The sequence below is a fragment of the Arvicola amphibius genome, chromosome 7 (genome assembly GCF_903992535.2).
Source record: "Arvicola amphibius chromosome 7, mArvAmp1.2, whole genome shotgun sequence".
Classification (NCBI taxonomy): Eukaryota; Metazoa; Chordata; class Mammalia; order Rodentia; family Cricetidae; genus Arvicola; species Arvicola amphibius.
In genome coordinates, this window is record NC_052053.1 from 92,599,991 (window position 1) to 92,733,326 (window position 133,336).

The 133,336-nt window shown below is 45.1% G+C and overlaps 1 protein-coding gene across 9 annotated transcripts; it reads right to left on the reverse strand.

Annotated features, from left to right (window-relative positions):
- Positions 1–15,377: 15,377 nt before the first annotated feature.
- Positions 15,378–68,919, reverse strand: Gpatch2l (G-patch domain containing 2 like). 9 transcript variants are annotated; one of them, XM_038337734.1, is made up of 11 exons: positions 68,826–68,871; positions 67,143–67,250; positions 66,160–66,831; positions 52,145–52,209; positions 48,606–48,782; positions 47,484–47,563; positions 44,505–44,572; positions 43,031–43,085; positions 40,940–41,025; positions 25,384–25,478; positions 15,378–17,486 (listed from the first exon to the last, which is right to left on the reverse strand). In XM_038337734.1, the coding sequence occupies exons 3-11, from the start codon at positions 66,819–66,821 to the stop codon at positions 17,335–17,337; spliced, it is 1,440 nt and encodes a 479-aa protein (XP_038193662.1). In that variant the 5' UTR covers positions 66,822–66,831; positions 67,143–67,250; positions 68,826–68,871; the 3' UTR covers positions 15,378–17,334. The 9 variants fall into 9 exon arrangements, 8 of the variants coding, with proteins under 8 accessions (XP_038193662.1, XP_038193661.1, XP_038193665.1 ...); XM_038337733.1 differs by lacking the exon at positions 67,143–67,250 and having other exon boundaries at positions 68,826–68,919; XM_038337737.1 differs by lacking the exons at positions 43,031–43,085; positions 67,143–67,250 and adding an exon at positions 43,138–43,177 and having other exon boundaries at positions 68,826–68,919.
- Positions 68,920–133,336: the final 64,417 nt, after the last annotated feature.

Consider the following 133,336-nt stretch of genomic DNA (forward strand, 5'->3'; position numbering starts at 1 on the left):
ATTTAAGAGCAACAGAGGATTTTTCTGGGGGAAATCTTGAAGAACTCACAGGCTGGCAGGAAGAAGAGGCTGCATAAGGATGGGAAGGACTAACTTGGTCAGAAGAACCCCTGGACTGGCCTGGAGTACAGGAGCCCAGGAGGAGCCCAGGAAGTACAGGGTCTGAGTTTAGCATCTGTGTCCCTCCCTTGCTCCTGAAGAAAGAGATGTTACATCTAGAGCTCACCAGGAAGAGTAGAGGAGCACAGATCCCAGAAGCAATCATTATTTGTTTTGTTTTTCTTGAAACAAAGTTGGGGAAACCATCTTACAGATCTTTTGCAGGGATCTCCTTGGGAAAAGCTCTGCTCTCAGGGCCCATGCTACCCTTGAGGGACTTTAGAGAGGAAAATGCCCTTCAGCCCCCACACTAATCTGGGTAGTGGAAATGAGAGAGTATGCAGGGGTGGAGGTTGAAAAAAAATGGCAGGGAGACTTATGATTTCTTCACCCCCACCGCCAAAGATGGAGGAAGGCCTCGTGAACTTGCAGGAGGAACTGCTCCGCTCCCTCCGATGGCCTCCTCTGGATTCATCGCTGCTCTCTTTCTCCCGCTCTGTCCCCTTAACCAGAGGGGAAATGCGACTCATCTGTGTGTTTGTTGCCTCCAAAGTCCCGCACCCTAGTCAGTGATGAAGCTGACATACATCTAGGTCTGTTGAGCCCCACCACCTCATGTTTGCCAGGAGAGAAGAGGCATGCTCGTAAAATCCCAGATTAGCCAAAGCTGAGAATAAAAGCCAATGATTTCAATAGTGGAGCCCAATTTAAATAGAGCTCCAGGTGGCACAACAAACATCTCCACCAATAGAAACTGGGATGACGGCAGATGCGTGTAGATCAAAACCAAGGTATAGGATGGAAAAGTGTTGCCTCAGATACAGCATGCATCAAAAGTACAGAGACAGGAGGGGGGTTACCACAAGCTCAAGGCCAGCCAGATCTTGTCTAAAAAAATTACAAAGGAGCAAGGATGGGCAAGGTAGATGGTAGGAGGCTTATCTGGCACGCATGGAGTCCTGGGGTCCATGCCTTGAACTGCATAAAACTGGGTATGGTAGTAATCCCAGCACTAAGGAGGTAGAGGCAGGAGAATTATTCAAGGCTACCCTCAGTTACATCTCAAAATGGAGGCCAACCTTGGCTACATTAGATTCTGTCTTAAATAAAGAAAGAAACAAGAAGAGTTGGGGATGTGGCATAGTGGTAGAGCATTTGCCTAGAATGCCCAACTGCGTGGGTCCATTTTCCATACTGCACCTCCCCTCTCCCCCAGAAAATAATAGATCTATGACTTCTCCTCAGAGATGTGAATAAATGTCTGTTTATCCCAGCTAGGGCACCGGCAACAGACCAAAGAAGGAGTCCACCCATGTGTAGCTGAGAGTTTACTGGGGATGCCCCCAGGAGGATAGAAAGGGACTCAGAAGGTACACTCCAGCATGGAAGATGCCTCACAAAAGCTGCAGCCCTGGAGCTCCCGCAGACTTGCAGGCAGCTCCAGCAGTCTCCTCTCTGCTGCTGTCTGCTGCTTTTATACCCTGGAAGGGGGCTTGTGGATGCTGGTGCTCTCTGAGCATCTTGATCCTTGCAAGGTTCCAGTAAGACACCCTCCTCCCTCCAGGAGGAAATAGGCACCCAACAGAAAGCAAAGGAACTTTAAACCAGAACTACCTTCAGACAAATTCAAAGACTATCATCTAAAGCCTCCAGCCACGTGGACACAGGTATGGAAAATGGAAGGGCTGTTTTCTACTTTTCTCTGGGCTGAAGGGTTGAGGAGGAGGCAGAACTGAGAGGCTTTCCCAGGGGTTGATAGATGAGCCCTGGCATGCTTCCAAGCCGGAGCTTTTTTTTTTTTTTTTTTTTTTTTTTTTTTTAAATTTATTTATTTATTATGTATACAATATTCTGTCTGTGTATATGCCTGCAGGCCAGAAGAGGGCACCAGACCCCATTACAGATGGTTGTGAGCCACCATGTGGTTGCTGGGAATTGAACTCAGGACCTTTGGAAGAGCAGGCAATGCTCTTAACCTCTGAGCCATCTCTCCAGCCCCAAGCCGGAGCTTTTGATGGACAGAGATATAAGAACTCAATCTAAAGGAACTTCATGCGCTTGTAAGTGGGAGAGTTAGGAGCAGGGAGCCAAGTGAATCAGATCAGAGAGGTGGGAGGAAGAGTTGCCTTGAAGCAATGCCCCATGGCCTTGTACTGATGGCCAGCTTAGCACCCAGAGAATGAGGGAACCAGCCCATGAGGGAACTCCCAAGTTAACGTTCCTGAAAGCCCCTTCTAGGCTGCAAAGCTTGTGAGTTAGCTGAGCTGCTGATAGAGAACTCAAAGAAACTGAAGTCTTGAGTTTCCTGATGCCCAGAGAGAGCTTGTGGTCCCCTGACTGTGGGCTGCAGACCTCTGGGTGGGAAGCATGTCTGAGTCAGTGCCTCCATCAGGAGACAGATGGAAGCGGCCACATGACCCCTGGTCTTACATCCATTCCACCAAATGGAGAGACATGACAAGCCTTTTATTTTCAGGACAGAGCATCATTGATTATTCCCCGTTAATGCTTCCCCATCGATGGCGGGCAGGCACTAGAGGGAAATGGAAGGATGTGATATCCGGCCCCCCCAGAGGGAAAATCAATGTGATATGGTTTGATATTTCATCCTAGATAACCTCTCTCTCCAAGTTCCAACCCACATGCCGCTGCTTCCCCCTCCACAAGCTCCACCAGGCATTGCCACCCCCTTCCACACTTATCAAAGGGCAGGAGGAGGAAAGAAATCAGACCATCCACAGGCCACACCCTGCCTTGCTCTGTAGCTTCCCGGTCTGAGGGACCCAGTTTCCCCCCAGTGAGCTGAGCCAGCCAATGCTTACTGCATATACATTTAGCAGCCAGCCAGTCTCAAAGGGTGACCTTGGGAAACCGACAGACTAGAAACTGCGTGCCCCCTGGCAGAAGTTGACAGTTGAAAGTCTGGAGCAGGGAGAAGACCTGTAATGCGGGGAGGCCACGGGAGGAAGCAAGCTCTTTCTCTGCACACATATGTACACGCCACCACCAAAAAGAGCCAGAAGTTCTTCTGTTCCCCAAAGGGGGGCAACATTCAAAACAAGAATCTTGGATGTGACGAAGGGGAAGTTCTGTTCCTTTTGGGGTCATGGGATGAAGAGGAAGTGAACCTCTTACCTGGGAACAAAAAACAAATCTGGATGCCTAGAGCAATACGCTGTTCGTCTGAGTAGGCTTCCTATGAACACTTAACTGTGGCTGTGCCAGAGTCATGTTGCTTTTGGAAAGCTCCAGGGATGCCTGCCACCACATAGCCTGTGTGTGTGTGTGTGTGTGTGTGTGTGTGTGTGTGCGCGCGCGCACGCTCCAAGAGAAGAAAGTAGGTAGTTTTGCTATTTTCCTTCCTCTACCTGGGAGAGGCTGGAGCAGGTAACTTGTAGAGCAGTGGTTCTCAACCTTCCTAGGCTGCAACCCCTTAATACAGCGTCTCATGCTGTGGTGACCCCCAACCATAAAATTATTTTCATTGCTACTTCGTATCTATAATTTTGATGTTATGAATCATAAATATGTGATATGCAAATGATCTTAGGTGACTTCCAGGAAAGGGTTGTTTGACCCCAAAGGGGGTCTCAACCACTGGTATAGATGTTGGCCTGTTGGCAGAGTTGCAGATCTGAATGCCCTGAATCCACTAGCCTATCTACTGCCTGGAAGGGGAATTAACTTGTGTTTATATACCTACCTGCCTGCCTGCCAGGGTGTGGCTACAGTCTGGGTATGGTTTCAATGTGTTCCTCAAATTAATTCCCATTTGAGGTACCAGGAGAAGATGAAAGCTGAATCTTAGCGTGGTGTGTAGAGGTAAGATAAGTTCATTAGGTGGGAGCCCCCAAAGTTGAAACCTGGTGGTTATATAAGAAGAGAAACAGCCAGAAACACACAGACACACTTCCTGACTTGACACTGATGACACACTAATCGGAACTCTCCTTTCAAGGAAGCCATCGTCAAATGTGAGCAGCAGACCCTGTACCTCCAGAATAGTGAGCTGAAACAAATAACCGTTCTTTGTAAAGCTGCCCCCCCCTTGGGTATTCATTATAGCAATGAAAGCTGACCTACACCACTACCCACTGTGGTATTAATTCTCCTAGAGTTCTTACAGGTAACACTTTCTCCAGTACATTCCTGAATGTACAGGATATCTGTGCTATGACTGTGTGCTACTTTTTAATATCTTAAAAGCCTCTGTCTTAGCAAGAACATGATTCAATCCACAAATGACCTATGAGGATGCTGCCATGAGTTACAGAATGTGACATCCTGTGTGGCCTTGGGAATGTCCCTGCGTGTTTCTGAAGTCATCTTCTTTGGACAATCAGCCTCATGCACAAGCTTCTACCCCATCCACTTGCAGTCATTGCTGTCTGAGTTTGTCCCCTCCACTCTGCATCTCTTTTGGCTTCACTCCCCTTTTGTCAAGCTCCTTCCTCCATGCCACATGACCAGGCAGGTGCTCAGACCCTGGATATTGGGGGAAACAAGTGCTCTAAGTATCAGGGACAACAGCTGATCCCCTATGAAGGGCTTTTGTGAGAAGGGGGTTATGCCAATCAAGGGAGATGGTGGTATGACGACAAAGTCAGAATCCCATGCCCTCTGCCCTAAAATCATACATGGTTTCATGACCTATTATGAAAGGGAATCCCTGAGTCCAGAAGGCCTCTGTGCAGCGTTTCTTGCCCAGGGCTTGGGCTGCATCACACGTGTCATTTCTAGGCTCTCAAACATCCCCCTACACTCAAAACACACCGACTCGTGCTCATGCACATTTTATGTTTGGTCTTGCCTGTTTTTATGGAAAATAGCACACTTTCAAAACAATGCACACTCCCAAGGGTAGCTGTACAGGACAACACTGTCCATCTGGGCTACTGTTAAGAGAACACCTCGATGGATAATAAAGAACAGACATTAATTTCCTCACAGTTCTGAAAAGTGCAAAGTCTGAGGTCATGGTGCCAGCATCTGGTGAGGATACAGGGTGGGAGGCAAAGGTGATGAGCTCATGTTACCATTCCTTTTTTATAATGGCATTATCAGTTCAGGAGGGTGACATCCCATGGCCTAAATAACTCCATCAGGCCCTGTCTTCAACCTGTTGCACTGAGGATTAAGTTCCCAACACATGGACTTAATGGGCACATTCAGGCCGTAGTGACAACACCCCCTCTTCTAAACAAAGGCATAGAACTGGTACCACCTTGACCCCCAGGGACCTTTTACCTCCCCTTGGTTACTTCACACTTCTCTGCGTGGGCAGGATCCTGATTTGCAATAACAAAGTTCTCTTTGCCTGTTGAGCTAGTCAGCTTTATATATGTGACAAAATGCCTGAGATGGGCAAGAAACAAGGAAGAAATCTCCTTGTAGTACACAGGGTCAGAGGTTTCAGGCCATGGTCAGTCGGCCTTCTCGCGTGCCTGAGGCAGCTCAGTGCATCACATCAGAGCACAAAATGGAGGAACAGGCCTATTCACCTTAAAATGGAGGGAAGAAAAGTAGAGAATATTAGGACTCCAGTCTCTGTCTCTGCCTCTTTGCTACCATAAGGTAAGCAACTTTGTTACCTGCCATGATATGCCGCCACAGCCCCAACATGCGGTTACCGACTGACCAGAGTCTAAGGCCTCAAACTGTGAGCCTAAACAAATCTTTTGTACTTTAAGCTGATTGCCTCAGGCATTTTGTCATAGGAGTGGAGAGTTAACATAAGCCCAACCCCAAAGGTCCTACCACATCTCTTTCCAGTACACGCCATGGCCGGCAACCAAGTCTTTCATGCACTGGCCTTTGTGGGGACATCTAAAATCTACACCATGACACTTGGTATTTACTGCATATAAGTAGAATTAGACACTATGTTCTCATCTCTGGCTTTCTTTGTTGAGAACTGCATTTCCTGCAGACAACCAACAGCTGGACCTTGTTTTAATCCATTAGCTCCTTTGTCTACTCCTACTTCTCTTCTTAGGCGAGGACTCTTATGTCACAAATTTTCTGAAAGTTGAAGTAATTCTTGTTTTCTTTTTTTTTGTTTGTTTGAATGTAGTATTTCTTTGTCCTACTCATCCATCCCTGGTATTTCTTTGGCTTCATCTAGTCTACATGGAGAAAGAGGCCTAGTCACCTTATGACGGAGGGAAGAAAAGTAGAGAGCAGGACTCCAGTCTCTCTCCTCTCTGCTTCTTTGTTTTGTCGTTTGTTCTTAAGCAACTTTGCCATCTGCTATCTGCCATGATATGTGCCACGGGCCCAACACAACCTAATCTTAATCTGGGATTCTCTCCACTGTGTGCATTCGGTCCAACAAGCTTCTCTTTTCTAATGTTTCTGATCATTTTTTCCAAAATCTAAACTTCCTTGCTCAATTCTCATCCATGTTGCTTTCATGTTGCTTATGTTCTTCCTCCTTCACTGATCTACTTCATTTCCTCTTTGAAGTCACTCATCATTTTTACAAGCAGACTTTTGAGTTATTTGCCTAACGATTTCAGTATTTTTAAGATTCGGTAATTAAGAAGTCAGTGTCTTTTGAAGGCATCATCTTGCCTAGTTTTTGTGTGTGTTTCCTGTGTGCTGTGTGATGGTTTGTGTATCTGTACCTGTGTGATTTCATTCAGTTTTATTTGGAAATGTTCTGAGTGAACAGTCTATTCCTTGAGGACTCAGTCATCACCACCCCCATGGAGAGAATTCAACCCACTGTAATTATGACATTGAATTGAATGAGATAGAAAATACACTTAAAATATACTGAAGCCCACTATCAACAACCAAAGAACAGAAAGTGGCAGATAATTTAGACTCTGCTGTTTTATTTTTTATTATGTGTATAGGTGTTTCGCCTACACATGTGTTTGTATACTATGCGCATGCCTGGAGCCAGAAGAGGGAGACTGAAAGAGGATGTTGGGTCCCCTGGAATTGGAGCTGCAGACTATTGCAAACTGCCATGTGGGTGCTGGGAACTGAATCCAGGTCCTCTGGAAGAACAAGTGCTCTTAACTGCTTGGGTCTCTAGTTCAAGAAACCTTTTATATGTATAAAAATCAAATCTAGTAAACTTTTCTAGCTTCTTGGCTCATGTTAGAAAGGCCTTCCCACTTGACAGTTTTTAGCTAAGTTGTAAGTGCTTACTGCGCAAGCATGGGAACCTCAGTTTAATCCTTGGCACCCATGCAAAAATCCCCAGGCTAATCAGAAGCTGCCTCAGAAAACATTGCGAATGGCTACTGAGGAATGGCCCCTCTGGCCTCCACACACCCAAGTACACTCCCGTAACCACTGTTATTTCACACAGGTCTGTGTGCAGACGGCTGGTGTGAGAAGTGAAGAATGCCTCTGCTCACGTTTCCAGAACACATGGCGAGGTCCCCATCCCAGATTCGAAAGCTCCCTTTAGCACAGCCTCAGCTCCCATGTGTTGATATTATCTCTGAACCATGCACTCTCCTCTGTTTACAGATTACTGCCACACTGTGACTGCTGTACATATGTAAACGTTAACGTATAGTGGAGTCTCGCTCATCACTTTTTTCTTTTTTGGTTGTTTTTCGAGAGAGGGTTTCTCTGTGTAGCCCCAGATATCCTGAAACTGACCCTGTAAACCAGGCTGACCTCAAACTCAGAAATCTACCTACCTTTGACTCCTGAGTGCTGGAATTAAAGGTGTGCACCACCACGGCCCTGCTCCATGTGAATTTTAAAATTAGCTTATGTAAATCTTATTTTTAAAAAGCCTACTAGTATGCTTCTTGGCTATCATATTTACTCTTAATTTGTATTATGTGTGTAGGTACATGTGCCTGTGAATGCCTAACAGTTCAGAAGCGGGCACTGGATCCCCGTGAGCTGTACTTACAGGTAGCTATGAGCTTCATGATTCAGGCGCTGGGAACTGAACTTGGATCCTCTGGAATAAGGCAAGCACTCGTAGGTGCTGCGCCATCTCTCCATCCCTGGATACCACATTGAATTGACAGATTAAACATGAGGAAGTCATGGCTTCATGTTGCTGAGCATTCCTATGAAAGAACACGGACATGGTAGTCTTTTCATTTGGTCTTATATTTTCATTGGAATTTGTTTGGCCTCTCACTGGTAATTAAATTTTTTCTGCAAATAAATTTATTCCTAATATTTTATTTTTTGTTTTCTGCTATTGTAAAAATATTTTCTCTTAAGGCATGAAATTGGATACCATGTATATAAAGATGATTATTTTCTGAAAATTAATTTTGCAAATCATTTTGTTTGTCTTTGGTTAGTCTTCTTTTGCTTCTAGGCAAACAATCCAATCATTTCATCTGAGACTTAAAACTTTATCTTCTCTTCCCTTCTAATTTCTGTCTTTAATTTCCTTCTCTTGTCTAATTGTTTTGTCTACGTCCCGTGGAACAACTTTAAATAATAGCGATGATTAGTAGACATCTTTGTCTTGTTCCTGGCTTTAATGAAATTGCTTCTGGTATTCTCAATTAAGCACGAAGCTGGCTTCAGATTGAGATAAATATATTTTATCATATGAAGGAGACACCCAGCTATTCCTTGTATTAAATGATCCTTGTATTCCTGAAATAAGCATCACTTAGTCATGGTGAATTACTCTTATCTACAGCCATCTGGCTGGACGCAATCCTAGCTCCACTGCTTACTACTGGTATTCAGCAGAATACTTTACCTCCTCAGGATTCAGTTCCCTTGCCTTTTAAAACAAGGATGGGGGGAAGCACTTGCTCATTAAGTGGCTGTGCATACCAAATGGCTGTATGGAAATCTGAACACCTCTTCAAATGTTTAAAAGCTATTTTCATGTAAAACAAAAAAACCTGAGCAGCCTGTTCAAATTTATTCCCAATTTTTCTGTTTAATATATTGTTTTTAAGTTTCTTATACATTGAGCTTAGCCATAATCAGTGATGTAAATTACAAATGTGCATCCCAGTTATTGCATTTTTGTTTGCTTATGGCATAAGTGCACTCAAAAGTTCGTTTGCTTTAGGAGCCAAAGGCTTCCAGCTGCACCTGAATTTCAAGAGGCCGTGAGGATTCATGTCTCCAATCCCTCACTCTCCCTGCATCCCCAGCTTTTGCCATATGAACTTACAATCCTCTCCAACAAAGGTGGTCTGTTTTCCTGCTGGTCCAAGGAGAGCAAAGAACAAAGAGCAGGGCTGACCAGATGACCACTCCATTAGAACCCGGCAGCTGACCAATGTGCCTAGGAAGCTTACCTCCTCCCAAGTTACAAGCAGGGCCAACTTTCTTATAAAACTCTTAGTATTTTAGGACTTGCAACCACAGAACATCTCTATCTTGTGCCCTTTCCTTTCCTACTAAATCCCCCAAATTGTGGGGAAAAAAAATAAACCAAACAAGCATATGACAGCACCTAGCAGCTGAGACACGCACTGGGCAAAGTGGAGACCATCAGCAGCCACACCCTGCTGACTCCTGTTAAAGAGAAATCACCTGTTATTTTCCCTAGTAATTGTGTAGCTAGTGTTGTATAATCAAATCCTCAGCCAATCTGGACATTATCCTGTCATACAGTATGAGGAACAGGTCCAATCTCCCTTTTCCTGTACAGCTATCTGCGGTGTTCTAAACAGTGGTCCCAGCACCCATCAGTCTTCTAGTTTATCTTGCCCCGCCCTGCCCTGCCCCGCCCCGCCCCGCCCCACCCCCCTGCCTGGGGGCAACAACTTCACTGTATCCTCAACTTTCTTCAGCAGTTGAGCCTATTTCTGAATTATCTATCTGCCCCATTGTCGAGTCACGTGCTGTACAACACTTTCAGGGTTAGACTTCATGTCATTATGGAGTAGGATAAGTCTCTCTTCCAAGTGCCTTTTCAGTTTTCTCAGGCTGGTGGTCTTCCTGTGTTCTTCCAAGTCAGTCTTCTCATGAACTAGTTCCCAGCAAAGTGTGTAGGGTGTGTGTAGGGTGGCGTAGACCACAGACCTTTCTACAAAGAGGACAGTCCCAGATTTGAAACCACAACCAGTGTTGCTTAATGTCACAGAACCAACCCATCTTTTCATCTCCCGATTGCAGATTCTGGTAAATTACTAGGGGAGGCTTTCCATTTTCCTGATTAAGAATGTTCACCGCATCACCTTACTTATGTTCCTATCTTGGCTGCATGTGTCAGTTCCTACTTTGGCTTATGGCTTTTGCTGTGGGTTCAGTCTCTACACCACCTGGCCTGTGGGACTACTTTGACTCCTGGATGGAAGTGGACTCGTGCAGAGTTCTGATGTTGCTTCTGCTAGTCAGCTGAAATCATGACAGACCCAGGTCCACTGAAAGTTTTAGACCACACAAGCAGTATACACTGAACAGAAACCTATGCCAAAGACAACTTGCTAAACATTTTTAAGTAAAAAATTGATGGAGGAGGGTCATCTGTCTATGTGTTACTTTCATTGGTTAATAAAGAAACGGCTTTGGCCCTTTAAAAGGACAGAAAATTAGGTAGGCAGAGTAGACAGAACAGAATGCTGGGAAGAAGGCAGTGAGGCAGACACCTCAGGCAGTTGCCATGCCTCTCCTCTCCGAGACAGATGCAGGTTAAGATCTCTCCTGGTAAGATACCACCTCGTGGTACTACACAGATTACTAAATATGGGTGAAAGCAAGACATAAGAATTAGCCAATAAGAGGCTAGAGCTAATGGTCCAAGCAGTGTTTAAATGAATATAGTTTCCGTGCGCAGCCCACCGTTCCTTCTACAAAAAAATGACATTTCTTCCACCAGGGTCAAGATGCAGAAAGGCAAACTAGTTTGTAATAGTTCACTGATTTATTTAGCACTTACCCACACAAGCAGACATCATGTTTGGAGGGAGCTGGCTTTGTGAGAGATTTCAGCTGAGACCCCTCTTCCTTGAGCATCCCATGCCTGACCTCAGGTGGCTCACCTCAGTCTTCATGCCAGAAGCTCACTGGGGCTTGGTGAACACTTTTAGGGCAAAAGATGGCATTGTCTATTTGCCTCCCATGGAAGAAACTCTCTGTCTCACTCTCTCACGTGTGCGAGCGCGCGCGCGCGCGCGCACACACACACACACACACACACAAAATTTTAACCGCTGTAGACTCTTGCTTTCCATTCAATCCCCTGTGCATTTAGGAAGATTTTCTTTTTCTTTTTACTCCAGTGGATTAATGGTAAAATTAACTCCCACAAGTAGAACAAGTCAGTAGCAGGAAATAAAATTAGCATATAAAAATCAATACCTTTTATATATAGAATTACAAGTTAGAAGATACAATGGCAGAGAAAACACCTTACTGGCAACAGTGCTTTGATTGATAGATTGGGTCACAAAGTCATCTACTGTGTAGGTCCCCTCCTATAATGCATCTGGTTTTAATCACATGTACACACAATTATGCATAGCTTGGTGACAAATGCCTTTCACCTGCTGAACCATCACCACTTTTAGAACTCCCAATTGATCTGCATGTGCAGAGCTAAAACCACGCTTCAATGAAAAACAGAATTTAAAGATAGAGTAGGAGCCATACTTCAGTGGTGGGTGGGGGTCCAGAGTTGAAGGAGGGGTATTTTGTTTGAAGGGGGGTAGTTTCTGAGCATATTAAAATGCAAAAATGTCTATAACAAGAGGCTATATATAGCTAGCCCGAGCAATGCACAAATCACGAGGGCTGAGGGCAACAGACCTGGGCAAGACAGGTCCACAGGTACTCGGGTACTGAGAGGAAGTGTGGTTGAGAGGGAGGACGACACTCTGATAAGTAGGTCATGGATGGGAGGGCAAGATTAGTTGCTGAGAGGCTGAGGTTAACAGGGTTTGGAATGGCTGCTTTGCAAAAACAGCTAAGAGGAGGGGCACTGGCTGAGATCCTGGACAGTAGGAACTAAATGTTACCATGATGCTGGGGTGGCTTCAGCTTGTAGTTAAAAAAGCTACCCAGAAGCTATTTCAAAATTATCTTCTGGGCTGGAGAGATGACTCGGAGGTTAAGAGCATTGGCTGCTTCTCCAGAGGTCCTGAGTTCAATTCCCAGCAACCACATGGTGGTTCATAACCATCTATAATAAGATATGGTGCCCTCTTCTGACTTGCAGGGATAAATGTAGACAGAACACTGTATACATAATAAAATAATAAATAAATTTTAAAAAATTATCTTCTTTCATTCTGCAATTTTAAACATCTGGAGATTCTACAAGGGTCAGAACTACTTTTCAGAGAAAGAAAACATTTGCATTGTTAAAACCTTAGAAAGCTTTTCCAATTGTTTGTTAAAAAGACAAAACTTGCTATGTAGTTCAATCTAGAATCCTCCTGCCTCTGCCCTGCAATTCTGGGATCACTGGCATGAGCCACCATAAAGATACCCCTCCTCTCCCAAGACAGGGCTTCCCTGTGTAACAGACCTGGCTGTCCTGCTGGAATTTGTTCTGTAGACTAGGCTGGCCTCAAACTCCTTCCTCTGCCTTCCATATGCTGGGAGATCCACCTGCCTCTGCCTCCCAAATGCTGGGACCACGACCACCACCACCACCACCACCACCACCACCACCACCACCGCCCAGTGCAACAGGCTTTAATTAACCTTTAAGATAGGAAAGAGAACACATGCAGAGTCTAGGGAACCAGTGCTAGGCAGTTTTCAGAATACCTTCCTGAATACAGTGAACTCCTTCATCATACATCTCTCTGGAAGGGAGAATTTGGGTTTGTGGGCTTTGGAGTAAGTCAGGACCCATCTTAATTACTATGAAAAAAAAATCGTCAAGTACAATGTCCATTTTTTCTTCAAATGAGCTTATCATATTCTGAAGTGCTGATGCTGTAACTCAAACAAATCAGTGGGGCATTACTGTTGGGTTTCGAGCCTTCACACCCTATTAGTTGGGTGTAAAGCAGACATGAGAATGTAGGTGGACTGATGTACTGAGATTACCAACCTCAGCAGATGCTTATTATATGCCTGCTATGTACCTGAAGTATTGGTTCTTTTAATTTTTTCTGAATTATATATTAAAATGTACATCACTATGCTAGAAAAATGTGTAAGGCTTTCCCTTAAACTGACTTACTGAACACAGAACTCACAGGTGGCTGTATATTAAGTACCATCTCACACTGATAACTGTGAAAAGTGACGGCCATTCCTGTCAACTTGGACCCCTGCGTCAAGTCACTTCTACCCTCTACTCATGGCCTCTATCGCCTTTTCCCAGGCGTTTGCGAGGGAAACCCACGGGAACAAAGCCATTTTTGAGAGTTTAGGCAAATCTGTCTTTGCCAAGGAGCTTGCTTAACTGGCAACACCTGTGCAGCCAAGGCTTCAGGCTGCATTTGGATCCCCTGCAGGGTTTGTTAGGCTTGCTGGACCTCATTCCCAGGCACTGACTCTGTAGGTCAGACGCTGCTCCCCATGTGAGCATCTTCAACATCATCCTCACTAACCGTCTAAGGACCAGTCTGGGGCTCTGCTCAGGACACCCATTTCCTTCCTTCTACCTAGGATGGCGCCCCTTTGTATCTCCAGTGTCAGCCTCATCTTTATACCATACATAGTGGAAAACTTTAGTTCCAAATCTGCTAATTTACCAAGAGACTTCCCCACATCCACGAGTATATTATTCTGCTCCTTTTATAAAAACCCTACACTCCACACTCTTCAGCACTATTGTTCTTCCACATTGCCATTTCCAGGCATGGCCTTCCTCTTCTTCAGATTCTAACACAGGAGTGAATACCAAGCCATTTGTGTTTAGCACCTGCTGTCCCGCTCCTTGGCTTTGCTTCTCTTCTGAAGGGGTAGAACCACATCCTGACTGTTGCTAGAAGCTGTAACTCTGCTAACTGCAGCAAAGGGAAATAAAGACATGGTGACGAGCAAAACTGGCTTGAGCGAAGGAAGAGGCTGACAAGAGTGAAGTACCTCCACTTCCCCACTGTCTAGGCTATGCCCCAACAAGACAGCAGCCGTGTCCGCCAGAGCCAGCCGCTCCGCTCTCAGTTCAAACAGAGTTCCCAAGACACTGAAGACAGCTGCTGCTGAGGTGTATCCATGGCATTCTGCCCAGGAAGGGGAGAAATAAAGCGCATTGCTCAGAATCACAGCAATTATGCCAAAACAGAGCAAAGACCTTACATGAACCATGCATCCCCATAATTCTTTACTTAGAGCTGAAGAACCAGCTACGATCATGACGGCCTGGCAGTTCCTCCTAGTACCTACAGCTCCTAGTTCTCAGTGGCTCTGTGTTAACTCAGGGTAGCACACAACTTCCTAGACCATGGAAGGAAAGTTTGGAGAGACTGATAGAAAGGTAGATATAGATAAATGATAGGCTGATAGATGAATGATAGAGATGATACATAGGTAGGTAGGCAGGTAGTATAGATGGACAGATATGCTCAGTGACTCTCATCCTCGAATGCAAACCTTAATAAATCTTTTTAGGACAGATAGTTAAATTACTCATTATACACATTGAACTTTACTTTAAAAAAAGATCTCATTCGAAGGAGCAAAGATTGAGACACTTTATTTACCTTGGGTTATCTGCTGTGAGAACTGGTCTTGTTTAAGAGCCAATGCCATCTACAGTCTCTTACTGCAACTCACTTCTAGAGAACTCGAGGCTTAACCACATGCCACTCGGGAAAACTATACTCTGTCCCTCTAAATGTAGCGTCACGAAAACAGCAATGACTTCCTCTTCCCAGCAGTTCTGACCAAAGAGCCATGCAGAGGTTTGGATACAAATGATGCTCCTCCTTTAAATGCTGCATCTTAAAAATAATCTCAAATCCCTTCAAACTCCTCTGCAAAGCTAACAACTTGTGAATGGACGTCATGCAAGTAGATAACACGTTTGTCTGTTTTAGAAAAAAAAAACACAACAGTGAAATTCAGAAACATCTGTGTAGTCTGTAAGGATTTAACAGAACTCAGAAGTCAGAACCATGGCTCTTGGCTTCATTAACCTCTCATATCCAGTGTATCTTTAAGGTCTGCCTGGTGATCTCCAATACTGACACCAAAACCGCACCTCTCCTTGAAAAGCAAATCTTAATTTATGGCATTATCCACTGTGTCATAAAAATTTTTAAATGAAAGGTTTAAAATACAGCTGATACTACAGTTAGCCTCTGAAGCTGGTTAACAGAGAAATAGCAGAATACATGGCTTCCCTAAGCATGTGTAACTTAAAACGAGCGTAATTTACAACCCTGTATTAGAAAGTATTTGTGCACTTAATATTCTATTTTCTCAGGTAAATGACTTTATTTCCATTCATTACAGGTAGAAACTATAATCTTGGCTGATCCCTGTCAAAACTATTCAGAAATGTATGGAAATTCATGACCAAGAAAAATGAAACAATCATGAAAAAACATTACTGACATGGGTCTCAGACTGACCAGGGATATCAATGAGAAACACAGATTATATAGCCCAGGGCAGAATAGCATCTAAGTCTATAGTTTGTTTGGGCTTACTCATGTGCCTGAATACAATATGCAAGTCTGCCTTTACCTCTGAAAATTGGCATGGCTTCAGAGAGATATTTAAAGTGTAAATAAATATGTATATATACTTTAAATCCCAGGTAGGAGAGGACGACCTGACCATGGACCACAAAGGAGAGCTACGGGAATATCTTTGCACCTCACTGTGGCGGTCTCAAAAGCCATCATCAGGACCAATGTCTGCATGAACTGGTTTAAGTGTCATCAGTAGATCTCTTCCTTAGCCCAAGCCAGGATGTCAGAACCGTGTTCCACAGGCCACTGCAGGAACTAAGTCTAGGTGAGAATGCACACTTTCAACACTGAGCCATCAAACAGTGTCACATTCCCACCTTCTGTGGATGTAGCTGTGACACCCCATAGGACAGTCACTCCTCCTAAGAATCAGGGTGATTCTGGGGGACTGGAGGCTTCGGTGTTACCCTCCATTATATGATCTCTATCTGCATCTCCCTTCACCACTCTCATGGCCAGCTGGTACGTGCTCAGCCGTCCACAGAATCTATAAAACCTTTCCATATAGACTCACACTCTGACAGCCTGCCCACCTCACATTAATTACACTGTGTGGGAGGGACAATTACACTTTGGGAAAACGAGGCACTGGACCACCTGGCACCTGTCTAAGGGAGAGGTGTTCTGTCCCATGTGACCAAAGCAGTGAGGGTTTAACATCAGCTCCTGTGTATTTCAGAGTAAAAGCACTCGGTTGATATGAAGTAAGAACACCCTGTCAAGCAGGCCCCCGAATGACAGGTGCTCTTGAGAATACTTTTGGGAAATGTGGCTTGTCCCCAGCAGCTCCAGGCAGTCACACAGTCCTCACTTTGACAAAGTAGCGTTGACTTGAGGCACAACCATACATACAGCTCTACATGCAGCTGAGCAGTCATAAACACGCCACACAGGGGCGTGTCCCAAAGACACTTTTCCTTCTCAGATAGCAGAGCATTACTCTATAGATAACTAACAGTGAAGTCCCACTCAGAATAGAATTAAGCCAGGATCAGAAACGCTAAGCGAACACTAGCCACTGACTATTTTGCTGCGCAGCTAAACCTCCATCTGCATTTTAGTACACCAACCTCTGAGCTTAGATGTGCCCTCTGCCAGGAGAGCACAGACCGTGAAGATGAGGTCAAGGACAACGCAGCTGCCAGTGATCCCTCAGTTTATGTGCAAGCCCAGTGGAACAAGTTCCCAACCCCTCACGCTGGTGTCTCTTCTGAGGCCCCAAACTGAGAACTTGGTTGGTGTATCTTACTGGCACAGAGTAAATAAAGGCTCGAAGGCAAGCCGTACTGCATAGGAGGCACATTCCATGGAGGAAGTGTTTGGAACTGGCTGTGAATTTGGGACTTCGTTGGTGATCGTAAAAGCTCTATGCAGAAGGGGTGCAAAAGCTGTTACTAGAACAAAGACACAGCTGCCAAGGAGCATCAGCTCTAGGAAAGCAGCGAAGGTCAACAGTGGGCTAACAACAGAGTAAGGGATACAACAGAAGATGCCCCACCCCCCTCAAAGAAAACTGCTGCCCGGTTGCTTTACAGAAAAAGATTCCCCGAATAATATCTTCCAAAAGAAAGAGCCACCACTGCATGTGGAGAGGAGTGGGTCCCGGCGGTGCCAATTAGGACACCAAGGCTGTATAATACCAAGTATAATAACACCTATCAGCTACTGGGCTCTAGCTGCATCCAGAACTCTTTTCATGTGGCATTTTGAAAAACGTGGCTGGAGCTGAGGCAGTGGCTTTCTCTGCTGCAGAGGTCCCGTCCAACCACTCGGAGTGGGGAGGCTTCTGGGCTGGGGTGGCTAGCTCCAACACATCTGGGTGCACTGTGTTTCACAAAAGAATAAGGAAAGAGAGACGAGTGAGTGTAAGAAATTAGGGTAAGAGTGATATAGAAATACATTTCTTAATCTTTATATTTCATGCCCTATTCACCTAAGTGGCTTCATAAGGTCTACTAATTTCTTCATTTAAAAAAAAAAGTGGAATTTACAAAATCATTTCTCCAGAAATAAATTCAGTAAACAGATACAGGAAAAAACTAAACCGCTTTACTCATGGAGCACACATGTGCCAGGCACCATGCTGTTGAACATCACGTACTCAGGACTCCCTACCTCACTTCCCCCTACCCTGTATGTATGTGTATTTTTAAAAATAATGTCTTACAGCCGGGCGGTGGTGGCGCACGCCTTTAATCCCAACACTCGGGAGGCAGAGGCAGACGGATCTCTGTGAGTTCGAGGCCAGCCTGGTCTACAAGAGCTAGTTCCAGGACAGGCTCCAAAGCCACAAAGAAACTCTGTCTCGAAAAACAAACAAAAAAAAAAAAACCAAAAACAAAAACAAAAATAATGTCTTACAATGTAGCCCAAGCTGGCTTCAAACTCATGGTCTTCTTGCCTTAGCCCCTGAACACTGGGGTTATATGCATGTGCCATTACACCTGCATAATATCAAATTTCTTAACTGTTAGAAGTAGGCACTGTCATCCCCATTTTATGGATCAGGAAACTAAACTAGAGAATCAAAAATAGCAATTCAAGCTCAAATACTGGGCTACATTTGCTCCTCAACATGATGATGTTAGAAGTAAACACAACAAGGAGCAAATAAGCAGCATCAGGCATGGTATTCTAATCAAGTTTCTTAAGACACTCTGGACTGGATAGTCAATGAAGGTACAGAGCTGTGCTGTGTACCCAGAACACTCAGCACTCTGGACCCTGTCTACCGAATGCCAATAGCAACCCACTTCACCTTTCCAAGTGCCCCTGAGTGGATCAGGACAAACCACCTTTCACTCTGCCAAGGGTAAAAATATACTTAGATATAGTAAAATACAGTAGACTCTAGACTTTTCTTTTACATCCACTAAGTCTACCCAATAATATAGCCTTGGTATTTTTCTAATAGTGACTGGGTCACAAAAACAAATACAACAGGCCACATGACCAGTACTGGAGCTGCAGACCCCTGGCCCCTTGACTTTCTTTGCCTGTCTCAGACCCTTTGCCTGCTGGAGTGAACGGAGCAAACAACTTGTTTCCTGTGCCTGCAGCTGCTCTGAGCATGGTTCTGACAGCAGGGGAGTGGTTCCTGGTGAGTTTTACAGCTGAAAATCCCAAGAGCTGAATCCCTATAGCACGATAAAGTTGGCATTCTTGTTTCAAGGATGACCGATGGGTGTCCCTGTGTCTCTGTCTCTGTGTGTATGTTTAAATCTCTAGCCCCTTTCCCGGCTTGCGAACCGTCCCGTAGTGCAGGCACTGCAGTACTGCTTTTGCTCAGTATTAGACAAGCAAAAACCACATCACAAGAATAGGAAGGACTTACCCTATTTTATTTTATATCCTCAAATAAACTCAAATGTCAACTTTGTACTGGAAGTTAACATTAGAAATGCTTGAACAACATGACCGTACCACAGCTTATATATACGTTTCAGTGGCTTTCAAATGTTTTGGTGATGTAGGAGTGTCTGTCTTCCATCTATCTGTTGCTTTCATTGCTTAATTAATAAAGAAAACTGCTTGGCCTGATAGGTCAGAACATAGGTAGGCGGGGAAGACAGAACAGAATTCTGGGAGGAAGAAGGCAGTGAGTCAGACGCCTCAGGCAGACGCCATAGCTCTCCTCTCCGAGATGGAAGCAGGTTAGAATCTTCCCGGTAAACCACCACCTCGTGGTGCTACACACATTAATAGAAATGGGTTAAAACAAGATGTGAGAGTTAGCCAATAAGAGGCTGGAACTAATGAGACAGGCAGTGTTTAAATAAATACAATTTGTGTGTTGTCATTTCGGGTGTAAAGCTAGCTGTGCGGGAGCTGGATGGGAACGCAGCCTGCCGCTCCTTCTACATTTTAGCATCTCAACCACAGCAGCACAACATGTATCTGCACACAATTGCAGATACTGACTTGTAGTCAGTTGTTCAAGTTAAACTGAAAGGACTTCATAGAACTATCCCTATCCTTACTACATAATCAGAAACCTCAATGACAGTCTATCCTTGAAAAGCTGTTGGCTGTTGTTGTTTTCTATGATGGTCAATGTCCATAAAATTTGCACGTGCATTGTTCAACAGCATGGCGCTCAGAGGTGATGTGGAAAGCTCGCATCGTCTCCAGTGGGAGCTGTGGAAGCACTGTGCACTGTCAGCACTAACTCCCCACCCCTTCTCCTCCCAGCCTCAGTAACCACCTCTCTACCTTCTGTTGTCATTAATTTACTATTCAGGTTGCTCATTAAAGTGGAATCATCCACTATTTGTCTTTCTTTGTCTGTCTGGCTCACTCACTGTGCCTTTATCCCAGACAGCAAGGTTCTGAGTGTCAAAGGCTCAAGCTGAGTGACACTCCATGTGTGCAAGAACCACATCTTGTTGCTCACTGGCCACTAACATCTGGGTTGTTCTACTGTGACCAATGTTGTTGCGCACACGAATATAGGAAAACCTCTGCTTTAGAGCCTGGAGAGATGGCTTGGCAGTTAGGAGTACTGGCTGTTTTTATATAGAACTTGGGTTCAATTCCTGCCGCCCACCCCCTGTGGAAGTACACAACGTTAAGTAACTCCAGTTCCAGAGTTATCCAACACCTTCTGGCTCCTGTGGCACTGCATGCACATGGTGCATAGACATACATGAAAGCAAAACAGCTATGCACATAAAATGATAATAATTTAAAATTTTCTAAAATTTCTGCTTTTAATTCTTGAGGTGATATAATGCGGTGCAGAGTTGGGAGATCTCGTGGCCTTTTTATGATGGCTGTCTTGAGAAACTGCCATAGATGTACAATTTACATCTTACCAGACAAGTTCAGGGGTTCCAGTCATGTCTATGCCAAGGTCCAGTATTGTCTGGTCTCCGAGACCACCATTAAATGAGTGTGAAGTAACCCAGAAGAATGCCTGCACCATCTTCTCCCAGAACACAGTGCTTTTGACAAAGGTATAAAACAGGACACAATCCAATACGATCCAGATCACTGAGCTGTGGCACAGGCCTCCTCATACAATGGGAAATCATGTGTGACGGGGTTTTTTTTTTCGAGACAGGGTTTCTCTGTAGTTTTGGAGCCTGTCCTGGAGCTAGCTCTTGTAGACCAGGCTGGCCTCGAACTCACAGCGATCAGCCTGCCTCTGCCTCCCAAGTGCTAGGACTAAAGGTGTGAGCCACCACCGCGGGCCAAACAAAGAGATTTTGCACAACAAAACACACATGAATCTCAGAAACAGAACTGGGTGAATCTTGTAAAATATAAACTCTTTTGTTCAAGGTTGAGAAACATTTAAAAAAGCAGACAACGTATCCTTTAGAGATACACCTATCTGTTAAAACTACTTTAAAGACAAAAGCGATGATCAAAACAAGACAAAAATGTACGAAAACTGTTCCCACTGAAGAGAGTGTCCCCACTGAAGAAAAATGTCCCCACTCTCTTCAGTGGGAACGGTTTTTGTACTAGCCGCATTGGTTTTTTTGCACCTTATGTATCAATATTATTTTATAGCAATTAGATACTTTCCAAAGGGTTAGAAAAATATGGAGAATACTGCCATGACTTTAAGATAATTTTATTTAGATACATTGGAGCTAGACACCCCATGGTCGTTCTCTCACATTCTGATCTGTTAGTTCTGACTAACTGGAATGGTCTCCATCTATTTGGAAAAAGAGCTTCACTGGTAATGGCTGAGAGCCACACGTATCTGTGGGTAGAGGAAAAGTATTAAGAATGCACTGGCTTAACAAAGTGCCAACAGTAGGTTCCTCCTAGGTTCCATGACCTCACCAGTCATGTGTAGCTATCTAGGTTGAGAACACCAGGCATGAATTTCTTCCTATTGACCAGGCCTAAAGACCAGTCAGACAGCTGTTGGTTATTCCCAAGATATGAGCACCATTACTGCACTGTTGGTGATGTCTTGCAGTGGTCGCTATGTACAACACGACTCCTACATCTAAGGCTTAGAGACTAATGAGAAGGTGGAGGACCATAAGAGCTAGAAGACCAGGACATCTGCTGTGAGATTACATCTTCTATATAAGAGAAGGAAGCTACACCCATAAAATATCAGCAATATGGCTGCCTAAATAAGACCTGAACAATGACAACACCAACTGCCATGCCGACATGGATGGCAGCCAAAGGCCCCATCTCTAGATGAAGAACTACAGAAAATTAATGACTGCCGAGAGACGGGTAATTAGTCTCCCCGGGGATGAGACCCTTAAGTGGTTATCCAATATCAAGTGATCAGTCCGAAAAACTTGTACGTATGAGCAACTCTAAATGGACTCAACTGGTTATATATATTTATATGTATTTTATACATGTCACAATAATAACTAAGGAAACAACAATATATAAAAGTGCTCAGGGGTAAAGAAGGGGAATGGTGGGAGGGAGAGAAGTAAATGATAGGAGATTGAAGATGAACAAAGCATATTATCTACAGACATGAGGTGTCAGTCACAACCATTAGTTTCATAAATGCTAATAAAAATAGAAAAGAAGTGAGTCTGTTCTAGTGTTAGGTGACTTTAGGGATGTTGGGAGATAGCAGTGAACAAACAGATTAAAATTCCCACCCATCTGAACACATGGCTGGTTTAGTGCTCAGAGACCATGTGTGATACAGTTTCTGAATGATGGTTGTAATCCCGGGGAATGCAAAGTTGGAAAAAGGCTTTAGGAATAGCCCAAACCATCCAGGCTCTGAATGGAATCTTCGGTGGCCCCAGGGAGGGAAGGGACATGGAGACATAAACAAGAAAATAACAGTGCTATAGTTTAAGAAGGCACTACTTAATGACCCTGGAAGGGTCCTTTCCCCAGCCCTTTGTACTACTAAAGCGAACAAACAAACCAAGGAAGACATGTGTATCTCTTCCTTTCTTCACCCCCTAGCCTTACTAAGATCTTTAAATTCAGTCAATTTCAACTCAAAACTTTCTACGGGTGGGGGAAGGGCAGAGATTTGTAGCTGCATGCTTAAGAAAGAAGCTGAATTCATCACAGTGACAGGGGAGAGTGTTGGCAGAGATCTGAGCTATTTATTCTTTTAGGAAAATCCTATAAAGAATGACACAAGGAAGCCTCTATCTGCAGTCTTGTTCATCACACTGGTGAAGAGCTGATAACAGATGTATGCAGTTGTGTGATTTAGTGCCAGGAGCTGGCCCCTGATGTGTATTAATACAGCGGCAAAGCGGGACGCACCTCTCTTCATCACTCATTTCTATAAAAGAGGTGGAATCGGAGATGGCCCGATGGTAGGCAGAGCAAGCCCATTTGTTCTCCTGACTGATGGCACAGGCTCAGGCTGTGTCCTTCACCTCCATGGGGCACTCGGGTTGTGAGCAGAAAAAAAAGAAAGTGCTCAGTGAAGCAGGGCTTAGTCAACAAGTGAGAGCAGAGGAGTGGGCTCCCTTGAGAAACAGCTAATGTCTTCTTCAACATACTACATACATTTCCTATTTTGAATCAACTCTTCCCAATGGTTCTAATCTCATAAAGCATTAAAGCTGGGGTTTGCAGCTCAGCAGCAGAGTGTTTGCCAATAGACATGAGGGCCTAGGTTTGATCCCCAAAACTGGGGACGGAGTGTGAAATAAGAGGAAAAAATAGGACCAAAGAGGGAAAAATAAAATAAAAGCTAAGAGAAAAGGTTTCATTTTAATTCTTTAAATAGTACAGACTAGTCTGGAATAATCAATCCTACTGTGCATACAAAGGACACCTGGAAGTTCAACGGGCCAATCTAGAGCATCAGGGAAACATATGCCCTGACCCTGGACTTCAGAAGGTTAAACCTCAGTCTGCTCATTTATCAATGGAATAATAAGAACTGCATCTATCCTGGACAGCTGAGGCAGAGGTGCATACAAAGTGCCTAGTTCAGAGCCTCTGCAGGTGGAAACCACTATAAAATTCACATAATCATTAGGTCTGTGATTAAGATTGTTCAGATGAGCCACCGATTAGCAGTCACCCCAAACAGAAGCTCGAAGAGGTCCATTTCAGAGTATGTGAACAATCGCACGAACAATCGCATTGGGGAAGGAAGGGGGTTGGGCCCACACTTGTCTGGTCTCTGCCTTCACTGAGCTAACTGACCTGAAATGTGTAATACGTAGCACAAGGTAACTAAGCTCAAATCAAGCTGTTTAGGTCCAGAAGTGCTTTGGGTTTAGATTGGTTTGTTTCACAAATACCTGAAAGGTCACACACATGCTATTTTACTGTGCTTGCTTCTGACCTCAATTCACCCCACAGTCAGGTAGAGAATCTACTCACACGTGCATGTCAGTACTCCAAAGTTTCATATGTTGAATTGCTTAAGATTGTGGATTTTAAATTAGGGATGTTCAATCTATAGTTTACCTAAGGAAAGTAATTTACTATAGGCTTGATGTGTAATACCTTTGATAATATGTGATATATATATATATGTGTGTGTGTGTGTGTGTGTGTGTGTGTACACACACACACACACACAAACACACACACATACCTTAAGTGTACAGAACTTTTACATATATATAAATGCCCATGTCACCCCTGCCTGATTTGTAATGGAGAATATTTCCAGAGACTCAGATTTTTCTGTGTCTTCTCTTGGTCACTCTCCTATCAAAGATAGTCACTATTTTAGCTTTTACCAACTGGCATGAATTTTATATAGAAACTAAAAAAGTTTTTAATTAGACATCTCATGATGAGTAAAAATGAACACACTATTATACATAACCAATGAGAATACAATGTGGGTATAAACCAACTAAGAAAGTGAACAGAGCCAGGTATAGTGGTGCACGCCTTTAATCCCAGCACTTGCGAGGCAGAGGCAGAGGCAGAGCTCTCTGTGCTGAAGGTCAGCCTGGTCTATAATCGCCACAGTGAGCTGCAGGACAGCCAGAGCTATATAGTGAGGCGCTATCTCAAAATAGCCAAGGGAGGGAGAGAAGGAGGGAGAAACAGAGGGGACAGGGGCTGGAGAGATGATGGATCAGTGGTTAGAGCACTGGCTACTCTTCCAAAGGTCCAGGTTCTATTTCTAGCATCCACTTATTGGCTTCTAATCATTTATAACTATAGTCCCAGGAAATTCAATACCCTTTTCTGGCTTCCATAGGCACCAGGCACACACATTGTATACAGATACACGAGCAAGTAAAACACTAATATATGTAAAATAAAAATTGCTATTTTATTTTTATTTATTTACCTTTGTTTATTTTTCAAGACAGGATTTCTGTGTTGCTCTGGCTGTCCTGAAACTCACTCTCTAGACCAGACCGGCTTTGAACACACAGAGACCAACCTGCCTCTGCCTCCTGAGTACAAGGATTAAAGTGCCTGGCCATAAAAATTATTTTTAAAGCAGAAATTAAATGAACCCAGATAACCTCTGACTACTGACAAAACTGCTATCCAGCTGGATGTTTATCAGCATGGACCTCACCTCCTGTCTGTGCTACAAAGAAGGTTCACATGACTGGGAACAGCTGGCAGGAATACAAAGGCCAAGTGAGAGAATGAAAATGCAGACTCCACAGTCAGAGAGAACTGGGGAAATTACTTCTCAGCAGCTCAGTTTCTTATAAGGACTACAGATCTCTTATCATGATTCCATGGGAAGGTATATAAACAATCATTTAGTGTTCAGTACACAAGAGGTGCTCTACGAATGACAACAATGTATAATCACCTGTACTAGAGCTAGGTAAAGATGCTGAGGCCACAGGTTTCCGCTTCCTCTTAATGTCACGTGAACATGGTGGTCCCCAGTGTACCTTTGCCTGCCTGCAGAAATGAAAGGAGAAAGAAGATGTTTACTTTGTGGTACTTGTTGTAAGGCACTGTGCTGTCCAGATGAAATCTTGGACTCATATAGATGTATGGCAACAAAACAGGCATCATCTTTTGCCACTAATCACTGCAGTCTCTGGACACACTCGGAATTAAGCAAAACCCACAATACATGGCACTCTCAACTTTTTACCAGATTTCAAAGAAGCAGATATTTAAGTTTCAATAAATATGTGTTTCATTGTGTGATTTTTTTATACAATGCTTTCATATGAAAACTCTAGCTGCACTTGAACTAAATTCACTAATGAAATACCTATTCCATATGATAATGCATTGAAAGGGTTAATGCCCTTCCTGTGAACAGACACATTTACATAGAATTATAATAAGTTAATTCTGCTGCCACTAGACAATCGACAATTTGAATTTAAAAATTTTAATTTTTTATATATAAGTGTTTTGTCTGCAAGTATATATGTATATCCTGTGTGTGCATGATGCCTGTAGAGGCTGGAGAAGGAATTTGGATCCCCTGGAATGGGAGTTACAGAAAGTTGTGAGCCACTCTGTGGGTACTGGGGATCAAAGTTGGGTCCTCTTCAAGAACAGCAAGTGTTCTTAACCATTGAATCAACTCTCTATCCCTGATAATCTGGATTTTTAATATGTGTTTATATCACAAGTTAAATATTTGGTTCCTGTGACTTTCAAAGATATAAATTATGTATCAATAACATGTTCCACTGCTAGGATATTCAGTTTATTTCACAAGTAATGCACCCAAATGCACTACCCTAGAAAACAGATTATCTGGAAAACAACAGACTTAAGACTGAACTAGCTGACACAGTATCTTAGTTCCCCAAATCCCTAACTTCCTCCTTTTCTGCAGTCTGGACAGACTGCCCAATAAAGCTTTCCTTGAACTCTGCAGGGATTACATGCCACGAATCATTATCTGACCGGTGAACATACATCATGCTTCCCTAATGAGGCTTAATCTCCTTGAGACTAAGAACAGGGGTCCTGAGAGCAGGGGCCATGTTGACTTCTTAATCATTCAATGGTCTACCAACCTCAGCAAATGGCAGGAGATGATCCTTATTAAGTACGTGGTAGCCAGAACTTATAGGAATAAGAATTTTAAAAACCAAATGGTATGGCGGGCAGTAGTGATGCATGCCTTTAATCGCAGCACTCGGGAGGCAGAGGCAAGTGGATCTCTGTGAGTTCGAGGCTAGCCTGGTCTACAGAGCAAGTTCCAGGACAAGCTCCAAAGTTACACAGAGAAACCCCATCTCTGGGAAAACAAAACAAAACAAATGGTAGGAAGAATGAACCCTAAAAAGTTGCTACAAATAGCAAATTTTATGTTATTTATATTTTGGCACAATTATAAAATAAACAGCTATAAACCATTAAAAAAAAAAAAGAAGTGGAGCTGGAGAGGGAGATCAGGAGTTAAGAGCACTTGCTATTCTTACAAAGAATTAAAGTTCTGTTCCCAGTACCTACATCAGGTGGCTTATACCTGCCTGTACTTTCACCTCTATGGAATCCAGGGCCTTCTTCTGACCTTCATGGACACCCACATGTATATGTGTACATGTGCCTGCACACATGTCTGGTGTAGCAGAGCACCAAAGGTACATAGGATTTCTGTCTGGATGGATGGACAAATGCTTTGATGCAAAGACTTAGGCAGAAAAGGAAGTAACACTACAGTATTGTGTTTCTGATCCAGAGACATGTACAGACCAGTGTTCCACCTCTCCACAAGCAAGGGCCCTAACTGGGTCATGCTCTGCCATAGGGACTTCAGGTGTGCATTAGCCATCTTTTCTCTTCACTGTAAGCTTATTAAAAAACAAACATGACAGCACACATGAGTGACCTCAAAAATTCTATGAGGTAACTTCTACAGCTAAGAAATACCTTCAGTGAAGTGGCTGGATACAAAATAAACTAAAAAACAGTTTAGTAACCCTCCTATATACAAATGACAAATGGACTGAGAAAAAAAACTAGGGAAACAACACCCTTCACAATAGCCACAAATAATATAAAATATCTTGGTGTAACTCTAACCAAGCAAGTGAAAGACCTGTTTGGCAAAAACTTAAGTCTTTGAAGGAAGAAACTGAAGAAAATATCAGAAAATAGAAATATCTCCAATGCTCATGGATTGGTATGATTAACATATTAAAATGGTCATCTTACCAAAAGCAATCTACAGATTCAATGAAATCTCCATCAAAATTACAACATAATTCTTTACAGAACTTGAAAGAATGATACTCAACTTCATATGAAAAAAACAAAAAACATAGGATAGCTAAAACAATACTGTACAATAAAAGAACTTCTGGAGGTATGACCATTCCTGATTTCAAGTTCTACTACGGAGCTATAGCAATAAAATCCGCATAATATTGGCATAAAAACAGACAGGTAGATCAATGAAACTGAATTAAAAACCCAGACATAAATCCTCATACCTATGGACATACGATTTTTTATAAAGAAGTCAGAAATATATAATGGAAAAAAAGAAAGCATCTTCAACAAATGGTGTTGAATGCCTGGTGCAGAAGAATTGTCTGTAACCTGTCAATCATGTTTTAAAGAAAACGCTGATTGGCCAGGCAGAAAGTATAGGAGGGAAAGCCAGACAGGGCGTGGAAATGATGTAATGAGAACAGGAGAACTCTGGGAAGGAGGAAGTTGATTCCTCCCACTCCTGCCCAGCCCACCGAAGCAGCAGGATGTGATCTGCAACCACTGAAAAGGGTACTGAGCCACATGGCTAACATAGATCAGAAAAATGGGTTAATTAAGATGTGAAAGTTGCCAGTGAGAGGTTAGAGCTAATGGGCCAAACAGCTTTATAACTTAAAAAGAGCTCTGTGTTATTTATTTCTTTGGGGCTTGCAGGCTGTGAGGTACTGGGCGGGACAGAAACACAAACAAGCAGGCCTGGCTCCCCGTCATGTTACAGATGCCAGCATGTAGAAGAATGCAAATAGATCCAAATCTATCACCCTACACAAAACTAGAGTCCAAACAGATCAAAGACCTCAACATAAACCAGATACACTGAACCTAACAGAAGAGAAAATAGGGAACAGCCTTGAACAAACTGGCACAGGAGAAAACTGAGTAAAACACCAACAACACAGGCACTAAGATCAACAATTAATAAATGGTACCTTATGAAACTGAAAAGCTTCTGTAAGGCAAAGGACGCCATCAAAAGGACAAAATGGCAGCCTACAGAATGGAAAAAGATCTTTACCAACCCCACATCTCACAGAGAGTTGATTTCCAAAATATATAAAGAACTCAAAAGACTAGCTATCAACAAACCAGATAATTCAATTCCAATAACCTAATTCAAATCCAATATCAATGAAAAAATAGGGTACAGATCTAAACAGAGAATTCTCAACAGAAGAATCTCAAATGGCCAAGAAGCATTTAAAGAAATGGTCAACATCCTTAGCCATCAGAGAAATACAAATCAAAATGACTCTGACATTCATCTTACACTTGTCAGAAGAGTTAAGATCAAAAACACAAAGATGTTGACCATTCACTGCTGGCAAGATATAGAGCAAGGGAAACACTTCTCCACTGTTGGTGGGAATAAATGCAAACTTGTACAGTCACTTTGGAAACCAGCATGGTGGTTTCTCAGAAAATAGGGAAACGACCTACCTCAAGACTCAGCATATATCCAAAGGATATTCAATCATACCACAAGGACACTTGTTCAACTATGTTCATAGCAACTTCATTCGTAATAGCCAGAAACTAGAAACAACCTAGATGTCCATCAACTGAAAAACAGATTTTTTTAAAAAGTGGTACATTTACACAAAGGAGTATTACTCAGCTGTTAAAAACAATGACATCATGAAATTTGCCAGAAAATGGATGGAACTAGAAAAGAAAAGATTATCCCATGTGAGGTATCCCAGACCCAGAAAGACAAACATGGAATATACTCACAGGTGGATATTAGTCATAAAACAAAGCATAACCATGCTACAATCCATGGACCCAAAGAAGCTAAGTAACAAGGGGGGGAGGACTCAAGAGGAAACACATGACTCTCACTGTGAAAGGGAAACAGAATAGACCTCACAGGTCGATGGGGTGGAAGGTACATAGATGGTAGGGAGGGCATGGGAACAGAAAGAGGGGGAAGATGGAGGGTGAGAGTACTGGGAAAGACAACTGGAATCAGGAGCATTTTGGGGATGTGCAATGGAAACTCTCAGGAATTTATGAGAGTAACCCCTGGCTAAGACTCCTAGCAGTGGGAGATACAGAGCCTGAACTGGCCATCTCCTGTAACCAGGCAAGATTTCCAATGGAGTGCCTGGGACCGCAACCCAGCCCCATTATTTTTTGACCTATAATTTGTCTTGCCTACAAGATATGCTGGGGTAAAGGTGGCACAGAAATTATAGCAGTGATCAACCAATGACTGGTCCAGCCTGAGACCCACAGCAGGGGAGGAAGCCCACCTCCTACAATGCCGGGAGGGTCAGGACCCAGAAGCTGGATAGCCCAGAGACCTAGGACAGAACCAAACATGACCAGAAAAAAAAATAGTCAATAAAATGATTCTTAACAATATTCTGCTGTACTCATAGATCTGGTGCCTCATCCAATTGTCATCAGAAAGGCTTCAGCCAGCAACTGATGAGAGCAGATACAGACATCTACAACCAAACATTAGGTGGACCTTAGGGAATCCTTTGGAAAAGGGGGAAGGATTATGGGAGCCAGAGGGGTAAAGGAAACCACAAGAAAACCCACAGAATCAACTACCTTGGGCTCAGAGGGGCTCATAGAGACTGCACTGCTAACCAGAGAGCTTGTGCAGGACTGACCTAGGCCCTCTGTGCATCTTACAGTTGTGTAACTTCTTCTTCTTGTAGGGTTACTAACAGTGGGAGCAGGGGCTGCCTTCCCTCCTATTAGGTTGCCTCATCCAGCCTTAATAGAAGAGGAGGTGCCTAGTCTTACTGAAATTTTATATGCCATAGCTGGCTGATATACAAGGGGGGAGGTGCTGTCCTTTTCTGAAGAGAAAGGAGGAATGGATGGGGAAAGGGACTGGGAGGAGAGGAGGGAGGAAGGAAGGGGAAACTGTAATCGGGCTAGGAAAATAATTAATTAATTATTTAACTTTAAAAAGATAAAAATAAAGTTTATTTCAACCAACAAACCCATCCCTGGTAAGAAAAAAAAACAAGCAACAACAACAAAAAACTCACCAACTTCCTTCTCAGTAAGTATTGGGAGCAGTTCTTAGGTCAGGACAGTAGGGAATGGGAAGAGAGACAGGAGAGACAGGGGCAGGGGATTGTGGGCTTCTTCCTGGCAAGGTTCACTTTTAAATCTTTTTTTCAAAGGATAACACAAAAAAACATTACTTTAAAAACAGCATTCACAGCTAGGCAGTGGTGGTAGCGCATGCCTTTAATCCCTGAACCTGGGAGGCAGAGGCAGGTGGATCTCTGAATTTGAGAACCACGTGGTCTACAAGTTCCAGGACAGCCAGAGCAATACAGAGACACCTTTCTCAAAAAAACTAAACAACAACAAACAAAACAAGCAATCCAGCATTTAGGGTACTGGAGAGATGATGATTAAGAAGACTGGTTGCTCCTGCAGAAGACAAGATTTGATTCTCAGCAACCATTTGGCAGCTCACAACCATTGGTCACTCCAATCCCAAGGAATCAGAAGCCCTCTTGAGGCCTCCACAGGTACTGCATACACAATGCACAGATACACATGCTGCCCCCCCCCCCCCCAAAAAAAAAAATGAACAGATTTTCTGAAAACTGCTGGATGGCAAGTGTTAGGAGACAGATGCAGACTTTGCTGAGTGGCATTTATTTATACCACATCCATCACTTTCCAAGCTCTGTATGCTTATGTCTGTAATATGATGGAAGGCCCAGATTGTCAACTTACTTGTCTTATATTTTCAAGGAATATGCTTTAAGTAAAAATATGAATTTATTAATGTACCGTTTTAAATGAAAATATAGCAATTATAAAAATACTTTTTTTAGCAAATGGAATTAAGTACCACTTATGACAGTGTGCATTATATGTTGATAGGGGGCTACTGTGGACTCACTGTAGACGTCAGAGGGGTCTACACTCTCCTGCCCCATCTCTGCCAAGCGACACAAAGACTTGAGGGTAAATGCTGCTGCACTAAATGATCTAAACCTATCATTGTTGTTGTTGTTGTTAGAGACAGGGTTTCTCTGTGTAACAACCCTAATCCTTCTTTTTTTAAAAAAATATTTATTTATTTATTATGTATACAATATTCTGTCTGCGTGTATGCCTGCAGGCCAGAAGAGGGCACCAGATCTCATTACAGATGGTTGTGAGCCACCATGTGGTTGCTGGGAATTGAACTCAGGACCTTTGGAAGAGCAGGCAATGCTCTTATTAGCTGAGCCATCTCTCTAGCCCCCCTAATCCTTCTTCTAACCACTACCTGGAACATTCTAACTCCTTTAACTTCTGGAACTCTCTCTAGTTACAGCTGAGGAAATAATGGAAGATTCCTAAGCAAACCAAGCAAAAAAATGTTAGGTGATCATTTTGCCTGATTATAAAGTTTGTTATTTCTCTATAAATTATTTCTTTTGACTCAGTAATTGTTTTGTGTCTTCCAACATTTGCTAAATTCTTACTGAACACCTATTATGTGCCACACATAGTACTAAACACTAGGAACACAGTGATGAGCAGACTTTACCTTCCAACCAAGTCTGATCTGCTTTTCTGGGAACGGAAAGTGAGTAAAACAGAGACTGGAGTGTTGAAAACGAGAAGGCATGTGCAGTCCTAAGTCTCAGTATATACATGCTTTCCCTCTTATAACACTGAAGCCCAGTCCCAAACTAGAGAACTGCTTCATAGGAGGTAGGCCAAAAACATGAGAGAGATTTTGCTCTATGTCCCTTCCTTGTCAGGAGTTAAAGAAGGAACAAGGAAAGGTCAAACTATGACAAGAGGACAGCAAGACACATTCTCTCTTTGGTATTAGGGGCACACTGGCTTGGGTGTTCCAAGGTCCAGTGCTTGGGAAGAACATGACAAAAACGAAGAAGGACCCAGAACAAGCCAGAGGGGAAATTGAGTGCTCTAAACACAGGGGACCAGAAAGGGAACCCGTTGGCTCATTTCTGGGGGGCTTGGGTTCCTCTGGAGACTGCTGGCAAGTGGACAGACAACTTTGTTTTCCTGCCCAAGCAGTTCTGGTGTGTGTGTGTGTGTGTGTGTGTGTGTGTGTGTGTGTGTGTGTGTCTGTCTGTCTGTCTGTCTGTCTGTCTGTCTGTCCCAAAATAATTCAAGAGTGGATGTAAAAATATTTTAAGGTAGGAAATAAAAATAAAGAGACTGAGCTCCCACCCATATTCACTTACGGGGATCTGATTCCCGGCTTTTCTTTAATGTGTTGCTTACCGGTGTGTGCTATTTTATTTTGTGACAGTCAGTCCCAGTCACTCAGAACGACAAAACAATACATCCCATTCACAGAGATGCAAGGTAAGAGTCAAGTTCACTGGCCTGCAGTGAACCATAGTAAGAGAGGTAGAGGACTTACAAGACCTAATCAGAGACGTGAGCATTCCTGTGCTACAAACCGCATGTGTTGGGGAAAGGATCATCCCAGCCACTCGGGAACAAGGGAAAAGTATTTGGAAGTTAGACCTGTGTGTCTAACAGGTTAAAACACCACTCCTGACTGTATGATAAATGGTTACTGGAACCATGTAAGGAGCTTTCATAAAGTACACAAATCTGGCTAAGACCTGTATTTAGTATACAGAACTGGTAAAAGTTTTATTTTGAAATGTGTTCCTGCCGGGCGGTGGTGGCGCACGCCTTTAATCCCAGCACTCGGGAGGCAGAGGCAGACGGATCTCTGTGAGTTCGAGGCCAGCCTGGTCTACAAGAGCTAGTTCCGGGACAGGCTCCAAAGCCACAGAGAAACTCTGTCTCGAAAAACCAAAAAAAAAAAAAAAAAAAAAAAAGAAAGAAATGTGTTCCTAGGTAATTCTGATAGCACTGTGATAACCCAGTCAATAACAGAGGTTTAAATACTTAGGCTAGATGTTAATTAAATAAATATAGGTTTAAATAATAAAAATATAGTTCCCAGTCTAGACGCCAAGAACCCAAAGAGAGAGACTGTCTCCTCTTGCTTCATTTCATCTGCCTGGGTCTCAGGACTATCTGCCCACAGGTCAGTGAGTACTTGGGGCAGGCAGTTCTTTCACAGTATGAATGTTGGAATCCGTATTTCTCCTACTGGTGGCACAGTCTCCTACTGTGAATTGTGGCAGTATTTGCCTAAGGCTAGGGGCTGGAGAAATGGTTCAGCTGGTAAAGTGTGTGCTGCATATTGATGAAGACCTGAGTTTGGATCCCCAACACTCACATAAAGACCAGGCCCAACACTTATATACCAGCACTAGGGAGGCAGAGACAAGTGAATTCCTACAGTTCACTGGAGGGTCGGTGAGACAGCTCAGTGGGTAAAGGTTCTTGTTGCCAAGGCTGATGACCTGGATTTGATCCCCAGGACTCACGTGGTAAAAAGAACCAACTCCCACAAACTGCCCTCTGACCTCAACATGAGTGCTGTGGCACAGCTGCCCCTCCACAAGAAATATATGCAAAAAAAAAAAAGTGGCAAGCATCTGAGGAAGACGCCAACAGTGGTTTCTGGATTTAATGTTCAAGCAGTTAGACACACACACATGCACAAACATGCACACACACCACATAAACATGCAACCCTCCACACATAATACACCTACACACTTAAAGAAGGGAAAGGGTAGGAAAGAGGAATAATTATTAATAAATAATACACTTTAAAAATATATTCCTTCATAAGCAGCCAGTAAATTCTTCTCGTGTGAAGGTGAACAGTAAGATTAACAATTAATGAAGAGAGAACTCGTTACATCCTCATATAAACACAGCATTCCTACTTGATTTTTTTCTGCAGAGAATGAAGGGTCAGGTGAGCTGCCCAAACTGTGGCGTTACTTAGGAAACTGGGCGGATTACTATGTCCCAGGGGCAGGAATGTACTTTTAGGGGGAAAATACTTTGAGAGAAATACATGCATGTTTAATAGAACCAGTGCTGGCAAAAAAAAAAAAAAAATAACTCAAGTGACTGCTTCTGGCTTAGAACAAAGATACTGCAAGTCGCTCAGAGGAGCAAAAGCAGTCTTTGTCTGCCAATGGCAAGCTAATCTAAGGAACAGTTCACCTTCAAACTGCTTGTCTTTAAAAGCTATGAAAAAGTTCATTTTTGGTGTTTGAAACAACAACAAAAAGAGATATTTGTTTGCTCTATTTTCTCCTTAAGTAACACCTGAGGGATAATGGGTGTGAGGACCAAAGGTCATATAGCATATATTCTAATTATTCTCTTTAATTACAAATTCATTCACCTCAATTTTTTTCAACAAAAATTTATGGAGGCTTGCCCTGTTAAAAGTCTATGCTTGGGGCACACAGGACAGCTTCGTGGTGAATGAATCAAGGAACAAGTCAAGCACTGGGTAAAATGAGGGAGAGGAAAATTACATGTGGAGAAGCAGGAAGAACCCTGTCTCACCTGTGATCGTATCTTCAGGGTCCTAGCATTTACTGAACACCTAGCTGGGGAAAGACTTTCCTTCACTGACCTGCACAGGCCTGTGACACAAAGGGGACAGACCCACTTCACAATTACACAAGGGACAACGCTCAACTAGCAAGAAGAGGCCCTGACAACTCCCTGACGGCCTTCCCTTTAAGCCTAACCCTTAGCAGCCTGTGGCAAAGGGCTCACAGCATTTAAAACTGCCTCTAAATTCTTCCCTTGCTGTGGTCAAGGCAGGATGTCACCCACAGGAGCAGAATCACCTGGCATCCGCTGGGAAGATGTATATTACAATGAAAGGACAAACAGAAACTGCTTTCATCACTCCACACACACAGTAAAATGGCAGCCATCCAAGAGCCCCTGTAAACAAGCCCCTTCAAAAGAAGCAGAAGATTCAAGAACTGTGTGTATACAGCAGGAGGTTCTAACAGGCGTGGACAACCTATGGATATATATGGATACCATTACAGCAAAACCCTTCCTCGCACATGGCTGAAATCAAGACACTAAAGAGTCACAGCAGCCCAGACAGACAGAGGACTAATAAAAGGTTCCTTTCCCCAAGCCCTGGGGTAAAACCTGAGGCTGTTTATTATGGCTCCAAAGGTCAAAATTAATAGCATGAATTGAGTCTTCTTCTTGCTCTTTGAAACTCCTTGTCAAGTGGCATAGCCAGCTGGGCACACAACTCTGATATGCAGATCATAATGCTCGTGAACAGATAAAATGAATTACAATGAGCTAGGCCCATCATATTTCAACTCTCTAATGGGTAGGAAGGTCTCTCTCTTTCTACCCAAGCACTGTCCAAATGTCTCTTCTTAGAGTCAACTTGAGGCCATTTAAGGCCCTGAAATCTGTGCAGCATCTCATTAGCAAATAAGTCTGGAGCCAGCTCAAAGGTCTTAAAATTGAAATCACCCTAAGAACAGGATAGGGAAGTAACCCCAAATTAACATTGATTGTCAGGCTGCTTAATATTTACATACATTATTTCATTTCAATCCTTTTAACATGTGGAAACTGAGGAACAAAGAAGGTTAAGCTTTGTCCAGGTAAACCCAAGAAACTGATCGGAGTCTACCGTACATTACTAATTCCTATGATCTTAGTGCTTTCTTCCTAACATCTCAGGAGCAATGAAAACAACGGGAGACACTGAGACTTTTTGTTCTCTCAGTAAAATCCATGTTTATTATATGAATACATGCTTGGGAATCTGCTATCCTTACTCAGTTGAAAATAAGATTTCACAAATGAAAAAGCTTATTTGCAAGGAAACTGGCCTATTTAGAGGGAAAAAGGACACTAGCACAGTGTTTGCTATTTCAGAACTTAGAGAATAACTGGAAATAGATGCATTTCCAAATCAGGGGGAATAGATGCATTTCCAAATCAGAGAAAACTAAAACTGCCATAAAGCGTTCACATATGTAAGCCAATAACATGTGTCAGAGGGAAGCAGTGACTAGTAGTCTCTACTTGCTTTCTGAAGGTAGTATGTTAAGGGTAGGTTCTTCACAGTCTCATTTTGGGGAAAGCTGCCTATAGCTCTGGTCTCATTATGAATTTATCTGCAATACCACTGCCTCTAGCAGAACATCAACCACCCCATCTGCTGTTTGTGTAGCAATGATTCTTAGTTCTGCACACTACTACTTCAACAGCAAATGCCAATGCTAGCATGCTAGCAAACAAAACTAAACTAAAACAGCTGTATGGAGTTTACTCAGACAGTCAAATGTTTATGCATCCCTCCACGCCAATGAAACTCAGCCTGCCCTCATTCATCAACTGTGTGCCACATGCCATGCTAGATAACTCTTCTTCACCAGAACAGCATCTCTGGAGCTAATGGAATCCCAGTGGTCTGCCTCCATGAAGAATGATGCTCACAATAACAAAGCATGGAACCTGCGCCTGTTACGCAACAGGTGCCCTGTTAGGGCCAGTCATGAAGCCACCAGGACTCTAGGCAACAGTTCTTAACCCTGGTTGCATAGTAGTCACCTCAGAAGCTCAAAGATCACATCAATGCCTGGGCTTTTCCCCAGACCAACAACATTTGATCTGTGAAGGTCAGGCTCAGCATGGATGGTCGTTACTCTTGTTTTTAATTTGTGTGCATGTGTGTGTTCACATATGTGTTTTTCTGTGTACATTTACATCAGGTGCTCTTACGTGTGCATAGAGACTGCAGGTTGGTATTAGGCGTCTTCCTCAATTGTCTTCCAGCTTTTGAGACAGAGTCTAGGGCTCCCTGATTTGTCTAGAGTGTCTGACTAGCAAACCCCAGGAATCCTCTTGTCTCTGCCTCCCCAGTGCTGAAATTATAGATGCATACTGTGGTGCCTAGCTTTAAAAAAAAAGGGAAGAAGGAAAGAAGGAAAGAAGGAAAGAAAGAAAGAAAGGGAATAAGAAAGGAAAGGAAGAAAGAAAAGAAGAGAAAGGAAAAGAAGAGGAAAAAAATGAGCTAGAGATCAAACTCAGGTCCCAGTGCTTGTACAGCAAGTACTTTATCAATTAAGCCTTCTCCCTTAGTGCCTATGAATACATTTCCTAAGGCTTCTCAGATGACTCCCAAGTAGTCAGGGTTGAAAACTACCACCAAACTGAAGTATTTCTAGAGAGAACCTACAAATTTATTGAATGGTATAACGACCACAAAAATCTCCCTCCAGCCCCTTTCACCTGCCAAATGACACATTCATACAGTGTTACTTTAAATTAGGTCTCATTATTTGTTTGCTTATAGTGAAATGCTAAACTACAATATTTGAGGTCACTCACCACACCCCAGTGGCCTCAGCTTATTCTGAAATCCCAAGCTGTATGGTTTTGAGGTGGCCATGTTCAGATGCTGAAGGCGAGCAGAGTGCAGCCGACACTGTCCAGCAAGGAAGGAGCCAGCTCAGATCCCTGACAGGAGGCACCCTTCAGAGCCCAGGCATGACTACCAGACTCTTTGTGCTCTTAGAGGAGAGTAATTATAGGCATGTGAAAAAAGGAAGCACTCCCCGAGGAGCTCTTCCTCACATGCTTCCCAAGAGGCATGAGGGCCATTAAAAATTCCATGATGAAGAGGAAAAACAGCCTGGGAACAGCCAGGAGGCAATACAGCAAATTAATACAGCAGCCCTCCTCAGGGAAAGCTGTGATAAAACAGGAAACACTTCTCTCTTTGCAAAATAAAATTATACCACTAATGATAACACAGTCACCACACACGCGCACAAATCGTTCTAATGATGGGTGTAAAATTCCCAGTGCTGCCCAGATGCTTTGAAAGACAGCTCTTCTTACTACAAATAAAACGGGACAAGGAAAAGATAAAATCTCCATTCGAAACACTTTTTACTGCAGTCATTCAGCTGCCTCCTCTCCAGCACTCTGCTCCTTACACCTCTTCTCGATGCAAGGCTTTTGCTAAATTGTCCACTCTTCTTAAAACGCATGGTTCCAGAACCCACTGTACACGTGCCCCAAAGTAGTGTTAGACAGGCTCCAGTGACCCTGCTGCATGAGGACCCCATCACTCTAAAGGGTTGAGAGCTATCCCTAAGATCTCAGTGTCTCTCACTCATTTTCTGAAACCTGCACTGAGGATACCTGCTCTGCTCATTCCATAGAGTAGCACCTTCCAAATCTTCTTGTGTCTTTCACTAGGTGAAAACTGCGAAGGAGCAGGAGAGAGTATACATACAACACACACAGAATGTGCATACTTGTGGTACTAGGCCAGAGATACAATTTAAAACAAAGAAAAATTTTAAAGATAAAATAATGAATGCTAACCCAAACATTTTCCCCCCAACTTAAAAGAAACTATCCAGCCTGCTAATTTACGACTGCTACCTAAAGACAAGACAAAGATAGCTAGTAATCACTACCATCCTCCCTTGCTTCTAGCAAGAGCTCAAAACAACAGCAGCACTCCCCTGAGCTGTGGGCACTAGAAGTTTTCTTAATGTTTCCAGGGCCAGCAATACATGCCACCAGTCAAGAGAGCAACAATAACAACAGAATAACAGGGTGCATAAGTATCATGAATCGAGTTCTGGGTACTGGCCACAGGAGGGCTTCTAATGGAAGAAGAGAGTAATGCTGATGTTGCCCTAAGTACAGTTCAGGTAGCAGACATGGAGGAAGGAGAGCAGAGGAATCCACTCTGTGCGCTGGATTTATGTGGTACACTGTTCATCTGTCTTCCCATAGAACATATATAACTACTACTTTATTATCAAGACAAAACAGAGGCATGTTCTTTGGACTGCGATCTAGAAAAACTCCCATGGGCCTGCATTAGGAGCCCCACCTCTGTGTGTTGAGGCAGGGGGAAGCTTTTATCATAGCTGTCAGTTTCCATATCTGACTTTCTCTTGAGAACTTCAGTTCTAAACAAAAAGCCTTGCACACAGTAGGGAGTCAACAAATGCTGAATGAATGAATGAATGAATGAATGAATGAATGAATGAATAACACACAGCATGATATTGGAGTTAAGGCCTACAGTGGAAGTTTGTATCACCTGCCAATTCCACATTCTTAGCAACACTATTTACAATGGGCTCTCTTCTCAAAAGGCTTTCCTTCTCAAAATACTACTTTCTTAGCAGAAAGATCTAGCAGTAGGTTATGCATCGGGGCTCATTATCCTAACTCTTTGTAACTATGTCCAAGGAACAGCTACTTCTTTGTGCAGCTACAGCACAAGTCTATGAGCTCAATTACTTAAGAGCTGACTAGTAAAAAAGCATCAGAAGCTGGGTGTAGTGCCACATCCTTTAATCCCAGAACTTGTGAGGCAGAGGCAGGCAGATCTGTGAGTTCAGGGCCAGCCTGGTCTACAGTTCCAGGACAATCTACACAGTGAAAGTGGTAGCTTGTCTCAGAAAACAAAACAAACTAACGAAAAAAAACCCAAAAAACAAAACAAAAGCATCAGGACCTTGGGAAAGAAATTCTTCATGCTACTAAAAATAACAAGACTGTTAGCTGTTCTATGCACAATAACACTGCTAAGAAATGCTATCATCAAAACATACCCACTTCCTTGTCGCCTGAATTAAGAAAATCCATAATGAGAAATGTGATATATACATAAAGAAAACCTAACAAGTGGCAGGTGCACATGCTGAGATTTATCAGGGAATTAGACAAGGTTTCTGCACCCTAGAGAAGACAATGGCGTAGGGGTAGAATTTTAAATAAATTAGTTCACATATTCAGTACAGACAACGGTAAGAATTAGGAAGAAAACAAACAGAGCAACCAGATGGTGCTGCAGATGACCCCTTAGTTATCCAGGGGTTCAAAGAGGATTCCAGACAATGAGAACGAGAGCAAAGGTCCAAGGCAGGAAAGGCTGCCATTTTTAAAGAAGAAAATGAAGCTCCCTAGTACTGTTAATCTTTCCGTTCAGAGAATGGACAGAACTGTATGAAAGGAAGCTGGCCATGTTGGCAGAAATAAGATTATGCAGGGCTTTGCAGGTCATGGCAAGGGACATTAATAATGTTCTTTGAAGATGGGCTTTTAGAAGCAGAAATAATGCAAAATATGGGCCAGAAGACATATAAATTCCTCCACCCTCAGCCTGTTTCTGCATCTGTGAAACATCAACTCACCTCTAAAGGATCAAATCAGATCCTGTGCACATATACTATATAATCGCAAGGGTTAAGAAAAGGAACACAGCATTTTCTAAAAGAAAATAATCGCTACTGTGAGTCAATTACCTGGCAGAGCAGTGTGCAGGGGAACACCTTCGATGAGAAGAGTCAGCAAGAACATCCAGGGAGTAAAGGGGGGAGAGAGGATTAAACTGTGGGGATAAATCAGACTGTTTTAGTATGGCTTCAATGAAAGAGACCTGATTCCAAAGAGCAGTCTACATGCTCTCTTTGACTATGTCCAACCCTTCTACCATTAGCATCGATATCACTCAATAAAGCTGTACATTTCTAACCTTATGCCCATGATGTTCCAGCATATAGTAGACAAAACTATTTCTTATCAAACCAACTTTTAAGCAATAATCACTTAAATGGCAAAATACAGTACTTCTTAATGGACAGACCAGGAACTTACACCTAGTGATTATTCACTAACTATCAGCCTTTTCCCAAGAGGACTAGCATGACATTGCCCTTCCAAGGACACCCCAGCACACAGTGTAAGTACAGTGCAAACAGAAGGTGCCTAGGCTTGGAATGCCGAGCTAACTGAATCACACTGATTTGCTTCTGTTTAGAAGTTGCGTCACCTCTGAACACTGCTAGCCTCCTCTCGGAGGGTGTATCACTGGCCATCTTACCTGTCTTATGGGTTACTGGCAGTGCTAACTCAGGTACTGCTTTTCAGGTCATAAAGCAATTTCAGTTTCTCACCTATTGACCCTAAAAGGTGCCTGAGAGGGTGAGAGTGCAGTGCGTCTGTTACCATCCTTAGCACCAAAGTTACAAAGCCAAACAGGAGGCTGCAGATCAAACAGGGTACTGTGTACAAAGCACCTTACTTTATGTTTGCTAGCCTTCTTTGTGCTCTTCCTGCAACAGTCCTTTGAAAAATGGGTACCTTAATGACTTAAGTCTGAAAGAACTCGAGTGGTAACTTCAAACATAGTTTAAAAAACAAAAACAGAAACAGAAACTTAGCTAGTACACACAGCTTTGCAACTTCAGGAAAATCGTAGAAACCCATGATGCATTGTTCCTCACTTATACATGAGGGATGTGGAGCAAATGATGGGCATAAGTCCTGCCTTTGCATGCTCTGAAGCAAATACAATCCACACTCTAGTTTAACAGCCCCCAAATCTCTTGCATGCCACCTCATGACCCGTTCTTTATCTGCCTACCACCTGCACTACACCAATCTCTTAAACTCAGCTTTATCCTGTTTCCACTAGATAGGTCTGACATAGCTACATTTTTTTTCTAGTGCACATTTGTTAATATATAACTTAAAATACATAAACTAAAATCATCTCATAAACACACACCTGGTATTATCTTCCACTGTTCTAGTTAACTGTGAAACAAAAATTTCCCAGTGAACCTTGCAAATATAAACTGTGTAACATAATAAAATGCTAAGTAGCCCCAACCAGTCAACCAAAAAGCAAGAGGAAGCTTGAGAAATTTTGCCCATCAGTTTCCATCAATTTCACAGCTCAGAACTACCCTCACCTCTAAGCTAAAAGGGTTTCAAACTTCTATAAACCTAACAAGAATGACAGTGAGTCACTGTTAAATCACAGACCCACTCAAGTCTGAGTACACTAAGGCCTCCACAAAGGAAAGGAAAAGACAAAGAGGAAAGGCTCTAAGGCCATGATCACTTCCCCAGAAGGAGCTCAACCTCTGCATCCTGTGCTCAGAAGTCACAGCACAGGATTCGCACGGCAAACTAAACCAGAGACATGAGACTCACTTTACATTTTTAATCAAAGTTCAAAACTAAAGCAATGGGCTCAAGGGTTAAGAGCAAACACTGCTCTTCCAGAAGACTCATGTTTGGTCCTCATTAGCACTCATGTCAGGCAGCTCCCAACTGTCTGTAACTCCAGCGCCAGCAGATCGGACGCCCTCTGGCCTCTGAAGGCACCTGAGCTTACATGTACATATATCCACATGGACACATAAGTACAAATAAATCTTAGGAAAAAAACTGAAATAAAACCAGTAGTGTGTTACGACTAAGAAGCTGACAAATGCAGCTGAATCTAATCTAATCTAACTGGCCACAGTTCTTACAGGTGAGCAAGGGCAATCTTGGAACACAGCTCTCAAAAAAGTCAAGAGTGATCGGGAAGTGATCTTACTCACCTCATGTGCACAAGCAGAAATGGGAGGGAAATCAGAAGCCAATGCTTTATTCTTTCTAAAGAAAAGGAAACTGAATGATAAAAGATGACCCAAAAAAGTTATCTTACCTGCTTTCGTTCTCTTTTCCCAGCTGATGGTAACCAGAAACTAAAGAGAGAATAACAGGAAAGAAAACAATGAAAGAAATGATAGGAAAAGCATGAGGGAAGAAGGTAAAGGTGGGATACGCAAGTGAAGACAAAGGAGGAACTGGGAGGGAAGCAGCTGAAGGAGGACACCAGCTAGGTGTGAACAACAGTCTCCTGAAGTGACTCTTTGGTGGAGAAGGCGGACAAGGGACAGTCAACTAAGACTACAGCCTTATCTCAGCTGTGCAGTGAGAAAAAGACTCCAACTCCAAAATTAGACTAGGTTAGACATGTACAGGACTGCCCTTGGGCACTGACCATGATTAAGGAATAAATTATACAAGTTCTTTAACATATACAAATATGGGGCACTTATTTTTACATGTGTAGTTGTATATGATATGTGTGCATGTCTGTATGTGTGAAGGCAGGAGTGTAAGTTCACAGGAGCACATGTGTGTGGAGGTCAGAGGTTAACGGCTGATGTCTTCCTGGCTTACTCTCCACTTCATTTATTGAGGCAAGGTCTCTCACTGAACCTAGAGCTCCCTGGGATCTACTTCTCAAGTGCTGATATTACAAGCAGGCCTGCCACATCTGCCTGCTTCTTCATGTGGGTGTTGGGGATCCTAACTCTGGTCCTTATGCTTGATCCACTGAGCCACCTCTCCAGCCCCAACATGTATGTATTTACTCAGCAGATATTCAAATTTTTGCCAAGGAAGACCCGCAGGAAGGCAAAGCACACAGCAAAGCCAACCGTTTAGGAGACGAAGCAAGGCAAATGATTCCTGTGTAGCTACAGTCATGCTTCGGACTGCATTCACCATAATAACAGGGACAGAAATAGTTCTCCTTAAAGAGGTCTGAAGGAGAACAGAAGCAATCAGACATTAAGAGAGAAAAATGCATTTAAATTATTGTATCCATAGCACCTAGAAATATAACAGGCAGCAAAATAAAATAATAAAATAAAATAAAAATACTCTAGAAAGGAAGAAGAAATAACTGTCATGATTTAAGACTTTAGTCATCTTAAATTTTTTTTTAATTATTGTGTGTGCACAGCACACTTGGGAGGGTCAGAGGACAACTCTGTGGAGCTGGTTCTTCCCTTCCACCTTAGCATAGGTTTGGGGGTTAAACAACAACAGGTGGCAAGCACTTTTAGCCACAAGCCATCTTGCCGGCCCGACTTCATCCATCTTAACTGTGAGGAAATACCAATCTTTAAGATCCCCTCTTTTGGCTCTGAAGTCTGATAGAAAGATTGCTTTGTAAAAGCCTTCTCTACAGCATTCTCCAAGGACCAGGCTAGGAGAGCCAGTAGGCACTTGGGCACTTACTCTTTCTGGAGGGGGTCACTGATGATATGGCTTATCCTCTCAGTTCCTAGACTGCTTAGGCTGGTCTCCTAAAAGGGTAAGAACAAGAGTGTCATCAAACCACAGAAGCAAATATATACAATTTAAGCTATCGCCAAGCTCAATTTTTTTCTAACTATGCCAGCCAATAAGGTTGTATCAATCTTAAAATCCAACAGCAACTATTTTTTTAATGTGAGTCCATCTTAGAAGAATCATCTATTGTCTAGCTAGTTTCTGCTGACTCAAAACAACTTAAAAAGCCATTTTAAATACTGTTTGTTGGACTTGGGATTCTTTCCTATTTAAAATTTAGTTTTGTATAAGAGTGTGTGCTGGCACACGTGTGGGCAGGCATAAGCGTGTGCATGAATGGCTGAGGTGCTATTCTTCAGGCATTGTCTACATTGTTTTGAGACAGAGTCTCTCGTGGCCTGAGCTTACCAAGCAGACTAGGCTGTCTGGTCAGTGAACCTCAGATACCTTCCTGCCTCCTCCTCCCCAGTACTGGGATTACAAGCATGCCACCGCACCCGAGGTTTTTTCCCACATGGTTCTGGGGAACAAACTCAAGCCCTCTGCAAGCACTTCACCAGCTTGAGCTTTCTCTCCAGCCGTTTATTTTTTAATTAACACATAAGTGAAATATAAATATAATACCAAGTAATGTTTTAACATGTGTATGTGCTGTTTATTGTTTAGATGTATATGCAATTTTGATATAGTAATACTTCCCGGAGTACTAATATAATAATTATAATAATGGAACAATAATATTTCCTAGAGTACTAGAGAATAAAAAAGCAGAAAAACCTTTTTGGAAGATTGAACACCATTTATTTATTTTTTTGTTTATTTGTTTGTTTATTTATGAGGCACAGTTTCACTGTATAGCTAATGCTGGTCTCCAACTCCTGCTCTAGCTTCCCGAGTGTTGAGATTGGAGGTATGTGTCACCACACTCAGCATCAGGACCAGTTTTTAGCAGAAGAGTACACTAAGCTCCATGAACTATTTGACTGAGGCTCAACAAGCGCCAAGAACAAACACTGACTGAATCCTCACTGAATATCTACTGAATGCATGTCTATGTGTTAAAGAACTTGTGCTACAACAAAAAAAGCAGCCTGGCTAGATACATACAGTTCAGTGGTAAAGCGCCTGCCTAGCATGCACGAGGCTATGAGCACCACAAAGCACCACAACAAACAAAAATCACAAAGATTATCACTGTGTTCTGTCCCTTCAACATTTTTTTAAAGTAAAAGCAGAAGGCTGTATAAACTGATTCTTAAGTCCAGGGCTCTCAGGACTGCAGTGTGAAAGCATACGGGGAACACCACAGCAAACCAGACATCTCCCTCCACTGGAGAGTGGCAGAAGGCACTCACCCTTCCCTAAGGAGCACATACAATGATATCTGTCATAGCAACCTGCACAGAAACAAGAGTCACACACACGAGGAAGTGCTAAGGTGGGAGGACACAAGTCACAGGCATGAGTGTTAGTGCTACTCAAACACATCTGTATCCTGGCATTTGTACTCGACTATGTGTATTAGTTAGCCTGAAGAATTAGCAGAATTCTGAACAGAACCACCAACTTTAGAAAAATTAATCTGAGGTTAGATTCTAAACATGGGTGGAGCTAAGGGGAAGGTCACACATTACATTCTTCCTATTTTTCACCTCTCTGGCTATACCTTCAGATCAGAGACACAGAATGTAGAGAAGCCAAGGGAAAAGATGGGTGAATAATGAGCTATTTGTTATAGCAGAAAAATTATTAACTTAAAATGCTGTAATATTTAAATTTATAGTTTATTACTGTGTAAATTACAAGCAGTACTTTGTGTAATTAGCAGCTTGCTGGCAAGGAGCTGCGAATGAAACTCATTATTTATGATCACAGTTTAGAAAGAGAAGAGAGGGACTGGAGAGAGGAATGGAGAACAGAGCGATGACCTCTGCTAGAAATGACAGCTCTCCCTTTAAGGTGATGAGGACCCATTTAAAAAGTACATCTCAACCTATTCACTTGAGATCATTAGCTCTTGTCCAATAAACCCGAGATTCCTCTCAAGCACACTGAAGAGAGCCTTCAAGATGAACTAACTCACATCCACAGAAGCAGAAAAGAGCTTCCTTTGTTGAGCTTAAAGAAAGGCAGCAGATGGTGGGGAGACCATTACTTTACCTATCAATAGAAGGGGAAAGTAAAACCTCACTGTCTACTCTCAAGCTTCTGCCTTCCTTAACCCCATCTACACAGAAGCTCCCTGTCAAGAGTGAGCTCCCCAATCCAACAAGGGTATTGGATAAAAAAAAAAAAAAAAAAAAAGCCACACATTTCTTACTTCTTTGAACCTAAGTTTTCTTTGTGGGCTAAAGCAACAGTTAGGAGGAATCAATGGCCCTGGAAAGGACAGAACTGAAGAAGTAGAAGATGTCCCGGGGGCCAGGGAAGAGCTCTTAGACTACTGTGAAGCAGGCTTAGTGCTATTTGATGTGTAAGGGAGTAGATGTACGCATTTGGTTCTGTTTGTTGTTGTTTAGCTTTCTCCTTTTAAATCAATTCTAGAATAAAAAGTCAAATTAGGAGAAAAATACATTCCTGAATTCAGAAGTTATAAAGAAGCCAAAAGAGATTTTCAAAACTTATACAATAATATAGGGTTAATCACAAGTGCAGAAGAGAGAGATCAAACCAGCGGTCTATACACAATAGAGGCGGCAGCAAGTGCTTGGTCAGAACTTTTATGAGGATAAAGTGTTTATCTTTCATGTTTGTATCCATTCAAATCCCACATAACATTCATTCACCCTTCTTAACTCCCAGAACATTTCAGTTGGTTTCATTAACTCCAAAGAGTCCTGTGATGCCTTCAATGTCAGTAGGGCACGCAATCCTATGGGGACTACCACCTTCCCACAGCACTGGAGAAACCATGAGATCTGTCACCTTCCCTGCCAGCCTTCTCCGCCCCTTCCTGAGGCACCGAGCTGCAGCTCCTGGCAACCGATTCAGACGAGCATGATATCCTGTGGAAAGAAAAGGGCCTCAGTTGTTGAATATACAAGATCCATAAGCACAGATGTTCTAACACACTGGAGCCCTTACCTCAGCATCTTCACAAGGCTTACTGTGCCCATATCTTTGTCCTGAGCAGTATGATCACAGGTGTACCACTGAGAGCAACAAGCATCAACAAATACCAGATAACTGGCTAAATGGTTGATTGCTACTTCCTGAGAGTTCTACATTTACAGAGCTAAATAAATTATAAAACAGTCTTGTTCATTGTCACACATCTTAGGCAATGGCCCAGACATTCCAAAAAGTGAAATGACTTGGTCACCATATGGCGCTAACTAAAGAGAAGTGTCACCACACTTCTGTCTCCTGTTATGGGCCCTTTCCACCCTATTCTGCTCCGTTAGAGCTTAAAAGAAGCAAAGGAACAGACACGCATTTGTGTCAAAGTACACAATAATAGGCTCATTAAAACAAATACATTTAAAGAAGTACTTTAAGCCGGGCGGTGGTGGCGTACGCCTTTAATCCCAGCACTCGGGAGGCAGAGGCAGGCGGATCTCTGTGAGTTCGAGGCCAGCCTGGTCTACAAGAGCTAGTTCCAGGACAGGCTCCAAAGCTACAGAGAAACCCTGTCTCGAAAAAACCAAAAAAAAAAAAAAAAAAAAAAAAAAAAAAGAAGTACTTTAAAACCATCCACTTAAAAATGCCATAATTTCTTGCATGTGAATGCTCCTTGTAAGAACTGATCTTTCAAACTTCCAACAAGCATTCAGGAAGTACTGTGTCAGCTTTAGAGCAGGGTATGCTGCTGTGACGTGACTGATGCCAGGCTTCCTAAATGTGTCCCCAGAGTCTACATGGTTGACTTAGTGGGAGAACCCTGAGCTTTGAGACTCACCCTTGAATCCTCTAGAATCCTGAGCCAACTCTTCAATTCAGAGAGCAATGCACTGTCAGAGGCATGCAAGTGATTGAGCAGGGCATGCTGAGTCTTCCCAAAGAGAACCATAAAGTCATGACCTTGACTTTCACCTTCTCCAAACTCACCTCTTTGAGCTGGCCGGGAAGGTAAAAGGAATGTGGGATCTGAGAGTTTATCCAGTCCAGAGTCCATTCTTTCTACTTCAGTGCAGTGATCAGGAGCCCACTTGGGCAGAAGGTTATGGACAGTGAATCCGGGGACACATTCTCCTTCATAAAACCAATCACTCTGCTCATCATCCCCTGAAGGAAACAGATCGTGTCCTGAGCTGTCATGTTAAAATCCAAACGCCAGAGGGTTTCTTAATGCTGCAGGTATGATACTGTCAAATAAACCAAAGCACAAAAGAACCTGACCAGTCCCTCTTGACACACATTAAGATAAAAACTAAGGCATCAACCTAGTTCCACATGAATGCTGGACTGTTTTTCACCACTTAAATAGTAAAATCTAAGATCTAGCCTTCCAGCCCTTCAGAATCAATGTGGAAAACTCAAAAGTGTGTTTTCTCTCCAGAAAACCCAACAGCTCTAACTTACAGTGAGGCAACTCATGCCCAGAAGTCAGGGTGAAGCTAGCAAATGAACAGAATTTGAACCCAGAACCTGACAAAGGCCAAGTGTTTTCCATAAAAAAACAAACTGCCTTCTTTACCATTATCCATCACTTAGATAAACAGAGTTCAAAGCAGTAAATGTTTATCAATTCAAAAATTATAGTTTTTAATTGCTGGGGAATTTTTATATATTTATATTTTATCATAATAGATCAGTAAAGAATTTATGCCTGAGGGAAGAGGAGAGGGGGAAAAATGTATAGCTCAATTTAAAAAAATTATGCCCACACTTTGTTTTGGTTGCTATCTCATTGATAGGGTAGAAAATTATTTTGAACTAGAAATCCAAGCTACCAGGAAAAAACTAACCAGAGAAACAAGCAATAAAGCTCCTAAGGCTTTTCAAAAGGACCACATTGCTCATTAATGGTAAGGTCCCAACTAACCCATATATCAAACCTCTTGGTTTGAACTTCCAATTACCTACCATAACAACAGCTCAATTTCTACTAGAGTGTACTCCTGCCAACAAGACAGGAATAAAGAGGCATCTTCATGTCTGCTACCTCATCCCCTTTCCCAACCACAAGAATAAAATAAACTATTACAACAGCATCTAAGGTTCATGAGGCCTTCAACCCCCAATATATGTATATGTATATGTGTACACACAAACACACACACACACCAGGTTCCACATGCCAAACACATGAAGCCACTAACACACAGAATAATAACGACTTTTAAAATTAATGTGGAAATCCGAAGGTGGGCAATGGACCCTACATTCTGCAAATAATTGCTATTACCACCAAGTACCAAAGAAGATGCTCATTGTTACATACTGGTGTCTCGCTGCAAACAGTTGACTTGGAAACAGGGGTTCTCCAACTCCAGCAAGCACCAGAAGCACCAGAAGCACCAGTGGGGCTTGTCAAAACCAGGATGTTGGGGAAGTGAGGAGATGACAACAGATGGGAAGGAAGATAAATGTCAGGTGACATCCAGACTGCTGGGCCCTATCTACCAAAATTTCTGATCTGAACCAAATACGAGGAAGTTCCCTCGTGAAGCTGAGCAGGTCTGGGGAGCACAATCTGAGAACACTACATGTGCCTCACCAGGCAGAGACACAGGTGGATTCAGGACAGGCACTGGTAAACATGGCCAGTTTCTACGCACTATGACATGCTCGTCCCATTCCTATCAAGAAGCATTTCTCAGGACATGACTGCAACAGGTAAACTCATTAGATTATGTTTTCTGACAATGAATTAATGCAGAATGGGAATTCACTCATGATCCAATAATATTTTTTTTAAAAAAACGACTTGTAGCTGGGGATGGTGCCACACTCCTTTAATCCCAGCACTCAGGAGGCAGAAGCAGGAATATCTCTTGTGAGTTTGAGGACAGCCTGGTTTACATAGTTAGTTCCAAGACAGCCAGGACTAGATGCAGAGATCAAGCCTCAAAACCAGATAGATGGAATGAATGAATGAATGAATGAATGAATGGGAGAGGGAGGAGAGGGGGAGGGAGGTGGAGGGAGGGACTGGCTGAAGGAGAAGAGGTTTTGTGAGGCTGTCAGATAAAATCCTGCCATCTTGCTTCTCTCTGCCACTCTCTGCTAGAGGCAGCCTTGGCTGTTTGATCCCCAATAAATCTTTTTGTCTACACACAGAGTAGTCTAGTTTGGAGGCTCTCTTACACTTACCTAGGTTTATCAACTTAATTGGGGCTCTTGTATTCCAGGCAATATATAAGGGGCCATGGTTAGAAATAATTCCTGGGGCCAAGGAGATGGCTCAGTTTTAGGATGACTGACTATGATCAGTACCTAGGTTCAGTTCCAAGCACCTACATGGCAGCTCACAACCATCTACCATTCTAGTTCCAGGGGATCTTATGAGTTTTCTGACGCATTCAAGATCATGAGCCCTCATGGTGCACATACATACGCTCAGGCATACACACATACGCAAAACTTAAAAAAAAAATAAATATTTAAGAATATTAATCCCCAGCTGTGGAATGCTTCAATAGAAAGCACATAACACAATAGGTGATTTTTAAAAGCTGAGGCTGGGGAGATGCTTATTAGCTTGGAACACTTGATACTCTTGCAGAAGACCTGGGGTCAGTTGCCAATACCCACATGGGGACACATGACCATCCATAACTCCAGTTCCCGGGATTCAATGCCTTTCTTCTGACCTAAGAGATTACCAGGCATACACATGGTACACATTACATACATGCAGGCAAAAACACTCATATACTAAAATTTAAAAACATCTAAAAACAAACAAAATCAAAAGGCAACACACACACACACACACACACACAGGTAAAGGCTATCAGTCAGGGTACCTTCAGGAAAAAATATGCACATTTAAGTGGGATACTTGGTGACTTTTTAAGACACTTATTAAATATTCTTCCAGGACACTACGGGGTTTATTCATATGACTCTATCATAATCTTCAGGCATTCAAACTTAAATAATGCAAAAGTTATTCTTCAGTTAAAAGAACATATCAACCCTTCCCAAAAGAATTATGTATGAGAATATTACTGGTTAAAGTAAGAGAAACTTTCACAAGTTCCAGCCTTAAGAATCACTTCAGGGCCTGTAAAAACTACAGACTCCAGGGACCAACTCCAAACCCATCTGATTTCGAGCAGCTCAGGAAATCTGGACTGCCCACAGTTCCCCAAGTGGGTCTCACACACCATCAATAAGTCACTCACAGTCACCCAGTGAATCAATCACTGCGACAAAGTCCCAAAGCTGGAACCAAGATTACTGTGCCAGAACTGGAGAAAAAGCTCAGAGTTAATGTGTACTGCTCTTCCGAAGAACCAGAGTTTGGTTTCCAACACCCATATTAGACAGCTCACAACCTGTAACTCCAGCTCTAAGGGGATCTGGCACCCTCTTCTGGGCTCCACGGGTGACTGAGCTTACATGCACATGTATACACATAATTTAAATTAAAAAATAATAAGTCTTCAAAAACACTTCTCAACTTTTACCAAGATTACCTTGCCGTCCTTCATCATTGGTGAAGAGCCCTGTGTCGCTGCTGCTGCATACACTGCTAGTTTCGCTAGGAAAAAAAAAATACAAGAGAACTCAGCTATTCCAGTCAAAAAACCATTTTCAAATGGAAACATCCCAATCGTCTCTCTAACTTCACTTCAGCCCATTCGTCAATCTGGTATGTAAATTTCACATAGAAGACACAGGTAAAGTTTACTCATCTCCCCACCAAAGGTAAGAGAAGAATGCTACAACCCTCGCATATTAAACTAGCTCCAACACATTGAGAGTTACTGTTATAAAAGGTCATAGGAAGCAGCAACCAACAGCTTATTCTCCTTTTCCTTCTTCTTCTGGTATGACCTATGAGGTACGCAGATGAGTGCAGAAGCCCTCAAATGGTTTCTACAGTTTAAAGTGATTGGAAAAAAACTCCAAAAATGAGTATATTCTGACATTTAGAAATTACACAAAATTCAAATTTGAATGTACATAAGTAAAGTTTTATTGGAATGCAGCCATGCTCATTCATTTATGTATCACCTGGGGCTTACCATCTGTAAAGGTAAGCAGTTGCACCAGAGAATGGAGAGCCTACAAAGTCCTCAGATACTGCCTGTGTGGCTCATTAAAGAAAAAGCATGTGGATCCCTGTATTATAAGTTCTACCCTAAGGTGAGTATGTTCCCATTGTTTTAATGTCAAAAAAATTAAAAGAGGTGTTTTATCATAAGGTCTATCAAGATTCTATTAATTTCAAGTCACCAGCAACACTACAACATATAATGCTTCTATGATTATTTTTACATGGAATCTACTTTATTCTTATATTCTAAATTAAAAGGGCAGGCTCTAAAAATATCTGTTGATCAAAAAATATGATAAACATTTTCTCCTACTGTGTCAACAGTATTTTAGGAGAATATTCTTGAAAGAACTTGGACTGAACTTATGTAAGAGTTTCCCATATGGAGTTTGTAATGACAATGATATCATAAAAACATCAGGACTCTAAAACTATGACCAAGGGAGGTATGTATATTCTTGATTTAAAACAATTCCATAAAACTATCATTATTCTACCAATGTGGAAATCAGTGTATTATCTGACGGCATTTTCTAATTCTGTGTATTCTCTCAGAGTAATCTGCGTTGTGAAACAGTAAGTACTTGTTAAAAAAGGAAAACAAAACATTGTTAGCTGGGTGGTGGCAGCAGCATGTCTCCTTAATCCCAGCACTCGGGGAGCAGAGGCAGGCAGATTTCAGTGAGTTTGAGGCCAGCCGGGCTACACAGAGAAACCCTGTCTTGAAAAACCAAATAGAAAAGAAAGAATTTTTTTCCCAAAGATTTATTTTATTTATCATGTGTACAATGTTCTGCCTGCCTGCATATATGACTGCAAGCCAGAAGAAGGTACCAGACCTCATTACAGATAGTTGTGAGCCACCATATGGTTGCTGGAAAATGAACTCAGGTCCTCTAGAAGAACAAAACAGTGCTCTTGACTGCTGAGCTATCTCTCCAGTACTCAAAAAGGAAACTGTTAGTACAATTTGCTAAGAAGGAAAAAGAAAAAGCGGGAGCTGCAAAGCATGCTTGCACACAAGAACTTGCACACAAGAACTTGCACACAAGAAGCAAGTGCAAGAATGAAGTCCTTGATAGAAAGGCAAATATGCCCCTTCTGAACTAGGGCCAAAGGTGTCCAGTCCTACAGCCCCTTTCACTCATTTCTTGCTCAGAGATTGTTTATTTTTAAAATTAGATTTATGTATATGAATGTTCTGCCTGCATGTATGTGCTTGAAACCCTCAGAGATTAGCAGAGCATGTCAGATTCTCTGGAACCGCAGTTATGGATGGTTGTTAAGTCACCGTGTGGGCGCTGGGAACCAAACTCTGGTCCTCTTGCAAGACAAAGTGTTCTTAACTGTTGAGCCATCTTCTCCATCTCTGAGATTATGACTCCTAACAAATCAGACTGTAAGATTTCTGAATAATTTAATCAACTATAAAATGTTAAATTAACACTCATTGGAAACTAACTCATAAGAGGCTAGAGATGTAGCTGAATGGGGAGAACGCATGTCTAGCATACATAAAACCCTGGCTTCAGTCCCCAGCCCTGCAGAGACCAGGTGAAGGAATGTACACGCACAATCTCAGCACTTGGAAGTGCAGGTAGGAGGGCCAGAAATTCAAAGTCATCCTCTTAGATAGTTGAGTTCAAGACACCCTATCTGAAACAAACAAAAAACAATAAGAAACAAGGGGTGAGGGAGGGAGGCCCCGGTAGGTAGACGGACCAACAGGCAGGCAGGCTGCCCGGCTGACAGCTTTTGTTTTGTTTTTGAGACAGGGTCTCTCTACACAGCCCTGTCCTGAACTTGTTCTAGGCTGTCATGGAACTCAAAGAGATCCTCCTGCCTCTGCCTCCCTAGTACTGAGTTAAAGACGTTCACCACACCTGACTATGGCTGATACCTTTCAGTAAAAACAATTTTCTTTTAGCACCTTTGTAGACAAGCTCAAGAATGCAAGATGTCAGGCTCCTGCATATCACTTCCCACCGCCAAGCCCTCAAATGTTTTTCTAACTTTTGTCAGGAGCCTTCTGACTGGACAAGGAACAGAGCTGTTTCTCTTTTCTGCTCAGAGAAACTGATCCTACCTCTGTAGCAGCCATCTCACGTGTGGTCCTCTGAAGCTCATAGGAAGACAGAATCTAGCCTCTCAATCTTCAGATAAAAAGGAAAATTAGCCTACAAAGAGCAGATAATGCAATGCCAACAGCTGGAAAATGTCAAAAAGAGTCATGGGGGGGTAAAAAGAAATTTAGCAGAGGTCTGAGAACAACCTGGAGAAGGTGAGTCCTCTGGTTCACTTATTTATCTGTGTGTGTGCATACTCTTATATGGTGGTCAAGACGACAACTTCTGGGAGCTGCTTCTTGTCTTCCACCATGTGGGAACCAGAGATTGAACTCAGGTCGTCAACCTTGGGAGCAAGCACCCCTACTCACTGAACCATCTAGCTGGCCTATGGGTTGTCTCCTTTCACCCTGTGTGATCCAGGGATAGAACTCAGATCATCAGGCTTAGCAGCAAGCACCTTCACCCACTGAACTGTCTAAGTGACCCCATACTTCTTTACAATGCTTTTCATTTAAAAAATATTTCCATATTTCATTGAGCAGCATGATCATCATTTTAAATGAGACACAAAATTAGAGCCTGGAGTTTGGACCACCAGCTGTATTATCTAATTACTACAGCATTATTGGAAAAGCAACTGAAGCACAACCAAACGAAATAACAGAAGTGTAAAGAAAGCCAGTGTAGCCAGCACCTCCCACCAGTATCCTATTAGAATGAAAAGAAGGTGGTTGGCACACACACACATCATTTACACTCTGCGAGTAGTGTTTTGCTTTATCACACATCATCCAACACACATATCTAAGCTTCCCACCAGAACTTTGTAATTAGAGGCTCTCTCAGTGGAGCAGATGATTAGGCACATATTCATATCCACATAAGCATGGATCACAGGAATGAGCCCCATAAACTGCCCCTCATACTTCGTCTACTATAACCATCTCAGTCCATCACTTAACAGTCCTGCATTATATCCTCAGAAGTGACTCAACAGCTTTTGTCTCTAAAGTGTTCTTTCCAAATTCTGAAAATGAATTGTATGTACTTTTAGAAGACTAAAGGTTGCAATTTCAAGTCTAAGGTCTCAGTTTTAAAACTGTGGTATCTTTATTTTTTAGGAAAAGATGTTTGGTTTTATTTCATTTTCTCAATTTGAAATTCATGCTTATTAGAGAAAGCTGAGTCAATGAAGTGAAAACCCAATCTCAGTAGAGAAACGTCTTCAGCAGTCATTCTCAACTAGAGGCAATTTTGCATCCCTCTCAGGGTCATTTAGCAACGCCTCCAATTTTCTCCCTCCTATGCTGGGGACAGAAGCCTGGGCCTCACCACTGAGTGTACACACACCACCGCAGCCCTTGGAAGCATTTTTCATAATAATGGCATTTGGGTGAAGAGAGAGAAGTACACTGGTGCTTGCTGACCAGACAGCCTAACTGAACACCAGTGTCAGTGACAGACCAAAGGCTAAGGAGGACATTGATAAAGGAAGATACCGATGTCCTCCTCTGGGCTCCACACCCAGCTGTGCACATCTGAGTGCACACATTCACACAATACACCATACACACACACACAGTTGAACTATAAAGTTATCATGCAGGTTTGTTGTCCCCATTTATTAGCCAAGAAGCTTAAGACATTATCTCTTACATATATTTATGGCTCTTATGATTATTACAATAACAAAAGCTTTTAGGTTAATTTTCCAAATTTCCTAATAATGTATTTAACAAAAACTTTAAAAATATTTTAGAATCCAGGAGAAGAAAGTAAAGTGTCATTTCTACACGCACTGACCCAAGACACCCCTACTCTTCCTTCTATTTCCTGCCATGCTTCTGGGTAGAGGTGGAGACTATGCAACTGTAGGTCATCATGAGCCTGAATCCATCTAGATGGTATCACAAATGCAGCCAGCAACCTAGCCAGTTCACATGAAAGGGACTAGGACAATTGTGTAGTTTGCTGGGTACACTAGGCCGGTGGCTGAGCTCAGAGAAGCCCACCCATCCTTTTAAAGCATTGTCTACCTATTTGTAGCACTAACAGCAGTTCACCTTTAGTTGGGTAAGGGTTCATTTTTAAGGGACCTACATTTCTAAAACTTTCTTTTTAAACAAATCTTATTTTTTATGTGTATGAGTGTTTTGCCTGTATGTATGTTTGTATATTATGTATATGTTGGTGTTTGTAGAGGCCAGTAGTGGGTGTCACATGTCCCTGGTATTGGAGTTACAGGTGGTGTGAGCTACCATGTTGGTGCTAGGAATCAAACCTGGGTCCTCTCAAACAGCAGCAGTGCTTTTAACCAATGAGCCCTCTCTCCAGCCCCTATTTCTGAGGATTTCTGTTGTAAGAAAACAAAGCTTTTCTCCTCAAAATTCTGCCAGCAAATACAGCCCCTCACATTTATCACTGGGGATAAATGCAATGGTATTTTCATCCCTTTTGGGATCTGTCTTCATACCTGGTCCAACCAGAATGCCAATGCAGAACTTAAAACGCACTGCCAGGACATGTATGGGGAGAGAATTGTTTTCTTTAGTTCTCAATTTTAAACTCAGGTTTAATTTTTTTTTCCATTCAGTAATTTTTTTTCCATCAGTCATATCTCTTAAGCCCTTCTTTGCCAATGTCTTGGTTCTTCACTGGGAGAATGCATGACTGATTTCTTATCCTCCAGACCTGATGTCCTCTCTCACCATCATCTCCACCACCTGCATTCTGAGAACTCTGAAGTTTTCCACATCATCAATTTCTGTCCTTCATTTTCTAATTACAATTATACCTTAAATTTCCTTGTATGTTTTTCTCCCAAATACTGGTTGTCTGAATAGTCACCTTCCAATTCTGTTTCCTAATTCAAAATGATTCTATCTATTTGTATCCTGGTGAATACTTCCTAAAATATTCTTCTGATTGTCACTGCAGTCTTCAAAGGTTTGTTCCTCCCCTGAACTTTGAGAACAATGTTCCCCTTTCCATTATTCTACAGAATGTGTTCAAAAACCTTTTTCTTTTAGTGAACATGTCCCCAATTATTTGTAATATTCTCTTTTAAATAAATGAAACTGGACAGAATTTAATTCAATTCCTCTGACCTCATGTTCTAGCATGCTTTTAGTCATAAATCACTGTATAAAATTCCACATTTCATTATACTGTATACCATATACCGAGCTCCTAATCACCCCTCCCACAGGCTTTTCCTCCAATGTAGGGCCCCTGCCCTTTCCTCTTCCCAAATGGCTGCCCCAGAGCTTTCAAGTCCTTTTGTTTGTTTGTTTGTTTGTTTTTTGAGACAGGGTTTCTCTGTAGCTTTGGAGCCTGTCCTGAAACTAGCTCCTGTAGACCAGGATGGTCTCAAACTCAAGAGATCCGCCTGCCTCCTGAGTGCTGGGATTAAAGGCGTGTGCCACCGCCGCATGGCTAAAGTCCTTTTTTAAAATGTCTAGATTACATATAAGATAGAATACATGTGATATTTGTTTTTCTGAGCCTAGCTGACTTCATTCAGCATGATCTCTGGTACAAGCCATTTTCCTGCAATGATGATTTCATTATTCTTAATAGCTAAATAATATTCCATTGTGTCTGCAAACAGTATTTTCATTACACCCAGGCTGAGTCCGTAACTTGACTATTGTGAAAAGTGTCACAACAAACATGGGCATAAAGTATCTCTGTCCTGGGTTGGCATGAATTCCTTCAGGTATATAAGCAGGAATAGCATAGCTGGACCATTAATTTTCTTAGAAGCCTCCATACTGATTTCCATTGTGCCTGTATTAATTTACATTCCAAGACAGTATAAGTGTCCCCCAACCCCATTCTTGCCAGCATTTGCTATTGTTTGATTTCTTGCTGACAGCCATTGACTGAGGTAAAAACTGAGTGAATGGCAATGTAGTTTTGATTTGCATTTGCCTGATGGCTAAGGATAATGAACATTTTTTCACATATTTATTGAGAGTTTGTACTTCTTTTGAGAACTCTCTGCTCAAACAATATGCCCATTTACTGCCTGGATTATTTATTTTGGTGTTTAACTTTCTGAGTTCTCTGTAGGCTCTGGATATTAATGAGAAGAATAGTTGGCAGATTCCTCCCACCCTGGAGGCTCTCTTTATTCTGATAATTATTTCTTTTGCTGTGCAGCAGATTTTTAATTTCAAGTAATCTTATTTGTCAAGTTGGGGATTATTTCCAGTTATCCAAAGGTCACAGGTTACTATCTGTCCAAGAAAATATACATATATGCCCTCAGGCCCATTCTCCTTGGCCAGACCCACCCCTAACCAATAAGCATGAGGAGGCCTTGACATAATTCCCAGGGCTACTGGGTTTTCAGCTCACACAGGTCTCCTAGACTGACACCCTCACTACCTGACTCTCACCCCAGCCCACGCCAGCAATGTGTAACAGACTGAGGCATATGAGACACTACAGTCTGGAATGCACTACAAAGAGGAACTTTCTCCTTTCCTGGCCATGCAATACTAAACTGTGTGCTTGAAGGCTCAACTTCCCATGACTGCCTCCTACACACAAACACCAAACACACTAAGAGAACTAGACTTCCCTATCCACAGAAAACTGAAAGACAGAGGTTGGAAGTGAAGGAGGAAGTTAACACACCACCTGAGAAGTTCTAGCCATGTTTGCATTTCTGAACCCAGGGTTGCCTGGGGAGAATGCACACAAGGTCTTGCATTTTCAGGGCAGACAAGATTAGATTTCACAATATACCAGCCTGCAACAGAGGAAACCTGGCTGATAGGTCAACTCCCAAATCCTGGTTTCAGTTAATGTGAGTGTGCAAATGTTTCATTTTTTCCTGTTGTTTTCAGCTTCTATTGCATTTGCTTGATGACTGATGCGGGGGGGGGGGGGGGGGGATGAGTGTCACAGTGCATGTATGGATGTCAGAGGACAACTTGTGGGGAACTGGTTCTTTCCTTCCACCACCTGAGTCCTGGAGATCCAACTCACGTTCTCAGGCTTGACGGCAGGCAGCTTCACACACTGAGGCTTCTCACTAGCATAAATGTCTGATTTTTCCTAAGTATTCTAGTAGATAGTTGAAGTTGTTTATTAGATGCCTTTTAAAATACAAATTCACAGAATTCCTAACAGCAGGCAGACTAAGAAGCACAGGATCTCCAGGGGTCCTTAAAGAAGTGCTCCAGCTTATTTCTCTCAGCTCTGAGATAATGGTAATGGACATCAAGCCCATGCTGGAATCCCTAATTGTTGAAGTAAGCTAGAACTCAGGACTCAGTGAAATGATCCACTTCATTTTCATTTTCTGCTCTTTAATATTATATATTTACTGTTTAGATCTGTACTTTCTAGCAAAGCTCTTTTTGGAAGGGAGGCTCTAAGAGACAGACCTTCAAATACAGTCATATCACGTGTGCCTCCCTAAGTGTCTTCAGACTGTTTCTGAGGACGCACTATCAGAACAGACTAAGTCTATATAAGCAGTTTGTGCTAGTCTTCCAGTACCTTTCAGTGAATGCTGTCAATAACTGTAAAGGTAAGTATTTACTTGGTCGGCATCTCTGTTTACAGAAAAGACAAACAGAACTTCCAACCCTACATATATTCTTTCCACTGCCCCAGTAACCCCTGATTAATGACCTCCACTTGCAAAGGAGACTACTTACCTTAACCATGAAATAATGAATGCTATTGATCCAACAAGCTGCTGCTATAGAATGTTATTGATCACCCAATCTTAAGTTAAAATGGTCCTCATTTAGCAATTTCACTCCCACAAACACCTGGAGCAAAGCACACTCATAATTAAAGAGTTTGGGGCAGTTCAAGGGAGAGGTGATGGACAGAGATCTCAGCTTCCTCCCATTTATTCTCGCTTCTGAGCTATTGTTTGTGTCAGAAAGGATATTGATTTTCTATAAAAATAAGAAAACAAGAGGCACCAAAGGGCTGCAGAAGGTCAGCTTGGGCTGGGGAAGGAGAGGACAGGTCTAGCACTCCATCTCTGTCACTTGCCTTCCAAGAAAAGGGACTGTTTTCTTTCTGTGAGACTGGCCTCTAATCCATCACCTGAGGAAGGCTCTTGATGAGACTTAGGCCATCACTCAACCGATTGCTCATAAAAGAACTAAACTGTATGTAAGAGCTACAAACAACGCATTGCCGAAGAGCAGAGAACACCAGACTGAGCTCCATCTCTTAGGGATAAGTGATATTCGGAAAATCTGAACAAAGTAATGATATCTGAAGGAACTAATTTTACAAGATTTGTAAAAATCTTAGAGTATTCACTCCCAAAAATACATAGAAGACATTACAGTAATAACTTGATCTTTACAAATCATGAATAAAGTTATTATGTAACACCCATTTCTAAACCCTCACAATTCTTGGCTGGAACACAACTGAAGAACAGAACAGAGAAAGAAAAGCAGAAACAGCAGCTTAAAACCATTAGCAATTTTTAGTTGCTAGCGATAAGCAAATTTAAGTAAACTAGAAATAAAGCCAATTAAGATACATGTTACCAAATCCAAAGCACTTAATACATGGTTTCTTAAAACACTACCCACAGACTAGGCTAAGGTTAATAATCGACTTATCTCAGTAATTTTACAAGGTGGATCAAGGTTAGTGAGTTTACAGGGCTGATGGTGAGAGCCCTCAACATGACTGACAGTAAGTCAAGCCCAACACTTTGATCTCTATGTGACTGAAACATGGCACAGCCAAGCAGCTTCATTAAATAACAGCCACAGGGATTCTTAAAAGGAATTCTTTTAAAGCAGAAGGTAGGATAATTTTGACATAATCAACTTGCCAAAAGGGAGTAATACACAAATAATAACTATTTTCTATTTGCAGTCTAATGTTAACCCTGCTTATAAAATGGGACTTGGGTGAGGCTCAGTTTCTGAGTACCTGCCCACCATGTACAAAGCTCTGAGTTCAACCCCCAACACTAAAGTGAAACAAATTACAAGCCACAAGCCTGTAATTCTAACATTTAGGAAGCTGAGGCAGGAAGACTGCAAGATGCAAGTCATCCTGAGGTAAAGACCCTATCTTAAATAATATAGTAATAATGAGTAAAAATAAGTAATAATTAAGAGCAGCTTGAAAACTGAACAATTTTATTCTACTTCAATGATGAGGAAAGTTTGAACATATTCTGATGCCAGAGAATAAGATGTTGAGAGAATGCCTTCTCTCAACAGAATGTGTTTAGGGGAAAAATACAAGGGCATTTCTATTTGTAACAACAGATAAATGGAGACAAGTCAAGAAGTGATTTAACATTCCTTTAAAATTTTAATTCTATTTATTCATTTTTAAAAACAGAGTATCGTATAGCCCAGGCTGGTCTCAAACTCATTAAGTAGCTGAGACTGGTCTTGAACTCCTGGTCTTCCTGTCTCTACTTCCCAAATACTGGAACTAAAGAATGTGCCACCATGCCTTGTAATTCAATTTCAAAGACTTTTTCTCAGTGTGTATCCATTACTATTACCATAAACCCACCAACTAGTTTCCCTGTATTTTAAAAGAAATTTGGAAATATAAATGGATAAATGAAGGTGGAATTATTTAGTTTGGCCGGAATCAGGGAGAGAAATCTCCTAGGGTTTCCACGCCCTCCTGTAACAGTGTCACCATGCTAACTTAAAGGTGAGGTAAGTTGTCCAGACTGTGAGATATCTTCCCGTAAGGCAAGAACCTCTTCTGGTCACTACCAGGATTTCAGCCTCTCCCTGCTCCAGCATGGGACTCCTAGGAAAAGTTTAAACTTTTGGGTCCGTTGTTTCAATAATCTTAACAGTGAGAGCACAAGGGAGCCTTTCTAAGGTGTGTGTGAGTGTGAGTGTCCAGAAAAGAGTATTGGATCTCCTTAGAGCTGGAATTACAGGTATGTAACCCAATGAGGGTGCTAAGAACTGATCTCAAGGCTTTTTGACAAGTACTCTTAACTGCTGAGCCCTTTATCTAGCCTCCAAGAGGGTCTCCTTTTAGAATCCCCCTCTTCAGCCACTGCTCACACAGGATCAACGTCACACTGCGACTTCACCCATTATTTCTTCAGTGATAAGAACTCTGGCATCCCTATCTCTGCAAGGGTCTGAAGTCCTGGCCAGGGAGGAAAGCCCACAGGGGAGAGTCAGGGCTCTTCAGTGTGAAAAGAAGAATTTCATGAGAACTCCTCTTGACTTCAGTTTCTCCTGGTTCTCGGATTAGAACCTAGAGCCTGACAGCCTGGGACAGGAAGGAACAGAAGACAGCTGCATCACTGCCAGACCACAGGCCCAGGCCCTGTGCTGGGAGCTGTGCTTAGAGAAGACAGCTGACAGTCTCTAGCACACACAGTATCTTCAAGTTTAACAAGAAATTCTAGGGAAGAAAAAGACACAAGCAACAATCTAAAGGGCCATCTTAAGTCTGCATTCTCAGTTCTAAGGGTCTAAGATGTCAATGCCTGATCTTACAGTACCTTGAATACAGAAACAGGTTTCAGAATCATAAAAGGCTACAAGTTAGCTAAGCAATTCTTGTTTGATTAAAAATATCATGAGTATGAGGGAAGAATACCTTTATAATCCAAAAACTACATATAAATTGGATAAACAGGACTCAGAAACAAACTTAGAAGAAAATTACAAGAGTCAAATTGTAAGCCTACCTCAAAATAGCTGAACACACTGGCAAAATAGAATTAGTAAGAAAAAGTTTGAAAGTTAAATTAAAAGGCATTCAGAAAAGGAGGAAGCACACAGACCTTCATGGCTTGTATTGTTACCAACACAGCCTTGCCTTGGTGGACCTAAGCTTTATGCCTTTGAGGGTGGGAACTTCAGAAAAACAAGGTCATAAGAAAGGTTACTTGTTGTGGAGGATGGGAAGAGCTTGGGGGAATAGGATGGTTGGGGTATAGGAAGGGTGGATATGGGAATAAGGAATTATATATCTTAGTTAAGGGAGCCATTCTAGGGTTGGCAGAGACTTGACTCTAGAGGGGTTCCTAGACTTGACTCTAGAGGGGTTCCCAGGTGTCCAGGAAGACGACCCCAGCTAGTTCCTAGGGCAGCTGAGGAGAGGGTGCCAGAAACGTCCAGATCCTATTGTCATACTCATGAATATCTTGCATATCACCATAGAACCTTCACCTGGCATTGGATGGAGAAAATGACAGAGCCCCACATAGGAGCACCAGACTGAGCTCTCAAGGTCCTGATGAGGAGCAAAAGGAGGGAGATCATGAGCAAGGAAGCCAGGACCGCGAGGAGTGCTTTTACCCATTGAGACGGTGGAACAGATCTAACGGGAGACCACCAAGTCCAGTCGGAATGGGACTGATGGAACAGGGGACCAAACCGGACTCTCTGAATGTGGCTGACGGTGGAGGAGGACTGAGAAACCAAGGACAATGGCAATGAACATGAACTCTACAGCATGGACGGGCTCACTGTGAGCCTTGTCAGTTTGGTTGCTCACCTTCCTGGACTTAGGGGAGCTGGGAGGACCTTGGACTTAACATAGTGAAGGGAACCCTGATGGCTCTTTGTCTTTGGAGAGGGGTGGAGTGGGGGTATGGGTGGAAGGGAGGGGAGGGAAGGGGGAGGAGATGGAAATCTTGAATAAAAAAACGAGAAAAAAAAAAAAAAAAGAAAGGTTACTTGTGCTACACTGTAAAACATAACAGGTAGCCAAACCTGGTAAAATATGAGCTTGGAAATCAGTTTGACTCTGGCTGAGCACTAGGTGACCCTGGCAAATTACTCAAACTCTAAACGTAGTTTTCTCTTCTAAAAATACAAATAATGAGGTTCTACCATAATTGTAAGGAATAAATAAAAATATTCAGAAGACATGCAGTACAGTGCCTACCATACAGAGTATTTAACAGACCTGCAGTGCTCAACCCACCTAACAGCCACCCCTGACAGCATGCGAATGGATACAGAAAGAAGGGTAGCAACATGGCAGAGCTGCTAAACATCCTGCAGTGTGTCACAAAGAACTGCCCCAGACACCAAAAGCATCCTCACAGAGAGGTCACATTTAACTCTAGTAATAATATTCAGGTATCAGGCTGCCAAGTATCCATGTTTGCAGGGTGACTTGACATGGAGAGAAGTGAGTTACCAAAACTACTACACTGACATTTTAAACATGCAACCACCAGAGTACTTTATCATGTAATACAAGATTAAAAGAACTCACAGTGGTATTTTCAAACCACACTATATATGCATACAACTTAAATGTCTGCCATCGGGAAACACTCAAGGACTGATCAAGATAGCTCAGTGAGTAGGTTAAAGCACCTGTTGCCAAGGCTGATGACCAGTTTGACTACACACAGATACATACACAAACTTACTCAGTCACTCACCCACTCAGAGGCAGGCACTAAAGAAGCTCATGAGATGGCTCAGTGGGTAAAGTGCTCATTGAGTAAGCATGAGGACTTGAACGTGGATCCCTAACATCCACATAAAAGCCAGGAACGGCAGTGCATGTCTATAAACTTACTGTGAGAGCTGAGACAGGTGGATTCCCAGGGCTTGCTGACCGCCCAGTCAAGCCACTTGGCGAGCTCTGGGTTAGTGACAATTTCCACAAACACGGTAAAAAGTAAGAGGAAAACAAAATCATTCATTTTGGGCCTCAACAGGCACATGCACACATGTACACTCACACACACACACACACACACACACACACACTAAGAAATGCATGCAATACAAACTATAACTAGCAGAAAACAGAATTATAGCCCCAAAGTATAGAAAGTCATGATTCTCATTCTCTCTCTCTCGTTTCTGAGATAGTGATTCTCTTAACAGTCCTGAAACTTACTTTGTAGGCCTGGAATTCAGAGAGATCCATCTGCCTCTGCCTCCTGAGTGCCGGGATTAACGGCGTGGGCGATTCTTAAAGAGCAAACCTAGCTTGCATTTGTTTACAAACTGCCTAGACCTGGCACCCCGTACTTTCTCTGTCTGTCATAGCTGTCAACACCAGCCCTCGCTGACACTTTGATTCTAAATAGCAGCAGCTTTGTATGAACTGAACGGTATAAAAAACAGCAAATTATTTTTTAAGTCAAATTCCTGGTTTAAAATACATGTTTGAAATTACTTTTAGGCTTAAACTGTTTGTTACACACAGCCTTCTTGACGTAGAGAAACAGATTCGCGAATGGCACTTTGCAAACCAGCTGACTGCAGGCAGCCAGCCTACGAAGGCAACACTAGCATGGCCTGCTTAGAAGAGAGTGGCACTCATTGCAAGCCTGGGATTGCACTCCAGAGAGAATTCACCAGGGAGACCTTTGCTTTAGGAGGGGCGATCTCACCATTCTGACATGTTCTCGTCAGAGCCCTGCTTCGCTTCCTCCGCTTCACACTCCATCCTCTCTTTCCTTCCTGTTCTGCTTAGGAAAGTCCTGTTTTCTGCGGCCTCACACAGCCCATGCCCTGATGAGGTCCAGGGAGTGTTCTCCTTCCAGCGGGACAAACGCTGCTTCTTGGCAGACTTGAACCTGCAGCCTCTCTCATAGCTCCAATCTGACACCTTCAGCTTCTGCTGGAGGCTGGCAGCCACCTCTGACGTCACTCTCTTCACCTTACGCCGGCGCCTGAGTGGTCGGCAAGGCGCATTTTCTGTAAAGGAGTCAGATTCATGCCAAGGATGTGGCTTACTCCTAATGATGGCACTGAGAGCTGGGTGCCGTTTGCTCACCACTGTGTCATCAGAGTCACTAAAATTGGTGAGCGGAGCCACTTCTCGGCAGTCCTTGGTGGCTTCATCCAGACTTGACTCCGAGGCTTCGCTGAAGCAGCAGGCATGCTCTGCCAGGTGAGAAAAATCGGACCTGCGCTTCCGGCCTCTGCGCTTCCGAAGCTGCCGCCTCTGCTGCCTGGGGCTCAGGGCCATCTCCTCCCACAGCTCACCAAGCTTATTCTGCTCAGATGTCTGCTCCAAGGCTGAGGCTAAGTCATGTACCAGCTCATCCATGAGGCCACATCTGCCAGAAAAAAGAAGAAGAAAAGCTTGAAGAGCCTGGTGTTTTCCAGTAATTTTATAAAGCACATAATGGCACTGTGGCTCCCTGCCAGGCTACGGGAAATAGACTCCTTTCATCCACTGCAATCACCACTGTTTCCAACGTCTATGCGCCCAAAAGCCACAAACATAAGGCGGCCCTCATTACATACCTGAAATCGACACATTCAATAGCTCACCAGATGATAACTGGGACATTAACAAAAACAAAGCTGCGTCTTTCCTCCAATTAAATGTGTGCCTTGATTGCCTGAACATGAGAAAGTGTCTCACCAGAGAGGGGCAGCTCATCACACGACTTCAACACTATGGTAGGAAGAGCTAAGGGAGCACTGGACAGAATCCAGTCACAATGGAAGGCCAGGCAGTGGTCTGGGATACCTGCAAAAAATGCTTGTGAGAGGGAGGAGACAAAGATCTGAGTGGCAGCTATCAGGAAAGCTTTGCAGGGTTCATAGAGAATCTGTGGTTACCCAAGTAGGTACTCAGAAAGAGGTAAAAAAGAAAACCCACGTCTGGTACTACCCGGAAGTTACCGGATACAGAACACCATAGAATATGGCACCGATTTTTTTATTATGATTATTATTTTAGTATAGGACTTAAGACTACTCATCCTGGTCACCCCAATTACGTGCCTTAGAGCCAATCACGCTAAAGCAGGACAGGAATGAAACTAAAATGGGTATGCAGGGTGACGTCTCTAAGACTTCTGGCCAGCAGGAGCAACACTTTCAAGGCATGAGTGGTAGAGGCAATTTTCAAATTTTCATTTTCAAAAGGAATGTCTAATACCATCTGTACAACACCTAATTTTGAATACTAAAACAGCTCTTTCTCCCCAGCTGCTGTTAAGCCCAGAGTACATCTCGGCCATAATCAGAGTTTAAAGCTGAGCTCAGACCATATATCCCTTCATGCGATTTACATTTTGCAAAGGACTTTCTAAAAACGGTTCCCACAGGGTCCCTATATCAACAAATTCAGAGGCAGGGAAAGTTTCCCGGTTTATGGGTCACGTCTGCAAGAGCAATGGGGCCACCTAGCTCCAAAAACTATCACCCAAACACACTTCCTCAAGTGTCAAAGCCTTGCACATAAAAAGACCATTTCCGTTTAGCAATCGGTAGTAGCTTAAAACGCTAGGAATGGGATTTGGAAAACAAGTGTCCCTAAACCCAAAGTAGAGAAACACGAGGGAACAACAGCAAATCTAAGCCTCTAACAAGGAACTACAGCTTTGAAACTCAGGCAGAACTGCACAAACTTTAACGTGGAACAAGTGTACTAAACGAAGTGTCCTCATATGCTGGCGCAGAAGTCTTGCGTCTCACGGGGGACAGAGAAAGCGAGCCCTGGCACACCCACACCTCCAGGCTTACTTTCAGGAGCCTATCCCGAGACACCCTGGTCTGAGTCACTCAGGACGCTGGTGGGCCACAAGCAGCCAAGACTAGCTTATTAGTCTCCCATCAGTGACAGGAGGAGGGGAGGCAAGAGGCAACTTCCCATTTGGACTCACCCGAGACAGGGGGTCAGCTGTCTAGGGCAGAAACTGTCTCAAATCTGGTTGGTCCTAGTGACTGGGTTCCCACAGCGAAGGGGTGGAGGGGAGGGGGTGTCACGGTACCGCCACCGAGGTGAGAAAAGCCGTGTTTCGGAGGACTCTCCACCATGCCCAGCACGTCCCCAAGGGCCAGGAAGACCCCTGCTCGGGATACCAAGCCTGAGCTCTCGCTGTCGCCCACCAAAGACCCAGCGAGAGCGGAGGGGACTGTCGCCGCGGAGGCCGCCCGACTCTCAGCGCCCAGGCTGAGGAACCGCGTCTAGGGCAACAAGGCCCCGCCACCCTCGGTCACTCGCCGCAGCCCCGCAGTGCCCTGGGCCACCCCGCTGCAACCCGGAGCCCGGAGCCCCCCAGGCGCGGCCCAGCCTCACGAACATCCTTCCCCTCACCGGCTGCCGCAGCCACTCGCACCCAGCGCCTCCTTCGGGGCTGAAGCTTCTAGTCCGGGTTTCCCTCTCTGACCTCATTTCCGGTCTGGGCCGGAGAGGTGGGGCTGCAACGGTAAGGGAGGGGCGGGCTGTAAGAGAGGACACACGCCCTCCTTGCACTTCCGCCCTGCGGAGCGCCCACTTCCGCTCTGCGGTGGGCGGGTCACTGGGAAACTAGGAAGTGGGGTAGGAGGGAAAGGAGGACAGAGACCACACATCTCTCTTAGGTTGCTGACATTAAGGAGAAGTAGGTCACCTGCCTTCGCATTGTTACTCAAGACGTATAAAAGTGTACGTGGCTTGAGCAAAAAGCAAGCCATACTGCATTATAACTCAAAGCATAAAAGAAATACTAATACTCTCATCCTAAGTGAACAAAAAAGTTAGTAAGTAAAGATAAATTTCCTGTAGAAGACATAAGCTCTCTTGACGCAGAACCCCTGTTTCCTCTCTAGCTGTGCATAGCAGCTTCCTTCCGAATAACGCAGTACTGAAAGGAGCCCAAAAGGAAGCAGCTTTACGGTGGAGTGCCTGGTAAGCATTACCCTGGCTAGGATCACAGTTAATATCAAAAATGATGTTGGTAGCGCATGAGCTTGATGTCCAATGTGAATGACACGTTATGGTGTTTTCCTTCCTAAACCCATAACCCCAGTCTAATCTCTAGAAAGAAAGGAAAGGAGGGAGAGAGAAAGGGTGGGAGTGAGGGGGGGGGGGGGGGAAGGAAGAGGAAACCAGTGAAAGAAGTATTGGCACAGGACCCCAAAGACCAAGTTCTCAGCACCAACGAGATTTTTTTTTTTTGTCCCAGAAAGACAAATAAGAGACAAAGATGCCTGGCGGTGGTGGCGCACACCTTTAATCCCAGCACTTGGGAGGCAGAGGCAGGTGGATCTCTGTGAGTTCGAGGCCAGCCAGGTCTGCAAGAGCTAGTTCCAGGACAGGCTCCAAAGCTACAGAGAAACCCTGTCTCGAAAAAACAAAAACAAAGAGAGACAAGGACAGGAGATAAAGGACAGGAGAGAAGGGGAAGAGAACAAGGGAAAGGAGGCAGATATTTGTCCCAGAGGGACAAAGGACTGCTCTGGATAGAGAAGAGACAGACGTGGCCCATAGGCAAATGTTGGTTTATAAGGTGAAATGGGAAACCCCATGTTAGGATGAGGTGTTTAAGTTTAATTGAGCATGTTAATTAGATGAGCCAAAGGGGGCTTGTGGTATCTGGACTTCGATACTTTGATAGTTAGACCTTGATAGTCAGCCTCAGGTGGAGATGGTCAAATAAGAGAATAGACCTTGGTGGCTAGCTTTAGTAATGTAATCTAAGGGTTTGTAGCAAGGCAGAAGTAATGGAAGCAAAGGGCAAGAGTCATGCTTGCCATGGACTGGCTGGCCAGAGGCCTTTCAATCAGACCAACTATGGTTGAAAACTAGCCTTACCGGTATTCCTCAAAACTGTTCCGGACATCAAAGATAAGGAAAACCATCTAAGAAACTGTCAAAGCTTGGGGGGGGAGGGGGTTGAAAGTGAAACTCAGCAACTAAATGCTATGTTATATACTGGAATAGAAAAAAGAAAAAAGAGAATCAGATGAAGAGTAAATCTGGCTAAAAGGGTAGACTTTAGTTAATAATAATAATGTACCAGAACTCGGGAGGCAGAGGCAGACGGATCTCTGTGAGTTCAAGACCAGCCTGGTCTACAAGAGCTAGCTCCAGGACAGGCTCTAAAGCTGCAGAGAAACCCAGTCTCAAAAAACCAAAAATAATAATAATAATAATGTAGTAAAAGTTAATTATTTTCCTGGGTGTTCTGGATAGTTTTATGTCAACTTGACACAGCTAAAGTCTGTAAGTCCCGGTCTCTGGACTCCATCTTTGGAGGCCCCCCTATCCCTGAACCTGCCAAACCTTGACTCCCTCCCCTGAGGAGGGTCAAGGCAGCCACCAAAATCTTGACCACTCCTCCAGTGGTCACGTTCGCGGCTTCCCGGTTCCCCTTGAGGCCACCGGAGAGCGCAGGAATCCCATTAAACCTGGATATTCTTTAATTTGGCTTCTTGTGATTTGGCTTGATTGGGAGTTTTGCACTGGCAGAGAGCTCGCATTAGGAATATTCCTAACAAAGTCATCTGAGAGCGGAAAGCCTCAGTTGATAAAGTGCCTCGGGAAGAACAGGCTATAGGCAGGCCTGTAGGGCACTTTCTTAACTAGTGATTGATGGGGGAGGGCCCAGCCCATTGTGGGTGGTGTCATCCCTGGGCTGGTTGTCTTGGGTTCTATAAGAAAGCAAGCTGAGTGAGCCATTAGGAGCAAGCCAGTAAGTAGCAACCCTCCACGGCCTCTGCATCAGCTCCTGACTCCTGGACTCAACTCCTGTTGAGTTCCTGTCCTGACTTCCTTCATTAGTGAGCAGTGCTGTAAAAGAGTAAGTCAAATAAATCCTTTTCTCCCCAGGCTGCTTTTGATCATCATGTTCCATCACAGTAATGGAACCCCTAACTAGGACTCTGGGTATGGTGGAAGATGCCTATGATCCCAGCATTTGGAAGGTCAAGGAAGAATTGCCAGTTTGGAGCCAATCTGAACTACATAGCAAGTTCCAACCAGCAGAGCAACATCTGTGTGTGTGTGTGTGTGTGTGTGTGTGTGTATTTAAATTATGATAAAGGTACTATCTAAGATGTAAACAAAGGAAAACTGGGTGTGTGGTTTATATAAAAATTGTAGAATCTCCATAATTTTTCCATAAACCTAAAATTATCCTGAAATTAAAAGGTTTTTAAAAATATTTATAAATTTTGGCTACAAAATTCTTCTAATAATTATTCTAAGAAAAAAATTAAAACGGACTTTTGAAAATGCTAAATATGTCTATGCATATCTGTAGCATTTGCTGCAAAAGAAGGACAATGCTGCTGGCTAGAAAGAGAAGTACATTATAGGGTTAGTTAATGGAATCCTGGAGCATCTATGAAACAGAATTCCTTGCAGCCTCTCAGAATTGAAGCCATGGCACTGGGTTGTCCTCAGTGGTAATGTATGTGCTTAGCATGCACAATGCCCTGAGTTCCATCCCAGCTATATAAATAAAAATTGATGTTGCAGGAGATTATTTGATGACATGAAAGTTACCGACTTAAGCCAGGCATGGTGACACATGACTTTAATTCCAGCACTGGAAAAGTAGAGAAAGCAGATTTCCGTGAGTTCAAGGCCAGCCTGATCTACATAAAGAGTTCCAGGATTGCCAGGACTACATAAAAAGACCTAGTCTCAAGAAGAAAAAAAAAGTTATTGATTTATAATTGTATATATTTCTAAATATTGCATTTCAATAAAAAAAATGACCCTTTAAAGGGTAGAATTTGACTCTTCATACATAAAAGAAGTCAGGACTATGCTTATGTAGGAATAGGACCAGAATGTTATGATATGGAACTTTCCAAACGCTGGATATCATAGCACATGCTTTTAATCTCAGTATTTAATAGACAGAGGCAGGCAGATCTCTGGAAGTTTGAGGCAAGTCTGGTCTACATAAAGAGTTCCTATGTAGACTAGCCAGAACTAGCCAAGGCTACATGGTGAGACCCTTTCTCAAAAAAATAAATTAAAAAAATAGTTTTGTATAAATACCTGTATCTCCGATCTGTTGGGGTTGTTTTGTTTTTGTTTGTTTGTTTGGTTGGTTGGTTGGTTAGTTTTTCGAGACACAGTTTCTCTGTCTATCAATCCTTACTGTCCTGGAACTTACTTTATAAACCAGGCTGGCCTCGAACTCACTGAGATCCACTTGCTCCTGCCTCCCAAGTGCTAGGATTACAGACGTGCACCACCACCGCCCAGCTCTACTTTGTTGTTTTATGGATTTCCAGAATTGCCTGTTGATAAACTGTTTGTGTAAAGAATTAGAAGAATGGGAGCTAGAGAAATATGGCTGAGTGTTTGAAGTGCTTGCTGTACAAGTATGTGTTTGTGTTCAGTTCCTCAATCTTCACATTAAAAAAAAAAGTATAGTGGGCTGCTCGTGTACTCTCAGTGCAACTCACAAGTACCTCGGAGCTTGCTTCTGCACACATGTGTGTGTGTACACACGCACACACACACACACACACACACACACACACACACACACACACACACACCCCAGATTGCCCACCAAGAGTTGGGGGAAATGACAAAGGTAACAAATTTGGTGCCAGAGTGACACGGAGACTGAGTAACAAGAGAAGTCAAAAAGAGAACTGGACGGATGGGGAAATGATTGGTTCCGTTCTGAACTTGATGGATGTGTACCTCTCACAGGGCAGGAGATGTGGAAATCGGCACCAGGTGTGCACAGCCATCGACGGCTGTCCTGCTCCAGTGACGGTCCTCTCCCACGGGTCTCATCCTCTCCTGCAGTGTCAGTTCCTGCCACCTACACGGAGCTCCCAAATGCCTTCATTTCAGCTTCAGCGTCTGCTTTCCGGCTGGATGCTGTGTGTGCACACTCCATCCACATCTATAATTTAAGATGTCAAAATGTAGCTTAGTTTCTTCCTTAGTTCCTTTCAAGTCTGTCCCTGTTTGGGGAAATGTCACTGCCGCCAAGGCCCAAGGCCCAAAGCTTCAAAGTATTTCCAGTTCTTGCTTCCTCCTCTTCCTCTTCTTCTTCCTTCTGTCAAGCCTGATATTCAGTTAGTGCTAAGCCTCACGGTGCCTGCCACTCTCCCAACGTTCTCACCCCAGCCATCCTTCTTTGTTTGCTCTCTGCCTTTGGCAGGGAGTCGCTCTGCTGAATGTACAACTACCCACCGCCCTACGGCCCTAGCACTTGTCACCCTCCAGAAAAGCCGTCTTTGGCTGGCACCACAATGAACTTCCTAAGACATAATTTGGATCGTGTCACTTCATCCATGGTCTATTGCCTCTTGCATCATGCTTGAGCACAGCAAACCACTTGCTGCTTCCAGAACACCCTGGGGACTTGGGGGTAATTTAAAGGCTCAGAGCCAAAGTCACCTCCATGAAGACTTCTGGCTTCTCCACTCCTCTGCCCAACTCTCAGCATCTACCAGAATCTTTATTAATGGCACTTTCTTCACTCAACCTTGATTTAGAGGCAACTAGGAGCAAGTTTGCCTCCCCCAACTAAATCACTAGGCAAGCAAATATTTACTGAGCCCCTTCGTCTTCCCTGGCTCCTGGCTAAGCCCTGGAGATGTGACTATGTAAGCAAAACAAAGCCCACTCCACCTCCCTGAAGCCCAGCCTTTTACACCATACTGGTGTGGCCCAGAGCTGTGCACAGGGCAGGTGCTTGATAGATTCAAAAATCAAATAAGTGTTTACTAAACGCTAAACCAAGAAATTAGAAGCACTTGCCACAGTCCTCAGATAAATTGTTATGACTAATGAAAACTCCATCTTTGTGGAAAGATGGACACCATGAGCAGAGATTCAAGATTTAAAAAAAAGAGAGCTAAGGAGGCAGCTGATTTGATAGAGTTGTTGCCTAGCATGCATCAAGTCCCAGGTTCCATTTCTAGAACTGCATAAAACTGGTCCAGTAGCAACCAACTGAAGCCCCCACACTCAGGAAGTAGAGGAAGGAGGGTTAGAAGTTCACAGTCACCCTTGGCTACACAGAGACAAGCCTGGAATATATGAGACCCTGTCTCTAAGGAAAGAAAGATGGAGGAGAGAGAGGAAGACCAAGGGGAGGGAGAGTGGAGAACAGAAGAGAGGAGCCGGGAGGGGAAGAGAGGAGAAACTGTCTCACTGCTTCCCCAGCGGGTCACAATCCCAGCTCTCAGCTGTGTCAGCACACATCCGGCTCAGTCAACAGTGGATGACCGAATTCTCCATCCTCTCATCTCTACCACTCTCTTTCCTGTCCCCCATTTCCAGCTCAGATCTTCTCTAAACTAATCCTAGATACCCTGGAAATTTTCCAGAAGTTTGTGGTTGCTATTCTTGTTTCCGGCAATCAAAGAGGCTAAGAGTATTCGTGTTTACTTAGAAAACCAGTGATTCCCAGCAATGCACCCTCCTCCCCTGGCCCCAGAACTCTGACATTGTCTCTCTATATGAGAAGCCTCCCTGGAGGCAGGGACTTAGAAACTGGAGGGGGGGGGGGCGCACTGATCAGTTCTTGGAAGCAGTGGTGATAGACACAGAACTGCCTTAAAGAATGTCAGGAGAGGTCTGTGTTGTGGTCCATGATGACAGAGGCTCTCCATATCCTCCTGTGCCACATCACTCATTTTACCTCCCTCTCTTCAACTCTGTTGCCCAAACAACGTAGGCTGTTTTTTGTTTTGTTTTGTTTGGACAAAGCAGCAGCCTTTGGGTCTCATCCACCTTCCTGTAAGTAGCAATTTACCTGGACTCCTGTAACTAGCCATAATACTCACTGGTTCACTAAGCTAGATTTGGGTGGGATCATTTCTTTGGTCTGTCAGCTGTGCTTTATCTGAAGTAAATGGGCATAGACCTTTGCTCTCATCTCCCCAAGAAGAAAAGCACTCACACCATGTCTCTCAACAACCATCTGATATCAGTGGCTTTCCATTTCCTTAAGCCACGCATGGAGTGGCTTAAGACAGCAGTTCACATCCTTACGGTTCCGTATGAAATTGGATGCAGGCCCTTCTGGGCTGAACTCAAGGCATCTGATAAACTATATTGCATTTTCGAGGCTCTAAAGAAGAGTCCATATCTTGGACTTTAGCATTGTCACACCAGGCTCGGTATGAGCCATGAGGAAGAAGAGAGACCACACTATGGGCTCCAAAGATTTCAGTAATCCACCACATAAGCGGTTCACTGATCAGTCAGGGCTGCAGGACAAGGACTCGGGAGCCTTGTTTCTCCTGACAGCCCCAAGGAGAGGTAGAAACGGGGTTTATAAGTATGCAATTCACCAACACTTGTTGCCAAGTTACAGCTACAATTTTCACCGATCAGAAATTAAAGATTAGGAGCTCACCTGTGTGTTCCACCATTGTCAACCAACATACAATGCAGGCCTTTTAGGCCAACCAATCAGATTCATTGGCTCCTGCTGTGGTTAGGAACAGCCGGAACGTTTCTAGAGAACTAGAGATGCACAATGACTATTCCTGTGGTTTAGGAGGAGGGTGGTCAGCCACTGGGAAGTCCTCAGCTCCCTTAGGGCTTGGGAACCTGAACTTTATTTCACCCTACAGGTAAAATGGAGTCTGAAGCCAAAATGGCAGTACTCAGGCCAAGGCGCTTTTGCCTGCTCCCTTCAGTCATCATCTAAAGTCTACCTACTGCCTTTGACTTGTGGCTTCTTCTGCCGACTTCAAAGGCAAAGACGTCGAAACTCTTTGGACTGTGTTCTGTTCTCGGGCTTCGTTCTCTGGTTTTAGGAGCTCGTGAGCCTAGAAGGGGCCCACTCAGATAAACTACGCTGTTGTCCTCCCCAGTCCTTGACTGGTCGGACTGGGGGTGGAGGACGCTTTGTTTGTTTGTTTGTTCGTTTGTTTGTTTGTTTGTTTGAGACAGGCTTTCACTAAGTAGCTCAGGCTGGCCTGAAACTCTCTCTGTAGATGGGTCTGGCCTTGATCTCACAGAGATGCTTCTGTCTCACTAGTCCTGGGATTACAAACATATGCAACCACACCCAGCTCAAGGTCCTTAACTTTGATGACGTTAATAAAAATCCCTTCTGCCATGGATTCTCCCTAATACATTATTTAATATCAATGTTACAGATGAAAAAAAAAAAACTAGAACTATGGAAAAGCTAAAGTTGCCTGAATCCACATAGCTGGCAAATGATAGAACCAGGATTGACATCTAGATCTGTCTGACTCCCTGACGTAATATAAGCTGCATTCACGTATTCCTACTCCACCCTCCCTGTCACAAAAGCTCTGGAGAACACCCTTCTTCCCAACAGCAGCATTCCGGCATTCCCTGGCATTGCTTTGCTAATGCTGTAGTGATAAACACTGGGCAGCTTACCCAATGCAAATTTGTGTCCTTCATTTCTAGAGACCAGAAATCACAGGCTTCCTTTCCACAGAAGCCTTTCTTCCCTGTGTTTGTTGTTTTACTGCCGGTGGTGCTGAGCATCCCACACATCAGCAAGCATGCTGCCTCTGCACCACGCCTGAGCTCAGACTTCACGCCCTAGCTTGCAAATGACTATCTTCTGCTGCCTCTTCAGAAGGGCACCCTTCTGGTGTCTGTGTGTGCAAGTTTCTTTTCTACCAAGTCACCAGTGAAACTGAATTAGCGTCCATCCTCACAGCTTCATTGGAAGTTAGTCACCTCTGTAAAGGCCCTGTTTTCCCCCAAGCACAACTACATTTTGAGGTATTAGAGGAATCCAATCCATCCCATAATACCTCAAGAGTCCATGTACTCAAAGATGGATGGCCTTTACCCCATTTCAGAGGTTTTCCAATCCCAGTCTCTGTGAGATGGTTTCTGTTATGGTTTTGGTCCCTGTCCCTTTAAGAGACAAGCCACGCCCATTCCCTCCCCATCCGCTGAGGCAGGCTGATCTTCAGCTTCGGGCCTGAGCTCACTCTCTTTTCCATCTTCCTCACGGAGAGGCGGCTTCGCTTCTTCCTCTCTCCCCACTTCTCTGCTTCCTCCCCCCTTTCCCCCCTCTCCCTTCCCCCTTCATAACTCCCTTGAATAAATATTCAACCTCACTCTGTAAGTCATGTCAACGCATGTCTCTGTCTTCTGCCTGCCTGACATGTGTCTCCCTGCCTGGGACCAGCCACTGCTCGGGACTGGCAGCCATCTCTGCCTAGGACTGGCTGCTCCCAGAGCCCACTGCCTGCTACCACATGGGCCGCCACCACTGCTCAGGCCACTGCTTGGGACTGGCAGCCTTCTCTGCCTGGGACTGGCTGCTCGCAGGGCCCGCTGTCTGCCACCACATGGCCTGCTACCACCATTTGGGACTTTATAGCATTTGCTGCTTGCCTACAGCTGCCGCCTGGGACTCCGTAGCATTTTTTTTAAAGAGCAACAGTTTCAATATTGGGCACACAACAACAAACAGTATTGGAGTATGAGGAGTAAAAGGAGGGGTTCACAGAAACTGAAGCAGCAATCATGGAGCCCGCATGGGTCTGCACTAGATCCTCTGGAAACAAGCTGTGGTTGTTTCATGTGGGGTTTTTGTGGGACTCCCAACAGTGGGATTGGGGGTGACTCTGACTCTTTTGCCTGCACTCGGGACCCTTTTCCTCCTACTAGATTGCCTTGTCCAGCCTTGACATGAGGGCTTATGCCTAGTCTAATTGCATCTTGTTATGCTGTTTGGTTGGTTTCCTTGGGAGGCCTGCTCTTTTCTGAAGGGTAACAAGGGATAGTGATGTCGGGGAGAAGAGACCTGGGAGGAGTGGAGGGAGGGGAGGCTGCAGTCGGGGTGTAATGTATGAGAGAAGAATAAATAAAAAGAAAAACGAATCACAGCAGGAAACCCTCTCCCCTCCTTTTTCCAGGAATTGGACTAAGTATGACATTTGAGAACTCTGCATCATCTTGCCAACCGCAAGGTAAGCAGAATGGAGGGACAACCTAGATCTCTCATGATATCCCTGAACACTGTATCAACCAATCCTGACAGATCCCTTCCGGAATCTTCCATTCTGTCACACACTAACATTCATATTTAAACAGCTCTGAGTTGTCGGTTTCTGTTACATGCAGGTTAAAGGTCATAGTTTTTTTTTTTTTTTTAAAAAAAGGTCATAGCTTTCCCACCTGCCCATCACTCAAGCTGTTCTCTCATACCTACCCCCACCTTCTTTCTTACCCTTCCTCAGGACTGAAAAGCAATGCTACCACTTACTTGAACAAAATCCCACAACTCCTCTATGCAGGTCCCTCTCTTGATGTCGTTTTAGAAATGGCAGTAAAATGTATACCTGACTTTCTACCCATGGAGACATACAAGTTGTTCTGCCGTTGAAACTTGGCATGGAAATATAACTCTGAAGCTCTGTTCGGAAGTACTCTCTCGTGGTGCTGGAGGCATCTGGACAGGTGGGGAGGAGCTAAAGTCCCAAACACAGATGACTCACCTACGCTGTTGGGTGGGGCTTGTTCTCACACAGTCCCACACCAGATGTAAGGGCAGATAGCAGGAACCCTCAGAGGTATGGGCCAAGGCCGTCTGAGATGGAACTCGGTGGGTACATAGAAGTAATGAAAGGTTAGCTGGACCTGACTTTTTAGACGAGCCAGGAGACAAGGGAAGGGAAACCAGCATTCAGAAGCTCCAGTATGTTAGGAACTGCCCCAGAAATACATAGAGTAAGTTAGACAACTAAAAACACAGCCACGCATCCTTTAGCAACAAGGATATGTTCTGAGAAATGTGTCCTGCAGCAGTTCCATCATTTGCAAATACTGCAGAGCATGCTTACACAAACCTGGCCGGTTTGTGCACTCACTGTGATGGCCTCCTGACAATCAAGAGATGCAGCAGGCATGAGGTGTAGGAAGCTGCTGCTGGTGTAACACACTGTACATGGCTTTACATCGACCTGTTCTTCTAAGAGGAAAGAATGTGCTTAAGACAACAAAAAGTAACGCATGGCTGGGCAGTGGTGGCACACGCCTTCTTTAATCCCAGCACTTGGGAGGCAGAGGCAGGCAGATCTCTGTGAGTTCTAGTCCAGCATGGTCTACAAGAGCTAGTTCCAGGACATGCTCCAAAGTGCCAAAGAAACCCTGTCTCAAAAACAAAACACAAGAGAGAGAGAGAGAGAGAGAGAGAGAGAGAGAGAGAGAGAGAGAGAGAGAGAGAGAGGACTTTCTGATTCAGCATTAGCAGCAAAAATTGCCCTACTTCTTTGAGAAACAGCTTCCTGGTTCGTGCTGACAGCACGAAAAGCTCTGGCTCTTTTGGGGAATCCTGTTCTTAAATGGAGTTTATGAGCAGTGTTGCTTAATGACAAAATAGACCTGCTGTATCCCTAGAGCTGGAGCTGGTGCAGTGAGCATGGCTCACAGAGGTGGTGAACATGCCTCTGCCATGTTGATGGAACAGAGCCAACAGGCAGGGCCACTGAGTTGGTCCTAGCCATGCCCACTTAGCGTTTAAAAAAAGCGCTCCTTGGGCTGGAGAGATGGCTCAGTGGTTAAGAGCATTGCCTGTTCTTCCAAAGGTCCTGAGTTCAATTCCCGGCAACCACATGGTGGCTCACAACCATCTCTAAAGAGTTCTGGTGTCATCTTCTGGCCTTCAGACATGCACACAGACATAATTAATAAATAAACATTTTTAAAAAAGCACTCCTGGTAAGAAAATGATTACAGATACATAATAAAAACAGATTCAGACAAAAATAAACCTCTGAATGGGTCACAGTGTGTTTAAAATGTATGTAGGCTTGGGAGAAAGAAGAAAAATCATATTAACAGTTAAAAAAGAAGTAAAGGTTTTTAAAAAATAAAACAAAGCCTTTAAAGAGACAGCAAAAGTAATATAAAAGAGTACAGACAATCAGATTAAAGAAGTAAAGAAAAATAAGCCACATAAAATGGAATATACACAGAGAGTCTAGATTATGTATATTATTGTGTTTTCTTCTAATTTTTTTGACTGCAAAGAGATATTTGATTATGAGAGGTGGTAAGCTAAACCAATATATATACTTTAAAGATATCTTGACTTAAAAATTTGAGTCTAAGGATTTGTTACTTTGGAAAAGAGGTTCTGCTTTTGTTTCCACAGAAGATAAGAACCTGTGAATTCCTTCCAGGTTAATGTGGTTTGATGAAACAAGACACTACCCCCAAAGGTCTCCATGAAACCTAAAGATACTTAAATCCAACAAACACCAGGAAGCAGTTTGGAGAAAACTATGACCAAATTCCAAAAATGATTGTTTATAAATGTTTGTTCTCATTTAAAGAGGGATATGATATAGAAATGAATACTTAACATTGGTATGGGCTGGGTTTATTGATACAAATTTAAGATCAATTTTGTTTTATATATATTTCTACTTTTGTTTAAGGTATTATGCTTATATAGCTCATTTAAAAATGTAACATATTGCCAAGCAGTGGTGGGACACACCTTTAATCCCAACACTTGGGAGGCAGAGGCAGGTGGATCTCTGTGAGTTCGAGACCAGCCTGGTCTACAAGAGCGAGTTCTAAGACAGGCTCCAAAGCTACAGTGAAAGCCTGTCTTGAGAAACAAACAAAAAAATGTAATGTACTGTTAAAATTTTTGGATTAATAGATAGTTATCTATAATAGTCAAACTTGTAGTTGTGTTAGGTTTTCTAGATGTATAGAGATATATTTCAGATGGATGGGTATTCAAATCTTTCAAAGACCTACAGACTATGGCATTTAAAATGTTTTAAGAACTTAGACTTTTCTCAATAGTAAGACATGTCTGTTTCTGGCAGTACCAGTTACTTCAGAGAGGTTAGTGGGCATTAAAGAAACTAATTATGGAATTTACCTTCAAAGTGACAAGCCTAACTATCTGGGCAAGAAACTGCTCTTGCCTGGACTGTTTTGTGGTATGCTGTTTCAATTGAACATGCAGGACCCACAGAAAAGACACTGCTAAACGTTTGAAAGACAGAATGGCCCTTTAGGGCTCCTGATTCACAGAAGAAACTACCAGACATTCTGTAGGACACAGAAGAAAGCAACTGATGAGCTTTGCCATTACAAGGAAAAACTGATCTTCAAATTTCCTGCTTCATGGAAAAATCTGCCAGATACTATGGGCCTGTAGGCTGAAGATGGATGCCTCAATTTTACAAAAGAAACTTGAGTGATTGTCCAGGCAGCAAGATGTCTCTGTTAATTCTAGAACTTTGGGAGTTACTTACAATGAACTTACCTGTTTACTTAGGTAATATTATATCCTTCTGGGGTCTTTGAAGATTTGAAGACAGATAGTTATAGTTTTCTTTAGTTATGATAAAAGATAAATTAGGTATAAAACTTTAGACTCACAAAATAGGATAGATGATAAACTATTTCCCTTAATTTGCCAAATGTAAATGGATTAAATATTGTAACTATAATTCTTGCTTGATAACTTTTGTATATGCAATTTTATTATTTTAAAGTTAAACCTTCCTTTTTAATTAGACTGAAAGGGGGAAATGATGTGGGATGTCCTTCTGTATATGTGTTGCTTTTATTGGTTAATGAATAAAGCTTCTTTGACCTATGGCAGGGCAGAACATAGCTAGGTTGGAAGAGATACAGACAGAGGGTAGGCAGAGTCAAGGAGACTCCATGTAGTTGCTAAAGGAGAAGGATGTTGTGGTGATACATAGATTAACAGAATGGCTAGTAATATGCCTATGTCATTGGCCAAGCAGTGTTGTAGTTAATATAACTTCTGTGTGATTATTTGGGTCTGGGCAGCCAGGAAATGAATAAGCAGTCTCCATTTACATTTTGGGTGGAGAGAGATGTGACTGTAAAGATCATTATCATCTTTTGGGTACTCAGTACTTAAATATTAATATGGATTAACTCAATCCTCTAAGGTCTAATCCTCAAGGAAATCATATATGTGGGTAGTACTATTCTCTAATTTATCACATTTATGTTCTTACTCTGTGTGTCTAGCTCAGAGGACAACTTGAGAGATTTGGTTCTCCTTCCACCTTAGAGGTTCCAGAGATCAAACTCAGGTCCACAACCTCAGCAGCTAACATCTTCCCTGATACACAGCACAACATATATAAATATATTAACTATTAGACATATACTGTGAAACCATATCTCTTTTATTAATTGATAAGATTGCTCCATTAGTCCTCAAAATAGTCCTATAATCTAAGTCAGTGGTTGTCAACCTTCCTAATGCTGTGACTCTTTAATACAATTCTTCATGTTGTGGTGACCCCAACCATAAAATTATTTTTGTTGTTACTTCATAACTGTAATTCTGCTACTATTATGAATAGTAATGTAAATATCAGATCTACAGAACATCTGATATATCATCCTGTGAAAGGATTGTTTGTTCCTCCCCAAAGGTCTCTACCCTCATGTTGAGAACCGTTGATCTAAGTGATCCTTACACAGCCTTGGAAATGAGAGTTAGGGCTTCAACAGACTAATCTGAAGGACAGAAAATACACTCCAACCCATAACAGTTGAACTTAGATGTAACCTTTGTTAGCTTACTATGTATACCTTTGTTTAATATGTTCAGTGGTTGTTTTAAGATTTAAAATGCACGTTAACAGCCTGCCTTTGAGTAATATTCCTCTTAGTGCTTAGCGTAAGAAGCTTATCACAGTATCCCACTACTTCCTGCAGTGATGGAGATGTTATGATTTGAGAGTGAAATGCCCCAACAGCTCGTATGTTGAAAGCCTATTTGATCCCCAGCTGGCAATGTGATCTTGAGAACGGTCTGGAAACTGTAAGAGGTAGGACCTAGCTGGAGGAAGCAGGTGACCAAAGAGGACTCTTGGGACATTGTCCCTCTCTCCTGTTCACCTAAGAGTAAACATCTTCTGTCACATGCATACACCATCATGATGTTTTGTGTCACCATAGGCCCAGAAATAACAGAGCTGACCATGATGGAAAAAACCTACCAAAACCATGAGCCAAAACAAATACTCTCTCTCTTAAGTTATTCTGCCAGCAGAATAACTGACTTTTCTTCGTAAAAGTAACCAGCACAAGGAATAGCCAAAGCAAAACATGGGAAGTTATTTAAAATCAGTTTGACATGACCCAGAGCCTACATAAATGAAGACTTAAAGGATCAGAGTAGGGGACTGAGAGATGGCTCTGTGGTTAAGAGCACTGGCTGCTCTTGGAGAAGACCCTGGTTCGATTCCCGGCATCCACATAGTGGCAGGTCACAACCATCTGTAACTCTAGTCCCAAAGGGGTTCAGTGACCTCTTCGGACCTCCTCAGGCACCACTTACACGTGGTGCACAGACAAACACCCACACATATAAAATTAAATTTTAGTAAAACAAACAGGGAACTTTGTGTTTATGGTTGGACATGTGAAAGTGTGAACAGAGGTTGAAGAATATAATCAAATGGTGTCAAACATCAGTAACCCAGTGAGAGTTATTTGTCCAGATTCTTCTTGTTAACCTTGTATGACAAGGATAGCCTTTCCCTTGTTGTGGGGTAGGAGCAGATTCCTCTGCAATGGGAGGGCATCTTTGGATCTACTTTCAGCAGAATCTCAGCTATGTTATACAGCCCACCAGGGAAGAAGAGGTGGAGGACTTTGTAGTGTCTAAGCTGCAGCTGCTGCTCTTTCCTCTAGGGACAGGGCCATATTTTCAAGAGGTGTGTGCTGAACCCATCGGTTGTCATACGTTTCATTTCTTCAAATGACAGAATCCCCACAGTATATTGGTGTTTTTTTACCTTTAGTCACTTTATATTATGGCCTAAATATTTTAAATAAAATATTTTCATAATCACACAATTATCATTTTGGTGATTTTTATTCCCTTATATAGACTTAAATCTAGATCTATAATGTTGTTCTGTTTGTAATATTTTCTTGAATGTTTTCTGTTATTCTGGAATGTTGGTGATGATTCATTAAGATCTGATTTCTCTGAAAAAGTCTTTATATTTTTATTTCTGAAAGATATTTTTGATTGGTGGACAACCCTGGGAAATTTTTTATACTATTATTATTGTTATTGTTGTTGTTTTTCAAGACAGGGCTTCTCTGTGTAGCCCTGGTTGTCCTGGAATTCACTCTGTAGATTAATTAGACTGACCCTGAACTCAGAGAGAGATCCACCTGCCTCTGCTTTCTGAGTGCTGGGATTAAAGGCGTGTGCCACCACTGCCCAGCTTGTTTATTCTTTTAAAAGTGTTGCTTCACAGTCTATTGTCTTACATCCTTTAAGCACTCAATCTGCACTTCAATGCACTTTGTCTGTGCATAGTGTGTCTTTGGACTCACATTGCTATTAAGATGCCTTCTTTATCACTGGCTTTTAAAAAAGTGTTTTTAGATTTATGTTTTGTGTATGAGTGTTATGTGTTTATGTGTATCACATAAGTACCTGGTGCTCATGAGGTCAGAAGTGGGCATTGGTTCCCTGGAACTGGAGTTATAGACAATTGTAAACCATCATGTAGGGGCTGGGAACTGAATGGGGTCCTTGTTCCGCAAGAGTAACAAGTGCTCTTACCTGCTGGGCCATTGCTCCAGCCTTTATCACTGGCTTCAAAAATTCTGATTATGACATGTCTTAGTGTCGTTTTATCCTGTTTCTTTTCTTTGAAGTGGCAGGGCTCATTAGATCTATGGATTTTCAATTTTTATTGGCTTTAGGAAATTTTAGTGGTGATTTCTTAAAGTCTTTTTCTCTACCCATCTCTCATCTCCTTCTGAAACTCAAATCACAGACAGTTCCCGACTTACAACGGTTCAGTCTTCAATTTCTTTTGTTTTACAATGGCATTTTAAAGTATCCATATAACCATATGGTTTTCACTCTAAGTACAGTGGTCAGTAAATAACATGAGATAGTCAACAATTTATTTCACAGTGGGCTTTGTGTTGAATGCTTTTCCTTGATTGTAGGGTCAGGTAAGCATTCCGAGTATGTTTAAGATAGACTAAGCTATGGCATTCAGCAAGTTGGGGGTGTTAATTGTATTTAGACTCATATTTAAATTATTATGGGTTTATTGGGATGTAAGAATGTCTCAAGTCAAATTGGCACACATATTTTAGGTTAAGTTCATTTTCAGTCTTTCTTTTCCTTTTTTGATTTTTTTTGTTGGTGTGGGAGAGGATTGAAACAAGGTCTCTCTATGTAGACTTGGCTATCTTGTAACTCACTATGTAGACTATAGACCAGGCTGGCCTTGAACTCACAGAGATCCATCTGTCTCTATCTTCTAAGGGCTGGAATTACGTATGTGCCCTGCTATGCCCAGTTTTCTTCTCTTTTCTTTCTTTCTTTCTTTTTCTTTCTTTTTCTTTTCTTTTTTTGAGACAGGGTTTCTCTGTGTAGCTTTGGAGCTTTGGAGCCTGGCCTGGCCTCGAACTCACAGAGATCCGTCTTCCTCTGCCTCCTGAGTGCTGGGATTAAAGGTGTGTGCCACCACTGCCAGTTTTTAAAATATATTTATTTTATTATTTTTATGTGCAGGTGTGTGGGCCTGAAAAGCATGTATATGTTTGACATATGTGCGAGAGCCCACAGACTCTAGAAGAGAATGGCCTGGAACCAGGGTTACTCGTGGACCAACTGACATGGTTCTGGGACCCTAACCCAGGCTTCTGCAAGAGGAACAAGTGCTCTTAGCCACTGCACCACCTCTCAAGTCTTTTCTTTTCTGTCTTTCCTTTTCCCCCTTCTTTCTACCCTGTGTTCTGTATTTCTTTTTCTTTCTTCCTTCCTCTTTTATTTTTGGCCTTTTATTTTAGGTAATTCATATTGCTGTCTTCAAAGTCAGTCATCTTTTTCATCTGCAAGATCAAATAGGCTGTTTATCCTAGCCAATGATTTTTTTTCATCTCAGCCTCAGCTGTTGTGTTTACACGGAAACTAGATTTAAAATCTTTTCTTTTTTCCTTTTTTATGTTACTGTTGTGGTGCCTGGCACCATTTTTAAAAATTAACTCCTTACCTGCAGGTCTTCCTCAACATATTCCTTGTCTCTCGTTAATGTGCTCATGTTTTACTGACCTGTTAAACATATGGAATATAGTAACAGGGGGTTTTCTTTGTTTGTTTGTTTCCTTCATTTTTACAATGTTTTATTTTATTCAAGCCAACTTCCTACTACTCAACTAATAGACCATCATTCTTGTTCACTAATTCTATCCTATAGCAATGTTGGGTCCTGTTTTTATTGATTAATTTCCTTTATGCTATAATCATAATTTTTATTTTCCCCAACACAGCTGGTCTTGAAACCTTTGCACTCCTCTGTTTGAGATGAGGGAACAGCGTTTCTTACTGGTCCATCAGCAGCCCTACTGACGAACTTTCACGACTAAAGGAAAGGTTGGAGACCTGGAGAGATGGTTTGGCTGTAAAGAGCACTGGCTGCTCTTCTAGAGGACCTGGGTTTGATTCCCAGAACCCACATGGAGGCTCACAACTGTCTGTTATTCTGCCTTCTGACTTCTCTGGTACATACATGGTGCACAGACATGCATACAGGCAAAGCACTCACACATAAAATATACAATTAAACTCTTTTTTTAAAAAAGAAGGAAAGTTTGGGGTGCACACAATCCTGATGGCCTGGATTTGAATCCCCAGAACCCACATAAAAGCTGGATGCAGTAGCAGGAAGGTCTAGGATTGCAGCGGGCAAAGAATCCCCAGGAGCTCCCAGTGCAGCCAGCCTGGCTTATACAGCACCAAAGAGGCAGGAAGATGAGGACCAGCACCTAAAGGTTGTCCTTTGACCTTCACACATGTGCCGAGGTGCACATACCCTGATTCACACAGCTAACGAACATACATAGTAATTTGTTTCTTTGTATGTCATTGCTGCTGTTTTGTTTGTTTTTTTGCTTTTTTTGCATTTTTTGTATTTTGGGTGTTTTGGTTTTTTGTTTTGTTTTGTTTTGTTTTGTTTGGAGACAGGGTTTCTCTGTGTTGCTCTGGTCCATCTAGAACTTGCTCTGTAGATCAGGTTGGCCTCCAACCCAGAGATTTGCCTGCCTCTGCCTCCTGAGTACTGGGATTAAAGGCTTTCATACCACTGCCTGGCTAATACCCTTTTTTTTTTTTTAACAAGAAGGAAGCTTTATCTTGGCTCCTAGTTTCTTTGATGCTGCTTGGTTCTGCTGTTCGCAGGCTTGGAGTACGGCTAAGCATCATCTGAAGATACTGTGATGGCACCAGGCTCCTCACCTCAGTGCAGCCAGGAAGCAGGGAGAAAGAGATGAGGGGAATGGGGATAAGACAGGCTTCAAGGCACACCACCGTGGGCCTAGTTCCCTTAATGGAGGCCCTACCTTCTAGGTTTCCATCACTTCCCAATGGCCCAACAGTGAGTCAATACATTCATCAATCCACAAAATCAACGTCCTCATGATCCAGTCATTTCCCCAAAGCTCCCTCCTTGGAACATTCCTGCATCCGGAACCAAAGCTTCAACACCCAAATGAATGTTTGGGGGTATAGGACTGTCCGAAGCTGAAGGCAAGCATCTCACGCCCTGTGTTGATGATTAGTAATTTTTACAGCTCAGACAGCTGTGGATGAGAAATAGTCTTTTTTTCCTTTTTTAGTCCAGTTGGTTCTAGGTCCTTAATGGTCCCTCTAAATCCTGCTATCTGGTCATTCCCTTCACTGGCTAATCTCTTTCTCACAATATTTGATCAAATTCAGTAGTCAAAGAAGAGCATGTGACCTGTTCGGAATTTCACCGGAGATCCTCACCACTCAACCTGTAAGTTCATTAGGTACTTCCGTCTCCAAATCCCCACAGGCAGCGGCTTTACCAGTTATTTCCCCTGACATAGTACAGGTCGCCCTCCTTTCCAACCTGCCCTGGCGGTTCCTTCCCATCCTTTCTAGCTCTGGCCTTCTAAAGCCCACGCTCTGATGTTGCAGCTCAGCTCCACTTGGGTCTGGTTCATAGCCGCGCTGTGTCTCTCAGCATCTATTCGTACATTAAGTATCTGTCGTCACATTACGGCTGCTTATCAAGTAACACAATTTCTGGGCAGGCGAGATGATTCAATGGGTAAACACATTTGCCACCAGGCCTGACGATCTGAATTTCATCCCAGGAAGTTGTCCTCTGACCTCCAAACAGTCGGTGATACCCCATGCACATACAAGCACAAATAAAAATGTAAAGAAAAAGTGTAGTTGCTTAGGAGAGGGGAATGTGTGAGAACAACATATGATACATATGCATCAAGAGGCCACGATGAAACTCATCACTTTGTGTGCTAATGTTTAAAAAGAAAAAAAAAAGTTTTTAAATTTAGTGATTGGGAGCCAGGCGGTGGTGGCGCACGCCTTTAATCCCAGCACTCAGGAGGCAGAGGCAGGCGGATCTCTGTGAGTTTGAGGCCAGCCTGGTCTAAAAGGGCTAGTTCCAAGGCAGGTTCCAAAGTTTCAGAGAAACCCTGTCTCTAAAAAACAATAAAAAAAAAATAGTGACTATGTTGGTGAGTTAGCCAAGATAGTTCTGCAGGTAGAAGCACTTGTTGCCAATCCTGGCAACATAAGTTCGATTCCTGATACCCAAAACGTAGAAGGAGAGAGCTGACTTCCTCAGGTGTCCCTCTGACTGCCCCCCGTGTGCACTCTGGCACATGTGTCCTCACACAGGCACACACACACTGTCACACATGTACACACTCACACATAGAGATATAACACTCTCACACACACACATTGACACACACGTGTGTTGAACAATGTAAAAAAAAAGTAATCAGTTCTTAGTTACTTAAAACAACACTCACTCAGCAGCTCTCCCAGATCCCCAGTGCTGGCTGGGATGGTCTTCCCATCTGAACCGGGCTGGGCGTGGCTGGGCATGGCTGGGCATACTCAATATGTCTACAGGTAGATGAGGGCTGTATATTATCCTAAAAGCCACTACTCTGTGGGGCGGCTTGACTCATATAGCCGTGTTCTCCTGACCAGAGGCCAGCACTCTTAAGTCCTGCCAACCATAAAGACACTAAGAGAGGAGGCAGAAATGCTCCGTACTTAAGGCCTTGTTAAGCCCTGATTGAATTCAGGTTGTGAGCGACACTTTGACCAAAACAGGTCATGGAACCAAGTCCGAACTCACAGGGAAAGGCTACATCCAGGGAGACATTAGAGAAAAACAGTAACAACATCCAAAAATCTTGTGGGTAGAATCGGTACTGAGACCCATTTCCCCACCCACAAAGTAGCCGCGGGAATATTATAACATCATGCCTATTTTACAGATAGAAAAGTTAAAGTACGCACAAATTAAGGGACCCTACCAAGGTTATGTTCGATGGCCGTGGGGCTTGAGCCCAGGTGATTTGGCTTTGGAGTCCTGTAGTTCAGCTTAGTGCCCTGTTACCTACTAAGGATAGGCCCAGGGAAGATCCAGCCTTGGGCGCTGTTCTTTCAACCTCCTCGGAGCCTTCCTTAAGTGTAAGCTCAACCACTGCCTTCGGGGGAAATGATGCCACAGACCGCCAGGGGTCTGGCTGCCTGTGGCCAATGAAGACCACCCCTCTGTTTCCGCACCCCAAGTACCCACGGCCACACGGAAAAGCCATTCAGGGGTTAAAAGCAAGGAAGAGAGAAACAAAGGAGGGAATAAAGTCAAGAAATGTGCCATGAAGCTTCTTGCAGCGCAAAGCAGAGAAAGTCATTTCCAACTTCTTTCATCTCCAAGATGAAGCCACTAAATAAAGGGGCAAAGCGGCGAACACAAGGGCTTTTAATCTGTCTCATCTCCTTCATAATAACTGCAAATTTTCCCTGGGCCCCTGGGAGGGAGCTCTTCCCTGCGCTCGGCCTTATCTCCCCCTCCACATTGCTCGCACGCTGCCCGGGCCGTCCCGGCGAGGCCTGGGGGAGCCGGCTCTCCCCGCCGCATTGTTCGGCGGCCCGGGGCTGGAGGAGGGCTGCGGGCCCGTCAAAGGGAAGCGGGCTCCGCGCCTTCATTAACGCGGCCTTTCAGCCGCGCGCATATCAGAGCCAGGCCTTTTCAGAGGCGCTAATTAGCAATTTGGAGCCTTGCCCCCTCTGGAGAGGCGCCTTCAATGTAACAAGTGGGAACCGCGGCGCTCCCTTTCTTCTTGCACTTAATATTTATTGTTTTCCATTTTCTCCCTCTCCCCTGGTCTGTCCCCGCCCTCACTCGTCCCATTGTCCAGCTCACCACCACCAGATAAGACCTGGGGGGAGGAGTGCATCATTAATCACTCTTTTAATTCTTGGCTAATGATAACTTTCTTCTCGAACTGAGAGAAGTTAATCTTTCTTGGATGTGGGGAGAAAGGAGGGAGTCAGGCAGAGTTGACAGGTGGGGGGATTGGACATAGACGGAGACTACGGAAGGGACTCGCTACTCTGCCTACCCAGCCCTCCAACTTTCCCGGTGACCTGTTGGCTATTTACAACTAGACTCCTCGGTTTCCTGCCCCCTTTACCCAGCAGCAGCCTGCACCAGCCTTTATTACAGAAACTCAACGCGTTCTTCGGGGTTCGGCTGATGGAACTGGGCAGGTGGTTCAGCCATTAAGAGAACTTCCAGGTTGGATTCCCAGCGACCACATGGTGGCTCACAACCATCTTAATTCCAGTCCCGGGGACCTGGCGCCCTCTTCTGCCTCCCCACAGGCACCACACATGTACACAGTGCATTTCCGTACGTGCAAGCAAAACACGCATCCACATAAAATCAAAATAAATAAATCTTTGTAAAAGAAAAAAGTGCCGCTGAGAGCCCACCTCCTCTGTGAAGCCAGTCTTGATTGTCCTGGTTGAATTTCTCTACCTCTTCCCATGGCAATCCCAAAGCACTTTTCAAAAGGTGTGAATTCCATGCATCCTAAAGGTGGTCTACAACTCCAAGCATACAGACACCAGATCAAGTGCCCACATCCTTCACAGGACCAGGGCCTGGCAACTGATAAGTGAACTTTACCACAGACTCCTGACTGCAGAGATTTTTTTTTTTCTGTAGCAAATATTTAAGTAGCACTTGTCATGTTCCACATGCCATTCTAAGTATTCACTAGTTGTTATGGTTTGGATATGGACTTTAGAAGGTGAGACCTAATGGTACGTACTTAGATTGTTAGGGATGGAATTTTGAAAGATGAAACCCTGGTGTTCTCTCTCTGCCTCTCTTCTCTCTGTCTCTTTGTCTCTCTCTGCCTGTCTCTGTCTCTGTCTCTCTCTTTCTCTCTCTGCCTCCCCTTCCTGCTGCTCCTCTTTCCTGGCTTGTAGTCTGTGTACTCACCATAATGTTCCTGCCACAACATACTGTCCCGTCCAGTGTGGCTAAGGAACCTTGGCCTTGCACCACCAGAACCAAAATAAAACTTGGATCTCAGATATTTCAAGACAGGCAGCAATGCAAAGCTGATGGACACACATCATTTCTCCTTCAATCTTCATCACAACCCAAGGAGGCAGTTACATCCCTATGCCACGGGGGAGGAAACAAGTCACAGAGAAAGTAAGCAACTTCCTGTGTTCTCAGGGCTACTGTGCAGCTTTTCAGCTGTCTTAATTCTTAAAGACAGGCCACTAGGATGGGAAGTTCACCATAGACTTCTGCCTCTTCACCTGGTCAGACACCTGGCTGGAAGAAAGTACATCAAGCATACAGGCAGATTCAGGAGGGGTGTACAGGTGACAGATAGACAGGCTGTCAACAGTTAGGCCAAAGGAGCACGACCAGTGGAGGCCTATCCTGGGCCCTTGGTCCACGGTCAGGACCCTGAATAACTTGACCTCGCTTCTCATCCTGGGCCATTCCCGTCTCCGAGGCAGCAGGAACCACTTCCTAGCAAACCCTGGGTTCCGCCCTGCAGAAGTGAGTGGAGAAGCGTGCCCTGGAGAGGGAGGGAGGACAAGAGAGCCCCTGAAAATCCCCTCCGAATTATAAACATATCCTCTTTAAGTACATTTCTAAGGATAACATTTGTATTACTCTGTCCTGTGCCTGCAGATAGGGCCTGCTTATCGCCTGCATCTCCCTCCCTTTCTCTGCACTCTGCTGGGAGCGGCCCCTATCTGAAGCCACGCCGGCAATCCGCTTCTTGGCAATTGTTTCGATCGAGGGGAAAAATTAATTTCTGCCTATCGTTAATTGAGAGAATTGTGTGGAGGGTGAGGGAAAGGGAGGGGGGAAGAGAGGAAGGAAGGAGGTGGAGGGGAGCAATCGTGTTATTAACCGTGTCCCTTTCATAAGCAAATATCCTGATTGCCATCAGTGAGATGAGAGGCTCATTAATGCGGGAAGCAGAGGTGATTAGAGAAGTCCTCCAGAGCCATTGAGCTAAGCAGGAGGGAGGGTTGCCTGATCGGCAGGTCCAGCGAATCTGGAGGGACTGGGCTGGAGGAAAGCCACTGGTCTCCTAGATGCCTCCTTCTCCACCCTTCTCCCTGGGTTTCTAGTCCAATGGCCCCCCAAAAACATCAACTAGTGTGGAGAAAGGGAAAAAGTGAACGAACCATCACAGAAGTTGCATCCCTTCTAGAAACCCCATCCTGACACTGAACTGGAAGACTACAGGTCAAATTCTCTCCCCCCATATCCCCCACCACCACAATGTGCTCGGCTGGCAGTATGTGTTTTTAAAGGATGTGGTTGTCTTGGTGCTATGGTTTGATAGTTCCCATCAGTTCCTGCTTACTACTTCCATCCCACCTCAATTGCTCATGGCCTCTCTGCACCTGAGAGTTCTGTTCCTGGTCAGGTTGGGGCTGCAAAGCTGAGACCTGCCAGAGGCAATGGGTGCTGAAGACTGGATGGAGAGGATGCTGGGAGTGGTAGGCAGACAGGGGTGATGCAGGGATGGATGCTGTCCTTCTGGACCACCTCTGATTTCACCCACTGTATAATTGTGCTGGCCAGTGCCATGTGAATCCATCATGCCATTCTAACTCATCATGCTTTGATCAGGGGGTCTTTGCAGTTGAGACCTTCTCCAAGGGAACCATGCTTGGCACAACACCCCTTGCACACATAGACATGTACACAAGCATGCATACACATACACAGCTCATAGAAGAAATACATGAGAGTTTACTACCCCCTAGCTAGTGGCAGGTGGGCAGTAGTTTATGCATAAATACCTCAACTGCCCAGAAGAAAAAGTAGGAGTATATTTCTTGCCCAGTTCAAAGAGCCTATTGGAGTCAAACTCCACTGTCTACAAAGGCTCACACATCCTCATTTCTCTTCCTTCTTAGCTTTATTCTCTCCACCTTCCATGAGTGCTTCTCAGACTATCCACACCCAGGTCAGCCCCAAAGGGACATGAATGAAGACAACAGCCTTATGCATCTCCCAGTTCAAACAGTAGAGGAGGCCAGGAGGGAGCATGACTTCCTGTGACTTCGCTCAGCAGTTGGTGCCACACACACGACTTCTGCAAGGGCAGAAGACCAGGAATCAGGGGAGGCAGTGCAAGCTTCAAGTTGAGCTCAGGTGCTGAGACATGTCATATGGTGAGCCAACAATAGGAACAAGAGACTGACGCTGCAGTTTGGTGCCTGGTTTGGGAGAGCTAGGTACATAGCCTTTGGCAGCACGGCCAATGCTCCAGAGCAATGGCAGCCTGGGTCCAGGGTATTCAAGCCCACTATGGCCATCTCTAGGTGCCTCTGCATAGGTCCGATCCTTGCATGGTAAGTTCCCTGTGGGAACTAGGAAACTCACGCAGCCTTTCCTCACTACAAACCCCTTTAGTCCTCAGAATCCATCCCAAGCTTGACTTCAAAGTAGGTGCTTTGCCAAAGGCACAAAAAAGAACCAGGCAGAGGCACCTGAAGGAGAGATGCTGATATATGGCTCAAGGGATGAGGCTATGACTTCTGTATCCCCCAGACCCCACACCCAAAGGACAACTCCAATCCCTTTTGGAAACCCCAAGTCTCTTCCCCCCACATTCTGACTCTAAAAACAAGACAAGAATCCAGATGGAGAAAGAGACCAAGGAAAAAAGAAGAAAAGGGGGAGAGGAAAGAGAGGGAGGGGTTCTTGGAGATTTTCAGAACAATCTCCATTCTCTACGGCGCTTCTGTTTAAAAAAAATGAAAGGAGTGATGGAGAAGGGGAGAGAGTCAGACAAGTTTAATGATGTGTGTTCAAAGCTCAGATTGGAAAAATGACAGAGAAAAGCAGCCTGTTTCGGCGCTAATAAATTGTTCTCTGCCGTAAGAGGCGCCTGTCGCGGCATTAATACAGGCCCCTAATACACGGGTCAGGGTTAAGTAATTCTCTCCGGCAACTTAAGCGAATAATGAAGCTGGCAGCGGCTGGTGGCGCGGAGGGGAGATGGTCTCTGCCGCCGGCACTTTGTCTTCATTTATTATGCCAGCGGCGGCACGGACTGGAAGCCTCCGCGAGGAGATATCGCTTCATTTCGGCAAGGTAATGAAAGCCGGGTTGGGGGGAGGATAAACCAATTTGCCCGCTGACACTAGAAGGAGTGATTTGCGGACCCCAGAAGGGGAGAGGAGGGCCCAAGCACAAGGAGGCACAGACTGAGCCAAAGTTGGACCAAGGCCTGGTCTGGCATGGAGTGGGCACTGGAGCCAAAGCGGGAGGGAGTGCAGGTAAACATGAAGATGGGTATGAGAGGAAGGCAGAGAGTAGGGCAACAGAAGGGAAGGTCACAGAGACTAAGATCAGAGAAAGGAGTGCGGTGGGGAAGAAAATAAACCAAGGCAGAAACCAAACATGCAATGAAGGGCCAAAGTTAGTGAAGCAGAGAGAGCTGGATGGGAAAAACAGAACCAAGTGATTGTTGGTTGGCTGATAGTAAGAGTGGAATATATGGAGTCGATCTACTTTGAAATGAGAGTCTTTAACTCCCCCTGATCACCCTGGTCATATGATTACTTCCACTCTGGGTAGCTGGCCCTACGCAGGGGTCAGGACTGTCTTTGATTCAGCCCCATATCTTCAGGTGTCAACCTGGATTTGGGGGCAGGGGACATAAGTTGCTGCTTTCCTGGAGAGCTCTCCTTTCTGGGCCTGTCTGGATCACTTACTACAGGGAGCCCTCCATTTCCTCCTTAAAATTGGGGCCTTGCACTTAGGTGACTCTCTCCTGGAATTAAGTGCCTTCATCCAGCAGTCAGACCCAAGTCTGTGTTACCACTTCTCTGTGAGATGGTAACGCAAGGCAGGGTAGGAGGAATGACAGGACCACTAGTATCAGTCATTTTAGAATCCTGGCTACCGTGTGCTTCCAAGTCATCTCTGAATCAGGTGGCACAGTCTCTAGGGCAGCTTTAGCCCCACAGGTACCACCAGGAAGACGTAATTGAGCACAATTAACCGGAGACCTTGTTTTCTTCAGCACCAGGACCGGTGGACAGCTCCATCCAGCAGTCCCCAGAAGTAATCAGGCTTTCCTCCCTGTGAAGCTTTCAAGTTCCTTAAGACTCATTATTAAAGTCTCAGAAGTCAATAAATAGAGAAGAGTCTTCACTTCCCCCACTGTCCCCTAGCCAACATCCATTTCTCTCCCTCTTACACTACGTACACTATGCTAAATCCTGTACACATGCACACGCACGCACGCATGCACGCACTCACGCAGTCACGCACACATGCACACACTTGCTCCCAAGTAACACAGTCACTTTTCTCCCTTGATGTGGGTTAAGGATTTTCAATAAGGACCAAATATTTGAAGCTTAACACTGCAGTCTCCAGAGAAGCCAGGCCAATTTCACACTAATCTAACCCATGAAGGGAGAGAGCATCGGAAGCAAAAATTACATCAAAGAGAAGTTAATGCGGAGAAGCAGGCAACATAAAAAGAGCTACTTTCAGTTCCAAATGACTACACCAATCTGGATTAAGAGATCAGCCTGCCCAGTGCCGGGATCACCATGTCTGTGCTGGGCACCAGGCAGAATGAAGCCTGGTCCTCGGGGACCCGTGGCAGTGGGGGTTAGAGGAGAAAATGAAGCTTCCACCCTAGCGCCGCATCCGATGGCATAGCACACACTCTCAGCTAAGGGGGTCTGGGAAATCCTATGTAAAAGATATAGCAAAAAGAGATAGGCACAGAGGTGCTCATCTGTAATTCCAATACTTGGAAGACTAAGGCAGGAGGATGATGAATTCAGAGCCAGCCTATATTACATAGTGAGAACCTGTCTCAAAATGAAACAAAACAACAACAAAGATTTTTTTTTTGAGAGAGAGAGAGAGGGAGGGAGAAGAGAGAGAAGACCACAGGGGAACCAATCAGAATGCTAATGTTGTATGTAGGTGACTTTCTCTCTCTGCGTTGCTCCAGACTTCCTGTGATGAAGTTTTACTGCTTTCATGACGGCAAAAAAAAAAAAAGAAAAGAAAAGAAAGGAAGGAAGGAAGGAAGGAAGGAAGGAAGACTCTTGATAACTTTCTCTCTACCTGGTATTTCCATGTCTAGATCCTTTCCTTGGCATGGCAGTTATCAGTTATGTTTATAGGTAGGTGAGAAGTCCTTTCTCATATAAATATGAGGGATTACAGCTGGTGTGGTCAGTCATGGGGTGGGGGCGGGCTATGATTTCACTCAGTAACTCAAAGGCTGTAGTAGACTCTAACCTGAGCTGTTTTGACGCTGTTTATGGGTAGAGTCCCACTATGTAGTCCTGGGTGACCTTGAACTTCAAAAGTGCTGGGAGCTGAACCCAGGGCTGCATGCCAAACAAGTTCCTTTAACACATTAGTCCTCCTCCTTTTCAGAATGTGGAAGCTCTGTGCTGCTGTTCACCATAGAGTGCAAATGGGTAGCATTGGTTTCACAAGCAAAAGAATAAATGGAAGGCAGTGAGTCTGCTCCAAAGAGGTCCATAAAAATTCATCCATCTTTGCCCACCAAGCCTCACTGCTCCCTCCCAACAGCATGACCTGTTGCCCTAGAAAGAATATTTTTTTGAACTCGTGGTTGCCAAACATGCGGAAGGCTGCTGGATGCGGCTGGCTGTCTGGGCAGCCCATAGGGCCTATTCAGAGGCTGCCAACCCTTCCCCATCCAGAGTAAGGGGACCTAGCCTGCGAGGGCCCTGGGGGAAAGCCGCCAGTCATCTCATTTTAAGTGGAGCTGAAGTGAGACCAACCTCCTGCCCACCCCTCCCTCTGCCCACCCTCAGGCGGCTGCTTGACAAGTGTAAATCCCAGAATGAATGAAGGCACCCGGCCTGGTGGAGCCTGTCTCCAAGCGTGCATCTCCGTGCTGATTGACTTGTCGCCTCTGCGAGGCTGACTCTATCAGCTCCTAGGTGGCTCCAATTCCAGGTGTGATTTAGTTTGGAGATGAGAGGTGACAGTTAACATTGGTACTCGTCACTGTAGATCAGACACAGTCACGCTGTCTTCCCCTCCTCCCCAGCTCTCGGCTCTGCCTCCTCCCAGTGTCTGGATAGCGCAGGCTGCAGCCGCGCCCACCCACTGAGCTCCAGCTGGGCTCTCCGGCACCCATCCATGGACAGCACTTCTTGCTATGCCCAACACCTTCCTCCGGCTCAAGCGTCTTTGTCCTCCTCTGGAAGCCTGGGATCATCATCATCTCTTCCTCTTGTTCTCTCTCTCTCTAAGCTCCCGAGCGAACCTCAGTTCCCTTCAGCTCTGACACTGGTGCCCACACCAGCCAAAAGCAGACACATTAGCAGATGGTTCCGCTTTTGCTTCTTTTACTGTTCCTTTGCAATGCGCAGCTTAGAGGTGCAGATCATGGCGTTTTATATATGCACCTAAGGTATCCAAGGATAGACTAGGACACACCTAAGCACCATCCTGACACTCTCTGGCAAGGACCTGTTTGTACACAAACACAAAAATCCAGAAAACCTGGATTTGACATAAGCAAAAACCGTCCAGTCTGCAGGACTCAGAAGGATCTAGAAAATCAGATATGAGGAACAAGTTTCTCTGTGGAGATTAGAGGCAAAGAACAGTCAGACTCTCTGGCTTGAGCCCAGGATTTGGGGTTGTCTCTTCTTTAGACTAGTGGGATGTAGAATTTGAGAACTGAGCAGGCTATCTGGTGGTAAACTCCATCTTACACATCTTGGGTCTCTCTGAAGTTACCCTGGAATCAGCTGTGTAGGACTATCAGTGGGGTCAGTTTGCTCTTCCTCTACACCTTCTCCCTCTATCTATTCGCATAATGACAGAAAACACAGTCTCATTCACACAGAGATGGACGGACCATGGTCCTTCCTAAGCAGCCCCTGGTACCAACATGACCATAGAGTTGGGAAAAGATGAGAGTCACCCCTCTTATAAACTGATTGGAGCCAGTGGGATCCGTTTCCAGTAACCGTCCTTTTGTGCTCTGTAGAGTGTCAAGTCGAGGCTTTTGAGAGAGATCTTATTTGGAGACCCACTCAAGATAGGAGCAAAGCCCCGAGAACCATGGAAGATCAGAGCTAGGCTGGCGGTGAAAGGAGGGAGCGCCTTACATGGAAAACTGCCTTTTCCTGGACTTCTAGAAAGTGAAACGTTGAGTAGGAATTGGGGTTCAGGCCATGAAACCTGCAGTGACCGAAGGATTTAGGGAGAAGTAGGCAGCCATCTCATCTTCAACAGCTCCACTCATGTCACTGTTAAGTGTCTGGCTCCTAAACCGGCTCCCGTTGAGGAAAAGTTCTACAGTGAAACGGCCCCTTGTTCAAGATGGCCTCCACGGCATTAGCACGCATGGATCCCATGGCCATCATCTCTCCACTGGCCTGGGACTCACAGAGACTCCCTGGTGCTTTCCTGGCGACTGTGAATAATTTCATAAGAATCAGACAAAGCCATTTTGTGACCATGATGAATCAAGTATCATCAAGATCACAAAAAAGTACAACTGGCTAGTAGGATACTGGCTGCTTCTTCAATTGTAGCTTTAACTAAAGTCAATCTATTCTTAAATTGATTATATACATCCTTCGAGAATTAGCCACTTCCTAATAACACAGCGCTTGGAGCAGAGCTTCCTCAAACCCTTTCCAGAACCACCTAAGGCAAACTCAAATCCTAAGTCCAACCGAAGGTGTATTTGAGGGACTTTGGAGGACATGGACATCCCTACTATTGCTTGCCCCATCACCGTAATATAAGGCTGTAGTCCAGATAGTCACATAGAAGATGGGGTCCGTTACAGGACTGGGTTCAAACACAGAGCAGGATTTGAGCTGCCAGGAAATTGGGACTCACATTTGTAGGCTTGTAAAAGCTCACCGCAGTCCTCTGAAGTGAGGAGTGTGGGCCCCATTTTTATAACTGAGTGAACAGTATTGGAGAGAGAAAGATAACATGCCAAAGTCAGGCAGCAGTGGCAGGGATTCTAACTCAGATATTATGGGCTGAATTTCGTGTTCCTATGTTGAACTCCTAATGCCCAAGTTGATAAGACTTGATGGTGGGTCCGTGAGGAACGTAGGGTTAAATGAGGTCCAGTGGGTAGGGCCCTTGTGGTAATTAGTACCCTTATAAAAAGGAGGATTCCCTTAATGGAGAACACAGAGAAAACAGCTATCTGTGTACCTGGAACCATGCCTATTGGAGCCTTGACTTTGGACCACTCAGCCTTCAAAACCTGGTAGCGTGTGTGTTGTCGAAGCTTCTGGCACACAGCAACTTGCTCTGACAGCCAGTAAAGATGAACACATCAGGTTTATCTAATCTCAAGGTTTGTATCACAAAAAGGATATTCTCTGATTGACTGTTCTATCTTCGCATTAAAATTTATCTACAGCACTGTGATATTGTTATTTTTTTAAAGATATAGGGGTGGGGGGAAGGCTGGTCCCACGAGGGGCAGCCGGTCCCATGAGGATCTGCAGTGGGTCACCCAAGGCCTCAGTGGGGTCATGGCGGGTGGGAGGCTGTGGCAGGTGAGAGATGGACAGATATACCATGCAGAGAGAATTTGGGTATAGAGTGTATTTAGTGGGTTATGGAGGGAAAAGGAAAAGGAGGAAGGGGAGAAAGGGGAAGAAGAGAGAGAGGCAGAGAGAGGGGTGAAGGAGCAGAGGAGAGAGAGGCAGCAGCCACCTCTTCAGAGCAGGGACAAAAAGAGAGAGAGCAAATAGGCTAGAGGAGGTAGGAGATCAGCTTGCCTAGGTGAAAGGGAAGGGAGGTTGGGAGTGGGCGGGGCTTGTCTCTTAAAGGGACAGGGTACCCAGGTAACAGACCAGCAGATCAGAACAGATATGGATCAACAAATAAGAGCAATTGCTGTGAGGGCATGAGAACCTGAGTTCACACCCCCAGTGCCTACATAAAAAGCTAAGCTTGATTCTGAGTTGGATCCCTAGGAGCCACAAGGTAGACAAAAAGAGGCAACTCTTCCAAGTTGTTCTCTGATCTGCACATGTGAATGTACACACACACACACACACACACACACAATAAATAAATAAAAAAATAAAAATGCAAAAAACTGAAAAGCTGAGCTGAGCATCTCATACCTATAACCCCAGTCCTGCAAGGGTGGGCGCAGAGACTTGAGGATGCCTAGGGCTTGCTGGTCAACCTGCCAGCCTCACTGAAAAGCAGTGAATTACAGGTTCAGTGAGAGCACCTGTCTCCAGGGAATAAATGAAGAGCTATGAAGGAAGACACTGCATCTTCCCATGGCTTCCACACATACACACAGGTACACATGCCCCCCAACACGTACAGCACACACATACCACACACACACACACACACACACACACACACACACACACTTTGTCTATAACGAACATATGAAAACAAATTCTTCCTGATTATGTATCAATAATGCTTGAGTAATCTTCAGGCCTCCTTTACTCTCCCACTAGCAACAGTCTGGTGCACAGCCTTTCAGTTCTCTCTCTGGGCACCTACCTACACATCTGTGTGCTCTTAGAGAATGTACTCCTAAGAACACAGCCTGAGGCACCGGCCTTGAGGCACAGAGTAAGCCTCGTCAGGTGCTGCACCAGTCAGTGCCTCGGTCATGAAAAGCAAGTCTCTGTTGTTCATATAACAAAAGAAACAGAAAGCATGCATTACTGAGGCCTGGTCAGATGGCTCAGTGGGTAAAGGCACTCAATGCCTTTCCTGATGATCGGGGTCTGATCCCAGCAACCCACATGGTAGAAAGAAAGAACTAATTTCTACAAGTTCTCTGACCTCCATGTGTGTACCATGACACAGACAGGTACATACTAAACAAATAAACAAATAAATAAAATGAAACAAAAATTTAAATAAAATATATATTACCATTTTGGGGTGTGGTTTTACTTTTACATAAATGAATTTTTATGTGTTTCCTTTTTTTTTTCCTTTTACTCAGTAATAATTAGAAGCCCCACCAGTACAGGAATTTGTTCTTGGTTTTCTATTACTTCTTGGTTTTGTTTTTTTTTGAGACGGGGTCTCACTGCAACTCACTGTGTAAAACAGGCCAATTGAGACCTAACAGAGATCTGCCTGCCTCTGCTTCCCAAGTGCCGGGATTAAAAATGTATGCCTCCACACCTGGCTCTATTTTCTTTTTAACTATGTGTTGGGGGTTGGTGGGGATGTGCATATTAATGCAGGTACCCACTGAGGTCAGAAGAGAATGTCAGATTCCCTGGAGTGGGAATTATAGGAAGTTGTGGGTGACCTAATGTGAGTGTTGTGAACAAAACACAGGTCCCCTGCAAGACCAGTATATGCTCAAACCTATGAGCCATCTCTCCAGCCCTTACATTCTTAATATACATTGAATTATTTGATCCTCACACTTATTTTAATGTAGTGAACACTGTAGCTAATCTCATCTGATGGAGAAAGAAACTGGGACAAAGAAATTGAGACATTTATCCAAGGACACAGTCATTCCAGGAAGGCCTAGGATGTAAATCCAGATTGTGCAGCCCATCTTCCCATAGTCCTCTACACTGATTCTGTGGACAGGAGAGAAAGAATAGCCATTCACCTCTAGGAGTAGCTGTAATTGAGAAAACTCTCAGAAATGCTTCTGAAGGTATTTAGAGAGAGACTAGCCTGGCCTCCATCAGCAACAACTACAGCCTTATTCAGGAGATCCAGCTTTGGAGGCCAGGGATCACTATTCTCTCTACTTCACTATTCTTTATGTTCAAAATCCAAATGCCTTGTGCCCACATCCTGGTCACACCACTACCTAGTCCCTTGATCTCATGGGCTTCCTGCCCTGGATACCCTTCTTCTCAGGAAGTACTTCCAGAACCCATACTTAGAACCCCAGCACTGGGGAGGCAGAGACAGGCAGATCCCTGGGACTTGCTGGCCATTCAGCCTAGCCTAATCTGGGAGCTGTGGGCTAGTAGAATATCCTGTTCAAAAAGCAAGATGGGGGTCAGGTGACTGATGGTGGCACATGTCTTTAATTCCAGCACTCAGGAGGCAGAAGAAGGCAGATCTCTCTCTCTCTCTTTCTCTCTCTCTCTCTCTCTCTCTCTCTCTCTCTCTCTCTCTCTCTCTCACACACACACACACACACACACACACACACACACACACAGACAGACATACTGAGAGGGTAGGATCCTGACGATAAAGACAACAGCATTTGTAAAAACCATGACTTCCTCAGAGGCCCTCTCCTCCTGATCTTCCTGCCCTGGGTTCAAATTTGATTGCTTCTCAGCTCTTTCTTCCCAAAGTTCATATTTGCCCTGAGGATAAACAAGGGCATGACATTCCAAGGGCACCTGTGGACAGGTGATCAAATAAAATTAAATTAAAAATGGAGGCATTTGTTCCTGCATATCTTTCCTGCTCGTACCACCCGTTTCTGTGAACTGTTGCAGATGCTGCATGTGCAGGCTTCCCAGCTATGACTGTTCCAAAGCATGATGCAACAGTGTGACATTAGTTTATGTCAACCTGACACAAGCCAGAGAGAGTTTGTAAGAGGGAACCACAACTGAGAAAATGCCCCAATCCAATTGGCCCGTACACAAGTCTGTAAGGCATTTTCTTGATTGACAGTTGATATGGTTGGGTCCAGCTCACTATGGGCAGTGCCACTCCTGTGCAGGTGGTCCTGGGGGTATTAAGAAATCAGGCTGAGCAAGTGGTGTGTCAACAGAGGTTTTTGTTCCACCTGGTCCTGCAGTCATTCATTTCCAAAGAAAACACACAGGGGCCGACAATAATGATAAACTGGTTGGCCTATTAGCTCAGGCTTCTTATTAACTCTTATAACTTTCATTAACCCATAATTCTTGTCTGTGTTACCAACGTGGCTTGGTACCTTTTATCAGCAAGTCATTCTCATCTTGCTTCCTCTGTGTCTGGGTGTGACTGCAGACTGAGACTTTCCTCTTCCCAGAATTCTCCTATTCTGGTCACCCCGCCTATACTTCCTGCCTGGCTATTGGCCAATCAGGGTTTTATTAAACCAATACAAGTGACAAATCTTTCCAGGGTAGAAGACCATTGTCCCACCGCAGTGGTGGGAGCAAGGCAGTGTGTAGTGTTCCTCCATGGCCTCTGCTAAAGTTCCTGCCTCCGGGTTCCTGCTCTGACTTCCCTCCATGATAAGTCTGTTACCTTGAAGTGTAAGACTAAAGAAGCCCCTTCTCATGTTTCTTTTGGTCATGGTGTTTATCACAACAGAAGCCCCAATGTGGACGGATAGTGAAAGCCTCATACTATATAAGCTTCTCTCCAGAGCAGCCCAGAGACTGTCCTGTGTGTGTTTCCCCTCATGGTAGGACACAGAAGGCCCAACACAGCTTTCATTCAGATGCTGTCCCTGCCTCTTCGTGATTTCTATCTCAGATAGAGCAAAAGAATCCAAGGAGGAGATAAGTTGATTAGTAACAGAGCTGTTGCAAAACAATGGAGGTCATGACTCTTTCATGATTCTAGAGTCAGTGGGCAGGGCTCAGCTGGGATGGCTCATCTCTGCTCTGTAGTTTGGGTTGAAGAATCCGAAACAACCGTTTTCTCTTGCTTAGCCATTAAATAGAGAGGCTAGAGCCCTGAGACATGTGACTCTCTCTCTCTCTCTCTCTCTCTCTCTCTCTCTCTCTCTCTCCCCCATCATTCTCCAGGACCTTCCCTCTTCACCTGATGTCTCCAGTAGCATAACACACACTTCCTCACACAGTGGTCCCAAACCCTAAGACAAGAGTGGACCCTACAGGGCTTGTCACAGCCAGGCTTAGCATTCACATAAGCCCATTCTGACCGCCAGTCACAGCTGGTCCAGGTACACTGTGGAAATGGGAACTGAGAAAGATGTGTGTGGCTATGTAAACCATCAACCTCATCTACCCCATGAGCTTGTCCCCATCAATATCTTTCCTGATAGATTCCTTTGAGATGATGACAGTAATTACGGCAGCAATTAGAGTTTCCCCTGTCCCAGGTATGGAGAGTGTTCTTTCTCACAAGCTAAAGGTCTCCTTTGGTGCCTGGTTCTCCACACTCACCAGGGAGGCCCATTATATGAAGCCCCTTTCCACAGGTCCTTCAGGCCACCTCCTTGCATCGCCACCTCCTCCCCTCTGAGAGCGGTACCCAAGTGTGTATATCTATTATGAGAAGGGGGGAACCACCAAGCAGTATGTCACAGGAGTGATAATTACATTCCGAACTCCCATCATGCCGTCTGCTGCTGACCTCTCACCCTTCCTCTCTTTTAATCACCCCCTGGCATCACTCACTCTGACAGAGCAGCAGCACAGGCCCTGTGACCTGTCAGCCCGGGGACATGACTTATAGGCCCTTGCAGGTGGACAAAGGGAAGGGAGATAGACTACATAAATCTCCCGGGTGAGTAAAGGAGAGTAATGGAGTATGCTCTCCAGGCCTGCTCGGGCAGATTTCGGTGGTCTTGTTATTTGGCACAGAGTTATGGTGATGAGGAAGTGGCCCCAGCTGACATGTGGGTCCCAATCAAGCTTGCCAAAGCTGGCAGTCCCCACACAAGGCCCAATGTCACATCCACCCTGTGTCCCTAGGGAGAACAGAAGAGGGACGGCAACAGGATATAGATGCTGGCTTATCATATTAACAGGAAGAGGAAGGCCCGTCTCAAGCAAAGAGACCCTGGCTGAGTCTCTCCTAGCTGGGGCTGGGGCTTCAAGCAGGCGCATCACCAGAGTTTACAGGCTCTCCAGAGAGAACTTGGTGTAGCACTTCCTACGTGGTAGCAGGCCACCTGGACAGAGGGCACTACTGGGGATGATGTCATCGGTGTGTGTGTGGCATATATCCAATTCTTTTCTAAGTCTCTCCTATTAGATAAAGCTCTGGCCCCTCCAGAGCATCTGAGAAGGGCTGGACACTGTGACCTGGACAGCCATGTCCCCTGAGTTGTTGATTCAGAAATGTATCCACTTCTAAGACACCAGCTGGCTTCCAAGCCCTTCTTATCTATTCCCTAAGTGTCGCTCAGTGGTGACTAATGGGGACTCATAACTCATGACATCACATTTGCTGTTCTGCATCTTTTATTTGGTCGCATTAAGTTCATCAGATTCAGATTTTCAAGTCTTCAGACAGGGTAGGTTTTCTGTAATCCACATCCCATGGTTATACTCTATCTTAGCCCCTCCTGGATCTGTCATTTATATCCCCTCCCTTCTCCACAGGGAGCGTGACTCCTGAAGAAGGTCCTGAAAGCCAGGCCTGGCTCTTGGGAGGTTCCCACTAAGACCCTTCACATTTTTGCAGCCACATCTCTACCTTACTTCCAGCCTACTCGGTCTGTCTGGATGGAGCACCTTGCCCTTGATAACTTCAGCAGACAGTGGGAGACAGGAGCCTGAGAATTAACTGGCTTGCTCCGTTCCACACAGCTGCTGCTGCTGTTGAGCGCACACACAGACATGCACACACATACACACCAAAAATGAGAACAAGAACAGCTGTTCTGTTAAATCTTTGCCTTGACCACATTCAATTATTAATTTCAGGTGGAGAGATTATGTAACAGAGTGTCTGGAAATTTGGGTGCCTGGCTTCAAAGGCAATTCTATTCAGTTTGAGCTCTGTTGCTTCAGAGGCCTCATCCCAGCTCATTTCAATGATGTAACACATGAGAGCATTCTACATGTGGTCAAAATGACAGGTATGGACTGGGGCTATGGTTCAGTTGGAAAGGTAGTTGCCTTGGAAACCTGAGGGCCTGGGTTCAATCCCCAGCACCGAAAAAAAAATCAAAGTTTTTTTTCATAAACTGGTATAATGACACAAACCAGGGATGCTAACACTCAAGAAGTAGAGATGAGAAGATTACGAATTCAAAGTCATCCTTAGAGACGAAGAGTGTTTGAAAACAGTTTACACGCTGTGTCATGTGTTTCCTATGAGAGCAGCGTCTTCCGGTCAGCCACAAGACACTTCATGCAGGATTACGGTGATCCAATGATGAGCTCTCCTTAGTGAGAATAGCCACTGTTTTGTAAGATTGTCAGGATGATTAAAGTTCACACTGATAAAGTCCTTAGAACAGGGCCTGGCATGGAACTGATAATAAGAAAGGATTTTCTCAACAAACTAGGACTCATAGATCAAGAGACGTGGACTTAAAATCTGGTATTATTATTCACCAACATTCCTCTATCTGGCTCCCAACTCACCTCAGGAGGCTTGATGAAGGAGCAGGGATATAAGAATTCCAGATCCCAGGCCTCCTCCTCATGGGTCAGGTAAGGCAGGGTTGACTAGTGGGAACAGTGCAGGACCCTGACCCTACCTGTCTTTCTGTGGGCTGCAAAGACACACACTGGATAAGTTAGCGCCAGGCTCATTGATCATGAATGCTTTTGGCATTGTCTATTGAAAAAAGCAAGCATTTGTCCCTCTGTTTAGAGCCAAAGTGGCAACTTCATAAGGAGGGCAAATTCAGTTTCCTTGAGGCCCAAATCAATAGTCCTCAAAGTCAAGGTCTATCCCTAGGTTACTTGTCCAGCCAAGTCTTGGCTTCTAGGAGATGGGAACATCTGTGGGATGGGATGTAGCTATGCTGGTAGAGTAACTGTTTAGCATACGTGAAACACTGCATTGGAAACCCAGCACCAAATAAGTCATGGTTACACTCAACCTTAGACAGAGAGGCTTCCACTTGCAGTAAATGGTGGTCAATGCAAACTCCTGGCTGTCCAAGAAACTGAGCATAAATGACAGATGAGGGCTCAACTCTAACCAAGTCTCTACTCTCTTTACAGCTCAAGGAGCATTGCAGAGAAGGGGACAGAAAGAATGTAAGAGCTAAAAGGTAGGGAGAAGAGCAGGGAAGTCTCACCCTCCAGACACAACCTAGTCGGTGTAACCACCAGCTCATGGCAGCCACAATTACTTTCCAGTAAGAACAAGAGCAAACAGGCAAAGAGCAAGTGTCCTTCTTCCACGTCCTATATACAGGCTGCCAGCAGAAGCTATGGCCTAGATTAAAAGGATTTTCCCATCTCAAATGATTCAGATTAAAGGTATATTTTCTCATGTCAAGTGATCTGGATTAAAAGTGGGTCTTTCCACTTCAGATTATTTAATTAAGAAAAACATCCCTTGCAGCTGTAACCAACTGCTTAGGTTTTAGTTAATTTCGGATGTAGTCAAGTTAATAATCAAGAGCACACTATCACATCTCCTTATATCATTCTTAATTTCCAAATAAAAACAATAACAAGGTCATAATTATACCTAACATGCTTTAACTATCCATCCCTCATACAACTGTAAACACATAAATTTTAGAATAGGTAGCAATGTTCCTTGAGGGACATTCTTTTAGTATCTCACGCTTAAATAGAAATACCACTGACATTCTCTTAACTGATGTTCACTACATGATAAAACATGGAAAGTTAACAAAAAATATCTGTACAAACTTATTCTTAACAAAATACGACAGAAACACTCATGTCTGTTATAATCCTGCCCCTGGTCACATGGTCGCATGGCCTTAGCTTGTACTGATAACCTCCTTCCTCTACTACCCAGTCTGTACTTCCTTCACCCTCAGCAAGAACCTCATTGGTCTTGGCTCTTTTCCTGGAGAAGTGACTCATATCTTCATCCCGGAAAGCTCTGTGCTCTTTGTCATCCCACCTGGATTAAGTCATTGTAGTTTTCCATTGACTTTAATCACAGGGCATGGTAGCACCAAGAGATGCCCTAAAGGATCTTCTGCACTCCAGACATAATCTGTTTTACTTCCATTGTGGAAGCCCAATTTCCTCTTGGTAATCTGGGTCATCACCCCTTCTAACACTGTTATTCCTTTCATAGCCTGTTGGCTTAAGGGCATCAGAAGGCCAAAATGGCCAGGAGGAAGTCTGAGCTTCCAGTTCAATGGAATGTTTTCGTGTCTCCGTGTTGGAGCACTCCTGCCTCTGGAGCCAAAATTTCCAGGTTAAGGTAATGGGACAGGAAGTAAAACTTTTCCTACTAGGTCAGGGGTGATAGTGGGTGGAACTATTCCCCTTTCCACCCCTAGATTCCTTGGCCCATGGGTCCTGGCTATGGGAGAAACTGTACCATGTATTGGATGCTAATAGACGACTTCCTGGAGAACCCTGCCTAAATGGTGCTGTAACTGTGTCTTCGAGAGGCCATTCTGTCTTTCTACCAGGACAGCTGGTAGAACTTCGGACTGGTGGGCAAACATGGTAAGATCAGTGGATTCCATGATCATGGGCCCACTGCCATACTTCTCTGGCTGTGAAGTGAGTTCCCTAGTTAGAAGTAAATTTCCCATGACAGTAAATAAGGCAGTCTGTAAGTTCATGGTTTTTTTTGTGAGGCCCTTTGTAGACTCTGGGAACCAAGCCTGAGACCTCTGCAAGAGCAACCAGTGCTCTTAACTGCTCAGACTTACCTCAATCCCCTACACCAAGTCTATTTATTTATTTACTTACTTATTTTTAAAAGAAAACAACAATCTTTTTTCATTTTACATACCAATCCCAGTTCACTCCCTCCTCCCCTTCCCTCAACCTAATCCCCCACTCCACCCCCATCCACTCCACAGAGAGGGTAAGGCACATTGCTTTGGGAAAGGTCCAAGGCCCCCCTACTATATCTAGGCTGAGCAAGGCATCTATCCAAAGAGAATAGGTTCCAAAAAAGTCAGTACAAGCAGTAGGGATAAATTCTGGTGCCACCTCCAGTGGCCCCACAGTCTGCCCCAGCCACACAACTGTCACCAAGTTTTTTTTAAAACACATGTATATCGGTTTGTGTATGTGTGTGTACATGTTTATGTGTATATTGGTGATTGTGTGTGTGTGTGTTTTCATGTGTATGTTGGTGACTGTGTGTGTGTGTGTAGGCCAGAGAACAATTTTGGGTGTTGTTGTATTGTTCTTCAATTGCTTCCACCTTTTATTTTTATTATTTATTTATTTATTTTGCTGAGACAGGGTCTCTCACTGGCCTGCCACCCACCAAGGAGACTAGGCTGGCTGGCCAGCTGATAATCTACCATCTCTGTTCTCTGCATCCTCAACTCTAGAATTACAAATGCTTGTGCCACGCCTGGCTTTTTTATGTGAGTTCTAGAGACTGGACACAGGTCTTTACGCTTGGACAGTGGGCGCTTCACAGACTGCGTTATCTCCCTCAGAATGGCCAATTAGGTGTTCAGAAGAGCACACTTACATTGTGTAGGAGCAGCTCCATAAAAAACAACAGCAGATGCTTCTTTAGACTTGGGCGTCATGAAAACATTGTAAGACTCTGCGAAGTCAGAAACCTGGGCACCTCTGTTCTTTAGTCTAGGGAGCTTCTTGTTATTGTATGGAGTCCTTGTCCCTAGGTCTAGAGACAGAAGGAAGGACAAGGAGTGAGGTGTCCGCTTCATCTGTTCCATGACTGACTTCACCTCTGTGGATGCCTTCTGGGGCAGGCTCTGTTCTTGGTGACGCATGTGGAGCAGTAAACTAGACTAGAGAGACTTTCCCCTTGGAGCCTCCATCATTGGCTGTGGCCCTTCACCTAAGGATGCCTGGGAGTGCATGGGGTAGGCTAGGGTGGGTATGAGGCCACTTAAGAAGCTGTAGGATTCTGAGGAACAATCAGGCAGCTCCTGGGGTGGGGTATTTCCAGGGGAGCTGAGTGTGGCCTACCCTAGTGAGCCCAGGAAGCATCAGGCAGGTGGGCCACAGGGTTACCCCTACCTAACCCCAGAGAAGCAAGCTCTACCCAGAGGCCTTTTTCACACCCTGGACCATTGGGTGGATTCTAATTGCCCTCCAGCATCTGTTGTCTCCTGGCCCCCAACCTTGCAAGCAGGTCCAGGCTCCAAAAATTCTGCTCCTGCTTAGAAAGAGGTTGTCACATAGTCCCAGGGTAAAAGAAGGCAGAGGGGGACACTTCCTCTTGAGCCTCACCAGCTGGGCCTGTGCTCCTGAAAAGCTGTAGTACGCAGCCCCCCTACCCTTCCCCCATCTGCCGGTTAACGATGATGGAAGTTGCTGTCAGTACATGGCGACAGTAATAAACACTCTTCTTAATAACACAGGGTGTACCTCTTATTAAAATGAATGGACTCCCATGGCGCAGCCTGGGGCCCCACGGCTGGCAGCCAGCCGGGGACAGCAGCCTCAACTGGAGCAGTTTATCTGCTGTAATTACTGGCAGGACAATGCAGGGGGCTTCCAGGGCAGGTGGGGTGGGGCCAGGCTCCACCATGCTCAGCCACAGCCACACACTTAGAGATACTCACAGCTTCCCCCAGAGAGATGCCCACTCATCCAGACTTTAAACCCAAGAGTACATCGTCCCACATCCCAGGATTTCATGCTTGCCTGACCAGGGGCACACATCTACCCCTGGACACTTTCAGATGGACTCATGCATGCTTCATGTGTAAAAGCAGCAAAAGAAATATGGCCTGCAGAGACTGGAGACACCATAGGGACATGGATAAAATAGGTTATATGCAGAAACAGGGGCAGGTGAGGCTGGGGGCAAAGGCTGAGAGCTCAAAGAGCACGCTCAGTCGCCTGCTGAGCACAGGAGCAGGTGTTAATGTCCTTGCGACCAGGAAGACATGGTCCCTAGAGATCTCATGGGCTTGTGACCTCATAAAATGATGGGCAGTGAAGTGACCCTATGCTATGCTCTGGTGGCACCACAGCATTTAACAATATTATAATTTATCATAACAGTTACTTTGTCTGCTGAAGGACTATGTGAAGCAACGAGTGGGTGAACTAGTGGATTAATAAAAGGAACACACCAAAACCATCTTTCTCTCTGAGGAGTCACACTCATACATGCACACATATGTATGTGCAAACACATGCACATGTGTGAACACACACACATGTTCCAGCATGCACAGTGTAGTCATGCAGATATTTGAAGACAGGTATGCACACACACATACACACACACACACACACACACACACACGTTCCAGCATGTACAGTGTAGTCATGCAGATATTAGAAGACAGATATGCACACACACACACACACACGTTCCAGCATGTACAGTGTAGTCATGCAGATATTTGAAGACAGGTATGCACACACACACACATTCCAGCATGTACAGTGTAGTCATGCAGATATTTGAAGACAGATATGCACACACACACACACACACACACACACGTTCCAGCATGTACAGTGTAGTCATGCAGATATTTGAAGACAGGTATGCACACACACACACACACACACACACACACACACACACTTCCGGCATGCACAGTGTAGTCATGCAGATATTTGAAGACAGATATGCACACACACACACACACACACACGTTCTGGCATGCACAGTGTAGTCATGCAGATATTTGAAGACAGGTATGACTGCCTTCATCACATATGACAAATATGTTTTCCTGCCTGTCTTGGTCACAGTGCTGAGACAAACATGCCATCCTCATCTCATGCAGGGGACCCAAGACTGATCATCACAGACATAGCATCTTAAGTAATGTTTCCCCTTAAAAAGCTAGGGAGTCCAACACGATGATGCAGGCTAGTCATCCCAACACCGTACAAGCAGCAGCTTTTAACCTTCCTGACGCTGTGACCCTCTAGCACAACTCATGTTGTGGGGACTGTAACCATAAAATTATTTCATTGATACTTCATAACTATACTTTTGCTATTGTTATGAATCGTAATGTAAATATCTGATATTTGACCCACAGGTTGAGAACCACTGTTTTGAAGCCTGAGGCAGAAGGATCATGAGTTTGAGGACAACATGGGCTAGTGAGACTCTGTCTCAATAAAAAATTAATGAGGTAATTAATAAAAGTGAAGGAAGGTTGTTTTGTGAGGCCCTAGGAGGAACTGAGACAAAGAAACATAGAGGTCCCCAGTGGTCCTTCCTTCCTGCTTCATTCCAGCAGCTCAGCCAACCCTTGGTGACATTGAGGCCTCTACTCCCTGCCTTCCACTGAGCTCAAGACAGGATTTCACACACTGTGGTGTCTCTGTTTATAGCATCCCACACCCGTCCTAGCCCCTCCATGGATGCTCTTTCGTGAGAGCATGGAGTCCCTGAGAGCAAGGGCTACCATTAAAGATGACTAGCAGACATGCTGGCCGTGGGTCCAGTCCTGGGGTGAAATTTAGAGGAGCCCTACCTTAGATTCATCAACTATTGATTAGCTTTGCATGGGGGCAGTTTTGAAGGCCAGTCTGGGCTGTAGTCAGGAGTCTCGTCTATGCAGTCCTGAGAAGGAGGGTGGTGATAACAACCAAGCTACTGTCCAAGCACCCACTGTGAGCCAGGCACCTGTTATCATGATCTGGATCTTTGCTACCAAACTTGTCATCTGCTGTGGAACAACCTTTTCGTACACTGTGAATATGTATTTCTCTCATTGGTTAATAAAGAGCTAACTGGCCAATAGCTAGGCAGGAAAAGGTTAGGCGGGACTTGACAAAAGGAGAGTGTAGGGTAGAAGAGGGTAGAGTCACCAGGAGACGTGGAGAGAAGCAAGACGAACACCCTGTGCTGAAAAAAGGTACCACCATGTGATAGAGACATAAGAAATATTGCTTAATTTAAATTGTAAGAGCTAGTTAATAACAAGCCTAAGCTATCGGCCAAGTATTTCTAGGTAATATTAAGACTCTGTGTGGTTACTTGGGAGCCAACAGTAAACTCTGCTTAACAGTTGCCCCTGGACCCATGGCATCAGAATCACAGTGAGCTTGTTAGAAATGCAGGACCTCAGACTCACCCAAGGCCACCTGAGTCTGAGTCTGCACAGTACTCCACTCCTGGGAGACTGACAGGTGCTGGAAGGGTCACTCACTAGCCAACTTCTCTATCTGTCTCTAGCATAACATCCCAGGAAGCAGAGGGCGTTTTTGTTTTTCCTTCGGTTCTTACAGGTTAGGGGACATGGAGTCAGTTACAGTCACACAGGTAAGAGGTGAGTAGTGTTTCAGCTCCTGAACAGCTTCACTTCAAAACCCAAAAGGAGGTGATGGGGTGGGGTATGAACAGCTTCTCTTTAAGCTTTGATTCTGGTTCTCTGACCCCTCCTCCCTCAGGCTGTCCCAGAAGGATATCTAAAACTCCCTGAGAGAGGACAAGTTTAGGGTGTTAGGAGTCCTTTCCTTGAGGGCAGTGGAGGGTATGTGTCTGTACAGGATAGTCCCGGTGGGTGCCCACAGTGTCCATGAGGAGCCTGTCTTGTTGTACGCTGAGGTTCCCACCTGGTCCCCTGACATGGTCCTAGGGAACTGAGGGGCAGCAGAGAGCCTGCAGGGCCAGGCTTGGCTCTTCGTCTGCTCTAGGACAGGGAAGTCATCGGAACTGGGCTGCAATCTGCCCGTGGTGCCGGCCCACCACGCGTCTCATTCTGAATCCCTCGGTCTTCCCCATTAACTGAGATTGCAGGTTCAGAGCACAAACATCGCCGCCTGTCACGGCTGCGGCATGTCAGCCATCAGCGGGGAATGGTCTCGTCTCCTTCAATCCATCATGCAGGGTTTCTAAGATTCTCGCTCCGTCGTGGGCCCTTCCCCCATCCAGGCTCGTGGGATCTGCAGCTTCTCTAGGTAGCCACAGTGGATGGGGAGGGGGATGGAGACAGGTAGCTGAAGGGAAAGGTAGCGAAGGCAGCGAAGGCTGTGGCTGTAAACTTGGCCTCTGACTGCTCAGAGTTAACCTGAGCCCAGCAGCATCCTCAGAGCCCAGGCTGGACCATGGAGTATGTCTGCTGTGATATTCCAGAGGAATATGGGCCTCTCCCACTACCTTCACGGCTGAGATTTATGCTAGAGTTACTCATGCAGCTCCTGAGTCCACCCCTGACCACTCTGGCCCAGTATTTCTGGGGTAGGGCCTGGGAATCTGCATGTTTAACAAGGATGCTCCATGGGATTTTAAGGCCATTGGTCCTGGAACCCCAAAACTGAGAAACTGTAAATACTGCTGTATCAGTTAGGTAAGGCTAAGCTGTGCTACTGTAACAAACAGCTCCCAAACCTCATGGTTTGAAACAATGACAGCCTATTGGGAGCCTTTAGATTATTGGGCACACGTCCTTTAGGGGAACTAGGAGAACTACCCTCTTTCATTCTTTGGTTGTTAGTTATTCCTCTGTCACAGGTGCCTGCCAGGACATGTTGTACACTACCACAGGCCTCAAAGTCACAGGGGCCACCGACTGTGGACTAGAACCTATGAAACCATGACCAAGCAACCCTATGTTCTTGGTAAGCTGACTGCCTCGGGTATTCGTTACAGATGACATAATAGCAAAAAAGAGGAAGGAGTTGGATAGCCTCAAAGCCTGCCAGGGTACCAAGCCAAAGACAGGATGGGGGAAAACAGAGCCCCCTGCAGGCCATCCAAAAAACAGCAATGCTACCTGGGAAGCTGGGGCCTCCACTGCCACAGCTTATTGGCAGTCTCCTGGGTTAATTCATATGCACACTTATAATTGATTCTTGCTCCGGCCAAATTATTTATAAGTGTTCATTAACATTTATATTATATTGACTTAGTTTTCAGAGAAGCTAAGGGAGTAGCCTCAAGTCACACAGTTGCTTACAGGGAAGGACTGAGTTTAAGCACCTAGGTGCTCAGGTGCTTCGTCTCAGGCCAAGGCAGACTAGGGGAGCCCAGTGGATGAGACTTCAGGCAAGGCTGGGGGGGGGTGGAGCCAAGAACCACGTGAACTACAGGGTGATTATAGTTGTGGAAGTCCTGAGGGGGTAATCAGGGTGAAGAGGTCAAGGGGGGCAGGTTGGTGCTGGCAGATGACTAGTTAGACTGGGAGGTTAGAGACTAGCCTCCCCTGCCCCCAGGAGGTGACCTAGAGCTTTAAATAACAGTGAACATCTGGAACAGTCCACTCAGTTCAACAGCTAAGGTCCTGTGGCAAGAAAGCCGGGAAGCTTCAGGAGGTGGTCAGTGGGGTGGGGGTGGGGGTGGAGAGTTCTGGATGAAGCCATCCCTAAGAGGGAAGTGAGCAGTCTCTGCTCTAACATAGGTCACCCTGAGTCAGGCTGAGGATCAAGGGAGAAGAAACTGGGGTCTCCTCTTGCCTTAAAACCCAACTCCCTTCCTGCTGGCTAGGGTGATGTTGAACGTGTGTCGCACAACTCCAGGGCTGACCAATGCCACCTGCACGTAGGCAAGCTCAGATCTTCCACTGGGCTGAGTATCTTAGAGACACTGAGACAGTGCGGGCTGTCACCCGGCACCATGGAAGGAGGTAGCCAGACTTATTTCTGTCTCCTGAGGAAGAGTGGCTGCCTCTACTGATGGACTCCCAGAGACAACTGACTCAGAAGTCCAAAGTGGGTGAGGTAGGACATGGCCTTGTGGGAGCAAGTGAATATGAGTGAGGGGCAGTAAAGTGACCTGCAGACCCAGAGCAGGGCTGGAGGACAGCCTGGAGGGCTGGCAGGAGCACTCAGCTAGGGTCAGGTCAGGCTTTGCTTGGAGGTGTCTGGGTGAGCAGGACACTGAAATTATCTGAGGCTCAGATTTCCCTTCTGAACGCCCTTGATGTCTCCCAAGACTCCGTGTGTGAGTTGAGAAGGAAGCACAGACAAAGTTAGAGAAAGTTGTAGCCAAGATTTGAGCAAAAAGTGGGTCCTATCTAAAGCCCCCCATCCTCTGTGCAAAGTCCTTCTCTGAGGACCAGCACTTCCCAGGAAACGAGGAGCTCCCAGGCATAGTCGGCTGATTGGAAGCTCCTGTCCAGAAGGCAGGCCATCCAGGGTGCATGGCAGGATGCCTGTATGTTCAGGGGGTTGCCTGGCACACACACAGCCTCCTGCCTTTAGCTTCTGTGGCGTCCACAGCAGTGGTAATAAGGGGGAACAGGGATGACCTCAGATTCTCCCACAGGCTCCAGAATCATGCTCCCTGGCATCCCAGCCTCCACAACAGAAGAACTTTACAGTTGAAGTGAAGATGGTGAGCCTAATGAGGGGGTCAGCACCTAACGCAGCCCTTCTCTCCAATGTCCAGCTTCAAACGGGATGCCTCTAATGACTGATGGGATCATTACCTCTACTCCCCCACTAACTGGGTCAAATACTATTCATAGAAATATTTTTCCTTCTCCTCCCCTCTGCTTCTAGACCATTCTCTGAAGTCACTTTCCTTGTGTGGTGGGCAGATCAAAGCCAGGGCCTATATCTGAGCAGCTGAACAAAACGGGAAGTGGGTGGGTGTTTTACAACCCAATCTCCAGGAAACTGTGGGGACCATAAGCTGCAATGGTTAACACAGTCAATTTTTTTGCTTTGTGTCTTAGCTAGGGTTTTCATTGCTGTGAAGAAATATCATGATCTCAGCAACTCTTATAAGGAAAACATTTAATTGAGGGGACTCACCTACAGTTCCAGAGGTTCAGCCCACTATCATCAGGGTGGGGAGCATGACAGCATGCAGGCCAATACAGTGTTGGAATGTTAGTTGAGAGTCCTACATCTTGCTGGCAACAGGAAGTGATCTGAGACATTGGGTGGTATTCTGAGCATAAGAAACCTCAAAGCCCACCCCACAGTGACACACTTCCTTCAAGGCCATACCCACTCCAACAAAGCCAGACCTTCTAATTGTGCCACTCCCTCTGAGATTATGGGGGCCAATTACATTCAGACTACCACACTTGGTTTGAAATGGGTGGATTCACTTCTAGTCCAGATCTTTGAGGTAGAAAGACACGTACCTTTAATTAAAAGCCTGAGGAGGAAAGACGCACCCTTAATCTGGGTCATGCCCTCTGCTGGAAGTGAAATATAAGGACGTGGAAAATGGAAGCGTCCCCCTCTGCCTGCTTGCTCTCTCTCGTTAGCACACCCATTGCCTTATTGGCAATAGAACCCGATTCTTTGGGATTCCAGCGTCTACTGAAGACCAGCTCGGCCAGCCAGACTCATAAACTGAGCAATGCCTGGACCCTTGGACTTTCCATTCATAGACAGCCATTGATTAATTGGACCATACTGTGTAGGTCATTTTAATAAATCCCCTTTATATATATATGGATGCATCCTAAAGTTCTGCTACTCTAGAGAACCCCGATGAGTACAGAAAAGAAGCACGAATACTTATCTCTCTGCTTGACTTCCAACACGATATGTCCCCTGCTACCCCTACTTCCTCATCATGAGGGACCATGAACCCAAATTAATGTCAGAGTATTTAATCCCAGCAGCATGGAAAGTAGCTGATGTGCAGGCCCTGCCCACTTGAGTTCACAAAGCAGGCTCAAGCTCTCAGGAGCAGAGGATGCCACCAGCACTGTTCAGGCAAAGGTTCCTCTGCTGTCCTCGCCCTAGAGATAAAGGCCAGGACAGAGAGGGGGGGATACGTGAGGAGGGAATGGGGAAGAAACTTTGGGGGAAGTGGTTCATGGGAGACCTTCCTTCCTCCTATTCTTAGGGACTGGAATTTCTGGTGTCTTAGTTAGGGTTTCTACTATTGTGAAGAGACACCATGACCACAGAAACTCCTATAAAGGAAAACATTTCACTGGGGCTGACTTACAGTTCAGAGGTTTAGTCCATCCTTATCATGATGGGGAGCATGGCAGAGTGCAGGCAGACATGGTGCTGGAGAAGGAGCTGAGAGTTCTATATCCTGATCAGCAGGCAGCTGGTTGAGGGCGGGAGTCTGGCTTGAGCACTTAAAACCTCAACTTCCACCCCTAGTGACACGTTTCCTCCAACAAAGCTACACCTACTCTAATAGTGCCACTCACTATGAGCCTATGCAGGCCATTATCACTTAAACCATCACATTCTGGGAATCTCACTGGGATCCCTAGAGGACGAGCAGGAGGACTGGGAGACTTTCTGACTTGAGCGTGGCTGGGCACTTTCCCCTGCACTCCGTCCCTCAGCGAGGGTGTGTACAGCCTTGAGCCCCTCCGTGAGGTTGGAAGGGACCACTGCCTACACTTTACTCTGGTCCTAATTCCCACAATCCTCCAGAATGGTGATTAAACCACTCACAGCCTTTCCCAAAGCTGCCCCTCCTGGAATGACAGGAACCACTTCGAGGAAGAGTGGTGGCTTCAGCTGAGCTTGGGAAGGAAGCTGGGGAGAGTTGATGAGACTCTCAGCATGTCTGGAGCTTGAAGACACAGAGGGGTATCCTCATGATTTCCACATGAGGGAAACCTCACCCTCCACAGCTATTGACCGTGAGGATGGCAGTGATGGAGGCAACTCAACCACAGGATAGAAAGATAGAAGGTGTGGGAGGGAGGGAGAAGCCCTAACCACAGAATGTGCTGGAAGCCTCTGGGTAGCTGACAGGCAAGGTTCCAGTTCAATGACAACATTTGCTGTGAAGACTGCCAACAACATCCCTTTCCTGTGTTCACATGGCAATGAACCAGGCTGACGGCAGATGGCCTTGCGTAGGACCTCATAGCTCACCTAGGCATTTCTGTGAATCTCACAAACAAGACTACTAACTTTATTTGCAATGAAGCTATCCTATCCTTCTGCATTCTTGTGACCTCCAGTTTTACCTGATCCATAGTAATTCTGTCAGGGTCTCCTCAGGGACCACCTGTGAGCTCATTCAATTTCTTAGTAAGGCTTTGAAGAGAGTAGTCCAATAATCAGCAAAATCATATATGCACGTTTATACGTATACGTGTGCATGTGTGTGTGTGTGTGTGTGCATAAGGAAGGGGGACTTTCTTTGAGAAATCCACACCCGTAATCTGGGATGTGTCTTTCTTCCTCAACCTTTCTCTCTCTCTTAACCCCTGTACTTAAGCTCTATACTGAAGGCTCCTGATAAACCCCAGCTGTGCTTCATTAATGTCATCCTGAAACTCTTCCGCATCCAAGCCAGGAATCCTGGGTTTACCTGATTGGAGGTTTCTGAAAAGAATTCTTCAAGCTGCTGTAGGTGAAAGTCACCTGTATCTCCACCGTGTCACCACTGACAGCCCATGCGCAGGCTGGAGACGGCAACCAGCATTCGCCATCATTCCTGTGATGAATTAGTACCTGGTACCAACTGGTGGTCTTCTAGGCATGGGGAAAGATAGCAAGCAAAACAGACTTGTGACTCAAGTCTGGGCACTAAAGGAGAGCAGGTGAGGCAATCTGCAGCCACAATAGTGTTCTGCGGATCACTGAATGGGGGTAAAGTGACGAGAACTGGCTGGGAACTGCTTTAGCCCTCCTTGTCTAGAAATCTGAATGAGAAAGCGCTTACCTTAGAAAAATCAAGGGAAGAACATTCCAGATAGTGGGATGAGCTAGTGCAAAGACCTGGGGTGGGAAGCTACTTGAGATGCTGGTCACGAGCTCTTGCCTTTGTTGTAGGGCCATTTTGTGCTAGACTGGCGACACCTTATTCAATGCTCATAGCAACCCTTTGGGGGCCATGGGTTTCATTTAAAGCATGAGACATGGAAAAGTCGTTCAAGGTCACCTAACTGACAGCACAACTGAGATTCAAGCCCAGAGTTGAGGCTGTCACTTCAGGATGGATGTCAACTGAAAGGCCAAGATAGGTGAGATCACTTAGACCTAGAGAGAAGCTAGGGCTGAGGCCCAGACTCGGTAGCCCCACTTCCAAAAGGGAAGCAGAGAACAGAGACAGGGTGGCCTAGAAGGGAGGCAGGCCCAGAGTTGTTGTCATGGAAACCAGAAGGGAGGCTGCTCCAAGGAGAAGGGTAGCTCTCTGGTCATCTAGATGGAATTCTGGGGAGAAGGCAAGGAAGGAGAGATCATGAAAGGGACCACTAGGCTTAGCACAGGGGTGGGAGGGCCAATGATAACCTAGAAGGGGATATTTTTCAGTGAACGGAGGGACAGACATCCTTAGGTGGTTTGAAAGAAAATGGTCCCGAAAGGGAGTGACACTATTAGGAGGTGCGTGGCCTTATTGGAGTAGGAGTGGTCTCATTAGAGGAAGTCTGTCACTGTGGAGGCGGAGGTCTCATTGCGCTCAAGCCACGCCCAGTGAGGCAGTCTCCTTCCCATTGCCAGTCTATCAACATGTAGCCACTCCTTCTCCAGCACCGTGTCAACCTGCACGCAACCATGATGATAACGGACTAAATCTCTGAAACTGTAAGCCACCACTTCAGCAGAATGTTTTCCTTTCTAAGAGTTGCCGCGGTCATGGTGTCTCTTCACAGCAATAGAAACGTGAAGACACACCCCGTGGGGGTAAAGTGTGGGCTGGACCAATGCAGCTGGCAAACCTCACTGGCTCTGAGTGTCGGAACAGAGCACCAGACTTAAGAGTCCAGGCACGAGCCGCCCTGTAACCTCAAACAAGGCAGCTAACTTGTCCAAGCCTTGGTTTCCTCATCTGCAGAGTAGAAATGACCCTAGTGCTTCCTGCTACAAGAGCGAGGAACCGAGATGCGGAAGGCTCGAGAACCACAGTGTGCTCTGAAGACAGACGGCACTTTCAGTGGCGCGATGGCATCCCCGGGTTGCCAGTCAGGACTCGCCATCTCCCTCTTTGTCTGCTTTAACCATCTGTCTCTCTGAGCCGAAATCTGTTCCTCTGACCCCAGCAGACTCGAGCCCTCCCTCCCTCTCAGTTCTACCACAGCCTTTCCTTCCAACCCCATCTTGGCTCTAGGGGGCTCGGTTGAATATGCAAATATCTCCCTGACCAGCTGGTGTCTGCCTCTCGGAAACACATGTTCCAAGCCCCTCAGCCTCACCAGGAAGGATACCAGCGCCGGTTGCTCCAAGGCTCGGAGTGGATCGATTACAGAGCAGGGAGCGGCACAGCTAGCAGATGGGGAAGGGCTGTGAAACAGAGAGGAGGGCAGGGGCAGGAGAGGCGCAGGTGACCAACCCCAGGCCAGGAGCAGGGTGGGCAGAGATGAAGGGGTAAGAATGTCGGGTGTGTGCTCACACACTGTCAGCAAAATCACTTGCCCAGACTGATCTGTCTTTGGGGATTTTGGGTAAAATGTTGGACTCCTCGTGTCCCTGCCACGTTATACTGGGTTTGCAAAATGAACCTTACATACATTAATCTTTCTCTTTTCTATCTCTATCACTGTTTCTCCATCTCTCCATTATTCTGACAAGATACCTAAGGCCCCTAAACACACACACGTCTAATATCCATGGAAATGACTGTCACACAGCTCATCTTTTGCAGCTTTTTGTTTTGTTTTTTATTCTTGGTTATTCTGGGGGGACCCAGCCCACTCATTTGCTCTTCACTGTTTATTGTTTTCATAGCACCCCCAAACCCAGGATGGAGGGCACTTTACCTGTGGCCTTGACCCTCCAGTCCCTCCAGGACCTCCTCTACTGTCACAGGCTTTGGGAGCAAGAACGTGGCACAGATCCCAGTCTACGATCCATGGCCTTTTTCAGCAGCTGATGGGCCTGTGAAAGCCTGAAGCCGGGGCTTCAGGGGTGAGGCAGGACTGTAGAAATCTCTGCTTCTGCCCTGTAGGCCTGGAGCAACGGGCTGGCTAGAGCAGACTTACAGTGAGAGCCACAGCCCAGGGTGTCACCCAGGGCACTTGTGTGAGGCTCTGGGCTCCATCCTCTGCACCATCCAAAGGTAAACTACATATTATATAAAGTATATAGCATATACAATTATATATAATAATATAATATAATAATACCATCATTCTCTCACACTCAGCACACACCGAGGTGGCACCACTCCCAGCCCTGTGAGAGCATTTACTCCCTGAATGCTCACTCACCCAGACCCAATGGGTAGAAGCTACAATGAGTACCACTTTCTGAATGAGAAAAACTAAAGCCACCATGTATCCAGAACCAGGACTGGAACCTGTTTTAAACCCAACACATAGCCCCAGGAGACAACCCCGTTTCAATTGTGTCATCAACATGTCAACAAGGTGGCCAACATGGACCCCCTGGACCCCCAGTCTCTTGTGCATTCTGTGGGTCATGAGTACCCGAGCCTGAAGACCTGACAAGGATGCTTCTTGAGGCTCGGACACAGATGAGGATGAGCCCAGGGAAGCTGGCAAAGTCCTGCTTCCCGTCCCCAGAGCAAGGCAGGGGAGAAGAGGATGCTGAGAAGGGGCCAGGCCCAAGGGCGACCTTGGGCGCCACAGCCCTTACTCTGCTCATTTGAAAAACTGGTGTGTGGGAAAGCGGGAAAGGAGAGGTGTCTAAGGCCTCTTCCACCCCCAAGCTATAGGGTTTGGATGGAAAAGTTGGCAAATGCACTCGGAAAGGGCCTAAAAAGTGTTCATTAAAGGTATCAAGGACCACACGGTCCTTGTCACAAGACTCCATTCTGCCGCTGCAGCAGGACAGCCGACGGACAGTCAGCAAGCAAATGAGCGTGGCTGTGTGCCAGCACAATTGTGCAGGAACCCTGACATTTACTTTATATAATGTTCACTTCTCAGGAAATGTTGCTTTTCTTGTCATTCTCCCTTTATACATTTAAAAATGTAAAATGCTCTCTCATCTCAGAGGCCACATTGCAATATGCTGTAGGCCTGATCTTGTCTGTGTCATCTGCCAACCTTGGTTCTAGAAAGAACTGCCTGAATAGGAGGGCCGTATAGGAATCTGGGGTTTGGATGACAGCTGTCACTTTTTGGCTGTGCAACTGTAAGTCCTTAACCTCTCTGATCCATATCACCTGCTTTCCACAGTGGCTGATGCTTCCCACCTCCCTCTGCCTGCGTGGAGGTACTAAAATGAGAAGATTCGAGAACACTGCAGCCCCTCTCAGGAATGTGAGCAGGTCTACGCCTCCTTCCCCGGCCCTGCAAAGCCCTCATGGGTGGCAAAGTCCAGGATGATGTTTGTCTTTTGTCTTCAATTTGCTACTACCCTCCCTGCTCTGCCTCCCACACCTGCCCTTTGGATGGTCCAAACCATCCACAGTGCGTGGTTGGGAACAGGATTCTTTGCTAGGGCCCAGTGATCCTGTGCCCACAGGCCTGCTCCTGGAGGACTGGGCCCCTTACACAGTCTGCAGGCAGGAGAGGTTCCCACTACTCACCTGGGTTGTCCAGGCATGGGGAAGCTCCTGCCTTATGCCCCTTTGCTGCTGTCCTTTGTTCATAAATACTACGGACTGTAGATTCCCAGGTGCAGGTAACTGCTTGTTCTAAACTCATGTTAGAGGACACACATATTTGTGTGTGGTGAAAGAATATTTTATTTAAAAATTTTTGTTGTAGTGTGTGTGTTTTGTATTTTTTTTGTTTTTGTTTATTCGAGATGGGGTTTCTCTGCATAGCCCTTGCTGTTCTGTGTTGTTTTATACATTTGAGTGATGATATTTATATGTGTGCGCACACGCATGCCCGCACATGAACACACACACGAATACATAACACATGTGTGAACGCGTGCCTGCGGGAGTCAGGGTTCAGCTTTGGGGAGTCCATTTCTCCTTCCACCTTGTTGAGGCAGGCTCTCTCTGTTTCTGCTGGAACTCCAGGCTTGCCCTAGGAGTGTGCAGATGACTGATATGCCACCGCATCCAGCTTTTTTACGTAGGCTCCGGAGATTGGAACCGGTTCACTAGGCTTGTGTTATGGAATTGGTTCACTAGGCTTGTGTTAATAAGCCCCTTTACCCACTGAGCCATCCCGCCTGCCCTGGGGAAAGAGTCTTGACAGCGGAGGAAAGAGTTAGAGGCTGGGCACCACTGAGTATCCAGGCCTAGAGCCTGGTGACGATAGCGGGAGTCTTGGAGGGGTTATGTGTGGGCAAAACTCAGCCTGCCAGCGAGGGAAGCAGCTGGAGCTCCTACCCGGTGGTTCTGGAGCACCTCTCTCTGGGGGAAGGGAAGAGCCCTGCAGGCACGGACCACCCAGGCCAGCATCTCCCTGCCCAGCTCTAATGAAGCACCACAGATGGCTTTGCTTACGCAACAGAAACTCGTTTCCTCACAGGTCTGGGAGCTAGAAGTTCAAGATCAAGCTGCTGACAGCTCTGAACTCTCCAGAGGCCCGTGTCTGGGCTCACAGATGGTCATCTTCCTGCCGTGTCCTCACACGGCCTTCCTTTGGCAGTACACCCTCAGTGTCTCTCTGTCCCTACGTCGCCTGCTCTTCTGAGGACAGACACTCATATGGTGCAGCCCACCTCTGTGACCTTATTTTAAACTAACTGCCTGTATAAAGCCCTGGAGGCATTAGAGGTGTCCCCGGTTACACTCCAGACTATGGGGGGCTGCGGCTTCAACACGGGAGTTCTGAGGGAACAGAGTTCAGCCCAGACTCCATGGATCCACTCCAAGCCTGGGCTTCTCACAGCTCACTGAAGCCCCCACCTTGATTGATAAAGCAATGCTGGGGAGCCCTGAATATCCTCATTCCCATAGATTCTTTAGGGACACAATGCACAAGTGATTTAGAGGATGAAATGTTGGCCTGGGATGTCCAGAGCTCAGCTTCGTTTCCGTTTGGTTTGGTTTTCAGAGAAAGTCTTGCTCTACGTAGCCCAGCCTGACCTTGAACTCATTATTTAGTCAAGCCTGGCCTTGAAGCCAGGGCGACCCTCCTAGCTCAGACTGGAGCTATGGTGTTGGAATTCCAGGTGTGTACCCCCATGCCAGGGCCCGGGTGCCTTTGAAGGACCACAAACCCACAGGCAGGAAGTGGGGGCCGTCTCACTGTCACCACATTGATGGGCAGCCCCTTGCCCCACTCCGCAGCTGGTGTGAGGACAGGTACAATGACGGAAAGAGAAAGCCACTACAACTGTCTCCAGGGGGCTCTTGCTGCGCATGCAGTCACGCTTCGTCCCCGTGGAGTACAGTGGAGGTGAGCGGAGGATGCAGAGTACGGGGGGCGGGGCCACCCAACAAGGAAGGTTTTCCACAACGTTGCCTTCTAGCCAGTAGTAGCTCAGGTGCCCCAGCCCGCCCAGCGTGGAGCAGACTTTCCTTTCACAGAGCTTCCTTTAGCCCCTCCTCACCTCCTTGACTGGGTCTGCCAGGCTCCGTTCTTCCCTCCCCAGCAGACGCGCAGGGTGGCTGGCAGGTTGGGAGCTGGCTTTGTGTATCCCTCCCGGTACGATTATTAAACGCAAATTACAAAAGACGTGACCCAAACGATCTTTATTTCTTCTTTCAACAAGGGTTGCCTGCAGGGCCCTGATTCCAAATTCCGTTTCAATTATCTCGGCCATTTCCCACACAAAGTGGCTGGTGTTTGTAATTGCCGGCGAGGAAAGAGGCAGGGAGAGGAAGTCAAGGGGCTCTGACTCGTGGTGCCCGCCACTTCAGTCTGAGCTTGCACTTGCAGCCATCAGAGTGCCACCCTCACTGGATCCCCGAGGGACGGGTGTTGGCAAAGAGTCGGTAACCAGAGTCCCGAGCGCCACACCCACATAAAGATCTAGGGATCCTCCTCACCCTCTCTGCTTCTCTAAATGTAGTACCCTGATGGCTGCTCCAGAGAGTTCAGGAGCACAGGCTGTGGGCAGACAGAGCCACAAGAGGTCTGCCTTGTGCTTGGGCTGTGGGGCCTGATGGGAGTCGTTTCGGGGATCTAGGAAGGAACCCAGTGTGAATGTACCTGCCGGCTTTTCCCAATGGCCAGGTCCCCAGAGCCCTGAATTAGTAACACTGAGAGGTGATATGACATCTTACTTCTTGCTGTGTCTAGGCAGGTGTCACCCACATGGGGACGTGGAATGAAATCCCAGGCTTTATAGCCCCAGGGTGGGGGATAGTGTCCGTCTGTCTACTCGACTCTTTGAGCAAGCATATGACCTTGTTGAGCCTTCATCAGGGCCATCAGGGACGTTGAGGCGCTTGTATTTGACCTCAGAGGGATGCTGAGACTACTCAAACTCAGTGTGAAGCCTCAAGCACAGTGCCTGGCACACAGTAGGTGTGCCTTAAATGCCAGCTGCTGGAGTTACAGCCCACCAAATTAATATACACAAGTCGGCGAGAGCCATTAGGTGTATATGGCCCTGTAATCCAACCCCACCACCCTGCTCCTTTTAGGCATCCAGGATCCCCAAGGAGGGTCTTGAGGCTGCCCAGATTCAGAGCCAGTGGCCCCACCAAGAGACTACGGGCAACAGGCCCAGGCCCAGGCCCCGATGGGCTAGCACAGAAGGCGATTTACAGCCCCGCTTAGCCAGGGCCGGGTGAGTCATTTGTCACGCCAAGCCCGGGCACCTTGTTCTACCTGTGTTGAGTGTGTTTTATTGGTGTTGAGCAGAGAGAGGCCAGAGCAGAGTCGGGGATAGGAAACCCACTCAAGTGAAAAATGAGGAAAACGGAATGGGATTGAGTGGAGCTAGCTGGGGAGAGGCAGCGGGAAGGCTACGAGGAGCGCTTCGAAAACACAGACAAATGTATACTTCAGTCCTGAGGTTCCCAGAAAGAGGGACACACACCCCGAGAAAAGACATCCAGGCTGGAGCAGTGGGTTCCAGCCCAGATGGGTCCTGGAGCTTACGGGCCGTGGACTCCAAAGAAGGCTTTAAACAGTCCCCCAATCCCACTCCCCAGCCTACCCTGGAAATAAAAGAGGCCCCAGCCAATCTGTTTAGGATTCCTTTGGCTTCCTTCAGCATCCCTCAGCACAGAAGTTTCAAGTCCAAAATTATAAGATGAGACTCTGGGGTAAGGTAGATTCTGAGATCTCCCTGTTAGGAACAAGAAAATAAAGAACAGGAGAGGGAGGCCAGGGGGAGGCAGAGAGAAAGGCAGATAGAGAGATAGACACTGGGCTTTGTGCCCGCAACAAGCCACTAAAGGTGCATTTTTAATTAAATTTATACAAAATGTGTCAGTTTTATCTCTAGGTTTCAAACCTGACTCTGTGCTATCAAAGGGAAGTATTGATCTCCACTGCCCCGGAGCTACCTGACTGAATTAAACAGAATAAATAGAAGGAGGAGGACGGAAGGGTTCAGAAACAACTGCAGAGAGGCGAAAGCTAATGGCCCCGCCATCATTTGCTGCAATTAAAACACAAAACCATTTAGAGGACCTGTCAACACCTTGAAGTCAGAAAACTCCACACACACAGAAGCTCTAAACAGCTCCCAGGCAAAACATTTTAATTGCTATGAATGCATCCATCTTTGGCTGGCGCTTGGGTATCTGTGCATTTTGCTGCGATACCCAGGTGCACATGCACCCCGCTCCACCCGCTATGCCCTCCTGCATCAGGACCTCCCCCAGGATCTGCTATGCCCACCTGCATCAGCTCCTCCCGCAGGGTTCCTGGTCCTTTGTATCCAAAGCCCCACGGAAGCAGTGTTTCCTAGCCCCAGACACATGTGGTTTTCTCATTCACTAGAGACGAGACAAGCTACTAGGCCTCCCATTGTTTTGGTGTCCTCATCTGCAGAGGGGAGGTGATAATGCACACCTTGTAGAGTTGTTGCAAGGAGGAATCAATCTATTGGTGAGTTTAGGACAGGGCTTGGGGAGAAATGAATTCACAACAAATGGGAGAAGCAGGAAATGAGTGTCCACCCAACTTCTGTTGCTATCCTGAAGGTGGGGGACTCCCTGTGAAGCCCAAATGGGGCCCGTCCTTAGGCTGTGCCAGCAACTGCTTTTTGGGTCTAATCAATCATACCCTCCTATTTGTGGCACTTCTCCCATAAGCCTCTGAATTATGAATCTGGGCCTCTGACCTCCCATTTTATCTCATATGGCACTAGAAATGGATGTGCCAATCACCCTGGGGTCTGCAGAGGAGGGACAAGCTGCCAAGGTGATAGTCTAGGCTGGGTGGCTCTCTTGCTATTCTCCAAATCTCAACTTGTTGGCATCTGACCTATATAGGTGCTAGAGCCACACACAAAGAGACCATCCTTGATGTCATGCTCTGTGGTCCCAGTCTTAAGAATCTTAAGTCTTTTTTTTTTTTTTCTAGCATCTCACTATGCAACCCAGCCTGGAACTCATTGCCTTGCGCTGATACCCATTTGAGAGGTGGATGCCCAGACTATAGGACCATCATTCCAAGGCCTGGCAGGAGAGATGTTAGTTCCCTCTCCACCTGGGAGTAGTGGACTAACCAGTGCTGCTTAATTAAATGGGGGAAAAGATCAGGTCAATGCTGGATAAGCAGGCAGGGTTAGGACGGACAGAAAGAACGGGCAAGGGAGAGCTGTCAGCACCCTGGCCTGTGGAGCGTGATCATTAATAATGATAAGCAAGAGAATGGGAATAATAAAGGACTAATGAACTGGCCCTGAAAGTGACAGGAGATGGAATCTGACAGAAGGCAACCCTCCTCCCCAGGTGCCCACAGTCCCAGGGGGTGATGGGAGAGGGGTGCAGAGAGTGAGGGCTCCCTGGGCACCTGCTTTCAGAAAGCCAACTTGTCCAGAGGCTCAATTAGTCCCCCGACCCCACTCTTTCCAAAGTGCTCATTCCCAGACCCTGTCCCAGAGATTCCCTAAGTCTCCAGTGGAGGCCAGGTGCAGGCATTTTGTAAATCCCCCCCCCCCCCCGAACATAAAAGGCAGGTGGTCTGTGAACTATGCCAGGCAGGGTAGTCAACCTGGAGCTGGGATCCCATTTCATGTTTCCATCGTTCTAACAGTGTGTGTGGCAGCAGCTGCCAAATGACAGTGGCAGAGTGGGGAGAGACAATGCCTCTCACAAGCTCAGCAATGCCAGGCAATGCCACCTAGGTGCAGGAAGGAAGCAAGCATTGGAACTATCTACCCTGTTCTGTTCCGGGCACTGGCATTGGCATTGACAGACACAAACATTGTCATCTCCTCTAATCAGAGGTCATCAACTCAAAATGTCCCTGAAACCTGCGTGAGAAGGCTAGGAAGACAGTGGAGGGGCCTCATGAGCCCAGCAAGGCCCATGCCGCCTCCTATAGTTAGTGCTTCTAGAAGTAACTGTGTGGCTGGGTCTTTCTACAGGAGGCCACATTTTACCTTTACCGTGAGCCAGGACTTTGCAGTCTCTGCCTCCAACAGTTTCTTGATCCTGGCTTTGAGAAGCAGCTCATCGAGGGCCTACCTGCCATCTTCCTTGTACCCAGTCTCTAGGAGTCTGCATATTTAGGGGAGTTCTGTAGGGGCTTCTGACATGAGTGGCCTATGCCTGCAGCAATCCTGCTTCTGAGTATTGGTGTTTTCTTCTATTGCTAAGAAGACATGTTAAATGGGCACTTAACGCAGATCGTAAGAAAACCTGATGTCCTTGGCTCAAAGGCGGGACTCCTCTGTCTGCATCTAGTGCTCCCATGAAGTGGCATCAATAGGCAGAGGCTGCAAGGAGCAGAGCCACCCAGCACTGGCCATGTATGGCTCACACATATGGCCATGGATCACTCATCATCAGAGGAGAGCCTCGAGGACGGCAGACCCTCATCGCGACCTGTCAGGAGGAAGAAGGAACGGACATGGGAGGTGTGGCCACTACTCTCCCCATCCACAACTCCTTGAGGACAAACTGAGGAAGGCCCGGGTTCATGCCTCAGCTACCTGCCCCTCAGAGGTGACTGTGGCTGGCAGTACATCTTGCCGTTGAGAGAGCTGAGTGAGATGATAGACACGGAGCATGTTGCGTGGTAACCGGCAAACACTTAGGAAACTCTGGTTCTCGGTGTGGTTGGAGGTGAGTTCTATGAACACGGGTACCCAGCTACCGAGGGCATGCCAGGGTCCTTGATCTTAGCCTTACTCACGAAGGAAGTCGTCTAATAGAGCACCTGGTCATGAGCACTCCCCAGGTGTACGCTACTGGGCCATGGGGCCTGGGAGGGAGCTCGTTGGTAGGATGATTACCTCCCACCCACGAAGCTTGGGTGTAACTCCAACACCACAAAACGATGCACGGTGTGCAAACCTAGAAGCCAAGCACTTGGGTGCCAAAGGTAGGAGGACCAAGAGTTCAAGGTCATCCTTGGTTACACAGTGATTTGAGACACCCAAGAGAAAGAGAGAGACAGAAAGAGAAACGCAGACAGAGAGACAGAGGGAGGGCATACACGGGGGAAAAAAAAACCAAACAACAACAAAAACACAAAACAAAAGTGCCAAAGGTTCACAGGGACGTCCATCCTCAATTTCCTTTCTAAGGTCAAATACAGCATCCTTCCTACCCCTAGAGGCCACCTGGTCCATCTCTGCTGGCCAGGGACCTCTGTCTCTTACATGAACCTCCATGTACTTGCTGATATGGCCTTGCCTCCTACCCCTCCTCAGTCCCCCACTGCTGAGGAAAACAGCCCAGAGAGCTTGTGTTCTCTCTGTGACCTCTGTACCCAGGAGGTAGCTTAGAATAAGTGGAAACACCCCTTGTCATTTCGGGGGCCCTGTGAGAGGCCTCGCTGGGGAAGAACTCTGAGGTAAGACAGGGTGCAGTGGCGCCTGCCCTCTTCAGGTGCTAGCCTTACAAAACCGTTTCGGTCCTTCCAGTTTCTCTGTGTCCCTCCTTACCCTGTGCTGGATAAGCCTGCGCTGGCTGGCGGCTGGAGAATGCCCTGAGGCCCGAGGTCCTGCTGCAGGTTGGATCATCTGCTTTCTCCAGTGGTCAAAACTGCTGCTTTCCCTCTCCAAACTGCAGAGCGGCAAATCAAACTGAAGGTAACCGTGAAGAACTAACGTGGGTACGGCAGCACCTTGGTCTCGGGGTCAGCAGATGAGACGGCACAACAGGGCCCCTTTGCCTCCTGACCCAGAGCTCAGGTCCAGGAAAGCCCGGGGAAGACCTTGGGGAATCTTCAATCACCTTTCCAAGAGAGCTTGTGGGAGAGAACCAAATCTGAGTCACTGAGGAGTAATTTAGATGCCATAAAACTTACCCTCTTCACGAATGACAGCTGGGTAGTGATATTTTGCTTGTAATCTAATAAATAAAGCTTGCCTGAAGATCAGAGTGCAGAGCTAAGCCACCGATAGAGGCCAGGCGGTGGTGACACACACCTTTGATCCCAGCACTAGGGAGGTGGAGACAGGAGTGCTATGACTGGGTGGAGAGAGGAATGTAAGGGGGGGAGGAGACGGGAGCTCAGAGATGCAGTCTGAGGATTCGTGGAGACGGGATAAGCCAGTCGGTCTGAGCGTTGGTAGAGGTAAGAACTCTCTTGTGGCTGGCTGCTCTGCTTCTCTGATCCTTCAGCTTTCACCCCCTGATGGTTGATTCTAAGTTTTATTATTAAGAACAATTAGAATTCATGCTACAGACACCACAACCAAGATAGGGAATATTCCCTCCACCCCAAATTTCTTGCTGTCCTTTCTGGTCAACCTGCTTGCATCCCTTAAGGTTTGCAGCTCCTCTCTGCTCTCTACCTAAGGAGCTGCATGGTCTGTAGCTTTGGCTTTGCTTCCTGCTGAGCACCTTCTCCTTTGTCTGCCTTGCCTGCACTCAGTGAGGACAATTTTCCTTCCACTTTTGCTCCTCAGCCTTCATCCCTAATGCTGTGAGAGCCGTCCCCCAAAATCCTATTAGAACGAGTCTGGCCCATCAGCCACCCTCAGAAGCTTTTATTGGGCCAGGTGGTGGTGGCACACGCCTTCAATTCCAGCACTTGGGCGGCAGAGGCAGGCAGATCTCTGTGAGTTTGAGGCCAGCCTGGTCTACAGAGCAAGTCCCATGACAGCCAGGGCTGTTAGACAGAGAAAACCTGTCTCGGGTTGTGGGGTGGGGGTGGGGGTGAGGGGAGCTTTCATTGTCTGGCAGAGCAGGAGCCGCTCTGTTCTGCCTACTGAGCCATGGCAAGGCCTGAGCGGTACAATTGTCTAGTCTTTATCCCTTCCCCCCACTCCTAGAGGGGACACCCTGATCCAGGGCCATTTCTATCACTGGAGGTGAATCCATGCCTCCTGACAGGCCTAGCGTATCTCCACATCCCCTTTACTTGCTCAGATAGTCGCCAACAGGTGCTTACTGTATCCTACCTCAGCAGAGAGTTGAGGGTTTCCTTCTCCTGCTAGACCAGGCTCTTTTGCTAAATGCCTGTGGTGGGAATTCAGTTCCTCCTCTTGAGCCTCTGCAGTGATGCTGGATTCCATTTTGGTACCCACCATCCTCAGTGAGGATCTAGTGTCTCTGCCCTGCCACCTGCAATCCCACCCACAAGCGGCCAAGCCCCTGGACTCACACATGGCTTTGGAGCAGAGGCCACTGCTCACACCTCCAGCATCTGCCTGTTCTGGGGTCTTGGTCCTGCCCTAGCAGGACCACCTGAGTCCTGCTTCTTCCTCCTTGAAGCTGAGTTGGAAATAGCAAAGATTTATTGCATCTCACACTCGTGAGCAATAAATGGGAGAGGAGGCAGGAGTGACAGGAGACTTCAGGGGACCACCATAATTAGAGAGCTCAGAGGAAGTGAAGGAGGGAAGGGAAACAAGCCTTCAGAGGTAGTCTAGCTTTGAGAAGGGGCTGGGCAGCTCAATGGGGAGCTCTGCCGCTAAGATGATGAGAGTCCCTTGCTGGAGGAAAGCCGCGAACCTTGTA

Coding starts and splice junctions, on each gene's coding strand:
- Gpatch2l (XM_038337733.1), bottom strand. CDS start 66,821: ATGGATGAGCTGGTACATGACTTAGCCTCAGCCTTGGAGCAGACATCT. Junction 52,210..66,159: donor GACGAGAACATGTCAGAATG/GTGAGATCGCCC, acceptor TTTTTTTCCTAG/CGAAACTAGCAGTGTATGCA. Junction 48,783..52,144: donor CAATGATGAAGGACGGCAAG/GTAATCTTGGTA, acceptor TGTTTCCTTCAG/GGGATGATGAGCAGAGTGAT.